Raw genomic sequence first — 144,179 nt, 5'->3', positions numbered from 1 at the left:
TGAAAGAATGGACATGGGCATTGAAATGATCCCATACCTATGCCAAGGTTTCACTCTCCTCCTAAAGGTGCTCCTCTTAAGATCTAATATACCTCGATGAATCCAAGAACATTCCCAAACTCATCCTCTACAAACACAACATAGTGCAGTTTCAATCTCACGATAGTCACTCATAAGATTGAAAACCATAAACTCCATCATGCATAGCACGGACTAGCTACTATGACATCCCCACTGACGTCATCACCGCCCAACAGTGGGTGTAGACCATAGTATAAAAGCATGCTCTCACACATACAAATCCACACACCCACACATACTTGAGCATCCATTTATACAAAGTCTTCGTATTGAGATTCTATCGACACTCCGGAGGTGAAGGGCAAACTCAGCCATGACGAAGGCTAGCACTAAAGGAGAAGGCTAATCAAAAAGTAGTCTAAATCTCTTCATTCAAGCTACAATTGCTTGTGAAGTCTAAACGATTTCATTTTAGTCTCTCCCAAACGAGCATCTAAATCTAAATCTAGCTGATAGGGCAACACACCATTTAAGATAGAAAGAATTATCACAATACCAGCAGGCCGCAACTTGGACGAAAACTTCACAAGGTGAAATTTGCATGTCCGCTAATACGGCAGAAGCATATACCTAGATGAATCCAAGAACATTCCCAAACTCATCCTCTAAAAACACAACATAGTGCAGTTTCAATCTCACGATAGTCACTTACAAGATTGAAAACCATAAACTCCATCATGCATAGCAGGGATCTAACTTGATAACTCCAACAAGTACCAAATCAGCCAAGTCGTACTCGGTCCATTATTACCCTCTATACGCCATGGTTGTTTCTGTCCAACTAACGGTCTATCAGGAATGAAGGTAGAACAAGGATCTTTAACTTGTTGTGTAACCATTTCAAGTAGACTTGCCCTCATGGGGCGGAAAGCTTGCTCTTGTAAAAGGAAGGGTGGGTGGGAAAGAAGAGAAAGGATGGTGGGTGGGAAAGAAGAGGGAAAGAAGAAGCTGCTCCAAGTGACGCCTCCTTCAAAAGACGTCTCCCAGCCTTCTTACCGAACTGTCCATGCCTGTAGCAATCAGCAGCAACCTCTTATTGCCCCATGCGCTCTCCTGCTCTAAGCTTCACACAACCTTGTGCCCTAACACCATGTCAGAGTGCAGCAGAATATACGAACAGAATAGAGAGAGCAGATCTGCGAATAAGGAGAGACAATAGAAAAATGTGTAGAGAGAGAAAGCAATGCCCAGCAAACTGCAGTGGACTACAAGGCACACGTGCTGGGAAAACCTCTGCTCTTTACAGCTGAATAAACCACAACTTGAAGAACGACACCAGGCTGACATCTACAAATGATGGGCGCAATGGCCCAACTTATAGGGTGGGGGGGGAGGCTGCAGACTGGTTGACTTAAGCCAACTGGGTCTGGTTGGCTGGTCTGCTTAACCCAACCTGATTTGGTCGGGTTAACCAACCCTGGTGAGGTCGGCTGACCCAAACATGGTTGAGTTGCTAGGCCCTGTTAGGCACCAACCCAGCCTGCAATAGCCAGCCCTAACTGACCCTTTGACCAGGTTTCTACCAGGCCACTAACAGGCCCTCTAACAAGATCTCTACTCAGCCCCTAACCAGCCTATCTTGCCCCGACACTGCCCCCCACTAACACCGTGTTTTTCAGGAAGAACATACTTGGCACGCATACCCACAAAGAAGCCCTCATGCCCTATAGTACAAACAGCAGATCACCGACTTTAACACCATCCACACCTTCACTCTCAAAATCCAGGTAGGGCACCCTACTTCACAAGAAACGACATCATTGATGCAAGAATGAAAACTGTCAATATTCTTCTGCACGGGATCTGAATACTCAGAACTGTCGTTTGGATTAGACAATATTAACAGACACCCATTTTGTGTTGAGCACAAAATGAGTTCGAAGTTTTTCCACCAACTTGGTTCGAGTATTTTCCACCAACTAAAGGAAAACAAATTACTATTTGGAAACATTACAACAACAGACAAATGACGAATCAACAGATCAAAAAAAACAATCATATCCTCTTGGAGAGGCTTACGTAAGTGTTCCGAACCTAATCTGTTCACCTTGTTGCTTAGCACATTGCCAATCGAAGGGCCATTCTGTCCTTCCTTGATCAGATGATTCTGGCACTCGCACACAAAGTTCCCAATCCAGAAATGAAAATTGAACGCCTTTCAGACCATCTATCTTGTCTCTTGTCTCAGCCAGACCCATGTCCAACAAGTTAAAGCTTCTTGAGACATGAGAATTGAGGCTAGATCTGCCTTCTCTCCAATACCCACGTACACATCTTATACCCACAAGGGCACCTCAATCCACATCATTTCTTAGCTCACTCTTAGTACCTCATCCACTCTCAAAGGTCACTTGACCCTTCACACACTCCAAACACACTATCTCCCATACCACTTTGACACACAAATTGCACACATACTTGGTGCACACATGAGCACATGAGCAAGACCCCAAACATTTTCAATTGGATGCAAACAACTTTGACCAACAAAGAAATACCTTGGCATTGCCATGTTCAACCCAGTGCTCCAACTATATGCAACCAATGAGAGAAGCGTCATGAATACCATATATACATGAAGGTCGATCCTTTTAAAAAGCCAAGGAGTTATTTAAATGAATCCTTCATAGGTATGATCAGTCATGTCAAGATGCATACTTGAGATTTAAGAGTATCTTTATAACCTTGTATTTCCAAATTTACATTATGGAGTTCCAAACTTTCTTGTGTTGGCCCTTGGCCAATGAGACCACACACTTAGGAGCAATAGGACTCTCTAGTAACATGCATTTCTTAAGAGTGGGTAGTTCAAGGAATTATCACTGGGGCTATCATCCACATACTCGAACCCCTCTTTCCATTCAGAATCCCATGCATTCCATTTATACAGAGGTCTTCGTACTCTGTTTTTGTCGGCGCTCGGAGGTGAAGGCCACACTCAGCCGTGACAAAGGCTAGCACTAAAGGAGAAGGCTAATACATTCTCTTCATTCAAGCTATGACTGCTTATGAAGACTATACAATTTCATTTCTGTCTCTCCCAAAAGAGCATCTGACATCTAGCTAATAGAGCAACACACCACTTAAGATAGAAAGAATTATTGCGATATTAGCATGGACAAAAACTTCACAAAGTGAAATTTGCATGTCCTAATACGGCAAAAGCATATATCTAGATGAATCGAGGACCATGCCGAAACTCATCCTTTAAAAACACAACACATAGTACAATTTCAATCTAATGATAGTCATTCATAAGGTTGAAACTATAAACTCCATCACGCATAGCAAGGACTAGCTACTATGACATCCCCACTGACGTCATCAACCCCCAGCAGAGGGTGTAGACCATAGTATAAACATATGCTCTCACATAAACAAATCCTTATCCTTATTAAAGGGCTTGTATTCCCATGTGATCAACTGGGGCAATTTATAGCTATGTGATCTTTACTTGAACACTTAAAACATCATCATGCCTTTCATTGCCTTTCTATATGAGTGAGGAGGTAGCATAAACCTCGTGCCTACAAAGTCCTTTCGTAGTTTTTTTACCAGATCTTGTTTGAAAGAATGTTTTTTACACTCATTAGTTACTTACCCTTATCAAAGGGGTTTTATTCCCCTTCAGTCAATGGGGCAATTTACAGCTATGTGATCTTTACTTGAACACTTAGAACACTTTCATTGCCAATCTATACTAGTGAGGAGGTAGCATAAAACCTCGTGCCCACAAAGTCGTTCAGTACTTTTTTTACTAGAAGACTTAAAATTTGACTCTTGTTTGAAAGAATGTTTTTCACCTTGAAAGACAATACGTTCGATTGGGACTTTACACTTTCCTATAGAATCATCGTAGATCTAAGAAAATCTAATAGCCTCATCCACTGGGTTTTTGGGGCATTTCTAGGGACTTCTCATCTATAAGAAATCCCCATTCTATGAAAGTCGCTGAGGTCTTCTACCTTAAGAATGGCCTCACAATGCTTGGTGACATACTGATTCCATGAAAAATTTCCCATACTCAAAAAAATCCAAGGACTTTTCTTGAAGGAATTCCTTGAGAAAAATCGTTTCAAACTCCAACCAAGTACTAGGAACTTGCTTGCTATCATGCAAGTTCATCCACCACTTATAAACTTGTCTCAATGACTTGCAGTTCAAAGGAGTAGATTTCAAAATCTAATAGCCTCATCCACTAGGTTTTTGGGGCATTTCTACGGACTTCTCCCGTGCTGCCATTGAGGGCATTGGGAAAGTGTTAGAAGATCAAGCGCCTTTCCTTCCAACAAAGCACAAAACCCTGTTAACATTTACATCCCGTTAAGGCCTCGCAGAGATCGATACTGACAAGGCCCTGCCACTGCAAAGAGCAAAACTACTTTCAGAAGGAAGCCTCAGATAGTTAGACCCTGAGGCACTTCAAACTGCACGTACCGGGCCAACACGGATGGCTACACGCTGAGTATGGCATTACAATGAAATGCATTGGCCCCTCAAGTACAAGTACCACAATGAAAGTCGTCGAAAACAAAACTGCTGCTGGACACAACTCCCAAAGAACTAGCGTCATAATTTTACATGAGCCCCATATCAGGGAAAATGCAAGCAAGGAATGCAAGACCTAATAAGCGGTTGCAAAGTGAATAACAGAGATCCAATTTAGAAGGCGAGTTCAGAAGTCCAATGTTGATCTGAATTTGCACGCCATGAAAGAGTTTTCACTTTACAGAGCACAAATCAGCACAGCAAGAGAAACGACAAACCTCGGTCATGGTGGCTTGCCGCTGCAACAGTCGAAAAAATCTGCCCGAATCAATCAAGAAATCGTGAGCAGCTTTTGTGGATCAAATTTTAAGCTATCTTAAATGCCCCATTAATGTATTTATTTGCTTAAAATAAATTAACGATGAAGAAAGGATGTTCGAAATAATGAAAACATTAAAAATTATTAATTCATAAATCGTAATGTTAATGGCAGAACAAATGAAAACCTTAAAGTGGAATTAGAAATTCTATATTTATGAATATGTCGTGTAAGTGCATGTATATGCGACAAATTAAAACAATGAATAAAGAACTTTATGAATTGTATTCTGAATGTTTGGAAATGAAGTCAGACAAATGGTATTGTTGTTTAAATCAAATTGTTCTGCCTTAAGTAGTAATATTTTTTCGAGCTCCCAGGGTGTCCTTTTATATTATTGTAACCTTTTGAGCCCGATGTATCGACATTCTAAGTTATTCGCTTCCATTCTATTCAGAGTTGATGCTAAGACCTCCACGTTAAAGTGTTTCTCAAACGGTTTGCACTTGTGGACATCATTGATCATTTCAGATGGTGGGTTAGTTTTGTGTCATTTCAGACATCTTTCAATGTCTGTAGTTTGTCCGATATATTTTTTCCCATTCTATGGACAAGTGATGCAATAGACAAAATTTGTTATTGACGTGGTGTTGTTGTTTGAGATGGTAGGTTCTTTATTTATGTATCCTGTTCATACAATTGAATAAAGTATGAGTGAAAGTTAAAGTAGTTTTAAGCCAAAATATACTTCAAAATGATGTTCTATATTGTGGGTAGTGTTTTACCTGGAGTAGTCTGCTTTTTGGCTTTTGGAAAGATTGTTGCTAATGGTCCATAGTATTTTTCTACAAATTCTGGGTCAATTTTGTATGCTATCTTGTCAATGGTTATTGGCCATTCACTCTGCTGTAGATCGCACACATTCTTGAATTGTTGTAATATGCTGTCAGCTGCTCGCTTGTCCAGATCAACAAGCTCCTCAAGTTTGATGTTGAAGCCAAAGTGCATAATTGTTATGCAAAATATTGACATTCCCTTGGTATGTTTATCAAGTATCACTTGTGCTTTTGTGTAGGGCAACAGCTCAATCCAGCTGCGAGTTCGTTACTCCCTCTAGGTCTATCCTGTAGAATCTGCATTACTTTTGCCATCAAGGGATGGTATTGCTCGTATGAATCAAATCCAAAAATATATTCTTGTGGTTGTATGCCTGCCACGTTTGCTCTTCTCATCTGTTTATCGTTGAACAAAATCTTGCTTTGTTTTTCTGTTTCTTTCAAGCGCATTCTTCATCTTCCTTTTTTTGTATAGCTTTTGTTTGAACAGTTGGAAAAGCTGAAAATGAGAATGAATGTATGAATAAAATTGTAGAATGATGTTAAATACACTGGTTTTCTAAGAGAAAATACTAACGCATGTATACGTACCTCTTTTGTAGTACTCGTTTTTGAAAAAAGAGACACGCCTTTGGTACGATTTGCCAAAATGAGTAGGGATCGGGTTATACAATGAGGGAATGTAGTATGTTTGATTGGCTTCAGAGCATAGGTTTGAAATTATATGCTGAACTGTATATTTAGCTGTACAGTTATTAAAAATATAATGGATGGCGAATGGATATTACCTTTTTAAATTACATTGTGGGTATAGTATATGAGGCATGGGCACGAAGTGTGAAGGTCTTATGCTACACAAGATATGAAGATGTTGTTGGCTCATCACTCGAGACAACATGACGTACGTCAATCCTAGAGCAAACGATTGACGTATGACAATTAATGTCTTTCCATGTAGTGTCAAGTCTTGTGACTTATGTCCGGTTATCGCATATGCGAGTGTGATTGGAAATGTTGTCTTGTGTTACCAAGTCCCGTTTTGGATCTTGCGTGTGTGCTTCGAGCGTGTGAGTGTAATAGGCTCACATGTGGAAGAGATCATGGCATGAATCTTTGTTAACATGCATATTGTTTCATGCCACTCCAGGCTACGAATAGTTGCTATTGCCCCAGTGGCAACTCATATTTATTTTTTGCTAGCATAATCCTAGCACCAATTGTTACGTGCTGAAGCTCATGGAAATCTGGGTCAATTATCCAATCTTGTAATTCTGGAGTCGTTATATTGTAGTGCATCCTCTTTGTGTGTGCACAAAATAGTGGTCTTTGTGTCGATGAAGCTTTGTGCATCCTTGTCTATGATGATTGTCCCACCGAGATATTGATGGATCTGATCTTCTATTGGCATTACAGTGCGAAAGATGTTTAAGAAGCTATTGAAATCTAGATCTAAGTGCCGGATTGAGGCCTGCATATAGTGAAATGTAGCCATTCTCCAAAAAGGTGAGTTGCTGATGTGACATTTATGACAATATTCCTTTGGAGCAACTCTACATTTGCATACTCGTAGGAGCTGCTGCATGTCACCAAAAAGAATTAGCTTTTTGGAGCGGAATGGATCTAGAGTATTGCTGTTGCAAATCTCACACAACTGTCAGACTAACATATTCATCATTTGACATGTCATCATGGATATCTCATCGATGATATGGTATCTACAGCGAGCAACATAGAATAGTGATCATCTGATTTGGAAAGTGTGTCGCGGAACATATCAGAAGTGTGAATTGAGGATGGACTAGTGTCGCAAGGCGGCTCAAGCATAGTGTTGTAGCACCAGTCATTGCTAACAAAACTATGTGCCACAAACAATATGCAATCCCGTTGCTGTCTCAAAAATGTTATTGAAAATAGCTCTTTGATCTTCAGTCAAGGTCGAGCTCTCCATCTCCTTGAACTCATCTAGTAGTTGTAGGATTCTTATGCAGCTGATTTCGAGTGTGGTCGCTTGCATCTTCACAAATGGTGAGAGAAGTATCGTTGTGCGCTCGTAAAGGACTCTTATGTAATATCATGTTAGTCAATTGTTGTCGTTTTTCATCAACTAGCATATGAATCTTACAATAAGCTAAGATGAGTGTCTCGATGTCTTGCTCTGTTTGGATGATTCCACAGATGTGAAATTAGAGAAAGTACAATGTTGCTGAAGAAGAAGCCCTCAAAGTGGTTAGTTGGATGGTAGTCAGTGAAGCGGACAAGTCATGCACTTGGATATACATAGTTGTTGAATGAGCCCATCATTGAACCTTGTGTTGTATTGCGCTTTCGTTCTTTTGGGGGTGTGAATGACTTCCAATATTCATAAAACGTGAGTTGCTCTAGTATGCTTGGACGCCCACAATATGTATCAATAGGATGGATTGTTGTGACACAGTAGTTTCGCAAGTACCTTTGTCGAAGCTCGGGTGGTGAAGAGTCGACCGAGTATACAACCTCACTACATTGAATAGTGGGTACTTGTAAACACATCAATGTTGCCTCAGTTGGTAATGTTGGCTTGGATAGTACGCACGCGGCAATCATCTTCAACTTTAATGGATCAAGTGTCTCAAGGCTCAATCGTTTTGCATCTTCAATATTCAAGTTTAGATTTCCTATAGGCTCTGTCTTCATGGCGTGCTTTAGCAAGTAGTATGAGAGGCCCGTGTTTGTGATTCTCTGAATGTGCATGTGCCCTTGCCATAATAACAATACTGCAGCATGGTATGGGACAACATTTAGGTGTTGTTGCTTGGGTTGATAGTACATCCATCGATGTGTCTGAGGATCTATAGATGCCTTCGTTGTCTCAAGATGGTTGTCAAAAGGAAAACCATACTTGCACTTGGCAGATGGTTATGGATTAGTCTTACAAGCATTAGAGCATCTATTTCATTTGTTACTCGCTCAACGTCATCATCATGTAACCATAAAATGTGTGCATGGAGCTATCCGCGACTCTATACTTCATATCTAACTAAGTAATGCTTTACTCTTCCCAATAAGTTGTTGTCACTTAAGGTATATTGCTTGATGCCTTAGGTGAAAAATCATTGCACACTCAATGGGATAGTCTTGCCAAGTGAATTGTGGATTATATTGCTTAACGAGTTGTTCAAGGTCGTCAAACTCTAACCATCATGTGTCTGTAACCTCATCAATTGTCAACGTTAAGAATATGTGAGGTAGGCCCCACTCATCAATCATTGTCATTAGATCCTTCAAGCCCTTGCGATGCCAAGAGGGCATTGTCGTTGGGATTTCAAGCTTTAGAACATCTCTCATTAACTCCTCGTTTGTCCCATTTGGTCTTTCATGGTGCTTCCGATCGATATCTCTTTGTAGAGTAGCAGTCTATGTCCCATGTGCTATCGTGAATGCTTGGCAGACTTGGTACATGAGCAACAAATATGGTTTGTATAGTGTGAATAGCAAGAAGAATGTTGAAATTCTCATTTTTAAGTATTCATGGAAGAAGAGTTGGCCATCGTGTCCAATATGACCGAAAGGGAATAGGAATGGAAAAGTGCATCCTCAAGTGTCAGATCCTCAAGTGTCAGATAATGGAAAAGTGCATCCTCTCCTCCATTATCTTTTTTTAAAAATGGTTCTTAGTTCAGTTTTTCCATCCCAAGTATTATGGCCTTTTGCATTGCAACCACTTCTTGTTCGATCAAATTTTCCTCTGTATGTATCATGAGTTCCCTCACCATCGTCGCTGGCCTAGAAATTTGTGACTTATTTGGAATGTGGTTAATTCGCTAAAATATTGACAAATATTTCCTATCATGAGGACTGCCCATTGCCTCAAATGGAGAATCAACAAAATGTTTTTCTATTATTTTCGATAGCATCTGATGTGACAACACTGATTCCTAGCCTCAGATGAGGCCTCTCAAGCATTGTCTTGTATCATTGCACCAATGGGTTTGAGACAAGATTTAGAGGTAGGATGTCTTTAGTATCTGGTAATAAATCTTTAGTATTTTGGCAAAATTGCTCTTCCCGATTCTAACATATTAAAGAATTATCCAATAATAACTTTGATGTCAATTGTATCGCTACCAATGACCGCATGACTCTTGTTATATTTAGGCTGACATCTAACGGTAGCAACATTTGCACGTGGAAGACATTTTCTCGAAGGATCAATTGTATGTACTCGGCTTCGTAAGGAACAGAGTAGAGCTTCCAAAAAGGATGCGGTACACATGCCTTGCAAGTCATACATGTTGCTAGTTCTTCGTGAGACTTCTTGACGTGTATGTGTAGCAAGACATTCGAGAAGCAATAAGGAGGTACTAAGTTGGATTGTCATAGACTATTAGATTGTGTAAGTTTCTTGCTTTTCCCAGTCCAAAGCTCGTATTTTCCACATGATGCACAAAATTGTAGCTTCTTAATGTGTTGCGAGCAGTCACTATTCCATTCACTTAGCATTCTATCTAGAAACATCCAGGATATTGTTGATGGCTCTACTTTTCTTTTCTTTTCTTTTGTCTAATGTCCTCGTTATAGTAGCTAAACATCGTTTCTTGATAATCCTATCTCTTACAATTATTCTAAATGTAGGTTTTGTGCACCTATTGTGAGAACGCGAGTACAAATTTAGTTTTTGTGTTCTATAAATAAACCAACATTAATGAATAACAAATTTGCAGATCTATTAAAGATTTCCTTTGTTGTAAAGTATGTTTTTTTTTTTGGAAAATTGAAAAAAGATAAATACCTAATTATAAACTAAGATGACAATAGTAGGTCTGATGAAATGACGTGTGTGCTTAAGTGTTCCCTTCTTGTGGACACCGTATGTATATATAATTTATATAACCACACATAGTGTGGGTGGGGAGGTGGCATGCTTCCTTCCCCAAAGAGTTATAATCCGAGGGAATGGGCCCTTCCTCGTGTGCTGAGATTGGAATCGCCAAGAATATTAGTGCCAAGATTGAGTATCACGAATATGTAAGTGAATAATATATTACCTAAATCTCAATGAGCGTATCTGTATTCCAGGTCGAGCATCGTCCAAGTTCTTGTATGGACCAAGCATATGCGTCTGCAATACGTGCGAAATAGAAACAATGTCAAAATATGGTATTATTGAACAATAAATTATTAATCTAGCTTGTAACAAAATTTATTGGAACTTCAAAAAATAGTAGATTGTACAGACCAACAATCACGTACTTGAAATGAGTCAATCTAGTATCTTGACTTAAATTACTCACAAGTTGATGACACAGTATCTTTAGTGTATTAGAATTTCTTTATTAAAAAGTGGGGAATTCAAAACTTTAGATCATAACATTTTTTACTTTTTAAATAGTTATGAATCCAATATAAACATAGAATGTAGGATCGGCCAGCATACAATGACTTTATATTATTTGATTTCCTTTATTATATCAAAAAACTAATTTGGGATCATATCATATCCCATCTCCTATAAATGTCGCATACATATATCAGGGTTGATTCTCCTCAATGAAAATAGATTGCATGAACTATCTACTGATATGCGGTTTTTCAGATGTTGTTTAAGCATCCTTTTGGAAATGTATTGGACTAGTTTAACATCTTCTGACCATTGTGCTTGGTCTGTGAGAATTTGTAAACGAGGTACATATTTCGCTATGTAAAAGCTGATTTTACAAAGCTCTGAGAATATCCAACCTAGAGAGAAAATATCTGATGCACATGTCCAAGAATTTTTTGTAGTACCATCATATAGCTCAAGAGCTAGCCAAACCATCTTGGTAAGTCTCTCTCTTTCGAGTTAAATTCTATTCTTGTACTCATTATCTACCTCAATAAAATGCTTGGCTAGCAAGTTCTCCTTTGAATTTATTATATATGTAGCACATCCCCAGTCACAAATACCAATCCACACTCGCTTAGTTGATGCATAGTCCAATAGGACATTTCCATTGTGCAAATCATTGTGGATCCAACCTTGTTTGTGCAACATTCGAAGGCCAAGGCAAAGAGCAAAACAAAGTTCTGGTACCAGAGCCACAACCTCTTCTATGTTATTTGAAGGGATTTGCTTTGCATCTAGCTCAGGTTTGCAATGCATGAACTTTTTTTGGTTTCTTTGAAAAAGGTTTATAGTGTCCCTCCATTAAAATATGGTGTGAAAATCCAATGTGGTGCACTTATTGACATAGCGATTGGCCAAACTAGGACGCTATGTTTAAGTTGCATTGTTGATTCCTTCATGAAAGTAGACTCCCTCTTCTCTGCATTGCCTTAAAAACTTTTGGCTACATAATAAGTAATCGAGCTGATGCCTAAGACTCCTTTTATTTTGCCTAGGAAATCTTTCCCTTCAGACCCATAACCAATTTTTTAATCCTTATATATCTCATATGCATGATCTTGTAGTCATGCATAGTATAGGTCGTTGTACAAAAATTCATAGCAGTAATGTCCACTTGTCCACTTCTTGCGTAGAAGAATTATTCGATTTGTTTATTGTGGCATGTACATATTCCTCGGTTGCATTTGCACCAATCTTCTTCTTAGCTATCGCATACAAATTTGATCGTATACCATAGGCTTTCCTTTGTCTCCACATACTATGCCAAGCCAAACACTTCTCATTCAAAGATAGCGATTCATCTACATATTGTGCATGATATGTGATATTTCCTATGATGGTCATCACACGCTTTTCCAATTCATCTGACCAGGTTACATCTCTGAATATGTCTTTTACTTGATCTCGTATCTTTGACACCTCTTTGATTTTATTTACCCTTTGCATCACATGTTGTTTGAATACATCTAACAAATTGCCATTGTCTCTGACTTTTCCTATCATTGTCTTGTCCATGTGTGCGACTAGTAAGAGTACTTCTCTTTGAATATAGCCAAAAAGCCTCTTCAATTCCTTGGAATGTTCCTTGATTGCCATTTCAATACGTTCAACATGTCCTAAATGAAAACAAAATACAAAGTTAAGAGCCAAAAAATTTAAAATTATGTGACAATATTATACTTGCTAAGACAAGATCATGGCAATATACCATATGAGCATCCTTGCAAAAATACCCCAAGGTACAAAGTTGATATTGTATAGTGAATACAACAAGTATAAAAATTTTATTATGTTGAAAACATGGTCAAATAAGATACCATATGAGCAAAACCTTATGAAAATACTCCAAGGTACAAAGTTGATAGCATGTGTAAAAACATTATCTTTGAGATCATGCATCTATAATCTTTTTTTTTTTTGGTTTCAAGGTAATTAAGACAAGATCAATCAATATACCATATGAGTAGATCCTTGCGGAAACACCCAAGGTACAAAGTTGATATTGTATAGTGAATATCAAAAACTGCAACCTGCACTAAAATAGAACCAGCACGGTGGTTGCAAAAGGAAATACATTTTCCTTCATTTAGGAGTAGTTTTTAATCACTTGTTTTAAACTCGATGCGAAATATATGAAAAATTGCGGGACTCCAATGTGGGTCTCACATGACCTAGCCAATTAACATAAATACATTTTCCTTGGTTTAATTAGGAGTAACTATAGCCACCTCCAAGAACCAGCGTGGTGGTCGCACCAAGCCAACATCAACAGAAGGTTGCAAATAAAAATTAGCACATGAGAGTTTCGTGTAGATGACAGGTGGCAAGCTACGGGTAGATGACAATGGGAGATGCGGGTAGGTAACAAGTGGCGAGCAACGGGTAGATGGCAAGACAAATTGTGGATAGTCTGATGTACAAAGATGCAGCATAGAGATTGTGCAAAGGAGGGCATAACTGCTCATGTAGTGACATGTGTCAAGCTCTATGAATTTCAAAACAGCACGTTTTGATAGATTATGTCTCATTATTACGCCAATAAGGCAATCATCATGCCAGGAAAAGTTTCGACAAGAGTACCAGTCTACCCCAAATTCAAAATATGCCCACCAGTGCGTTATGTCGTGGCCCCAAATCTTTCCCAAAAATAGTTTCACGATTGGCTATATTGATCATGCATTGACCTTGGTATGTTAGTCCAATTCAAAGAGCAAGCTCACCCCAATGGAAAATGGGGAGAGCCATTTTTTGCAAGTGGGGCCACTTTTTATGGGGGAATTCCTCCTTCCTGGTTGTCAAAGGGGTGGTGAGGGGGCTTACAGGCTGACATGTGTAAACTCGAAGGTAGGTACCATTCGACCAGGTTTATTAGGGTAGGTTCATTTGGGGGAGGGCATTACCGTTTTGAAGATATTAGGCCTGAAAGTATTCTGGACAGATGACTGACCATAGCTCTGATGTCATAGAAGCTTGGTTGCACAAATGGGAAGAGGCTTTCACCATTTATGAAATCAAGAATGACATGAAGAAAATTTGTGAGGCCACGCATACGATTGATGAGGCAGCAGATAAGTGGTGGATTAAACAACAAAGGGATGGTGTGGCATCCACTACTTGGGAGGTGCTTAAGAAAGAAATAAGAAAACATTTCTTACCTCCTGATAAAGCATCATGATCTTGGGATCAGTTTAAAAACCTTTGCTAGAGAAATGTTTTATTGTGGTTGAATACACTGATAAATTTTGAGAATGTGTAATGAAGGTTTACAAACCTCTAGCTCGATCAATGCAAGTAAAGGATTTTATTTTCAAACTAAAAGATAGGGTCAAGATGGAAGTTCGGGCTAGGAACGCAAACACTCTAGATGAAGCGATTGCCATAGCCTTTAAACTATGAGGATGCCAAAGGGAACAGACCAAGTGGGTTTGTGCAGGCTAGGCCTCGGCATGAGTACCTGAAGAAGAGTGGGTTTAAAAAGAAGTGGTTTAGCAAAGGGAGTGTCTCATAGTCTAGTGGCCAAGCCAAGTAGGCAAAGCCAATTAAGACTCCTTCAAAACCATGTACCACCATAGGCGTGAAAAGAAAAGTAACTCCTATGGTAGCTTGGGCTTGGTCAAAATCTTCTTTGATCTCAGAACAAAAAGAAAAGTGAGGAGAGAAGGCTTGTGTTTTGGATGCCTTCTACCTCATTAGTGGAAAGATTGTCCACGAAACAAGGATCATTCAATGGCTAAGATGGTGATCTTAGAGTGTGACGTGGAAATGGAGGGAAGTCCTCGAGCCGACTAGATGAAGATTAAGCTAGCGGGATCTTCTCAAAGGTTAGTACATGTTCTATTGTGTGTGTCTATTGCTAAGTTAGTAAAGAGTGCATCTGATAATATCCTATCTAAGTCCACAGCAATGGGTATATGGCCTTTAGTGACACAGAGTTAATTAAGATAAAAGGGAATGTGGCCAATCATGACATCATTGTGTTGTTTGACTTGGCATCAACGCATAAATATAATTAACTCCAAGCTCGTAAAAAGGCTGAAATTAAAGACTAGTCCATCTAACTATGCATATACGATCATGATGCTTGATGAACGTTTAGCTTAAATATGGGACCAAATGGTTACCCATTTGGAACTTCAGATTTAGGATTATGTGGAGAAGATGGATTTCAAAATGACCAAACTGGTGACACAGATATAGCTCTGGGAAAGGCTTGGCATTCTAAGAAGAATCCGGCCATAGATTGGAGAAAACACATTTATTAGTTCAAGATGAACGATGTACTATACGTCTTACGTGGTGAAAATGATTTTCCTCAAGGACCATTAGTTTTTGTAGAGTTTTCTTTCTTTGTACAGCATCGGTAGAGTTGATTTGATGGTCCATTGACTAGCACTAATGTTACCCAACATGTAGAGATGGCTAAGTTGGCTGATCAGATTGTAGAGGAGTTCTTTGATTGTTTTAGGGATGAGTTGCCTTATGGTTCACCTCTAGAGTGGAATGTTCAGCATAAAATTGAACTTATCCCGGGGACAAGAACTTGTAAATAGGCCTCCCTATAGGTTAAGTTTTTGTCCCGCACACGGGCTATCATGGCATTGTTGATTGACCCTGTGCCTAAGATTATTCTGATTAGGTATTATTACCTTGCCATTTCGCTTTAACATACAATCCGCTACAGTATATCTTGCATAGGTTTGGCCTTTTCTGCATGCCAGGTCAGCCTTTTCTTTGGGTTTAAGCACATAAGCCTTAGGCCAAAGACTTTGGACGAACTCATCCACTTTCTGAGTTTCTCTAATCTCCATCATTAGAGCGATATCTAATACTGTGAAACTCATATTATGCATAATGCGCAACAACGCATCAACAACTTTATTTTCCTTCCCTCTTCGGTACTAAATTGTCATGTTAAACTCTTGCATGAGTTCTACCCACCTAGCTTGGCGGCCTCTCAAGTCAGGTTGTTTACAAAAATGTTTCAAAGTATCGTGATCTTCATTTGCATAGAACTCTTAACCATACGAATAATGCCTCCATGTTTTCAAAGCATGGACAATAGCGTACAACTCTAATTCATAACTTTGCCAACTTCATTTTGGGGGGGAGAAAGCTTATTGCTTTCAAAGGCTATTGGTCTTGGAGGAGAATTGCTCCTACCGCAGTGCCAATTGCATCAATTTCTATGAAAAACGGTTTCTGATGATCAATAATTTTTAGCATAGGTCCTAAGGCCACACCTTGTTTTAGGGCGTTAAAAATTTCTTGTTGATTCTGTCCCCATATAAAGGGTACTTTATTTGAGGTCAGATTAGTCAATGGAGATAGTATCTCGGAATACCCTGTGATATGCCTTCGATAAGATTGGACAAAGCAAATCATCAGACACCAGTGATAGTGAGTGTGGAAGAAGCAAGACGAGACATCAAAGGAAGAAGAAGCGACATGTGAAGACTTCACTATGACGACATCATGACACTACTCCTTCACATGAGTCTAGCGATGAAGACAACGTGGGAAAGGCCATCTTAAAAGCACTCAAGCTTCGTGATAAGAAGAAGTCTAGTAAGATTAATCGCAAAACTTTTTCTTTTCCAAAATATGATGGTAAAAGAGATGGACAAGCTTTACTTGCATGGATTAGTTCTTTCAATCAATACTTTTTGGGAGAACGGTACGAAGCGATCGAGAAGGTAAAACTTGCTGCGAGCCACATGACAAGTAGTGCACAATTATGGTAGAGTGTGGTTGCCGAAAGCACTCATGTTCCAAAGACATGGGAAGCATTCAAAGATAAAATCAAGAAGCGCTTCCTACCTACATAGTTTGAAGAGGATACCCAGAGGCAATGGCGAAGATTGAGGCACTTGGATAATGAGAGTGTGGACGCATACACCAAGAAATATCTTTCCTCTCTACTTCAATTGCAAACCATTGAGAAAGTGTCCCGAAAGGAGCAATGTCGTACCTTTGTTGAGGATTTACGTCCTACTATTCGTGCTGATGTACGTATGCTTCGACCATCTACAACTTCTAATGCTATGGATTTGGCATTAGAGTCTGAAAGAAAGCAGGGAAGAAGCTTTGCTACTCGCACCCCTCGAGCAAAGAAGCATACTTCATACTTCAACAAGGAGTGTGTAAGAGGTAAAGTTGGTAGATATGATGGTAAGTCTAATAGGAAACCTGCTAAGTCACATATTAATCGAAGAACCAAAGAGCTTGTCACATGTTACGAATGCAAAGAGAAGAGACACTACTCTTATGAATGTCCAAAGAATCCATTTGCTACACACAAGACAGGTATCCAAGCAAAGAATGCTACCAACAACAATGGAGGCAATGGAGGGAGAACCAATGGATGTACCAATGGTAATAGTCAGCGCAACAACTCCGCACAGATCAACTACATTGATGATGGATTCTATGATAAATCTTTTAAGCAAGAGGGCGAGGATGAGGACAACGACACTGAAGATGCTGACTACACCCCTTCAGGTAAGTGTTATTCAGGTAAAAGTGCATCTTATTTTCGTACTTCTTTGTTACATATGACTGCACTATTGCACGAAAAAGAACATGGTGTCTTCTTTAATGATGGAAGCACCCATGATTTCATTTCGCAACGTTTAGTTGAAAAGTTAGGGCTCGCAACCATGAAAACAAAATATAAAGTCAAATCAGCTTTTCAAGGATCGAATTATAATTGTTTGCAAATCAGCTTTTCGAGGATCGAATTATAATTGTTTGCAAATGGTTAAGGATCTTGAGGTGACTTTAGGGCCATTAGTTGAGAGCCGTGATTTCTTAGTCGCTCCTTTGCGTGAGCAAGATCTCATTCTAGGGATGCCTTGACGCATCGATTATAATGCCAAACCTGATTATCTTGAACGTACCATTACTATGACTCAAGGCACTGAGATTATGACTCTAGAATGCGACAAGAATCTTCCCTCTTGGCCTATATTATCACATACCCAAGCTAAAAGAGCTTTGCGCAAACGTGAGAAGACATATCTGGTTATGGTCAATAAGATTGAGGCTAGTCCTGAGACTAAGAAAACTAAGCAAGAGCCTTTGGATCCTTTTCTAGCTACCTATGACGACTGCTTTATGGAAGACTTACCCCCTGGCCTACCTCAATCTAGACCTGAGGATCATAAGATTGACCTTATTCCAGATAGCATAGCACCGTGTAAATCACCATATAGACACAATCTTACTGAGCAGGAGATTGAATTCCAAATAGAAGATCTTTTGGCTAGAGGCCTAATTCAACCTCGTAGCTCACCATTTGGGGCACCCGTTCTCCTTGTCAAGAAGAAAAATGGAACTTTTCGAATGTGCATCAATTATCGTGCCTTAAATAAAATCACTGTGAAAAATCGATATCCCGTTCTGAGAGTTGATGATCTACTCGACAAGTTGAAAGGATCCACAATCTTTAGCAAGATCGATCTTCAGTCAGGATATCATTAAGTGAGAGTGATCGAGCCTGATATTTTCAAGATTGCTTTTAGAACCCAAACTGGTCACTATGAATTTCTTGTTATGCCTTTTGGATTGACCAATGCACCTACCACATTTAGTCAGATGACGAATCATATCTTCCTACCCTATCAAGACTTTCTGATAGTTTTCTTTGATGATATCATGATTTATAGCAAGAGTCAAGAGGAACATGAGAAACACTTGGATCTTGTTTTCTCTCTCTTATGTGAGAACCAATTGTATGCCAATCCAAAGAAAATTTCTTTTTTCTAGCGTGAAATTGAATATCTTGGACACATTGTTTCAGCTGAAGGCATTCGAGTAGATCCCAAGAAGGTAGAAGTGATAGTAAACTAGCCACAGCCTAAAGATATCCATGAGTTACGATCTTTTCTAGGTCTCTGTAGTTTCTATCATAGATTTGTCAAAAATTTTGCACACAAGGCACATCCATTGACCGAACTACTACGTAAGACTTGTCCTTTCTCTTGGGGTGAGCAGCACACTTTAGCTTTTCAACGACTTAAGGGTGCAATGATGCACACACCAGTTTTGACCATGCTGGACTTTACGAGACCCTTCTTTGTCATGGTTACTGATGCTAATGGACAGGGTTTTGGGGCTGTGCTCATGCAAGATGACCATCCAATTGCATTTGAGTCACGAAAATTAAAACTAGCAGAGCTAAACTATTCCACATATGATAAAGAATTAGCCGCTGTGGTGCATGCCCTTAAACTCTGGAAACGCTATCTTATGGGTTTCGAGTTACTCATTAAGACTGATCACCAGAGTCTTAGACATCTCCTTACTCAGCCCGGTCTCGGATCGACACATAAAATGGGTTGCCTTTATTGATAGCTTTAAATCGATGATCCAATATCAACCAGGAAAAGACAATGTAGTTGCCGATGCACTGAGCCGTCGACCTAGCATAAATAATATCTCAATCATCGAGGGAGACCCTTTCGAGCTTATGAAGGTGGACTATCCTACTGATCGAGACTTTTCAAAAATTTGGCATAAGATTAAGCAAGCTAATAGCACCCCTATGGCCTCGTATTCCATTCATAATGACTATCTATTCTATGAAAAGCGCTTGTGTGTCACTGCACCATTTCGACGCTTGGTACTAGAAGAGGTACATCAGCCACCCTACATGGGACATAGAGGCGTCGCTGCTACGTATTAGACTACAATTCAAGAATTTTTCTGGCCTAAGCTTAAAGTTGATGTTGTAACTTTTGTTGCACAATGTCTTATTTGTCAAAAAGTCAAGAGCTACAAGGGCAAATATCAAGGTTTACTTATGCCTTTACCAATTCCTCATGGCCCATGGGAGCAGATTTCTATGGACTTTATTACTGGATTTCCTACAACTAGCTTAGGTTTTGATATGATTTGGACTATCATTGATAGATTTAGCAAGCAGGCTTACTTTATTCCTCGGAAGAAGACCTTGACCGTAGTTCAGGCTGCTCATTTGTTCATCAAGCACATCTTTATACACCATGGCCTTCCAAAAGTAATTATGTCAGACCAGGAAAGTAAATTTTGTAGTAACTTCTGGACTGCACTCTTTGACAATCTTGGTATGAAGTTAGATTTTTCCACTGTTTTTCATCTCGAGTCTAATGGCCAAACTGAGGTCACACAAAATACTATTTGTGACATGTTACGTGCTTACATGTCTGGTCAGCCAGGCAATTGGGACAAATTTATACACATATTACAATTTGCCTAAGCACTCTGCTACACGCAAATCTCCATTCCAAATTGTCTATGGAAGGACCATTGCTACTCCATTGACCCGCCTTAAGCACCAAGTAGAGCACCAAGTAGAGGCTGCTAATCGATTTACTGAAGATTTCTCTAGGATTTTGGCTACTGTCAAAAAGAATATCGAGCATGCTCAAGCTGTGTATACTGCACGTGCAAACAAGGGTAGAAAGAAAGTTGTATTTGCTAAAGGTGACCTAGTTATGTTACGTATTGAGAAGCGCAAACTTAAGAGTATTGAGACACACCCTTTAGTTAACTTTGCCCCTAAATCCTATGGTCCCTTTAAAGCATTAATGACAATGCCTATCAGCTCGAATTACCACCCGATTGGAAAATTCATAATTCTTTTCACGTGCACCTCCTGAAACCTTTCGATGGAGACCCACCAGTTCAACCTATTTTAGACGATGCATCGTCGCTCAGATCATTGATCAACAAATCACTTAAATGAGATGTGGAAACTTGTATCCTATTTATCTTCTTACATTTAAGAACCACCCTGTTGAGGATGCTAAGTGGATGCCCAAGCGATATTTTCGCGAGTACCCTGATTTATTGACTACTTTTTTTTCGCGCAATTGAGGGCAATTACGATTTCAAGAAAGAGGGATGTTACGAGAATTGGAATTATCCCATTAATTTAACCCTTCGGTATTTAGTTTAGTGAGATCCAACATTTTTGTGCGTAGCTGATGCATGTGTGCTCGCTGTTCCGTAGTGATGCATGTGTGCTCCTACATGGCTGGATATACAGCTGCGGTTGTATGAGTGTGTAGCATTGTGTGCACCACTTACGCGATGACGGTATGTGTAGCATGTGTGCACCATCCGTTATTCATGTGTAGCATCAGGTGCACCATGAGATGGTATGTGTCACATGTGTGCACCATTCATCTGTGATTCATTGATTTCGTGTTGCTATAATACTGAAAGGTTGATTGATTGTGGTGATTAAAGCCAAGGTTATCTTATGCTTGAAATATTTCATTACTATTGATAGTGTGAATCCAAGGGAAGAGTAATTGATCGGGCGATGGCATCTGACAAGCATGATCCGTCATATTTTGGGTGTGTAGGCGCAACTCCAGTGAAGCGGGGATGAATAAGGCTTATGCCTAATTTTTGATATTACAAAAACTTATGTACATATTTGAATTTTGGAATATTAGTGGCTTGGCTAAGTGTATAAACTAAAGTTAGAAAAAGCTTTATTTTTAGAAACAGCTAGCTATTCTAGAAGGTGGATGGGCTTTTTGTAAAAGGGTGCATGGAGGAAAGCACAGAGGCCTTTGTATGATTTTTGCTCGGAAGCTTTTTGGGAAATATACATAAATACATAGGAGGTGGAAGGAGAGCACCACTCCTATGGGGGGAGATTGTACCTAGCACGCTTGTTCTGTCTCTTCCGTTTGTGAGTTTTGAGAGTTTGTGCGTATTTTTGAAGAGTGTTGCTGTGTTTTTCAAGGATTTGCAGGTTCCGCGAGCGTTTCCCGTCGCAAGCAGAAAGGGCACCAAGCAATAGTCGATAGGTCCATCATTGAGTGGGACTCAATAGTGTGCCCAAAAACATAAAGTTATGAAAACGAAATTCGTTCGCAAGAGTCCTGTGATTGAGTTGTCCCATAACATCCGCTTATTTGAAGCTGGCAACAAGTATGCAACCAAGCATTGAAGCTAGGAATCCAAGAATTTATTCCTAATTCCAATCCAAAGTAATTGAGGTCCATGCTTGCTATGCCATGCAACCAAGCATTCAAGCTAGGAATTGAAGAATCCATTCCTAATTCCAAAAGTAATTGACTTCCAGGCGTAGCAAGTTCTGTGTAGAGAGAAAAGCAAATAGGTGCTATAGCCTCACTGCTCGTTGGGGCATGCCAAAAATCCAAACAAACAATAGTTGCCTTGTGAGATGAGACAAGAAAGAGATCTAGATGGGAGACAAATGCGTAACGATAGAAATGAAGCAAAGCATATGTTTGTGTCGCGAGTGATTGGTGGTAGCGGAGTCCTGTTGGTGGCTCGCGCCTCCACTCTTCCTCCTCCTCGCCGTGTCTTGCGGTCTCTTGGAAAATCTAGTTACCTTTTGCCTCACTTCCAGCTTCACGCCATCGCCTGTCGCCGCATCATCGAGGATCGTCAATGGGACTCTGATGTCGAACATGCCCTCCACGCTTCTGCTATCCCGCTTTCCGACGGCCTTGCTGTGGAGATCATTAAAGCTCTCTCCGAAGCTAAGCTAGCCCTGCGGTATTTCATCTGGATCACGGAACAAAAGAATTTCGAAGCTAGCCCCAACGTAATCGGTGTGCTCTCCCGAAGATGGAGTCATGAGAAACGGTTTGATGCCTTCTTGAAGACTTTGGACAATGCTCGAAATCGGTTCCGTTCTATGACGCCAGAGTCGTTCTTAGTCTTGCTAATGGGTTATGGCTGGGCAGGAATGGTTGATAAAGCAGTTGAAACTCTTGAACTCATGAAGAATCTCGGTATCAGTCCCAATGCTTCGCACTTTACCTGCCTTTTTGATATTGTAGGAGAGAAGCACTTTGATCTTGTGCTGAAAATTCACGAGCTAATGCTCCAAGCTGGGTTTTCCCCCGATGCACAAACCTACAACAAGTTGGTTTCCGGGCTCTGCATAGCTCATCGTACGGAGGAAGCCTACAATCTGTTTGAGGAAATGAAGGCAAAGGATTTAACTCCAGATGTTGAGACGTATAGAATCGCAGTTACTGTTTTCAGCAGAGCGGGCAAAGTTCTGGAAGTTCTCAAAATCTTTACGGAAATTTTGAAGCATGGGATTTGAACCAAGCGCTACGGCTTGCAATGCTCTAGTTAACGCTCTTTCCATGGCAGGGAAAACGAACGAAGCGCATGGGGTTTTGGCGGTTATGATAGAGGGGGGCTATACGCCCAATCTCGTCTGTCTTACCAGGGTAATTGATACGCTCTGTGACTTAGGAGAAGTGGAAAAAGCTTTCATGCTTTGGAAGAAACTTAGCAAGGAGAGATAACCATTCAAGATTCTCTTGTAAAGGAACTTTGCAATGCAGGCAAATTGGCAGAGGCAGAGGAAATTTTTGAGGAACTTGAAAAGAGGCAAGCTGTACCATCCAAGATTATGTATGTTGCTTTGATCCATGGCTTATGCAAGTTAGGAAGTTTCAGCAAGGCTTGCCAGTCTCTATTAGCAATGCCAGGAAACGTTGGCGTTCCAGACATGAGAACGTTTACTTGGGTTGTAAATGGTCTGTGCAAGGACGGCAACATGGTAGATGCAGCTAGGGTTTTTCATCACTTCACTCGACATGCATCTGCCACGGATCAATCTGTGTGTCATACCCTTTTGGTTGGCTTTTGCAAGGCAGGCAACATCGAAGAGACTTACAAACTTTTGGGATGGATGAAAACGATGAGTGGCTGTCTTGACTCTGACATTTATTATTTAGTCATCGATAGTCTTTGCAAAGCAGAAATGTTAACTGAAGCGTCTAGGTTGTTGCAGGAAATGACCGAAGAGGGCCTTGTTCCTGATGTTTCCTTATACGACCAACTTATCCACGGTCTTCAAAAGCTTCGTGCTAGAAAAGAGGGTGAAACTGCTAACGTACTCGCCTGAAATTCTTGACAGTAACGAATTAATCAAGCAGCTACAGTCGAAGGGGAAGGTTTCTCGGGAAACCTTTTTCTAAGGTATTAATCTATAAGGCCTCTCTACCACATTAGCAATAAGGCTTTACGTGCGTATATTTTTGGCTCGTTGGCATTTGTGGAATTATGATATTTTTGGGCTGAAGTGTCTCCTAAGACAGAATGAGAAACTCATAGACTATGAGTTGGCGGATGAGACTGCTGTTTTTTTGGATGCCACTCCACTAATAACACTCATTTCTTTGAGGGTAGCCTTGGATTTTTTTGGTACTATAGCTGGTGCACACATTAATTGGAACAAATTCGATGGGTTTTGGATCATTGATGAGGACACTCGTGGTTTGGGGGCTAATTTTGGTTTTACATGGATTTAGAGGGGTGTTCCCATCAGATATCTAGGATGCCAAGTCAGTATAGGTTTTTGGATCATTGATGAGGACACTCGTGGTTTGGGGGCTAATTTTGGTTTTACATGGATTTAGAGGGGTGTTCCCATCAGATATCTAGGATGCCAAGTCAGTATAGGTTTTTGGGTGATGAACAAGCATTTTTAGGCCATAAAGATTGGAAATCTGAACCAATACCTATGGGCTCATTATAATGTGAGTGGCTATGTAGCAATTCAGGTTTGCTTGGTGTCAATCTTAGGATCGGTTGACCTAACGGATGCCTGGCTTTTTTCTTTATATTGCCACATTTTTTTGAGGAATCTCAAGCACAATCGCATGTATCATTAGCTTAGGATACGTGTTGGCTCACTGTTAAGACATTGCCTAGCTTGCTATCCAGGGATGTAACTGTTCTCAGCTACAAAGTTGTATCTATTTGCAGCCTAGCTGAAACATCAGCAGTGGGGCACTCTACAGAGTCAGATTTAATTCACACTTTGTGTAGTTGCATGACTTAAGCTATGAACTTAAGCTGATAGTACCTATGGGCTCATCAGAATGTGAGTGGGTAGTAGAAATTCAAGGATCGCCTGCTTTACGTCCAACTTTAAAAAATCTTTGACATAATCTAAATTTGATGACGTCATTAATCAAACCAATGCAAATAAACATCTTTCATTTGTGATCGTTAAGTCCGGAATAGCCTGACTTATACTTATTGACAGAGCCACTGCCAACAAAACACTGGTCCCATAGCACTAGCTGCCCCAAGAGAGTGGGGTATAGAATGGCCGAAAACTGGGAGATTATTGCAATTGAGTGTTTTGAAATCAAAAGTCGATGAGGACGATGCCAAGGCTATTCTCCTTGCTAGTCTGCCTCCTCGGTATTTTGAGATAGTCACAATATTGAGAGTGACTGGATTTTCATGATGTTGTTTCCATGTTGCTGAACGAGGAAAGAAGATGAATCGCTGTTGCCAGGAGGGGAACCTGCGTACTCAGTTGAGGAGAAAAAGAGAGGTGCGACAATTGACAATGGCGGCAAGCGTGGCTGCAACGATTGTAGAAAGATTGGCCATGTAGGAAAATACTGTTATAAGAAACAGCGGGAGGAGCAGCAGAAGAAGCAAAAAGAGAGAGTGTGTTGTGCCTTGTTTTCTGCAGCTGATGAAGTGGATGATAACTAGCGTTTTTGAGAACTTTATGGTGCATTGTTTTGTGATATGGCTCTTGAGAGTAATCACATTGGCTGATATAGTTTCGGTTCTCGAGAGTAAACTGTTCTTTGGCACCTGTTTAAGTTTGTTTGGTTCAGTTGTTTCGTTGATACCTGGCAGTGTGTTGGCAGTTAGTTGCGTGTTGAGTTCTTTCGGTTGATCTGCTCTCCCCTCCATTCGGCTTTAGGGGGGGATGTTAGCTAAACCCCTCGTGGGGGGGAACTTTCCTGTGACTGGCGGCGCATGGTTCACGTGGGGTCTTGGAAAGTGATTGGCCGAAGTTATGCGGCCTTGCATGAGTAAAGATTATTGTAGCTATGATTGGCTGAGGCGGCAAATCAAATACATGGCGGGTACGTGGCAGTCAACATGAACATAGCGAACCGATCCGGGTGCAGTGGTTTCTGCAAAGGGCAAGGAAGGTGGACTTGTGCTCTCCTTTTTGGCTGCGAGCCTGTGTAGAAGTTGGGTTGTTGATTTGATGAGAGTCATTAAGAGGGTGTTCTTCTCCTTGCAGTAATCACAGTCGAGCAGCTGCCCTACGGCTGATAGCAGAGTGCTTTGTGTGTATGTAACGCAGCGACAAGGTCTGTAGAGATGAGCTGTTCGAGTTCAGTCATCAGTCGTGTATCTTGTAGGGTCGATTGTCCCCGACCAAGTCCTGTGTCTTGGGTCTTTGAATCAATACAAGGAAGCTTGGGGTTTTTAATTTGCCGTAACTGTAGCATTATGGTTGTAGTGGTCCGGTTCAGCAAGATGTATTCATTGCATCCAAAGAGACTACTGATGCTGTAAGAGCACCTCCAAGGCATGGCCTCGATGGGCACTGACTACACCTGTGGAAAAGACAGAGGTGTAAGACAGCAATTTGTTCCGTAAATGAATATTGGGCTCCCCATTGGAGGATACAATTCTCTCTCTGCTGACATGATGTCAACGTAGCTTGTTTGGTCACAGAGTAATGATACCTATGCTCTGGTTTGTATTCTTGATAAATATTAGTTACTTGAATCTTTTACATAAATAAAATAGTTCCCCGAACTGCAATTCATGAATAATGCCCATTGGCCACCAAAAATAAAATAAAATTGTTTGCTGTGATGGCCTATGCCTATGATTCCAGTAATCTCAGAATTCAGGGCCGATATTTTGACCTGGCTTTATGAAGAAATTTCATTTTTGCCTTTAGTTCAAATAAAAGCAGGGGATTCAAAGTAACATATTATGGCAGTCCTATTGCTCCAGGGAAGCTGTTCAATGCATGGTTTGGATGTATCCAACAGGTAGACTCTTCTCATCCACATGCTGATTTATGCTGTGTCGAACGAGTGCAGAAGAATGAATGAACTGAAGTAACTAGAAAGCATGAAAGAGTTCACAACACAAGCGTTGTGTATGTAACAAGCATGTAGACTGCATCTGATTCTACACGCTTGTTTACAATGTGTCTAACTGCATACAGAAGGGTGAATGACCTGAACTAACAAGAAAGTATGAAAGAGTTCACCACAGTACAACCATTGGGCCTCTCCTGTGAGAGCTCTGCAAAATTACAAATTCAGGGGTCCTAGTGGCTTCCCTTTAAGCGGCAAGGTGGAGACCCTACTCCATTATTGCTTCCCCAAAAGGCTTTATACAATCTGTGATGGGCTGCCACGTTAGCTGCTTCTCTATCACTCCAAGCTGCCTTAGTCTGATAAATGGTTGGATCAGGAAGGAGACTCACATGCCCTGCTTTTATAGTTACAGATATAATTTTCTTCAATTGAATGTATGTTTTCTAAATTTTAAAGAAAAAGAAATGAATATTTTTTCAGCAATATAGATAGTGGTTCATTCCTTCAACGAAAAAATCCAATTAGTTGGAATCCAACTCTCGTACAATAACAAACTGTAAATTTTTTATTTTGTTTGAAGGCTTAATATACAACTTTTCGTCTTGTCAAATAAATATTAAAGCACTGGTTATAACGCCAGAGCTTCTGAAAATATAGCTCTTTTTAGGCCTTAATACACGACCACCTGCTGCAACGAGAGCCTCTCAAACTTGAGCCAACAACATTACTGACCAAACTGACGATTTAGCCCAATACAGATAAAAATGTTGGAAAAACGAACTTAAATCCTCACACAACTCACTTTGCAGGGTTATAAGAGGGTTTTGGTTACACCTTATAGTGGGGTTAGTACAGTGACTTAACACACTATAGAAAATAAAAATGGCAGCTAAAAATGGACAAGGTAGCAAGATCAAGCTATGGAGGATCAGTTAGAGAAAGACCAAAGATAACTAAGATTCAATTAGAGGCCAGAGCACACTCCAGCACGTGTTACCAGAGACACAACAGCAAACAAAGAAACGTGCTTTACATTTTAACGGTGTAGTCTACAACTATGAACAGGGAAAAAAAGCACTTTTCTATGATAACACGCTGTGGATGATAAATTGCACATTACAACATCACTCACGCACAAACTGTTACAGAAAGTGGTTCTTCGAATGCGTGCCTTGCGGGAAGGTGAAGAAAGAAGAAAACAAAAGCAAATACGACAATCTGGTAGAAACGTAGAAGCGACTCTCAGTGCTTTCGTAATGTGCCATGAAGACAAAAAAGCAAAAGAACATGAAGAGCAACAAGTATAATTACAAGTAACCACCTTCATACACCACCATCCTGGGCCTGTGAAACGAACATCAACCTAATCAAAACCAAATCACAGGTGATGAAAATCTTATGTTCCACCCAGCCAACCCCTCTCAACCCCTCTGTTAGCAAGCTCAAAATCAAGTCTCACGTGTGCTCTTCTTGCACAAAGCCTAGATGATTCTCCATGCCACGTGTCAATGTTCGAGGAACCTCCTTTCTTGGTACACCATTTTACCTCTCTCTTGGAGTCCGTGTATTTGGCTTTACACATTTTCCTAGGACCCTGACCTTTAGAACCATCTAGTGAGTGCCAATTCGCCCTCAGGAAGGACCTTTCCTTCAACCACATACTTGAAACACAATGAAATATATAACGAAAGTTGGTCCTCTAAAGAAAAAGGTCGAGCCACCATTCTGAGGTCATGTTATCTTGAATTGAGAATGACATTCCTTCCCTCTTCAGGCATTTGTGTCCTCCATGAAAAATATGGGAATGCTCCCCGCATTTGGTATATGGATTCTTTCGATTGCATAGTTGCATTGTTCCTCGGTCCAAGATTCTTGTTGGTTGGTGCGTTCCATTATTCTCTATCTCCTGAAACAAAACAACACCCTCGATTAGTGTGTCACTTGGTGCAACAACTTCTTTAAACAAGAAACATGAACAGTGGGTGCACCTTACAACCTTGTGGTAATTCCAATTTATAGGCCAGCTTGCCTATTCTTTTGAGAATTAATCACGGCCCACAATATCGGGGTGATAACTTACCACAATCTCCTACAGCAAAAGACTAGACTGTGAAGGAATTATGAGAAACTTTTTCTCCTTCCTTAAATTCTCTAACAGATCTATTTTCATCCGCATATGCCTTAGCTCTATCCATAGCTTGGCGGATGTTAGCTCTTGTAAGTGCTAGCATCTCTCGCATCTGAACAACGTAGTTCGTGGCACTAGGCACTTTATGAGGTATTCCAATCGTACTTGGATTTGATGGTCTATAACCAAAACGGACTCATCACAGCGGTACACAAATGTTTTCTATCAATGTAGCAAATTGTAATAGTGGCAACCACTTGTCCCACGTATGTTGCCTCAGTGAAACATATGCTATAAGCATATCCTCTAAAGTCTGGTTGACTATTTTCGTCTGACCATCTGTTTCAGGATGATCCCCACTACTTATTCCCAACTCAACCCTTAATGCCTCAAATGCTGCAGTCCAAAATGATAGGTAAATTTAACGTCCCTGTCTGACACTATGGATTTTGGTAGTTCATGTAAACAAAATATATGTTTAATAAACAAATCCCCCACTTGCGGGGCACTAACAGACTCCCTAGTCGGAATGAAGTGAGTCATCTTGGTAAAACAATCAACCACCACAAGGATAGAATCATATCCACCTTGTGTTGTAGATAGACCAACTATAAACTCCATGTAAACGCACTTCCATCTACCTAATGGTATTTCCAAGGGTTGTAATCGGCCAAGTGACCTCACACGCTCTACCTTGATACGGAAAATGTGTCATATATTCATGAATAAGCTTTTTCATTTTTTGCCAAAAGAAATATCGCTTCATGAGATCGTATGTCTTCTCAACACTTGTCCCGCACACGGGCTATCATGGCATTGTTGAATGACCCTGTGCCTAAGATTATTCTGATTAGGTATTATTACCTTGCCATTTCGTTTCAACATACAATCCGCTACGGTATATCTTGCATAGGTTTGGCCTTTTCTGCATGCCAGGTCGTCCTTTTCTTTGGGTTTAAGCACATAAGCCTTAGGCCAAAGACTTTGGACGAACTCGTCCACTTTCTGAGTTTCTCTAATCTCCCTCATTAGAGCAATATCTAATACCGTGAAACTCATATTATGCATAATGTGCAACAACGCATCAACAACTTTATTTTCCTTCCCTCTTCGGTACTAAATTGTCATGTTAAACTCTTGCATGAGTTCTACCCACCTATCTTGGTGGCCTCTCAAGTCAGGTTGTTTATAAAAATGTTTCAGAGTATCGTGATCTTCATTTGCATAGAACTCTTAACCATACGAATAATGCCTCCATGTTTTCAAAGCATGGACAATAGCATACAACTCTAATTCATGACTTTGCCAACTTCATTTTGGGAGGGAGAAAGCTTATTGCTTTCAAAGGCTATTGGTCTTGGAGGAGAATTGCTCCATCCGCAGTGCCAATTGCATCAATTTCTATGAAAAATGGTTTCTGATGATCAATAATTTTTAGCACAGGTCCTAAGGCCACACCTTGTTTGAGGATGTTAAAAATTTCTTGTTGATTCTGTCCCCATATAAAGGGTACTTTATTTAAGGTTAGATTAGTCAATGGAGATAGTATCTCAGAATACCCTGCGATATGCCTTCGATAAGATTGGACAAATCCCAATAATGACCGCAAAAGCGATCAAACTTTGAGGAATAGATCAGGTGAATATCACAACCACTTTCTTTGGATCCATTTCCACCCCATCAGGAATATTCAAGTCTTACCATGCACATCATAGTTTTCTTTTTATTTACATATAGATTGGCTTTCCTCAAAGTATTGAACACTATTCTTAAGTGTTCATGATGTTGAGAAATACTTTTATTGAAAACAAGGATATCGCCAATAAAATGTACTGCAAACTTCCTGATATATGAGTGTAGTAAATCATTCATAAGCATGACAAATGTAGCTAGAGCATTGGTAAGTCGAAACAACATTACCAAAACCTCATAATGTTCGAACCTACTTCTAAAAGCGGTCTTATGCACATCCTCGGCTCTAATTTGGATTTGATGGTAGCCACACTAAAGGTCTATCGTGCTGAAAGTTATGGCACTATGTAATGCATCTAGCAAGTCCTTAATATGAGCAATTGGATACTTGTGCTTAAAAGTGAAATTGTTCAGTGCTCTGTAATTATAGAGACGAAATGTAGTGTCTTTCTTTTTCTTCAATAACACAAGCAAATCAAAAGGTGAGAAACTGGGCCGAATCTGCCCCAGCTTGAGGTATTCCCTCTAGTTGCCTTCACACCTCAGCTTTTTCAGTAAAACGTAAACTATAGGGAGGCCTATTTACAAGTTCTTGTCCTCGGGGTAAGTTCAATTTTATGCTGAACATTCCACTCTAGAGGTGAACCATAAGGCAACTCATCCCTAAAACAATCAAAGAACTCCTCTACAATCTGATCAGCCAACTTAGCCATCTCTACATGTTGGGTAACATCAGTGCTAGTCAATGGACCATCAAATCAACTCTACCGATGCTGTACAAAGAAAGAAAACTCTATAGAAACTAATGGTCCTTGAGGAAAATCATTTTCACCATGTAAGACATATAGCACATCGTTCATCTTGAATTGATAAATGTGTTTTCTCCAATCTATGGCGGATTCTTCTTAGAATGCCAAGCCTTTCCCAGAGCTATATCTGTGTGACCAGTTTGGTCATTTTGAAATCCATCTTCTCCACATAATCCTAAATCTGAAGTTCCAAATGGGTAACCATTTGGTCCCATACTTAAGCTAAACGTCCATCTGGCATCCTGATCGTATATGCATAGTTAGATGGACTAGTCTTTAATTTCAGCCTTTTTACGAGCTTAGAGTTAATTACATTTATGCGTTGATGCCGAGTCAAGCAACACAATGATGTCATGATTGGCCACATTCCCTTTCATCTTAATTAACTCTGTGTTGCTAAAGGCCATATACCCATTGCTGTGGGCTTAGATAGGATATTATCAGATGCACTGTTTACTAACTTATCAATAGACACACACAATAGAACATGTACTGACCTTTGACAAGATCCCGCTAGCTTAATCTTCATCTGGTTGGCTCGAGGACTTCCCTCCATTTCCATGTCGCACTCTGAGATCACCATCTCATCCATTAAACGATCCTTGTTTCGTGGACAATCTTTCCACCAATGAGGTAGATGGCATCCAAAACACAAGCCTTCTCTCCTCACTTTTCTTTTTGTTCTGAGATCAAAGAAGATTTTGACCAAGCCCAGGCTACCATTGGAGTTACTTTTCTTTTCACCCCTATGGTGGTACATGGTTTTGAAGGAGTCTTAATTGGCTTTGCCTACTTGGCTTGGCCACTAGGCTATGAGACACCGCCTTTGCTAAACCACTTCTTTTTAAACCCACTCTTCTTCAGGTACTCATGCCCGAGGCCCAACCTGCACAAACCCACTTGGTCTATTCCCTTTGGCATCCTCATAGTTTAGAGATAGTTTAAAGGCTATGGCAATCTCTTCATCTAAAGTGTTTGCATTCCTAGCCCGAACTTCCATCTTGACCCTATCTTTTAGTTTGAAAATAAAATCCTTTACTTGCACTGACTGAGCTAGAGGTTTGTAAACCTTCATTACACATTCTCAAAATTTATCACTGTATTCAACCACAATAAAACATTTCTCTAGCAAAGGTTTCTATACTGATCCCAAGATCATGATGCTTTGTTAGGAGGTAAGAAATGTTTTCTTATTTCTTTCTTAAGCACCTCCCAAGTAGTGGATGCCACACCATCCCTTTGTTTTTTAATCCACCACTTATCTGCTGCCTCATTAATCGTATGTGTGCCTCACAAATTTTCTTCATGTCATTCTTGATTTCATAAATGGTGAAAGCCTCTTCCCATTTGTGCAACCAAGCTTCTATGACATCAGAGCTATGGTCAGTCATCTGTCCAGAATACTTTTCAGGCCTAATATCTTTAGAACGGTAATGCCCTCCCCCAAATAAACCTACCCTAATAAACCTGCTCGAATGGTACCTACCTTCGACTTTACACATGTTAGCCTGTAAGCCCCCTCACCACCCCTTTGGCAACCAAGAAGGAGGAATTCCCCCATAAAAAGTGGCCCCACTCGCAAAAAATGGCTCTCCCCATTTTCCATTGGGGTGAGCTCGCTCTTCGAATTGGACTAACATACCAAGGTCAATGCATGATCAGGTATAGTCAATCGTGAAAACTATTTTTGGGAAAGTTTTGGGGCCACGACATAATGCACTGGTGGGCATATTTTGAATTTGGGGTAGACTGATACTCTTGTCGAAAATTTTCCTGGCATGATGATTGCATTATTGGCGTAATAATGAGACATAATCTATCAAAACGTGCTGTTCAGAAAACCGCAGAGCTTGACACATGTCACTACATGAGCAGTTATGCCCTCCTTTGCACAATCTCTATGCTGCATCTTTGTACATCACACTGCCCACAGTTTGTCTTGCCATCTACCCGTTGCTCGCCACTTGTTACCTACCCGCATCTCCCATTGTCATCTACCCATAGCTTGCCACCTGTCATCTACACGCAACTCTCATGTGCTAATTTTTATTTGCAACCTTCTGTTTACGTTGGCTTGGTGCGACCACCGTGCTAGTTCTTGGAGGTGGCTATAGTTACTCCTAATTAAACCAAGGAAAATGTATTTATGTTAATTGGCTAGGTCATGTGAGACCCACATTGGAGTCCCGCAATTTTTCATATATTTCGCATCGAGTTTAAAACAAGTGATTAAAAACTACTCCTAAATGAAGGAAAATGTATTTCCTTTTGCAACCACTATGCTGGTTCTATTTTGGTGCGGGTTGTAGTTAATCTTAAATCAAGGAAAATGTATTTCCTTGCAACCACCACACTAATTCTTGGAAGTCTTTTAGTGCTACTTGCAATTAATCCTAAAACCAACGAAAATGTGTTTCCTTGTGCACCAATTGCTTGTGCAACAACTGCAACCAACAATGACCACTACCACCAATGATTGCTACTAGCAACAATTGGGATAATAGTATTATTTATATTTAAGTTGAAACTTAAATCCAGAAATAATAGTATTATTTTATATTTAAGTTGAAACTTAAACCCGGCATGTAAAGGTAATTTAGAAATTGCTGCATTGAGCAAAAATAAAAGATATTACATCTACATCTAAAGACAGTTTCTAAAAACTGTCAACTTATGAGAGGCTCATGGAGCAAAAAGTGAACAAAAGAGACTGCATCTACATCCAAAAATAGTTTATAAAATCTGTCAACTTAGTAATTGCTGAGAGTCTCATGGAGCAAAAATTGAACAAAAGAGATTACATTTAATAAAAACTTAGCCATTGTGAAGAGCCTTAGAGCCCAAAAGATTACATCTGGTGAGGATAACCACTCAGCCATTGTTGTGGTTATGAGCCTCATTGAGCAAACGTTGCAAAGAGGATATTTGCATAACTCAGTTTTGCCGATTGCTAATAGAACAGTATACATTCTCATATTCAAAGGCCAGCCCACCTTCTTGCATTCAAATTTTTGGGGAGCTGATGGAGGAGACAATGGAGAGGCCAATGACCATACATAATCGTAGGACTTAGAATTCACCCCCCCCCCAACAACACGAGAAAACTCTGCTATGAAAATCCTTAGTTGTTCATCAACGTCTCTAGGGAATCCATAGAGCACATCCATAAAGAGGCCAGCTGTGTCCATGCCATCTAAGGTGGCAACATGGAGATGTGGGGGAATCGATGAAGATTATGAAGACATTCCAGAAAAGCAGGCATTTCGAGTCCTGGTGAGTGCAACACAATGACCTTGTACGAGAAAGCATACAAGATTGGATCACATTGTATTGAGGGCAGGTAGTAAGGTTGGCTTTGTTTCCCATAGTTCCTGGCATGGTGAAAAGAGTGGGTGAACAGAGAGTGGATGAGCAGGGGAGCAGATGAGAGTTGGAGGGAGAATGGAGCAAGGTTGTCGATCAAGGGCGGATGAGATCTGGAAGAGGGAGCCTGGAGCAAAGTAGCAGAGTAGGGATGGATGAGAGCAAAGTAGCCAAATCATGTTTGGGGCCAAGTTTAAATAGTAATAGTGGCACTTTAATATTAATAAGCCACCTAAAATAAATCAAAATTTGAGCCACCACTATGACTGGAGGCCTGGTGGTGCCATCCAAATAATCATGAGCCATCTTAATAAGCCACCTTTAATAAGGCACCTTCAAATAATCAAAATTCAAGCCGGCACAGTTTACTAAAGGCTCGATGGTACCATCCAAATAATCATGAGCCATGTTCAATTAATCAAAATTTGAGCCTTCATCATTAAAGGTGAGGACATTGTGGTGACTGCAACTAGATTGCTTATTTTGCCCAAAAAATAATTCCGGAGCTACGAGAGAGTTTCAAGTCAAGGGATGCAAATCGACGGGTAGAGAGCAGCCATCATAGTGGAGGAGACATTGAGAATGTGCAATATTGGAAGGATATGTACAAGTCCATGGAATCAGATTGCACTAGGGCTATGCAATAGCTTTCCATGGCTTTTGAAATTTATGACAAGGAGTATTCTGTCTTGTCTGAAACCGGTCTGAAACCCAACAAATAGTGGAACTCTTGGAAGTTGCCTATAGAGAAGCTGATACACAATTTCACCAGGTTCAAGAGCAGTTGTTGGTAGCATTAGTCAGAGGTGTTGCAGTGAGTGAGCATCAAGTGGAGATGCTACAAAAGAATGTCCACACCCTTAGGATGAGGCAAGTTGGAATCAAGAAATAACTTGCTAATGCACAGGGTCAGTTGGAATCCACAATAGTTGAAATGGATGACTATCCTCTTCTAATGTGGTAAGGTAAGAAGTGCAGGGCCTACTGTTTTGCACATCATAAATGAGTGCATGATCCGATAGACCAAATTCTATGGATGCAATCTCGATTTACAGAGAACCTCGTCGTGGTTGCCATCGTGGAAAGATCAATTGTGCTTTCCTATTGCATCTATCCGAAGCAAGAAATGAGATGCTACATCAGAAATCGCCAGGTGGCTTTGCCAAGCAAAAAGAAAGGGCCTTCAAAATCCCCTTGAAACAAGAGAGCCTGGAGCAAAGAAATGCAACGTTGAGCCTCGGGAAGAAGGGCCGATCTCCCCAACAAGCTCAAAGTGACCTGATGAAGGAAGCTCAAAGTAGAAATTAAAATGTGGAACCAAAACCTTGAAGGAAAGGAGCAAGAAGGGCCTATCCTCCTAGTGACTAGATGTACCTAAAAGACCTCCAAGTGATAGGATGTAACAAAAGACCTCAATATATGAGATGTATCTGTTCAATTATTAATGAAACCACTATTTAATTACTGCAAGGGTTGCCAAATGTTTGCGGCCATTCAAATGTTTTAGGATCTTCCTTCTACAGCCAGTAGGGAATGACATGCTGGTAGCAGTCGGCAATGATGCAAAATGTCGCCAAGCTACTTTAGGATCACAACCAGCATGATGGTGGTATAGCATAAGTGGTCTCATAATTTATGATCACAAGAAGCAAGGTGGTAGTACATGATAAGTGGTCACTAGTGCAGTGGTTGGTTGCATAGAATATATGGGCCCTTGCGGGGTCCCTTTTAGGGGCAAGGGCCATATCAGCATGCCATTGGAGATATAGGGCATGTCGATATGGTCTTTGCCCCTAAAGGTAGGGCCATATTGACAATTGCATTTATCCAAGCTATTTTGGGGTCACAATGGTTTTCTTCAAAAGTATTACAAGATGAATGTGGTCACCAATCTGGTCGTTTTACAAGATAGGTGGCATACATTTTATTTATTTTTATATATACCTTTTAAGAATAGAACACATGCAATTGTTTGAGATTACTAAAAAAGCACTGTGGATTAGTGGTTGTAAAACAAGCTCATTGGGGATTTACTATTTGGCATGTACATTCAAGAAGCACAGTGGTTGTAAAACAAGTGCAGTGGGGATTTACTATTTGGGTTTTACATAAAACAAGCATAGTGGTTGTTAAACCAATGTGGTGGGTTTGGGATTTATCCATTTTTCCAAGATAAGTGGAATAGATTTTCCTTAAAATGCATTTTCTGTACTGTCTTAGTCATCCACTACTCCAAGACACCCCATGCTGTGCTCATGCGTGAGTAACTCCATTGTGAAGATACTCTTGCCCTTATTTTATCTAGGCACAGCTTGCAATTGGAACTTAACAGCTCTTACTAGATGAGAGTATAAAAATGTTTGCAGACTCTTATATAATAGTTCATAATTGTGGCCCTTGGATGTTTTTTTGTACCAGACAACTCCAACTACTACATCCCACTTCTTGTAGCTTGTTCTCCAATGATCCTCAAATGATTACTCAAGCTTATGCTTGGGCTTGGTTCATTGTAATACAATGTATGGGTCATCTTCCTCGTTCTCCCTAGAGTCAGCAAAACGATAACTGCAAAGTTATCCTTCTCTTCCGAACAATTAGTGAGGTCATCAAAAGACTCCCCAAAATTTGGTGAGTCATCGTTTGTCTCTCCATTGTTTGTCACAACATCTTCACATAGAGGGAAAACTTGAACTATCTCCCATCTCTTCATAGTTGCAATGTCCTTGCAATTGTCATGATCTCCTCTAATGCACGCACTATAGAAATAAGAAGGTTTTCTTGTCTTGAGCACGTGGTTGTTTGAAAATACCCATATGCTATGTAAACTACGAGTTCCTTTGATGGCCTCACAATCATGTCTACTTCTCTTTTGCACCTCATTTACGTTCACTTCATGGAACACTTTGTGCACAACATTATTCTTGATGCTTTGTCTACTATATGTTGATTGTATCCCTGTGGCCATATTACAACATCATGGGCATCATCGAGCTTTTCTTAAGGGCATGTTAGTTGGTTTTTGAATAGACCTTGCTTAATAACTGCACCACATCTGTCATGTTCCTCCTTGCCATGGCTAGAGCCAAAGAAATTCCACATCATGTTTAGACTGCCTGGTCAGGGATTTAAACCTTGAGACAAAGTAGAGTCCACGGGATGATTTAAACTGAGAGAAAGCACCATTTGACCACACCCAATGTTGTTTTATATTTTCTTATACATGGGGATCATAATTTTTTAGCCATTCCCAATGCAATAGAAAAGCATGCTACACAAATAAGGTGTCATCTTCCCTATCATCCAAAATGTAGAAATGGTATGTGTGTTGCACTAACCTAGACTCCAAGTCAGCAAGGAGATTGGCAGCAGTCATACAAGGAAGAAGCAAACGACAGTATGTGATAGGAACTAGAATTGATATCTACTTGTTGTACCAATGAGCACTTTGTATCTCATCTTGTTCTTGAAATGAGTAATTTTTGGCAAAATTTATGACAGAGACAATAGTGTCATGGGAAAAATTGGCAAGGCGCTTCCTGAACTACTTATCTTGCCAGTTGGCGATGAAATTGTGAAGCACAAATTTTGCGATGGATTTTGAACCAAGTACTCTACAAACTCCCTCGGCTTAGTGTTCTCATACAATAGTAGCCATCTCTTTTTCTCAGATCCTTCAACATTGGCATGCTCAAATCTCCTCCATTTTAGAGCAGTAGAGTTATCTTCTCTCATTTCATTTGGGCAGATATCATATTGCCTCTTCTTTAGGTTACAGTCCGTGCATGTGGCACGAATGCATTCAATACAGTGCCACTTAGAGTCTCCCTTTGGATAGAGACTACTGGCCCCCACAGAGAACTTAGGCTACAAAACTTGGTCTCCCTTACAACACATGATGAGGATTTGGGAGGCCTAGATCAATGAGACATGGGCATCTATCTTCGTGGAGTAATTCTCCAACATGACCAGATCTCAAGTCATTCAAAGCTTTACAGGCTAGGTCAAAGTCTAGGTGTGTTTTACAACAACACACAATCCCGTCCTTGAGTCTTCTAACATACAAGGGCTTACAATGCTCAAAGATCCTTTGCCCAATCAAAAGGTCAGGATTCTGAGCCATAGACTTCACTAGATACAACTCTATTTGCTCACCCAACCACCCAACATGCAAGAGATTGAATTTTGTTGTTGAAACAAAAAAATGGTCTAATGAAGCTAATTAAACTAATCAAGCTACTAGAGATCAAAACAATTTCACTACTACAAAACAAAATAATTTCAACCCCCGGGTTGGTTTAGGATAGACACATAACTGTACTAGCTCGTGTTGTGACCACTGGGTTGGTTTAGAACAATCACACTACTAATTAAACTAATCAAGCAAGTCCAAGCATGACCCGAACTAGCCCAAAAATTAAACCAAACTACTTTAACTACTAGTAAAATATACTAGTTTAACTACTAGGAAACATAACAACTTCAACCACTGGACTGATCATTAATTAATTTTGTTGTTGCAAAAATATTTTTTTGTTTGTTTTCTATTTGATCACACTAGTTTAAAATAATCATAGAGCTCCTGTTTGAGCTAAACCAGCTCGGTGATATATTGCATGATGTTCCAACCCTTGGCTGGTTTAGAATAATCACATATCCAAGCCAGCTTTATTATTAGTATATGACCCAAACAAGCCCAAAAATTAAACTTTAATATTTGATTACTACAAAATACAGTAGTTTCATCCAACCATTGGCTTGGTCATTAATTATTTATATTTGTGCATTATATTTCTATTTCAACCACGCTGGTTTAGGATAGTTGCATAACTCTTATTTGACCTAAGCCAGCTCTGTGATATTTCCATGATGTTCCAACGACTTAACTAGTATTTAACTACTAGGAAACACATCATTGATTTAGGACAATCACATTAAGTCCAAGCTAGCCCAATTTAGAAATTAGACAATTAAACTATTCCAAAACTCATTCATAGACAACCATCAGGCTGATGAAATATATTGTTGTTCAACCATGATGGTTTATCTAAACCATCAGGGTGATATATGCATGATATTCCAACCATCGGGTTGGTTTATGACAATCACATTAAGTCCAAGCCATAGCAGTTTAGACATTAAGTTAAACAATTAAACTATTCCATAACTAATGTTTGACCTAAACGAGCAAGGTTATATATTTCTTGATGTTCCAACTACTGGGCTGGTTTAGGACAATCACATTATAGCCCAATTTAGAAATTAAGTTAAATAATTAAACTATACCAAAACTCATTCACACACAACCACTAGGTTGGTTTAGGCCCTGCATTGTGTCAAGCATGTGTATGATGTGCTCATCCCACTATTGCATCCCGTCTAATGTTTGTAGATGTCCTTCTTATTTGGAGAAACTCTTGTATTCACTTCGAATTTTAGGGTGTAGGATAAAGCTTGTGAAGAACCAAGACTGGTATTCACCTAAATGGCTTGATGTTGCTGCCTCAAATGCTCCCACCAAAAGTGAGACCACAGCTCATGTTCTTTGCTTCGATGGAAATGATCGAATGCATGCATTTGCAACCCCTTCCTACTGCTGCTCAATAAGGAGTCTTCTTTCTTCTCGTTGTTTCTCCCTCCGCAAATGTTGCAAAAGTGGCTTCCATTTCCATTTTGATAACGTGCCATTTCTTTCCTAGCCCCACAATTTGTTCCTTGTGCCTTGACCAAGCTTTTCAGCTTTCCTATCTCGCAGCCTCTATCTGGTTCTCTTGCAAGCCATGCGAAGCTGCATCTTGCCATCGATGCCATGGAGATGATCAATGAACTGCTACTAGAACAAAGACTAGCTAGCTTGTGAGGCAAGCAAAGAATAGAAGACAACTTATTCGAGTAAAGAAGATAATGCCAAACCAAAAGAATGAGGTCAGGTCAGGTTGCCTCTACACAGGGTGGTTGTAGAGTGGCAGGAGGAGAATGTACTTTGCAGGGCGGCATGATGAGGAAGCACTTTAATATTTGAAGATTTGTTGGGCAAGGTGTGAAAAAATTTAAAAGTGCTCGGGGATACCAAAATTTACAGCCGGCCATGATTTCCCCCCTTGGGTGATACACATCAATAAAATTGGATATACTGATCGCCCTCAAGCAAGTGCAATGTGGCCCAAATTGCTTCAAAATACAAATACGCCAAAGGGCACACTATCGGGTTTGATGTTGCAAGAGCTAAGCTCGATGGTTGAAATAGTAGGCTAAGCTAGATATTTGACAAATATGAAGGTTTAGTCCAACTGTGTACAACAATCAGGATAGTTACAACCACCATGCATGTTGTTGTGGTAGTAAGTACTATGTACTTGGCCAACCACACCATGCAAGTTGTTGTAGTGCGAGTGTTTACAACAATCAGGTGGATAAAAACTAGAAATTGTAGAGAGGAACAATGCTTAGATTGGAATTCTATGCTCACAAAGATGTGATCATCATTGTTCTATTAGCGTTCACTTTCTATTGTTGGCCCTATTGTAAATTCATTGAGAGAAGTGCATGAGAAGGGTTTCATAGAGAAGGATCTAAACAATTGCAATTATATGCTGGATTTCACAAGGGATGGTGCATCAATGTGGAGTTAAAGGTTTATTTTTTATGTTGGTTACATGTATATGCGGAACAAAATTTTGATGTTGTTGAATTCATTGTTATATCCTATACTCTTTAGGATACATGCTTCACCTACAGCCAAGCAGCAAGTAATATAAAATCCCTCATTTGCAACAAACTCATTTGCAAATTTGGACACTACTTTTGATAGGTTGGGTGAGAAAATGTTCCACTTAGGACACTTGAGGGAATCAATTTTTGCCACTCCCAGTGATGTCAAAAAGTCAGCCCACACCAATTTGGCCACATGTATGAAAGGATCTCCTTTGTAGGAAAGATCATGCGGCAATCACCCTATCAAAGAAACGTAACCACCTGCAAGTACCACCACACATTTTCAAAAGCATAAACAATTTGACGTGAGGAAAAACCACTTGTAATGCTCTCGTTCCAAATCTTATTCCATATTTTTAGTCTCATGTTTAAGATTGGAATGGGTACTAAAACTTAAAGACAAAGTTTGTTGAATTTCGTTGTTCAACAATGCATAAATTATGGGTTAGGCAAGATATCTATATATAGAAATGGCCTAAAACTCACAAAGAACGGCTACACCTAAACAAATAATGACCCATCATTGATGATCCCTAGCCTCACATGCTCCCCACATCCCATCTGGGCCCCATGAATCACAATCGTGATTCCCCTTTCCCCTCTCTTCTAAAAGCAAAGTCTAAGTCTACATTGCTAGTGAGATTTTCCATCACCTCTAGGGTGGTCTCAAGCTAGTAGGTGAATGCCTGAGGGAGCGAGCCATTTTCCTTTGTTGAAAATGAGACCAAGGGCATTTTCATGCATTGAGGTCCATGGGGGCTAGAACCAAGATTTGAAAATGACCTTGAATGTGACCTGCACATCATTTTCTCATTGCCACATCACCTTTTTCATTCTTTCAAGCTTGGGATAGACTATGAAAATTGACTCATCCCATGCTAAGATGGGACTTCTAAAAAGGAAAAGCACTTGATTAGACGAATGGGACTTATGAAAAGGAAAAGTGCTTGATCGGACAACTTGGATTTTGTTCCAGCCATTCACGAGACCTTGACGCTTTGTAGGGCTTATGATATACATATCTGGGGTAGCAGTATTACCACCTATAATAGTATCATTATGAGTTATAATAGTGCTATTACTGCCAATAACAATACAATTAAGACCTGTAATAGTCCTATTACTAGCAGTAACAATACGATTAGGAGCTGTAATAGCCTATTACTGTCAATAATAGTACCATTATTGATGGTAATAGTATCATTATCACCTATAATTGTACCATAGTAGCTATTAAAATTTCCATAAAATTTATCACTTATAACTTTAATGAAGGTAGTAGTATCCTTACCATACTAGTGATAGTTCTTTAGTATTTAGCTTTTTCAAATCGAGAAACTTTATCCATGATTGCATGTATCATTGCATGAAATTGTTCAGGTATGTAAATTACACAAAAAATGCATGTGATTACATGAATATGTAGTTCCTTGTCCATTCCATGATGGAACCAATCATAACTCTTTGGTTTTTAGGTCGGGAGCATTTGTCCATGATTACATCTATCATTGCATGAAAATGATGTTCATGTATTTAAACCACACAAAAAATGCATCTGATTACGTAAATATGCAATTCTTGGTCCTTGGTCCATGATGGAACCAAGCATACCATAAAGATCCATTGCAATTAAAGCCCTTTAGCTATAACAATTATAGGGTCAACCACAGAGGTCTACTTGGACATAAGGGGACAATGATTTTACAAGATTGCCTCATAATTAGGAAGCCCCCTCCCCCAACCTTTTCAAAAAAAAAAGAAAAGGAAAAAGAGCTTACGCTTTGGTCTAGAGGAGGGTTTGCATACTAAATTGGGATTTTCTATATGACAAGCATTTATAATATCCCTCACATGCTTGAGGAAAGGTAAACAAGTGAAAACTAGAGAAATATGAGAATATGAGAATGAATATTCTATTAGAGACAAGCTCTCAATGGAATGAAGCTCCCACTCTTTGGGGTTTAGTGTTCAGTTCACATTAGTGTTCATGTGATTGTTCTCCTTGGTTCCATGACCCCTCAATGTGCTAGCATGCTCTAACCTTGCAATATCCCATCCTCCCCCTTCCTCTCCTCTCCCTTCCTCCTCCTCCTCCTTCTCCTCCCCTCTCTTCCTCCTCCTCCCCTCTCCTCCTCCTCCCTCCTCCTCCTCCTCCTCCTCCTCCTCCCTCCTCTCTCCTCCTTTCTTATTTGCCTCCTCTCCCCTCCTCCTCCTCCCTTCACTTCCTCCTTCCTCCCTTAATCCTCTTTCTCAACCCTTACCCCTTGAAGTAGTGAAGGAGACTAGCTCTCCACTCAACCCTGGACTCCCTTGAACCCTACAACCCTCTCTGAACCTTGAAACTCCTAGTTAACTCTCTCTACTTATCCCCCTTCTGAACCCTGCAACCCCTTTCTAAACCCTTGAACTCCCATGGAGGCAAGAGCCTCTACCATCATTGTGATAAAATCCTCTCTCACCCCATGCAAGTATGAGAGCTGCTTTCCATGCTTCAACCTACACATTACTTATTACATGGGATGGTCAATATTTTTTTACATTTTGCCATTTCTGATTTTAAATTGCCATTCACTTTTTCTTTTGTGTCATCTCATGGACTTTTCTTATGGGTGCAACACATTACTTATGCTCACGGTCATGGTTCATTCAATGATATAATTAATTGAATGTTTTAATTTCACACGACCCACATGATTCTCCTTTTTTTCCTTGCAAAACATCTTGGAGCAAATGAGGTCTCGTAGGCACATCTTAATTGAACATTTATGTTCACAAAAGTAATCATGTCTCTCAATAGGTTAACCTTCACTACGAGTTCCACCATTGCGATATTTTCTTCTTCTTCCTCCATCTCCAAATCATCTTGGTGAGGTTCTTGATTTTTCAATGCTTTACTCTAGAGACATAAATGTATTTTTCATGCGAGGTCTATTCTTTATATTTAGAATATTATGTAGTTTCTCAAAGAGAACTTCTCTGTTTTCTCAAAAAGGAAAAACTAATATAAAGAAAAAAAGAGAAGCTCTAAAAGTAAGCCAACTGTGCTATCATGTAATGCCAAGTTGTTTCCAAGATTGGTCATCCTACAACTTTGGCCTCTCTGCTCGGAGCTCACACAGCCTTATCAAATACTCTACATATGTGGCTACCAATCTTGAACTAGCCTTTAGAGTATAGAACATGTTGCTCTCTCCACCCAAAGTCTGCCGCGATGATCTGAATCGTTTTTGAAATTTTTGCAAGCTACAACTCTGCACTCTGAACCTACTACAAGATCATACTTTTATTGAACCACAAACTAGGAACCAAACCATATAAGAACTAAATCCTTGATAATGAGTGTCAAATTGATGGTAAGATGGACAACTCAAGAATAAGAGAAAGCATATAAGGGGAACATACAATAAAGAACTCAAGAACAAGAGAAAGCTTAGAAATTTCCAAGCATGAGAGAGAAAAAATAAGTGTAACCATTTAAAACCAAACTTTCCTCTTGAAAAGGGATCCTCATTCCTTACTTGTGTTGATTAGGATGAGAAAAGAAGCTAGGAGGAATGAGGATTCATTTTTAGAAGTAAGGAGAAAATAAAACAAATTCAAAAGAAAAAGAGATGTAATGGTTAGCTCCTAATTTTGTTTCATGTATATTTCATAGCATTTGTGTAGTCCGACAGCAACTCACATGTTGTGGGGTTCTGAAAGAATGTTGTCAAAGTCTCTACTCCCAAATAGCTCTTGTGGGAGCTTTGTATGTGCAAGCTTCACACTTGTGTCACCCAAGCATCTACCGGGTTGTGTACAAGTGATTCCATGAGAGAGAAAGGGGGGAAATGGAAAGAGGGGAAGGGGGATGAGAGAAGGGAATGAAAATGAGAGGAGAGAGAGGATGATGGAAAGGGACAGTGACAGTCACAAGGCAACTAGCAAAGGTAACAAGAAGCCGCAAGTACAAGAGCATGTAGAGAAAGAGGGAGCTTCTATTTCCAATGTAGAGAAAGAGAGAGATTCTATTTCCAATGTTGCAAGTACACAATGAAGACCAACACCTTTTGAAGGGAGGGCTAACCCTTGTACTCTCTTGTACCTCTCTCTTTCTCATGTTACAACAACTTGGGCCCATACAACCCTAAGGCAAATAGCATATGCTAATCCTCACAACCTCTCCTAAATCCCTACTTGCTATTACAACATACAAACTATTAATCATTGTGTGCCGATGGTAAATGCATCATGGCAATTGCAGGATCAGGAAACCAGGTGAAGGTAGTATTGAATTCTTGTATCTGAGCTGCCAAGGCCAATGGTGACCCAACTTCTAGAAAATCCAGCTAGGAGGGGGAAGTTGGAATCAATGTTCAAGCTAGCTATCTTAATGCATTCAAAATCTAGCCAGCTCCATTTGCGGCATGGAGGCATATACGTGGGGTCGATGTGTCGTTCTAGACCCACGCAGTAGTAAGACTTCCAAAATGTTGCATATGGATGTGGTGTGCAGGTTGGAGGCCTACATCTGTATATGTGTGGGGGACTTGGGTATAATTAGTCCTGGTATAACCGACCCTTGATTGTATTTTGTTTTGTTGCCACCACTTTCGAAAGCTTATTTAAAAGGTAAAAGATTTGAATTTTTCCTTTCCACCTATTGACGTTGGCAACATCCTCGACCATATGGAAAGAAGTAAGCACCTTATACCAAGTATCATAGTTAGGATTTGTCTCTTGGGGTTGCTGGTCCTCCTCTTCATGGTGGTGCTCATACACCTCCTTCCTCCTCATACAACCCCTCCAAATTTGAGAAGAGGATGGGCTTAAGGATCCTATACCATTGAGTTGTGCCCATGTCCTTGGGTCCCTCCTGGTCGATCAGTTGCTGACACTGCGTATCCATAGTGCCATGCTGTGAGGTGGATGGCTATGATGTGGAGCCTATGCCTGTGCCTATATGGTGGAGTCAGGGTCATTGCCACATGCGGTGGTAGGATGTGATGGCGGGGGTGGTTGGGATGTGGAGCTAAAAAGAATCCAGGGAACATCCATATCCTCTGGTTGTACATTAGCAGGCTACACCATGTGAGAATCGTCAAGCTAGCTTATGCCAATTTGAATCATTTTCTTTAGGGCTTCGAGGGGATATTATTATATAAAACTATTATGCATGTTGGATAGCTTTGGCTACCGGCCCAAAAAAGGTGGTTGAAAGTGAATTCGGCATTGCTCTAACCATATCCTTGCATCCATTCTAAGTTTTGGTGTAGGATGTGAGGGTTGCAAGGGTGGTCCTCTAAGGTAGTTGGCTTGATAAGTTCAAGTAGAGGAGTATCACTAGTGGAGACTAAGGAGTCTTGCAACACTCTCGCCCACACCATGACATTTTATACAATGGGGTGATAGAAGAGTGTGAGGATGTTCTTATCATCATCTAGTATGATATCTTCATGGAAATAGGCCATGGCGACGATAAGAGGATGGGCTAGAGCAGTGGTGCGGCAAAAGAGCTCTTCTTGGTGATGTAAAGTGAGTGCATTATCCAAAATGATATTGTGATAGAGGATGGTTGGGGAGAGTATTTGGAAGAAGTAGTTGAAGGTGTCTTCAACTGTGCATGAGGTGAAGTAGAGTGTGGAGGCATGGAATGATGCTTCGAGCAGCCAATCGTGGGTCCCTAGCTCTTGTTGCAGTAGAGTTGATGCCCTAGCTACATGCATGTCCATCTGTAAAGATACAATATGATGTTGTCATTGCTGGATTACTGCATGTAGTCGTTCAATTAGTTGGGCCTGTAGCTGCACCTTTGCTACCGATGTCTCCTTCTCCTCCTAGACCCAGGTATACTACTATTCATCTACGGTTGCTTAATGCTCTAAGGCCTTGTAATCTACTTGGAGGTTGTAGTTGCAGGAGTGCTCGGTGGCCAATTCTTCTCGAGTCTATAGCAGCTCCCGTTGAAATTGCTTGCTGATTTTTACGGCCTTCAACCTGCTAGCCTTCACGACTAGTTAATAGCCTTTTCCTTTTGTAGGGCCTTGTCTAATTCTTGGAGCTTAATGCTTGCCTTGGCTGAGGAAATATTTTGGTGGACTACAAATTCTTGTTTCCTCACCAGGATGTTTCGAGTAGCTACCGTCAAGGCCTGTCTGATTGTCTTCCATCATCAACTTGTGGTAGACCTTGGTGGGATTGATAGGATCTAGAGGTACAAAATTGGAGGGCTTGCTGATATACATTGGGGTGGTAAGGGGGCTGTAATGGCTATTGTGCAAGACTCTGTGCTAGCGGCCTAGGTTGTGGTGGAGGATTTGGCTCCTGGTTCTCTTGTGTCATATTGACGATCTCTTTGTTGTCTCCAATGGCTCCCTTGAGCTAGTATATTGGTGGAGCCTCTCCACATTTTCTATCTTCCTTTTATGATTTTCTTCTTGTTTGAAGCTCTGATTGTTATTACTGAAGGAGGTCCTCCTATCTCTTTTGGCCACTTCCTCATCCTTGAGTCTCTTGGCTTCTATCTCCTCCTGCGGTCATTCAGTGGCCTCTTCCTCTGCTTGTCTCCTTGCATCTGCTTCTTCTTGTTCCTGCTGGCTAGGTTTCTCTCTTTGCTTTTTGGGCGATGGTTTGGTTGGCATAGATCATGAAGCTAGGGTTGATAATAAAGCAACATCCCTTGCCGCATCACCATACCTACTTGGAATTGGGTCATTGGACAAGTGATGGATGTGGGCATAATAAACATAGGGTTTTCAATCTTTCCTAGTGTGTACAAATGCCAACCAGCTCCTTGTAGAAGAAATCAGCCCAATTAGTTTCTTATAGTTGGTGGAGGTAGGCCAATATGTTAGGCATCATCACACTATGATGTTCCATTAGCTAGATTTGTGCAAGTAGAGTGGCTGCCCAAACCACTTTTGCCAATGATGGATTTTGAATCAAATGGATAGGGACACCACCCCTATGTATCTTTGAGTTATAATTAACCACCATCGCCAGCCTCTTTTCCATGGCACATAACTTTGCAAATGGCTGAGAGACAATGGGAAGGCCAAAGGCACATCTGACTATTTCTACCATGAACTAGAAGTGGTCGTACCTACCATTTGTGTGTAGCCAGCTTGTAGTGCTCATGGCCTGATTGTATTTGTCCATGAATTTGGCCACCTACCATAAATTCAAATGGCAAGGGAGCCTGCTTGCCACTATGTGTAATCCAAATGCTTGGACCAAGGGTACTACCTCGGAGTCTTGCAGAGCCTAATAGGAATTAGCATTGTGGTAGTACAATTGGTAGTCCTTAGCATTACATTTATATTGAGAATGGATGATGACCCCCTATAGCTAGTCCAACCAATCTAGTCTGAGTGGAGAGTAGGTAACTTGTACCGTGTGTTCTCAGAAGTTTTGCACATCTTCTGTATCCAATATATTGCTTATAAAGGGTATGGGTAGTGGATTGCTATGCTAATCACTCTAGCTTCTATATAGTTTGTTGGGTAGAGAGATCCTGCTCCATTTGATTGGGAAGAGGAATGGAGATAATGCAGGAAGAGGAAGGAGACTCAATGGAGGGGGGGGAATGCCAATGAGGCTTTTTTTGTGAGTTCTTTGAAGGAGAAAAGGTCATGTGCATTGATAGAACGTGAGGATGTGGTGGACATGAAGAGTAAGCGAAAGAGGGAGTGCTTTGGGAGTGTTTGTAGGCTCAGGAAATTTGAGAATTTTTTTGGCAAAGTTCGAGTACAATGCCAAGTGAGATCCTATAGAATGAGGCTAGCTATTTAAATCTGGGACTTGATAATGTAGCAGGTCAGCTTTAGCATTAGCGCAGTGCGATTGACATTATTAAAGTAGTGAGACTGGCATTAGTAGTGGATTAGGGTAGTGACTCAGTGTTAATAAAGCAATGGGTAAGAGTTATTATAGCAACAGTTGTCTTTATAATGATGGAATGTTGCTTCATTATTAGTTGAGGCATTAGTAATTGGCATTAATATAGTAGAGCAAAAGGTGCTACTTCTAATACAATAGGTTATGAGTCATCATGTTAGGTGTATAGTAGTGACTAAGTCAGTCGTTACATTTTTCATCGATGCGTTAGCCTTAGAATAGTGACTTGATTTTGTAGGCCCTGTATGGAAATTTGATTAACTAACTAACCACCCTAGACTTCACCTAGGTGGGTGTGAGTGCATTTGTAGAGATATGGCAGGTGCGGCAATAAATGTGGACTTTACCATTGTGTGACACTGGCCGCGTGCTTGTGAGTTGGTGACCTTGTGAGTGGAGTGCATGTGGATGCGTGGACCCTAGTCACCTATGTGGACTGACACTAAACCTTGTTTGAGCACATGAATTTCCAATTAATAACAAGGACTCTATTTTCACCTAGGGATGAAGTGGACTTAATCACACCCTATTTCACCTACAATGCCAACTCGCTATTATCACCTAACTACAATGCATGGATGATGGACTAGAGTATTAGGACTTGGAGTACTTGGCATCTCTCTAGGCTATGTACTTGCTCAAAGTGCCTATAAAGAGTGTGGAGAATTGTGTCCTTGAAGCATGCATAATGGCATTGTGAGTTTGGTGGTATCAAATTGTTTTGGTTGAGCAACTTCCTCAACTAGCAGTAGGATAGCTTGAAGTTCGGCACAAACTTGAGGATTCCTACGAGTCTCTGTGGTCCATGCAAGAAGATTGGTGCTCTCTACCAATGTTCATGGTGTAGAAATTATGGTAGTTCTTGTGGGTTTGCCCCCTTTCCAAGAACAGGTTCTTGTGGGTCTATAGTGTTCATTGCCAATGTTGAGGCCAAATTTGAGGCTATCTTTGGTGGGTGGCACTTTGGAACCCAGCAAATCTCACCTTTCCTTTTGTTGGCAGTAGGTTTTTGTGTTACTATCCCATTTTTAAGGACAAGTTCTTGTGTGACTGCTATAGTTGTCTCTTGTAGCATAATCATGTGAGGATATAGGGGAGTTTCCTATGGTCATATGTTAGCCATTTTTTTCCTTGAGGACCTGACCTTAGGTTCTCTTCAGTTTTAGAGGTAGGTTCTTGTGGTACTACTGTGTCCCTTACCATAGAAGGCGTTGAAGGCTACTTGATATCACCAGGAGACTTGTGAGCTTTAGGTGCCCATATGAGGTTGTGGCCCTTGTAAAATCCTTGAGCCTCCAGCAACTTCTTGGGGATCCACCTAGAGTGATGTTGCAGTTTTTCTTTTGTTATCTTGCATCTTCAAGAACTAGATTTCCATGGTCGCACAGCTTGAACCTTCATTGATGCTGCAGGAAGTGGGTGGGGAGGCAAAGTTGCATACTTACTCTAGCCTTGCATAGTTTTAGAGGTTGATGCTTGGGTTGCCCTTGAGCTTATGAGGCCTTGGAAGGGGTGGTCTGTTTCTCTTTGTAGCTATAGCTGTAATTACTTAGCCATAGTAGATGAGGAAGCTTCTATAGGGACTAGTGGACTCATGGGCTTCTTGTCAGACTTTTGTACCTCATGGAATACTGGACTAAAGGTCCCATTGCTGATTGTGATGATTGAGGTGCGACCACCATTGGTTAGAGTAGCGGTACATTCTTGCCAATCAATTTGGTAGTTAACAACCCAACACCATGTTCTTCCAAGGATAACAAGTTCATCCATTGCACTTGCAGCCATAACATAGCATTTGCTAGACACTCTATGGTTATTAACTAATATATGCAATTCAATACAATCTATCAGGGGCGAGATTTTTTCCTTAACCATGTACCATTATAAGCGTGGGCTTCAGGGTTACCTTGAACTTCAGGAGCTGGATGCACATCTCATATGAAATCAAGTTATGGTGGCTGGCACCAGGATCGATGAATGGCTCCACCAAGAAAATAGTTTCCCTATACAATTGTACCCTTGTAGGGGCAATGGTTAGATCTTGCATGGGGTTTAATGCTTCCTCAGATGCCTTACAAATTATTATTAGCCTTAAGTTATTTGCCTTAGCCTATTGTGCCCTAGCTTTCTCTCTCACTTGTTGTGTCATTCGAGTGACTTCTTTCCTTAGCTCCTTTTTTCCTGATGGATGACTTGTAGCGTTTGAAGTGTCAATGGGCCGTAGTAGCATTTTAGCTTGCTGCCATTGATATAACCATGCATTTCAATACCATCAAGTGTTGCAATTTAGCATGACCCTTGAGTGTGATTTCCACAACCCTGTACAGACCCATTCCTCTATAGTTCAATTTGCGCTTTGTGTTCCTTATGCTATACATTAGCGCAAGATCACCTTCCTTTAGGTATGATGAAATCAAAATCTAAAAGGATAAGCATCGTGATGCGTTCAGTCATACATGGTTTGTTGACCAGATAAAGGATAGCCTAGCAATATACAAAAAGACAAACTTGCTTGCCAACAAGTAATGTCTAAAATTTTAACTGCATACACCATGGCCATTCCTTCTCACTCTGTCGTAGTATAATTCATCTCGGCATCATTTTGTTGGCAACTAGCAAAGTATATTGGATATTCCACTTGACCTCACTTAGCTGTGCCAGGATGCACCCTATTGCAAACTTTGAAGCATCAATATGGACATGGAAGACCAAGTCTTGGTTAGGTGCTCACAAAATCAGGGCTAATACCAAGACTAATTTGAGGATCTATAAGAAACTTGACATTCTTTTGTCCAGTGGAAGATGATCAATAGTTTGTACAAAAGGCAAGCAATCTTGGCATAGTTGTAGATGAATCTATGATAGTAGCCATGTGCCTAGTAAATCTTTGTACGCTCTTTGCATTGTTGGGTGGTGATAATTCCAATATAAGTTTGATTTAGTTATAATCTATGAAAATCCCATTCTTGGAGACTACATGTCCATGTATAACCCTGTGTTTCACCCAAAATTGGCATTTCAAGGGATTGAGGGAGATACAGAAGAGACGTAATCTTTCAAACACCAATCTTAGATACTTGAAGCGATCATCCCAATTGGAATGGACACACAATTCACCTAATAATACCTCTAGGAAGTCCGTCAGATACTCCTTGACGTCCATAATCATTAACCTCTGGAATGTTGTAGGAGCATTCATGAGCCCAAAGAGCATCACATTGGAGGCATAGACCTCCTATCCCATGGCAAATGTAGTTTTGTGTTTATACTGAGGTGCTATAGTGCTATCAAACTTTTTAATGTTGAAAAAACTCATTTTGGAAGAGGATGCCATGATGCAAATACCTAGAGTCTACATGCTCAATCTCATAGATGAATCCTATGCCTATCTATTTTTGGATCTCTTCTTATACAATCATTGTGTACTTTGGATTCATGGGTACGGCCTTTGTTGCGCTGGTCTTATGTCACCCAGCATAGGGATGTATGCTGTAAAAACTTGGGTGGCACACCTTTCATGTTCATATAATTCCAAGCAAAACCATCTTGGAATTCATGCAAGAGGGCGAGTTCTTGCTTTGGGGTCAGGTCATGGGCTATATAGACTAGTTTAGGGTCTTTGCCTTAATTAGCAAGGTCTACTTCCTTGACCTTAGCTGGACCATCATAACGGTATTGATCTCCTTGCTCCGTGGACCATTTAGCCTACTTCAAAAGTATCTTGTGGTCTTGGACCGTGTAAGCCTTGAAATGCTTAGGGACTCATAGATCAGTTTCTTCCTCATCATCGTCCTCTATGGCTTTTGGGGAAGGTTGGAAGAAGTCATAGTATCCTTGGCCCTCGAGGCCTTGTTCTTTCAAGGTGATTTCTCTTCCTTGGGGAGCTTTACCATGACAAAAGGAGCTTCCTCTGCTTTAAGGCATCCGAGGGGGGCCTTAATCATGCCCAATCTAGTTCCCCAATTGGATGAGAACTCATGGTGTGCTATAGTGGCATCCACATATCACAACCAATGAAGATCCATTTTCACCTTCTGCACTCATTTGATGGAGCCCTCAAGTTGTTTATCATGTTTAGGGGAACTAGGATCCCCAGCACCCATTTTGGTTCTTGTCTTTTGATTGCATCTATGGTCACTAGGACATGCATCCCATTCTGAGAGAATTCGAGCTCTAACAGCAGAGCATACCAGTGTTCATCTTGGTCCTCTCCCATGTACTTTTCATTAAAAGTTTGGAATACATTTATGGGCGTAGTTCTTTGCGAGTGTCTGATATTGCATGTCATGTGTTGGGCTTTCTAGATCTGTAGGTCGACCCTCATAGTCTGCTCATCCTTGCGCAGATAAATTTTATTAGAGGCTCAGTCATGGATCAGACTTACGGCACACATAAAGGGTCTCCCTATGATGACATCATAGCCATCTGGCTACCCGTGGAAGTCCATTACCACAAAATAGATTGAGTAAGTAAGTCCAAAGGTCTTGATATTTATGTCCTTTAGGACTCCCACTAGCTGAGTTGTAACCGATTTTATAATTAGGTTGGTGCTTTCCATCTGAGGCTTTCCCCATTTAGCCCAGTACTATTTAGTGACAATGCTAACACCTGCCCGACCATCAAATATTGCCATGGCCTTTTTATTTTGGTAGAAGATCAGGATCACAACATTCGTATCATTCTCAAAGTACTGGCCTAGCTTATTGACTAGTATCTTTAGCAAGTTAAGCTCTTTGATGAGAGCTTTGACTTCCTCCCTCTGGGGTGACCATTTGTCCATTCATCCAATCAGCAGAGAGATCTCTCCAAAGGATAGGGTTACCTCTCAATAGAGCTGCTATAGGCATCTTTACCTATGTGGACAAGAATGTGGCAAGCCCATCCACGTACCGAGGCTATCCGATCGATTCTCAACTTTCAGCTTGTGGTTCTTCAAACACATAAAAGGATACATGGTCATCGTCTACAGCCTGGTGCCATATAGGATCCTCTTCAACATCTTATGGTGTAAAAGTGATCTGTTGTTTGAGACTATCTCGTCCACATTTTCCAGGGTGGGCAAAGGCTTGGGAGCTCTTTTTAGGGTGTTATGATTGGGATGGATAGAGTCCATGCCCTTGTCAAACCCGAGCCATTGCTCGAATCTTTCTTGACACTCGCGAACTAATTGTTGTGCCTTTGTAAGGCGTTGCTTCTCAACTATAGGATCATGGTATTCATATGGTCGACTGGGCTTACATCCCATCTACGTGGTTGTGCCTCTCTTACCATAGTGCAGTAGGCTCTATGGTTCATCGAGCAGGTCCTGATGAGGTGGAAGTGGAGACCATTGCCATCTCTTCATCCGAGCCACTCTAAATGATGACTCGATTCGATCCCTTTCCTACCTTAATCGCACTTGCACGGCCCTTATCCTTGATTTGAGAGGTGGCTACTTTTTCCTCTTAGCCTCCTTGCGAAGCTCTACTCGTTGCTTTAGCTTGGGCCCTCATAATCACATTCAACAACATAGAGGACACTTGGCCCCTCTCAATACTCATCAAATTAATGCTAGCTTTAGGGTTGGGAACAAAACAGAGAGGTCTCCTCATGGGTCAAGCATCTACTGGATTGTGTTCAAGTGATTCCATAAGAGAGAAAGGGGGAGAATGGAAAGAGGGGAAGGGGGATGAGAGAAGGGAATGAGAATGAGAGGAGAGATAGGATGGTGGAAGGGGATAGTGGCAATCACAAGGCAAGTAGCAAAGGAAATAAGAAAACTCAAGTACAAGAGAATGTAGAGAAAGAGAGAGCTTCTATTTCCAATGTTGCAAGTACACAATGAAGACCAAAGTCAAACTTTTGGCCTTAAATACACTTCATCTTTTGAAGGGGGGCCAACCCTTGTACTCTCTTGTAACTCTCTTAATGTCATGTTACAACCACTTGGGCCCATCGGCTCCAAGGCAAATAGCATATGCTAATCCTCACACCCTCTCCTATATCTCCGCTTGCTATTACAACATATGAATTGTTGGTTAACAGCATTCTTCGACCTCAAAATACTTTTTGGGTTTTTAAAATCCAACTAGATCTCATGATCTTTTTGTTTACTTTATGGGTTTTTCTTTTCAATGTCTCTCACATGTCTATCCTTGTCTTGCAATGTAGAGGGCTCAAAAGTCCTCTAGGAGGCAATAGAGACTAGCAATAGCAAGAAGAGGGCTAGTAGAGCTATTGTTACATTGTGCAAGGTGGAATGTAACAATAGGTCAACCCAATTGAAAAGAATAAGCCTTATTAAGGAATTTGGATTGTCATATTATAACGAATCCTTGCTTCAATGCAATTGATTTTTTCCAACTTTTTGTCATACAATATGTCCTCATGACATTGAAATTCGCCTAAGATATGTTTTTTCACATGCTTGAGCATTGATTATTGTTTGAGGGCTAGACTAGGTAGCGCCCACGAGCATTCATGCTCTTTTTAGTTCGATTCGTATTCACACTTTCTCTTTGCTTCCCAAGCATCTATTAGTGCTACCTCTTTTCATAAAAAGTGTCCTCCCAATCAATTTTGGACACTCATCCTATCCTCCAAATCAAATTTGGACACTCATCCCCTCCATTAATTCTTTCTATTTGAGCTCTCTCTCTCTCTCTCTCTCTCACACACACACACACACACACACACTATCGATCTACTCCATAAAAGTTGAAGCACTCTTGAGCACATCATGTGCTTTCTTGGTATGCACAAAATGACAACGTGGAGCGTGTAGGCCACCTTTGGACATGGGCGGAACAAATGCTCAATTCTGGGCTCTTAAGGTGGTGAATCTCGGTTTCCTTTAAGACCCCTTGGTCTAAGCAATCGAAGCCAGCTTTATAAGCTGCACATCACACGTGCGAACCTAGAATACAAGTAAGGTGCCGTCGACGATTTCCTTCTGTGGACTTCCGCTTTGCTAAGTCTATGCTTAAGAGAGGCTTCTGTTCTTTACGGTGAAATTTGCAGAGACGAGTCACGAAGTTGTCTGTTAACCGTCTAATTGGAAATCTGAGTGGGCATGATTTTACCAAGTTGAACTAATGCTACTTCAGGATGTTATCCCATGTCGGGTCAGTTTTGTTGGCATTCTTAAAACGTTTACCAGCAAGTCCGAGCTTAATGCTGGCAGGCAAGTGCATGCGTGTCTGAAACATTTTGGGTTTGAGTCAGATGTCATCGTTGGGACTGCGCTGATCACTATGTATGGAAAGTGTGGCAGCTTGGAAGAAGCGTCTATTGTCTTTGAGAAAATGTCAGAGCGAAATGTTGTCTCATGGAATGCCATGATTGCAGTATATACCTGGCATGGACAAGGGAAGAAAGCGCGTCAGCTTTTCCACAGAATGCTGGTCGAGGGAGTAATGTTAAACAACGTTACATTCATCACTGTATTAAATGCGCATTCTGGCCAGGCATTCTTACAAGAAGGCAAACAATTGCACAGCCGCGTTTTGGGCGGTGGCTATGAATCAGACCGTATTGTGGGGAATGCCCTCCTGAACATGTATGCTAAATGTGGCAGCCCTGAGGAGGCACGCAGGATGTTTGATGACATGCCTCTGCGGAATGTGGTATCTTGGACTTCCATGATTGCAATTTATCTCCAAGATGGGAAGTTGATAGATGCCTTTCATATATTCATGGACATGCAGGTGGCTGGTGTGATGCCCAACAAGATCACCTTTGTCACTTTTCTTTCTGCATGTGCAAACCAGGCACTTTTAGCTGAAGGCATGTTTTTCCATACACACGTGTTGCTCTGCGGCTTTGATTCAAATATTATTGTGGCAAATGCTCTTATCAGGTTATATAGCAAATGTGGCAGCCTAGAGGATGCAACTTGGGTGTTTGACAAAGTGCTCGATCGTGATGTTGTCTCATGGACTACCATCATTGCGGCATACACCCAGCAGGGGAAAGGCAACAAGGGCCTACAGCTCTTTCAACAAATGCAAACAGAAGGCATGTTCTCAGACAAGGTTACCTTCATGAGCATCCTTGACGCATGTTGCAGACAGCAAACTCTTGCAGAGGGGAAGCAGATGCATGTCCGCATTATCGGCATGGAATATGAAACAGATGTCTCTGTTGGATCTGCCCTTGTAAATATGTATGGCAAGTGTGGCGGAGTAGTGGATGCTTGGAGGATGTTTAATAAGATGCACGTACGAAATGACATCACATGGAATACAATGATTGCTGTGTATGCACAACAAGGGCACGGCAGAGATGCCCTTAAACTTTTTGACGAGATGCAGCAGCAAGGCCTACTTGCAGATAAGGTCACTTTTGTCAGCATTGTGGATGCTTGTGCCAGCCAGGCAAGCTTAAGGAAAGGCAAACAGATCCATGCTCAGATTGTTCACAGTAGCGTTGAATCAGATATTATTGTGGGGACTGTCCTTATCAATATGTATGGCAAGGGTGGTAACTTGGAGGAAGCATGGTGGGTATTCAACAATTTTCCTCTGCGTGACATCGCAACATGGAATGCTATGATTGCAGTGTTTTCTCAAAACGGGCTGGGCCAGGAAGCTCTCCAACTATTTAGACAAATGCGGCTGAAAGGCATGATTCCGGATGAGGTCACTTATGTGAGCCTTCTCTCAGCTTGTAGCCATTCTGGCCTAGTACATGAGGGCTGGGATATTTTTTTGTCAATGATAAAAAAATGTGGCATTCAACCAACAATGGAGCATTACAATTGTATGATTGACCTTCTTGGGCGGGCAGGTTGTCTTGATGAGGGGGAAGTCTTGATCAAAAGTATGCCTTTCCAACCAAATGCCACATCATGGACAACATTACTTGGTGCTTGCAGAATGCATCTTAGTGTGGAACAAGGAGATCATGCAGCAGAAAAGGCCTGTGAGCTGGAACCAGAGGAATTTGCTGGATTCTATATATTGTTGTCAAATATTCATGCTGCAGCTGGTAGATGGAGTTAAGGGATGTGAGGAAGCAAATCACAGACTATAATCTTCTTAAGCAACTCTGGCTCTTATGAAGATCACCAGGGTGAGGTTGGATCTAGAGTCAACTCTGGCACTCCTGGGTTTTCATCATGGTGCTTGGATGCATTATTGTCTATGTGCCAATCCTGACCACTCGGAGTTACCAGGAGTGCAGAACACCTCGCCATACACTGGGCACTAAGTCCTTGATTATGTTTGCTGCCTCTACCCATGCTGCCTCTAGTTTGGCCTTTTTGGATGCTTCTATCAACAATAATCCTGGGAACATAATGATAGTAATATCACCGATAGCACCAAAAAGTCATGCCTTCTTGCTCTGAAAGTGCCCAAGTTTGCCATAGCATGTCCTGTGCTTTCGGTTAGATCTGGCCTTTAAAGACCTCGAATCCTCATCCGATTTGCTCGTCGGGTATCCCTTTGTTGTTCCGTTTTGCCAAGAAGGCCGTGTCCCTCCTATTTCTTCTCCCAGGGCGTCTTCTCACAGGAGCAATGGGACCAATTCCTCAAACATAATCAGTGCCAACCTCTGTCCTGCAATCATGGTCATCAAAAACTCTTTGTGCTTTGGGGAAGCATGCCCAACAATAGTTTGCGATCCGAGACAACTCTATTTCCTAACCAAGTGCAGCCGATTGATCCCGGACCACCTCCACCTTGGTGATGTTGTCCTGCGCCAAATTGTCCTTGTCCATCTTTATGCTGTACAAGTTTAGCTCAAGGTTGAGTACCAGGGCTTCATTCTTCACCTCAATTATCTCCTTCAGCTTTCACTAATGTCTTGACCAATCGGATATGATCTTGACACATGTCATCTTTGTCTTCTTCCTTGTTTATCGGTGCTGCCTGCTGCTGTTGTCTATCGATCTGCTCGGCTATGCATGAGTGCATAGTATGGTGTGTGAGCTATTTATTATAGTCTTTGCTACTACAGTCTTGTGTTTGTTCCATCGTCTATGCCATTGTTGTGCATGCTTTGTTGCTTCGCTTGTTTGCTAGCCTTGTGAACGTAGCTGTGGCAATCCTTAAGCAAGCAGGAGATAGTTCGACCTCCAGCAGAGATAAGTCGAAAGGTGTGCTATATCTTGTGTCCAACAATGAACGAATTCCCTTGAGCCTTGCTTGCATGGAGAAGCTTCAAAACTTGACAACAGTAGCTCTTGTTATGGCTAGGCTGGGTGACACATGCCACGAATCACTTCCAACCTCTATCAGAGGTAGAACATATTTCACAAATGGAGCAAGCACTTCGTAGACTACATGATGAAGATGACCCAGCTCAAAAAGATATTCTGAGTGTATTGAACAGAAAGCTGCATGGCAATGGTAGAGAATACGGTACCTGAAGGATCTCTCACATTGGTATGTTTGAGGGCATCCTTAACCTTCATACAAAACTCATAAGGAGCAAGATTCAAGGCATGGGCAAATCACGAAAAAGGAGGGCCGTAACAACTTCTTGAACTGGAATCTCCATTACAACTACTACAACTTGGGAGTGAAAAATCATGTAGCCTTGCATGCTTAACAAAACATGAGATGGAGGTCATGTACCTATATGGATATGATAGTGCTACATATGCAATGTCTAGTGTAAGCAAAGACATCTGAATATTGCATGCAAAACAAGCCTCATATGGAAGGCTACACATGAACAAACTCAATACTTTCCACATCAGTTTCCAACATTCATCAAGATGTGGGCCCCGTGTTTGCCTAGGCTGGGCGGACATGCCACGATCACTTCCAACCTATATCAAGAGCTAGAAAGGTTTTTAGAAGTGGAGCAAGCACTTCTTAGACTTCATAGTGTGCTGAGCAGATAGCTGCATGGCAGTGGTAGAAAATATGGTACCTGAAAGGTATCTTTGAGGGCATCTAAAGGAAGGTCTACGTTACGTAACCTTCATACAAAACTCAAAATGAGCAAGATTCAAATCACGGGAAAATCATCATAAAATGAGCTCCATAACTCGGAATAGAGAACTTCTTGTACTGAAATCTCCATTACAACTCCCTCTACAGCTTGGGAGTGCAAAATCATGTAGCCTTGCATGCTCAACAAAACATGTAGTATGGAGATAATGTTCCAAGATGGGAATGGAGATGGAGATAGAGAGAGAGATGGAGAAGGTAGAGTGCTACACATGCAATGCCTTCTATAGGCAAAGGCATAAGAAGATAAATTGCAAAAAAAGCCTCATATGGAAGGCAATATATATATATAAAACTCACTTTCCACAACACCTTCCAGCATTCATCAAGAGTATAGGCCCCGTTGTTTGGTGCTTGGGCTCTGATACATGAGAAAGTGAAGAGAGACGGAGATGTACACAACTCTCTTGAAAAATGAAGGAATAAGAACTTAGATACAAACATGGATTAGGGTTAAGATTGATCCCATTGGCCCTAATATGGACCTTAGTTTATATCACTCTACCCTTGCACGCTATTAACAATAGGCGTATCTTGTATTTACATGATGTTGAGATTATTCTTCTTAATTGGCTTTAGACGAGGTTTAATTTGGTATCCAAATGGTTGAGATACGAGTCTTTAAAGCTAGGCCAATTTTGATCCGTTTTGGCTTAGGTAAGTCCTTGGACTTTAAGACTTGGTGTAAATGTCAATATCTTTAGACAATACCACATTTCAGCATTCCTTCATCCCTCAATTCTGGAAGGTAGAGTTGCTGCCGCAACAGGCTGCTTATCAACAGCCAGCCGTCTTCCATTTTAGGGTCAATGTGGTCGATATGGCTTTTTAGGATGGACGTTAACATTTCTTTTTTTGCAATTCAATAGCTGTACACTGCCTCAAACAAATTTAATATCTTGGTTACGTAACTCCAGTCGTTAAGGGTCAGTGTCTACTCCTCTTAAGTCCTTTAAAAAATCACCTTGATCCTTGTATAGGCCATCAAAGATTCAGCCTCTCCCATGAAGGACCCATTTCCTAAAACCCCCAGTCTTTCTTACGGTTATCCCTGTTTCCAAGCTAAGCAGTCCCTTTGCTCCCTAGTACTTTGCAAAGGCAGCATTTTAAATTGTTCTGCCAAGTCTGTACACCTTCTACTGAGGTAAAATATATTTTTATGTTTACCGGATAAACAAGACAAAACAAATTTAATGTAGTTCCAAGAATCTTATTTACTGAAAAATCTGCATTCATTAATGGGATCTGTTCATCACAGCACTTGAATCTAATATGTAGACCTTCCAGCTGGCCATATAGCTCTGTATAGTCTCTAGTTAGCTCCTTGTTGCTCTTTGCTATAGACTTTATCGATATGATTGTTTCGAATTATACTTTGAGTCAAATATGAGACGTTTGTTTTTTATCTTTCGCATCATTTCACATATGATTCTACAATAGAAGATTTATTGAGCGTTGTTGACTACTAGAAGGAAAGAAATGTAAGCTATTAAATAGATTAAAGACACTATACAGATGGACGTGAAGATGAGATAAACTGGGAGAGGAAGAAAAACAAATTGGTTGACGTGCCAGCTATCTCCTTCTTTGGATATTCAGCATGAATTAATCCTCTTAGAGGCACACGTAAGCAGGCATTCCAATTTATCACCGTTGGTGGATGCAAATTGATAGAGGAGCCCGATTGAGAAAGCGATGTCAGGTTGGGCATGGACTAGATGCAATAGACTCCTAACCAGTTGTCGATACTAAGCTGAGTGTTGTCTTTCTTACTCAGCTTGTGCTTGACCTCCATTGGAGTAATTGTATCTTGGCTTGAAGTTCTTGTATTGGAACTGCTGGAGGAGTTGGATTTGGAGCTCTTGGATATGGTTGTGGATTTGGATTCTTGAGTAGTTGCGGAACTTCGGTCTGAATGGAAACATGATTCAGCCTCGCTGGGGTATCTGTGCAAGTGTCGGTTATCTGTACACTGGGATGGGTGCCAGTTGGTATTGTTGAGGTCGAGGCGGGTTGTTACGCATGTTAAAGATGCAACTATTTTCATCATGGTCCCACTCACTACACAGATATGGTACCATCATCTTGGTGGTGGATTTGCTTGTGTAGTGATTCTAGCTCTTAGGACCAGATATTCATTAGCTGTATGATTGGCCATGCAGTATGGACACCATACATTTTCTTATCGTGGACAAGTTTGAGGTGGCGACTAAGACATGTGAAGCTTTTGTTTTATGGCCTGCATCATTTCTTCTTTTAGCTTCATGGTCATGGCCTCTAGGCGATCTTCATTTGATGTTTCGGCAGTGGACTTGGATTTTTTTTTTTTAGAGTGCTTATCTCGTGCACTAGCTCTTCCATCATCACTGTTGGTGACAGAGTCGGTCATGCCATCCTCGATGTCAATGGCTACCACATGAGTAGCGCTGAATGTTTCGTAACTGCTAATCTTTTTCACGTCTTTGCGGATTTTCTTCCTTAGGACTGCAATGAACCAAGTCGTGAGGTAGCCTGGGGTGCCAACTCCCTTTAGTAAGAAAACCTATCAAAATATTAAGTATGAGATGAATTTAACAATATGCCATGAATAGAAATTATTTAAATTAACATGGTTGTGTTCTACACTACAAGAGCTTCAAATATGTCTTTACACCTTGAAATTTGAGTAACACATGAAAAAGTTACATTATTTTGAAAGGAGATGGGTTTTCATATTTCAGTGTATTTTTTGTTTTACCCCCCCTCATCCAAAAAGACCCCTTCCCTTGGGCCTCACATATTATGAAAAATATGTACAAATCTTAAAATCTTACATATTTTTCAAGGTATATAACTTATATTTTGTGGGAGGGAGGACATGAAAATTTCGTATTTTTTCCTTGCATATTTAAAAATTTTTAAACAAATCCATGCATATTATATATGGACCTTATGTCCCCATACCTTGGATTTTGAACGAGGGTAGTAATATATTACATTAGAGTTGGCGCCCCAGGTGAGGTACTTAGCATCGGGACGTGGGTCACATTTGGCAATTATGCATTTCATCTTGCCCAGGTACGTGTGCACATCTTCTCGCTGACCTTGTTTGAGCTTGCTTAGTTGGAGAGCAGGATCATCTTGTAGTCTCTCTGTTTGAAAGCGCCTCTTGAATTCAGGTTGCAGCATGTTCCATGGGGCTCTTTCTTCCACTAGGAAATCTAGGTATCATTCTGAGGCTTCATCGATTAAGGCCTTGGGGAACCACCTTGCTTGGCATGCGGTATCAAAATGCTGGAGGAATCGGGCTGGATCACCTCTACCATTGTATTTGGGAAGTTTGAGTTTGCCCAGGGGGTGCCTGTCTTGATTGTTATTATTGTTGTCAAAATTGTTGCGACGGTTGAAGAAATTGTTCCCCTCTTTGCTTCGAGTTTAAGATGCCCATCGTCGCGACGGCATTTGGTCATGTCATGTCGTGAAGGAGTCAAAGGGATTTGTTGAATTTCAGGAGAGAAATTTGAAACAGAGGCTTGTCGGAGGCATTGGCAAGAGCATACTTGCATGCAGATTTGATGAGAGGTGGAACGGGTGCTTCTACACCGTAAGTGCGGGTGTCGATGTAGTTGTGTTAGGGGGGTTAGAGATGCGTTAGTGTTGTAGGGACTGTTGTGTTAATGATGTGCCTATGATTGTCCCACATGAGTAGGAAAATGTGCCGGTGCAAACGGATCGTCAATCGGAGATCACGGTGGAAATTTAGGAGCGAATTAGTGCAAAAAAGGGACCACACGGGGGTGCAAATTAATGAGTGCTAAGGATGCCTAAATGGTGTGTAATAGGCTACAAAATTGCCCCGTAGCATGGCGTTTTCGTGTGTGAAATCCTAGTTCAATAGGGGTCCATTTTGGTCATCAAATGGACGAGTAACGAAGGGTGAAAGTGGGTGAAAAATGTGGCCTCTTTTTTTTTGGGGGGGGGTTTCCCTTGGCCAAAGAAGTTGTGCGAACGGCCCTAGTGGGAAGGTAAACTGAACTAGGGAAGTTATTGTAACTACTAGTTAGTCTAAGTACCTAGTTACTGTAACTAATCTAATTAGCTACAGCTAGGTAAACTAACTATAGTTAGTCTACTAACTAGAGTATAGTTAGTCTAACCTAACCTAACAGTAAGGCTAACTAACTATAGCTAGTTAAACTAACTAAGGGAGAGTTAATTCTAACCTAACCTGATTCACTAACCTAACCTAGTCAACTAACCTAAAGTAACACTAACCTAACCTAACCTAACCTAACCTAATCAACTAACTTAACCTAGGTTAGTTTTAGGGTTAGTTAGGTTTAGGGTTAGTTTTTTTTTTGAAAAAAATTGAGGGGGGGGCATCGAGTGGCGGCGGCCAGGATGCTGGAGAAGGGGCTGTGAGGGGTTGGGGGTGGGAGTCGAGGGGGTGAGAAGGGACATGTGGAGAGGAGGGAAGGTGGAAAGGAGGGGAGGTGGAGAGGAGCAGAGGGGAGGGTTGGAGAGGGCGTGGAGGAGAGAGGAGCCCCGTCGTGGGTTGGAGAGGGCGAGGAGGAGAGGGGCACCACAGGCGGGCAAGGCGGAGTTGGGCGAACGCCGCCTACCTAGTGGGTGTCGCCACCCTTTTTGGGCGGTTTGGGTAGGACGTCGGTTAGTGGGTGCCTGTGGGCGGGCGACTCTGTGTCGCCGCCGTCACACGGCCACTGGCCTATTAAGGATTTGGCCCAAGGCACCTTGTCTTTGAGTGGAGGGGGGGGGGCAAGAGGGGGGGAGGGGAAGGAGAGGGGGAGATGGAGGGAGGAGGGGAGGGGAGGGGGGGAAGGAGAGGGGGAGGTGGAAGGGGGGGGGGGGGTGATGGAGGGGGGGGTTCCGGGGGGGAGGGGGGTGGTGGAGCAGATGGAGGGGGGGGGAGGGGATGGAAGGGGGGGCGGAGGGGGAGGGGGGGGGGAGGGGATGGGGGGAGGGAGGATGGTGGTGGTGGAGGGGATGGAGGGGGGTGGAGGGGATGGACGCGGGGGTGGGGGTTTTGAGGGGGGGTGGAAAGGGAGGGGGATGGGAGGGGCGTGGAAAAGGGAGGGGAGGGAGGTATGGAGGGTGGGGGTGGGGGGGGGGATGGAGGAGGGGTGGAAAAGGGGTGGAAGAGGGGGGGAGGAGGGGGGGGAGCAATGGAGGGGGAGGCAGGATGGAGGGAGGGGGGGTGGAGGTAGAGGTAGAGGTGGAGCGGGGGGTGGTGGTGGAGAGGGAGGGGGGGGGTGGAGAGGGGGGGGTAGGGGTGGGTGGAGGTGGAGGTGGAGAGGGGGGTGGAGAGAGGGGGGGGTGGAAGGGGTGGTGGTGGAAACTTGGTGGACAGAAAACTTTGACAGAAATCCAAAGGGAGGAGGAGATGTCACCTGCAACGCTCTCCAAGTCTTTCTCGATGTAACAGAAATGTTGAGGGCGAATGGACAGTGGGTGGATTGCTAGGTTATCGTTGCGAGAAGGGCTCGAAATAACTCACCGTGTGGGGATGGGAGTAGGGTGGTGGTCGATGGAGAGGGAGGAGGGTCTTGCGTAGGGCTCGGATTGGGGAAGAGGATGGAGGCTAGATGTGGAAGAAGAAGAATGAGGGGGTGGAATGGGTTTTTATAAGAACGGGTGTAGGGTTAAGGTTAAACCCTAAACTCTTCCCGAGCCATAGCTTTTCATGGTTAGCTCGGATCGCTCTTTTGTAAAAAGGTGAAATGTTTAAAATTGCAAGCTCTACATATTGGTATCCATTACCTAGCCTGATTTGTTCTTCAAGTGTCTTATTTTTAAGAAATTGCTGCTTGGGGTTGATATGTTTGGCTAGAGTTGGAAAAATAAATTTACTCTCCTTGCCCTTGAGTGTTATGTTCGTGAAAGTTCGTAGTAGTGTGTTTTTAACACATACTTACGTATGTTTACTTGTTACTTAAGACGCTATCTCCCCGACAACGGTGCCAAATGTTGGCTCTTTCCCACGGCTTCCGTAGGAAAAGCAGGATATTCTCAATATGCAGGGTTCTGAAGCCTTTTGTCACCTACAGATATTTTGGTGTTGTCATTTGTAGTATGAGTGTAGCTTAGGACCTCGGGTCGTATCCTTGTGAGAGATGTAGGCTTAAGTGTGGTAAGCAAACATAGTGCATGCATGTATGAAAAGAACGTGCATCATCATGGTTGGGGTAATGAAGGCTTACGCCTTCATTGGGGGTTGAAGGGTTTAGGAGGAGTTTAAGGGTTAAAGGGAGGTTCAAGGTTTAGAAGGAGGTTCCAAGGTTCAGAAAGAGGTTTCAAAGTTTAGAAGAGGTTCTAAGGTTCAGAAGGGGTTTAAGGGTTAGAAAGAGCATCCAAGGATTAGGATAGAGTACATGGTGGAGAACTCGTCTCCCTTGTAGATCATGGAGGTCAAGGGTTGAGAGACTAAGGGTTTAGGGGGAGCATAGGAGTGGGAGAGGAAGAAGGTGTAAGAGCATGGGGGGGAAGGAGACAAAGGAGAGGGGAGGAGAGGAGGGAGGAGGAGGGAGGAGGAGGAAGGAGGAGAAGGGAGGACGACAGGGAGGAGAAGGAAGGAGGAGGGAGGAGGAGAGGGAGAGGATGGGTTGCAAGGTTGGAGGAGAGGGGAGGAGGAATTGCAAGGTTAGGACATGCTTTTGGACGTGGAGTGCAAGAAAGCATGGACGCTTGGAGACAATTGCTTGGAATACCAAAGTAGAACTCAACACAATGTCCCAAAGAGAGTGGGATTCATTCCATTATGGGGTATTTATACAAGTTGGAGAGCTTCTCTCTCTGCATGTAGGAATTGTAAGACATTCTCTCTCTATATGTCGAACTTGCATATAGAAGTTGCATGTAGGAGTTGCAAGTTGCATGTAGGAGTTGTATGTTGCATGTAGGAGTTGCATGTAGAACTCGCATGTAGAACATTCATGTAAAACATGCATGTAGGAATTGCATGTAGGAGTTGCAAGTAGAACTTGCATGTTGAGGATTCCAAAGAGAGATTATTCCTAGCCTTATGCAAGTACAAACGGAGCTTTGCCGCTACTCTACACACACATTTTGTGCTACCTAAGTCCATGTTGGCACAGAGACAACACTGGAGCATCCATGTACTTCGACATGGACGAAGAGAAGAAGATCAGACATCGACTTCTGATCGAGAGCTTCTCTTTATAGGTGTACATGAAGATGGTACATTTGTTCGGCTTGGACCAACAAATCAACCCAAGGAACATTGTGGTCCACTCTTTGAATGGTTGCACCTCTTCTCCATCGCTTTCTTTTTTTGGTTTTTTTTCCCCTGCTCTCGGTTCGCGGTTGTGGTGTAGTGGATGAGAGCAACCCTGACTTGGAGAAGTCACCTCCGATGGCTACGAAAGATGCCTCCCTGGAAGAGTCATGCAGAGACAGTTTTGAAACCGCCATACCACGCAAAATGGATCAAAGGCTCTTTGGAGGCATAGAAGAGGTGCACAAAGTGAAGGCTTCCAAGGATAGAACGGTTCATGAACATCTCAATGCCATGGAGAGGATGGAGCGACATCACCTCGAGTTAATAGAGAAGGTGGCATGGGAGAGCACACACTCTCTCTGTAGCTCATTATCCATCGCACAATCTTTGACTTCACTTAGGAAATAGGTATCGTTTCACTTTTAAGGGGTAGGGAGAGGCCATGGGGAGGCATTTTCCTAATATGAAATTGGCAAGGGGCAAAGCCCCGCGAGTCACTTTTATATGAGGGGGAGGCCAACCCATGGCTTCTCCCGCCCGTCAAACTCATGGGGTGAGGAGTTGACACATCAGCAATAATTAAAAGGTTGATGTGATGGGCAAATTAGGAAGATTTTGACACTTTAACATTTAGGAAAGTGCTTTGGGTGGGTAGGTAAGCTTTTGACACATCACTTAGCTCATAGAGCCCACCTTTTTCCATGATTTAGGGAGACTTGATTCAACGGTTGAGATCTCATCTTCAAGCCCCCATGGCTTTGACGAAGAGAAAGAAGTTGGAATCTTCCGTTTCGGTTTGCTGTCATTCTAATTCGAACATTGCATGCATTGCAATGTATTAAGAATAGAGGACGTGTGTGGCCTCATAGACTATGTGGAAGGAGTTCATGCTTTTGGGTTAGCTTTTCTATTAAAGCCTGAACTATGTGAACGATTTGAAAATTTGCAGTGCTTTTTTTAAGTGAATCTGCAGCTCTCTGGCCTCATAAACTATGTGAACAAATTCAAAATTTGCAAGTGTTTTCTTTTACAATCTGAAATGCAAGTGCATGCATGTTGTAGAAATGTCTTGAAACTAGAACATTGAATGACAAACGAAATAAACATGTGAGATGTTTTATGATGAATTTCAAGCTCTCTCTTCCACTGCATCTGTCATTGTTTCAACTACATGAAGATGTTAACATCACTACAATTCTTGCTTGCGCGCACATTTCATTGCAGTATGAGGTAATTCAGTAGAGAGCTTCTAGTGCGCTCCCCTGCCTCAGAATTACTGGCCTCATTGTTCAACTGAACATTGAGTTCAGGTACAAAAAAATTTTGGATCGAAGTCTAGACAAATGTTATGTAGGATGCAATAGGCCAAGACAATCTTCGGCAATAAGTTAGCGTGCGGCCTGTGGATAGTGTTTTGTAGGAATGGCCAAGTAGTTTTCAATCTGCCAAAGGCCTCTCGACGACAATCTGAGAAGATGAGTGTATGAAATTGGAGTCCTTCAACCTTCTGAGAGTCCAGTGCGGGGAAGGGGATTACAAGCCAAGGTAGAGGGACGTACCCACCATCTGCAAGAATGTACTCTCGTATCTCATGGTTCCCTTTGACGAATGTAGGACCGTTCAGTATTTTCCCTCCTTTCACTAGATGGTACAGCTTGAATTTCTTAGGAGCCTCAAGTCATTTACAGATCCTACCCACCTAGTGAAGATCCAGCATGTTGGCATCTACTACAGCCTGCAAGGACATGGAATAGCACTGGTTGCAGTCTTTCCATGCTGTGTGCCACTCCCTCAAAGGCAGATCCATGTCAATGTGTGTGTTATTGATTGTGCCACAACACTTGGGAAACCCTCGAAGAGCGAAGAAGCCTTGCTTCACCTCTTGCATGGCTACATCTGTTACAGGTAACAGACCAACGTATGAACTCCTTCAAGTGCTTGTTCAAGGCAACAATAAATTGTCTGACAACTGTGCCTACTATAGACTTTCCCACCCCATAGTGCTTGGAAATATCAATTAGCTTCATGCTTCTAGCCCCAGCCGATGCAATGCAATGGCTACTTTCGGTACTGTCAACACTCAAGTCGGAATACTTTGTAAGGACAAAGGGATTTCCTCCTTAGAGAGGTCATCCCATAGCATCTCACACAGTAACAATATAGATCTCTGGGTAGTCTCAAAGTCGCCTCGAATCTCATATCGTCTTCGTCCATGTAGTGGAAGAAATTTTGCCACAGGTGGAGTTACCTTGGTTTGACATACCACAGCCCGTACACACCCCTCTTGCGAATGTTCTCTAATCAAAGGAATTCATCCATCATTGTACTTGTTGTTTGAGCTAGAAGCGCCTGCAGTTGGAGCTCGGATTCCTCCTCTGTAGAATCATCCTCCCTGTCGGTGTACTCGTCTTCAACAATGACTGTTTGTGCAGTCTGTGTGGGGTCGGCACATAGGTTGCGCATCTTTTAGATGCCAGTTCTCGATGCATAGGTCGAGGGCCATTGAAGTAGCTCCAAGGCCTGCAAGCATTTTAGCATCCATGGAGGTACAAGTGCGGGGAACGAAGGAACTGCACGCAATTGAAGGCGGTGGAGGCTACAATGGCCATGGAGGTGACCTGCAGGTGTAGGTTCCCTTCCAGGGTATCTTGGTTGCCTTTGCATGGATCTCGGAGTGGTTGGGCGGAATCCATCGGGCATGGGGCCTTCGCAACCCTTTGGCGTGTGCCCGCTATTAATTTCATGCTCCCCATGTCATTCGAATGACATGGGGTCCTATATACTTGAAATAGTCAATGGTGGAGGGCTCAAGGAAGAGGGTGTGAGTCCTACATTGCTTCTTCCCCTCCAAGTTTGAGTTTGTATCTTCCTTTCTTTTCTTTTGTCACCTCTCACTAATCATCCAATCTTGTATATATTTATGCTTGACCATTGCTTCCTCCCCTCCAAGTTTGAGTTTGTAACTTCCTTTCTTTTCTTTTGTCACCTCTCACTAATCATCCAATGTCTTGTATATATTCATACTCAAGCATAAAGTGTCATTTCCAATATATTTCGATCATAATGTACCCGTTTCACTTTTTCCAAAATGTGTGCAAATCCAGGGGGATTCTCCTATTGGTCATCTTATATGGTATAAGCCTCTATTCTGTGCGGTAGTGCCTCTTAGGCCAATTATAATTCATCACAAGGGGTATAATGGAATTCCTGAGGTAATAACATTTCCCTCTTATTTGTATAACTAGGGGTAATTAGGATGGCTAATATGTATATCATTAGTCTTGGGCATTAAGAACCCCCACTATGAGGTAGTTATCAGTTTTCAATGATTGTGTTCATTATCGATCTATGTCCCAATATACCTATGCATTTATACATAAAAGGGCATTTTCACTTCTATATATATACATATGCCTATATATACCTATGTCCCTATGCATATATATATATATATATATATCCCCATATATGGTCATGCATAAGTGCCTATCGCTTTTCTAGACAATACTTAAGTGTCATTGTCATGTAGACACACGTAAGTTTATACGGACATATTTGCATATGTGCCCATGCACTCATGCCCTATGGTGGGAAGCATGTGCATGTACATGTGGGTGTGTGTGCGTGTGCATGTGTGTGTGTGTGTGCACGTGTGCTCGTGTGTGTGTGTGTGTGCGTGCGTGCGTGCGTGTGTGTGTGTGTGTGTGTGTGTGTGTGTGTGTGTGAGAGAGAGAGAGTTTGTACGGACATATTTGTATATGTGCCCATGCACTCATGCCCTGTGGGAAGCAAGTGTGTGTGTGTGTGTGTGTGTGTGTGTGTGTGTGTGCGTGCATGCGTGTGTGCGTGCATGTGTGCATGCGTACGTGTGAGGGTGAGTGTGTGTGTGTGTGAGTGTGTGTGTGTGTGTGTTTATAGTTATATTAATATTAATATTTATATGTATGTATATATATTTGTTTGTTTATTTAATTTTGGGCCCAAAAGTGGCCTTGGAGTCTCCAAAACACATATCGCCTACCTAATAATAAAACACTCAAAGTAGCATAACTCTTAAATGGGAACCCTATTTTATTTGGATTGGGTTGATGTTTAATTGATAATTTGTCCAAACACATAATGCCATATATCACCTTTTGGATAGTCATATCTCACCAATATTGGCAAGTTTTTCTCAACGAATAATTTTGCTTGATAGATGGTCTATCTCATTTGTAGGCATCTTTAACCTATTAACCACAAACACCAAAAAAAATAAGAGAGGACATGTGGCAGCTTGGAGGAGAAGAGCTTGCCACATGTCACAAAGAAGGAGCTTTTGGATGGAGGCTTGGAGGGGGGAGGAGGTGGAAAGACAAGAGGCAGGCTTTGGGGAGGAGGTGGAAAGGCAAGAGCCAGCTTTAGGGGCAAGGAGGAGATAGAAGGTCAATGGAATGGAGGAGATGGAAGGTCACCTTCGGGAGGAAGGAGGAGATGGAAGGTTAATGGAATGAAAGGAGGAGATGGAAGGTCTCAAAGCCATGGGTTAAGACTTAGCCCAAATTTAAGAATCAAAGATCGACCTTCAGATGGGACGTGATTGAGGATGGTTATGCATCTTTGCCCGTGCAAAGCACGGGTTCAGTACTCGTTCTAATGGTTCAAGAGCACTTGTTCTCAGTGTTGGAAATCAAACCATAACGATGTCTCCTACTAGGTCATGCTCTGCAGGTTTGGTTCCACAAAAATGGGTAGGAGTGGAAGGATGTGGGGGGGCATCTCAGTTTCCCAAACTCTATCATCAGATGTTATGATCAAGGAGAGCTCATAAGGGCTGTATTGACAGGGTATGGATTGGCTTGAGCATAAGTGAGTCTAGGATCAGGATCCTAAATATTTATGCACTTGCTTGCCAACGGAAATGGCCCTCTTTGAGTTAACTCCAAAAGCCTTCCAGACGTGGACTCTTACATTGTTGGAGGAGACTTCAACAATCTAGAGTTGGAGGACGACAAGCACAATGCTGATGATGCCCTCATTGAGCGTAACATGTGGGAGGAATTCATCTTCATGGTTAACATGGCCACAATCCATGGTAGAGTGACTCTCGGGTAGTTCTTGACATTCCTTTTGATCAGTACCCACATGATGGTCTATTAGAGAGACTTGACAGATTCTACATGGGTGAGTGGTTGATGCACAAAGGTGGTATTCTAGCTAGGACAACGATGTCCCCAATCATGCTTCACCTAGAGAAACTCCATCGAGGAGTCCCTGAGAACAAGGTAAAGCAAACCATAGTAGAGATCAAGCAACAATTAGACTTACCCCCATAGGATCGGTGGACCAACAAGTTAGCATTTATTATTGTGATTAAGAGGAGTAGTGAGAGCTACACTCAAAATCCGCTCTCCTTTTAGGAGAGGGAGAGATTATTGACACAAGACTTGGCTTCCATTGAGAGACTCAAGGAGCAGGACACAAGCTCTCATTGGCTTCTAGATAGGTATGAAGATGCACGCCTTGACCTTCAAGCCATAGAGATCCATAGGGAAGTGTCATCATTTGGTACTTCCCTCAAGAAATAAAGTATAATCTTTATTAGAATTGACTTCGGTCAAAGAATGTTGGCTTTGGTTAACTAAGACTAAATTTTATTATTTTACTTTTGCTTTGCATTGATAAAAGAGAATTGTGGGGATGCCCACAAGTGACTAGTTAGGATTAGTCCAAGAACTATGAATGCATGCATTTTGCTAACCTCTAATCCTAGTCCACAAGGGACTAGGATTAGTCCAAGAACTAGGAATGCATGCATTTTGCTAACCTCTAATGGGTTAAAGTGTTGGAATTTGTTTGTGCAATGTGTAGGACCCAAGAGAGTGCAAAAAGGACCCAAGATTGGGGGGGAAAGCACAAATAATACAGGTCCCACAAGGATCTAAAGAAAGGACAAGGGGGCACTCTTTAAAAAGAGGGCTCACAAGACTAAAAGGTGCCTAAAGCCTCCAATTTAGGAGAAAAGCCTAAAAGCTTGGCTTTAATGTAAAAGTAGCTTTTAGAAAGCAGGCCCTAGGCCTCGTCTATAAAAGAAAGGCCCTACGGAGGCCCATATGAATGGTAAAAAATTTGTACTTAGCTTCATGCTCTTCTCAGAGCCAGTTGTACAAAGTATTTTCTAGTGTTGTATATTGTCTTCTCTCTTTCTTCCAGCATCCTCTTTCTTGTTGCAAATCCCTTCTTCTAGTCTTGCACACTTCTTGTGGTGTTGTACAACTGATTTCAACGCGGTATGTACTAGTTCTTGGCATAGAGAACCTCTTCTTGAGGCCAAGATTCTGCTACAAACTGTTTTCCAACCACCCAAGGCCACTACACCTACTGCGATTTGGATTTCCTGGCCTCTACTAAGCCCTGGACTTGCTGCGAATTGCTATCGGAGGCGTTTTCTCTATTGCGATCTGCCCTAGTGCCTTGAATTTGCTATGATTTGATAACAGATAGGTGTTTAGGATTCGTCAGATTTGTTTTCAGAAAGAGTTTTCATATCTCTCCTCCCAACGCATGCTTGGTCCAGTAGGGGGATAGGATGACCAGACAATTTTTTAAAACCACGAGCCCACGGTCAACGGTTATGTGACGAGCTATTATGGTCAATAGCTATGCAAGGACCCAAATATAGCATTTATGTGACAAGAGTAGCAAATCACAATCTGACCCTCAAAAATTTTGGATCTAACCATGCCCTGTTGCCAACTTTTTCAATCAAAGAAGAAGTCCCCATAAGTCATCCGGCTCAAGCTTCACTGTGGGCAAAGGAAGAGCTCACGATGTGGAAAGGAGAGAAGAACAAGATTGGCAGGAGAGGGGGAGAGGGGGGGGGGTTTTGTACGCATGCACGGAAGAGGGGTTGCTTCACATTCAACCTTGTCTATGCAGTGTACCTCAAATATGAAATGGGACCATCAAATGCAAGCTATTGGAAGTGTATACCCCTTGCGGATGGCCTTCCATGAGATTTTCGCTTCTGTACTGCTTCATTAGTCCCTCATTCGTGTGGCTAGATTTTTTTGATCCCAATAGGGGGAGACCGATCGAATATCTGAGAGTGGCACCACCTGATCACCCTACTAGACAACACCTACAAGATCTTTGCTGAGACCTTGAGCCTAGAGGACACCTACAAGATCTTGATGACATTATCATGACACTTAGAGACAGGTTTTGTTGAAGAGCATATTATCTTGGACACCATCTTCACCTTTGGGAAGGCAGTCAAAAGCAACCCTTCTTTAAGATTTCAAAAAGTCTTACAACAAGGTGGAGTGGCCTTTTCTAGAGGGCACCATGCAAAGAATGGTCTTCTTGGACCATTGGAGTGCTAGTCAAATGGTTATCAAAGGTTATACAAGGGATTCCTTCCCCTTCCCACTTAGTGCACCAAGGTTGCCCTCTAGTTGAGTTTATTTTCCTCTTTGTGATGGAGGCTTTGGGCTACTTCTCCACTCCCTGATGGCTGGCCATAGAGGGATGCGCCTCCCAATTCACTAGTAGGAAGAGCTATTAGACTGAAAGTTTATAAATGATATGATCCTTTTTTTGTAGAGGACACAGCACAGAGTTTAGATGTAGTCCGTGATCGCCTTAGGTGTGTCATGTCAAGCATTTGAGACGAGGATCAACTAGATTAAATCAATCGGCTCTCTCACAACGATTGAGAACATTCCAAAGATCTTAGACTAGGGGGGTCTCTTGGCTTCTCATGGATCTTGTGAGGTCAAACAATGGCATACTTAGGCTCCCAGGTTGGCATTAACATTGCCGCACGGCACCAGATTGCCTTGGCACTAGAGAGTGTGCGGCACAAGCATTTGTATTGGATCTTGGCCAAACTCTCCCAAGCTGAGTGATGCCGTGTGGCCAATTAGGTCCTCTTGGCCATGGCCTAGAACGTAGCCTCCTGCTGGTGTTTTCACAGGGATTGCAAGGGATAGCTCGTACGCTTGATGTGTGATTTCGTGTGGGCAGGACCTAATGGCACAAGAGCCAAGGTCACTTGGCAAATGATGATTCTGCCCTAGGTAGAGGGAGGACTTGGCATCATAGACCCAAAGATGCAGAGCAAAGCCCTTTTCCACAAGTTGATAGTGGGGTTTCATCCTAGGTAAAGAACCCTGGAAGCTCTTGCTACAAATAGGGCTTCTTGGGAACATTGCTTGCAAAGGAGGCTAGTGGTAGCAGTCTCATTGTTGAATTCTCGAAGGCACCCTGCATTGGGAAGGGCTCAACACAAATGAGTCATCTACAGAGAGTTTGCCAATGTGTGTCTGGGGGACTCATCTAGCTAGCCCTCGAGATTGAGCGCCACCATTTGGCATCCGAAGTTTTATGATCAAGAGTACTTCATGCCAGGACAACGGGCACACCTTGGATGGGCATAATGGAACAACAGCCTGGCTAGATCTTTCGAAACATGGACTGTCTCCCCATTGAGACAAAGGCACAAGTGAGAGTCCTCTCTCTCTTCAGGGGGCCCTCGAGACTTGGACTGTCAGTTAACGCAATATCTCAGCTCCCCTGTGCTAGTATGGGCAATTTTCTAGAAGAAGGGTGCCCCTAAAGATTCAATATCTACACCGCACCCTTGGCTCCTTCCGCTCTTTGTATTTTAGGATGGGCCGAGGATCTTCTTCAACTAAAGATAGATGGAGACCCGAAGTTGGATAGGCCTAGATTTGCTTGAGTGGTAACGGATCAAAGTCGTGGGCCGACTAGGAAAAGGTCGGACCATCACCAAGCACTAGTCACTTTGGCATAGGACAAATCGCGATGGTGCCTTTGGTTGTGGGGGGGCTACCCCCTCCGAGAGGTAGAGTGGGACCCGAGTGAATGGTTTTGGGCTCCAAATTAGGGAACTTGTGAGAGGTGTGTTGACGTGCTGTTTTTCTTGTGCTTAGGATTCTCTATTTTCATTTTAGGTCAAAATTTTGGTTCACATTCACTTAGAATGCATGCTTTATCCTTGACATCATTTAAAATAACGTTCATCATACTTGGCTTTCTATTGTAACTATATTGGTGAGAGACTAGAAGTTGCCCAAATCGAGAGCTTCCATTGGTGCAACTTTAGCTAGAACCTGCACTTCGAAGTTCTTACACCTCCAATTCAGATCTGGAGCAATAGTATCAAAGTACAGATCTGGAGCAATAGTCTCAAAGTACAGTAGCATTTCAACGTTTGCCACCACGCAAATAGATAACTTCATTTCACTCTTTCCAGCACTCAAACAGATAACTTCGACAGCAACAAGAGCCTTGAGCACTCTTCAATCAAACAACATAGGATCTTACTACACATCGCATGCATTCGGCCTCGTTGTTGATATCTTTTTCGCCTAGTAAATTATCCTAATATCTATATCCAACAAAAATGCGCAATTATCAAATTCAAGGAAAACCGATAGGAAACAAACATGACATGGGGTAAATACACTGTCGTGCCCAGCAAATCTCATTTCTACCCAAGAATTTAACTTTACTATTGGTAAGGCTAAAGGTGCGGCAGAATACTTTTTCTGGATCCTTAACAATGTTCTAGATTAGCCACTCAGATTGTTAACCTTGGCAAATCAAAAAAACCAGCCAAGAGACAAGCAAAGGTTTCACACAAGGGGAGGTTCAGAAAGTAACACGTAAATTGTACATAAAATTGAGAGCATAAAGGACTCAAACTTTGATTAACACAGAGGATGATCCAAAACACAGGGCAAAGCATACAAAGTATGAAACTCAAACAAGAAAGAAAAGTATGTTTTAGTTTCTGTTTGTATCTTTCAAAATGGTTTCCAAATTTCTTTTCACAACACTCCGTTCTCCAATATGTGGAGACCAGCTTTGGGGTGGATAATCTTTTATGAATAATATACCTCGTAGGACTTCTAAACAAAGCTTTTATTTGGGTTTTCTTTTCTTAAGGCCAAGAAAACCACTAAACAAAAACCTCTAAATCACACAAATTTAGAAAATATCATTTCAGCAAAAATCATATTTGTGTGTGAGGAAAGAAAGCACCTGTCCTCTATTAAAAGCTCAGTCCTGATCACTGATTGGCCACAACACAACTAAATTATATTCTTAAGAGCTGATGCTGACTACTCTTGCCGAACAATCTACGAACGATTTTGCCATTGGTCTCATTCAATTTGTCTGTTTTGTACGTGCAAACTTACACATGTCACACACATACCTGCACACATGCATGCACACTGTACTCCTGGGTTCTCAAATCCCATTAGTACGTTAGATGTAGGATGGCCACCTCTAACCATTTAATTGGACAAGCATAGCTATTTAAGAGAATCACACAGGCATTGGAATCTATGAGCCACTACCACGTGATTCCAAATGTGACAATCTTACTTCAAGGTCTGATAGTTTAACTCAACAGAGAAAGGACAGGTAAAAATTGGAGTTTTGACATTGACTGCTCCCAAAGCTGTTTTCATTTGGGAAACATACCTTTGCAATCAAAACAGTCAACTTTCTCTTTTGTTTAAATCCATGTTCCAAAACATTTGATCACCCTCAGCATTTTCCAGACATTTTTGAGAGAGAAACTAGGACACTCAATCCAGATCTTTCTCAGAAAGAAAGTAATCTAGCAAGAGAACATGAAATACATCCGTCATTGGTCACCTCTACATCAAGTAGTGGATGACTGGTATAAACAGAGGGACCTTCCATAGCTATAAGCACTTATTGCAGACCAAAAGGAGTGTCAACATCACCAAAGGTGAATCTATGGTGGTAAAGGTTCCAGGAGGAGTCTCTCCATCTGCTTGAGCTTTGTCGCGATAGAGAGGTCAATATGCTTTTCTCCAATGTCAATCACTAGACCTCCCATGATCCGTCTATTAATCTGCAAGTACAAAGCATACATACTCTGTTGAAAATCTTTATACAACCCCCCAGCACTCCCAAAGAAAAGAAAGAAAAAGAGAGAAAAACAAGCAAACCTTTGCGTGCATGCGCGTGTGCGTGCGTGTGTTGTTGTTTGCATGTGTGTCCTTCTCAAACAAACTTTAGGTGCCTTTGCTTATTGCTTCAAGGTCCATACACATGGTCCTCATTCACTAAAAGAACTGTTACGAAGGACTCAATTTTATGTGCACTATATTTTTGCCTGAAACTGATCTCTGCATGTGTTCTTACTTCTTTGAAGAAGATCAAAGAGGTGCTCTTGGGATGATGGTGAGAACTTTCTGAACCTTGTCTAATGTCTAGAGTGGAAGAGTTGTCTATAAAGGAATGTTGCTCCATTCCTGGTCGTCACATACAAAGGCATACATCTCAAATGCTGGGATTCTGATTGCATGGGGGTTATTAATCTTCTTGTTTTTTACGCAACGTTTCATAGAAAGAAAAAGGTGCCATGTTAAAAATATCTGATTGTATAGCCTTGATAGAGCAAATGCGAGACAGAAATTTGATAAACTACATGCAGCACATTTTACTCACGTTGCTTCCACGTCATGTGTGTCTGTTCCTTGAGGACTTAACTGCCCCCATCTGCTAAGCCAATTCTTGCAATCTAGGGCTAATCCAAGCTGCACTCTTTAATTCTTGTTTGCATTTTTTATGCTCAAGGCCCTTATTTCATCCCGATCTGAGTGTACATTTTTCTGGGAATATGCCGGATTGTTTCTTGGAATGTCTGAGGACTAGGCAGTGCTCCATTCCACGTAGGAAGGAGCCTCATCAGAGAGGACCTTAACGGAGTTTTGATGGGCCGTGACATTGATTTCTTATTCCTGCAGGAACACCATCTTTCAGAGTCTCGTACAGCCAAGTGCGGGAGGATTCTTCGAGGACAGAGCAGAATTCTTCGAGAACAGAGTAGGACCTTCCGGGCTCTTGCAGTAGGAGAGGGAGCACCATAGATATGTTTGCATCTACATTGCGGAGCCTTGGACACATGTAGGGCATCCTAGTGCAAGGCAGAGCACTCTAGGTTACAATGAAGACTCCAGAGATTATATCACACTTTGTCAATTTATGCTCCTAATGAGGCCACTCTCAGGATTGACTTTTGGACCATCATCCGTCTCTCTTCCAGTAGCTGATCATTGGTGTATTGGAGGTGACTTCACTATGTCGAGACTATAGAAGACTGGAGAGGAGGATGACAGACAGGTGGATGCCCACAGTTTTTCGAGGCTAGACCGGTTCTATGCAAATGCATGGGCATGCAACACAGCAGGGATGACAAGCATTGGTCTGGGTACCACCTGGATACTTGGTAGCCAGGGAGGAGTGGAGGAGTACGAGGACAGTGTTAATGGAGGAGATGGGTACTAACCTTTTAAGGTCTTGCACTACCGATGAGATTGAGAGAGAGCGATTACAGCTCCACCGAAAGTGTCCTAGAGAGCTTATGAAAGAATGATTACAGCTCTGCCAAAAGGCAAGTTGATCCTTTTTAATCTCATTGGGAGCTTATGAGCTCACGCATTCTCACAGCTTTTCAAGACGTTTGGAGACCAGGAGATATGCTAGATACACTTTCAAGGGGGCTACTTCACCTTATTCCTAAGAGCAGCGGACACAAGCTAAGATTTCACAGTGGAGGCCCATTACCTTGCTTGGATCTGCTTACAAGAATCCTAGCTAAGTCCATCAGCTTGAGACTTGCACCTTCCTTACCAGACATTATTCAGCTCACCCGGACAGGCTTTGCACATGACCGGTGTATTTTCGATAACATCTTACTTATCCAAGGCCACAGTTCCACCAGGAGGACATACTGTGATAGGGTGGATTGCGAGTTTCTCGAGGGGACTCGGAACAGGATGCGCTTCCCGAGACAGTGGATAATAGGGGTGTCAACACTGTACTTCTCAGCCAAGTTTTAGCCAGGCGAGCCCACAAAGACAGATTTCATATAGCTAGATCTGTGAGACCAAGATGTCCCTTGGCCCCTCTACTTTTTCTATTTATTGCAGAGGCTATGAGCAGTTTTCTCAGAGACAGAGGCAAGGGTATTCATGGCATCAGGATGCCCATTGCAGCTTTGGATAAGCTTCTTGATGCAGAGTTTGCAGAGAGTACGGCAAGGTACCTTAATAGAGGGACACACAACTTTCGAGCATTTGTTTCAGCCACGGAGGTGCTTTGGCTCACTTATGGAGCTCTAATTAACTGGCACAAGCCCTGTGGATGGGGTCAATGATTCACCACAACCAGACTAGAGACAGAACGGAGATTTTATTTGGGCGCAGTGTGATATTTGGGATGTCATATAGGGCTGGACATCACATCAGAGAAACAGTTGGCACCGCTACTTCTGAGCATTTGCAGAAAGCTCTTGCATAAAAGCACGCCAAGCTATCCTTGGTAGGTGGAGTAGTGGTTGCCAACCATCTGGTTGCAAGACACAGACCCCACGTTTGGATAGATGAAGGAAGTACGTATCCAAGAAGTTAGCAAACTTCTTAGGTGAGAATGGGGACCTCTTGGAAGACATTTATGAGTCTCAACCCATTGGTTTGGTTGTACCTGGCAAGGAAGACAAAGTTTGCAGGTTATAGGAGGCCTTGTATGGCCTGAAGCAAGCTCCTGGATCTTGGTATGAATAGATTGATGCCTTTTTTACCAGCCAGATATGCAGAACAGTCCAAATGAAAGTACCCTTAATGTCAAGAAAGAAGGGGGTAATTTGATCATCATTGTCGTGTATGTTGATAACATGCTGCTCAAGATACTAATGCTGCAAAACTGCAAATTTTAAGGCTGCATTGCAAAAGGCATTTGAAATGTCTGATTTGGGGCTGCTATCACCTCAATATGTTGTTCAAACATCGATGATATAGAGGCAATCATCTCCCCCATCAACCTAAAATTGACATGAAGGGACTGTTCTATTTTACGACTGCTTACAATTGTCTATGCAGCGAATCCATTTGGTTTGCTCAGTCAAGTTGAACATCATCTCATTTGATACAAAATCAAGTATTGTGGATCCCTACATGCACACATCATGCTTTAGATTCATTAGATTGACATAGATAGAATATTCAATTAAACAGGTCCATGTCTAAAGAAAATCATGCATAGGGTAGACAGAAAGGCACAAATGCAGGTACGAGTTTCCCTTCAATACACAATCGAATCCCTTTGCCACCATGATCGATAAGAAGGCTCAATGGTGGCTATACTGTTGGCCAAGGTATGAGCATAGGAATGTTGTCCCCTACCACTCAAGTGTGCTACTATTATGGGGTGCCCATATGAACATACAATGAATTACAACTCCAAGATCTTAGCTATCTTTTGAAGTATGCCATCAAGAGTGAGCCACCCTTAGCTTGCCACTGAACGACACATGGCACAGGCCACCAACCACATCAAAGAAAGCTAAGGGTGGGTCAGCAGACACATCATCATTGCCAGCTCAGTTGCCACGTCAACACAACCATGTCATCTGTTGACATCATCATCAGTGCCACCTCAGCTGTCCAGTCAGCACTGACCCCTACCAGGCCACACAGTTCTTCACAGGCAATTCATGTGACCACTCTTGCCACCTCAGCACAGGGCTCCATAGGCACACCTCTAGCTAGGCACAGTGCCACATCATCACTGCATGTGACCCACACTGACACATCATCATTGAGCACATTTACACTTCTTTTGTCCCTCCACCTAGATCAAGTCATATCTCTTGATCTAGGAAGAATTTGAGGGCGCTCCAAAAAGAAAAGTCGCTCGTTTTTTTCTACTTTACGCGCTCGTCACATCACGCGCACATTTCGACGCAAGTATCACTCACTTTTGAGCTTCACCAACAAATCCACTTCCTACACTCACATCAGCCTCTACATCAACGCATCTGACCCAACACTCAAAAAGAACAAAAGAAAATGAATTATTTGATGTTCTTTCATCGATCGACAGTTGGTAAGATCTAGATCAGAGTAGACTAGATCGCCATAGAGGACACGCTTTGAATCTCCCCAAGTTGCAAATCTAAGCAATGCCCGAAATTCCCGACTAGTACCTACTCGGAGTCAGTCCATACGCTCACATACGGTTTCACATCATCACATTACCTGAAACCTGACATTCATCAGTTCAATGAGCAGACTTCAGAGTTGTTCAGAGGCATTGCCGATTGTTTAGTGGGCAGATAGCACATGATTTGATTTCACACACACATGCCATCATTGTAAAGCCTACTTGGCTATTTCACGGCATTGTGCATATCATTTCAGGCTTATAAAGCCTCACGGCTATTCTCGGCATCATTTGCCACAAGCCTTGTAATTCAGATCAGAATATATATTGCAGTTCTATCCTCACCAACAGTTTAAATTTCACTTGGCACAGTCAGTGTTTTACAGTTGATTTATACAGTGATTTTCACGACACTTTGAGTACATTTCTTGCACCATGTCTACAACTAGCAACCTCAATCTGGAGGCATCTGCTAAGCTAGACAACTCCAATTACAGCACATGGAAATACCGAATGGAGACCATTCTTGTACTTTAGGACAAATGGGAGTATGTCGATGGGTCTACACCTAGACCATTGGACGATCCAGCCACCAGTAGCTCTACTCCACCTGTTGTCATAGCACCAGCAGCGGGATCTACAGCTACACAAACAGTTTCCGCACCTATAGCAGATTCTGCCATTACCCAAGCTCAGGCAGAATGGGATAAGAAAGACAAGTACGCATATCATCTGATCAAGCAGAATGTGCAAGATGTCATGTTAGGACAACTCAACACAGTCAAGACATCAAAAAAAGCATGGGATATGTTCGCAACTCTCTACGAGTCCAAGAACACTTCCAAGATTCACACTGAGAAACTAGATCAACCAGAGTTTCCGCAACAACAGCGAAACCGGTCATGCTTATGTACTCTGGATAAAAGACTACAACAATCAACTTGCAGCAGCAGGAGAGACTATGAACCCCGCAGAAATGGTTCAAGTCATCCTGAATGAACTAGGAGAGGGATACGAGAATCTAGTCCAAAGTATTGCCATTCAACGGCAAATTCTGACACTGGAAGAACTTCAGCCAGTCCTCCTTGGTGAAGAACTCAGGACGCAAACCATTCAAGCTCGAAAAGGTTATTCTAATGATCAGGCATTCACAACTTCAGATAGAAGCAAAGACAGAGGCGGATCATTCCAGCGAAGTGGTAATCATCAGCAACAAGGTCATCATCAACAAAGTCAAAATCAGCATCAACATCATCCTTAGCAACATTAGAATCAGCCAAGAGGAAATCATTTCAACCGAGGAAGATTCCAAGAACGAGGGAATGTATCCCCCAACGTGTTAAACATCCAATGCAACTACTGTCATAAGTTTGGACACTATGAAAGAGATTGCCGCAAGAAGCAGTACGACCAAGGCGATCAATCCAACAACAATCGAGGGAATTTCCGCGGCAAAGAAAATCATTGTGGTGGACATTCTAGTCATAGTCATTTTGCAAATGAACATGGGAATATGTTTCTTGCAAACGAGAAAATGCTGCAAACTGATACAGTATACCTAGACACTGATTGCAATTCCAAAGAGAATTTCAGCTATCAAGTCGACCAAGCAAAACAGGATCCTTGGTATATCGACAGCGGTGCATTATCTCACATGACAAATCATCAAGGATGGTTCGCATAGATGAAACCATTAGAAGGTCAAAAAAATGTCATCTACACAATAGATGATACACCGAATCCAGTTCAAGGAACAGATGTTATCCCTATAAACAATTTCATTGGTACAAAAGAATTGATGAAAGATGTGCTCTATGTTCCGAAACTCAGCAAGAACCTCTTGTCAATAGGTCAAATGACGAAACACAACTACCGAGTCATCTTCGACGGAGATGAATGCATTATCAGAGATAAATCCAGAAGATCTCAGCTAGTAGCAAAAGGTGTCAAGGAAGGACGCTTATACAGAATGCTAGCTACAGTACCAGAAAAGCATGCCATGTCAGCTCAACCGTAACAAATGCCACTATCTGCAAAATGGCACAAGAGATATGGTCATGTCAATTTCAAGTACTTGTTAGATCTCAGAAATCAAAATATGGCAATTGGGATTCCTAAGCTACAGTTTCTTGGAAAAGTTTGCGAAGCATGCTACTTCTCAACAAACAAAAGCAAACCAATTTCGACAGAAGTACCTCTCGTGCATGAGGTATTCTTGATTTGATTCATACAGATGTATGGGGTTATGCTCAGACCCGCAGCATCAATGGTTCACTTTACTACTTGACTTTCATCGACGACTACAACAGATATTGTTGGGTCTACTTTCTCAAAGAGAAATCTAAAGTGTTTTCTAAATTTCAAGAATTCAAAGCCATGGTAGAAAACCAGACAAGCAGAAAGATCAAAGTCATGAGATCAGACAGAGGAGGTGAATACATGTCTTCAACATTCATGAACTTTTGTAAAAGCCACGGCATTCGAAGACAATTCACAAGTGCAAATACTCCTCAGCAGAATCCCAGAGCTAAAAGCAAGAATGGGACTTTAGTAGACAGTGCTAGACAATGCTTAGTGAAAAGCATCTTCCAAATCAGTATTGGACAGAAGCAATAGCCACTGCAAACTATTTGCTTAATCGGCTTCCTACCGAACCGATACAAGGTATGACACCTTATGAAGCATTCATTGGACATAAGCCACACATTGGACATCTCCGCATATTTGGTTGCATAGCATACCACACACATGATGATCATCGTAGGAAATTGGATGCAAAGCCACGCAAATGCATCATGGTTGGCTACAGTGAAGAAGGCAAAGCATACAAGTTGTATGATCCAATCAACCGAAAGGTCATTATCTCCAGAGATGTAATCTTTGATGAGGAATCAGAGTGGAAAACCTCAAATACACAGGAGATAGAAGCATCGACTTCACAATCATCTACATAACAGGTTGATGAAGAAGAGCAAGAATTCCCAGCAACACCCCAAGCAGAGCCACAGCAGCTCAGACGGTCTACTAGAGAAAGCAGACCACTAGCCAAATTGACATATGCTCAGAAAGGCAAAACAATTCAGGTTGAAACAACCAACTATGCTCTTTTGACTACCACCATGGCTACAGGAGAGCCAGTGTACTTCGAAGACGCAGTAGACAAGCCAGAATGGCAAACAGCTATGAATGAAGAAATGGATGCTTTGTATAAGAATAATACTTGAGAATTATACGACCTTCCACTAGGAAAGAAGGCCATAGCAAACAAATGGGTATACAAAGTGAAATACAATCTAGATGGAAGTATTCAAAGATACAAAGCCAGACTAGTTACCTTGATATCACTACCAACACTCAGCACATGGAATGTGTACCAGCTTGATGTCAAGAATGCATTTCTCAATGGTTATATAGACAAGGAAGTCTACATGCAACAACCACCAGCAGGTTATGTTGAACCAGGAAAGGAGAATCAGGTTTGCCATCTCAAAAAAAGTCTCTACGGCTTAAAGCAAGCACCCAAAAGTTGGTACAGCAGAATCGACCAGTATTTTACTGATCTGGGATACATCAAGTCCAATGCAGATCATACTCTCTACTACAAAGTTCAAGGGGAAGACATTACTATTGCACTTTTGTTGACTGTGACCGGAAGCAAGGATAGCTTCATCAGAAAACTAAAATAAGACTTATCTGCAGAGTTCGACATGAAAGATCTTGGACTTATGCACTATTGAGTTCTAGAGAGATTCAGATAGCACATTCATGAGTCAACTCAAGTATGTTGACAGTCTCCTAAAGAAGTTTCATATGGCAGATTGCAAGATTGCAGCCACTCCCATGGAACAGAGTTTGAAACTTACTAAAGATTCTTAAAAGCCTACAGTCAATGACAAGTACTACAGATAGCCATAGTCACAATGAAACGCGTTTCATTGGTAATGAAACGTTTCGAAACTTGCAACACGTTTCGAAACATTTCATTATCAATGAAACATGGAGTACCTTTACTTGTACTTACCAAAATAAAAAATATTAAAATATTAATATTTCAGTAAACTTTAGTTAAAAGTTTGAAATTTAAACTTTGTAACCTAGATTCTAGTCTCTATATTACTAATTTTTAAAGTTCAAAGCTCACACTCTAATTTAAATTATCTCTAGTCTTCTGTAACAACTAGCTAGTAACAACTTACAGAGTAGAGGTGCTATATCATGGTTGTCAAACAAACAGCCAACAATTTCTTTGTCTTCAACTGAAGCAGAATATAGGACACTCACTACAGATGCATGTGAGGCTATATGGCTCAGAAGACTATTGTCAAAAACAGATGACTTTGATGAGTCAAAACCAACAATATACTGTGATAATCAATCCGCTCAAGCATTAGCCAAGAATCCACTATATCACTCCAGGACACGGCACATTGATATCAGAGAGCACTTCATCAGAGAAAGAGTGTTACTTGGTGACATCACACTGATAGCAAAGAGAATGTTGCAGACATCTTTACCAAACCACTTGGTAAAGAGCTTTTTGAGAAACACCAACTAGCTCTTGGTTTGACGCAGAGAAAGGACATTCCCATTAAAGGGGTGTGATGGAATGTAATGCTTAATCCTTCTTTGATTCCCCAGAATCATCATCTTGAGGGAAGGCCTACTTCATGATGTTGATCTTGAGGGAAGGTGTTGAGAGTTCACGCTCAACATCATGCGATCATGTGTGCATAGCACCATCACGTGATCATATGTACATAGCACTAATCCAATAGAGTGCTATAAAGGAAAGCGTTAGATGCCCTAACCCTAACCCTAAATGGGTTTGTATATATTCTATTTTTTCAACTAAATCTAGTGTACAGTTAGTCATTTGTGGTATGCTCACTAGCTGTGCCCTCTCTCCTCATCTCCACTCCTCCTCTCCCCTCTTCATATTTTGTCAGACTCTTCATGTTCACCACGTGCACTCACTGTAGGCTTCGGTAGCTATCAAGGCTGAGTCGTCCTATTCTTCTCATGTGCTCCACTTTTGGTTCTTCTACTTAGGATGTGGATCTACCTCTAGTGTATGCATCTGTGGGGCTATAAACTACTACAGGCTTTGGTGAGTGCAGAATGAACTGTTCTAGAGGCCCAAATGGCCCTCCGTTTCTAGGCTTGGAGCCCCCTGGAACTGGCCATCTGGCCAATCCATAAAACTCCATACCAGGGCCCACTCGCCCTGTATATGCCGCAACCAATCATTGTATACTAACTACCTGCCACGTGGCATGCTGACAGTCTGTGGCCCAACTGACCTGCTCTGCTGGCCAACCTAGGGCCAAGCCTATAAATGGCCCTAGCGCACTCACATCTTGCTGATTGTATGCTGCCCCCCAGGCCTCACATATGGGCACATCGCTGGGGCCTGTCCCAGCCCTATACCAGGGCAGACCCCCAGCCCGCAGTGCTGACCAGGGTGGCCCACGTTGCTGCTCTAAGAATAATGTATGTCTCCTTCGCACGGGGCAACCAGTCTTCCACCCATGGCTTCCCTACTAATCCATCCCCTTCATATCATCCTATGCTGTATGTCATTGTGCCCCATGTCCTCCTACATGGGGTCCCACAAGTGGGAAGGAGCCCAATGTACTCTAGCACTCCCTCTCACGAACCCTCTGTGTGCCAACACTCACTTATCGGTGCAGATGCTCCATCAGCTCCCATGAAGAACCTCTGAGAAACAAGTTGGCAGTGTCCCCGTACTCTAGTCCATGGCTCCGCACCTCCTGCTCTTCCATGTCCGGCTCGTACAAGCAATTGGAACCACCTCACTACGTGTGCATGCATGTATAGACAGTTCAGAACTAAACAACGCTAACAAATACAGCCAAAACAATTACATTATCAAGAGGACATAACATTCAAAGAGGAGAGGCTTCAGCAATTGAAGAATGCAAGTGAGGCTGGTTTTAGAACTTGCTTTTGAAAACTTCCACTTCAATTCAAGAATGAGTTTGAAAGTGATAGGTTGAGCAAATGTCTCACCTTACTGATACCTAATGGAAGGTCTATGGTGGAATTCCATGGCCTTGCTGCCTTACATGAAGCCATTAAGATGGAAGAGGTCATTGAAGGAACTAAATCCTCAAAGTATTGATTATTTGGTTGAAGCATCTACTCGTAGTGGAAGCAAAGGATTTCGAAGGCTGTTCTTTAGTTATAGGAATCGCTTCAAACAGCATTGAAGATGGTTAAGTTGAGAATGTCAATAGCTCTTCTTTGGTTAAAAAAAGGAAAGCAATAATTCCACACCGATAAACCCTTCCGGACCCTATGTTTGTACCTCAGATGTCTAGACGAGAAAAAGAAAGATTAATCAGAAAAATAGATGTTTTGGATGATCTTGGGTTGCCTTGAAAAGCCAAGTAGGAGGGTGAGAGCTCGTTTGCAAGAAGAGAGCAAGGCAAACACAAACCTGCTCCAAATGTAGGTGAAGCATCTCCCTTTGTTGGTCCCCATAGTCAAATAGAAACATGTTTCAGGGGTATTGAAATTTTTCAAACGTTTCAACTTTGAAATGTATGGAATGCAAGCGTTTCAAAATAATAATACTAATTTTAGTCTAATATATATTATACATACTACATGTATATATGTTTCAGACGTTTCATATGTAATATGTATGTAGAAAATAAAAAATGTATATGCATATGTATTTCAGATATTTCAAAAATAATCTACCTAAGATTAATCCTCATACGCATCAAAATTCTTACTGAAGATCAGGATATCATCAAATAATACCACAAAGAAACAGACCTAAAGATTGTATGTGTAGGGAAAGGGGGGGGTGTTCAAAACTAGTGCAATGACCATGAATGTCTTAAACTGATTTGGCATTTCAAAAAATCTGGTTAAGAGAACAAATCTGACCTTCTGCTCCAGTAAGATAGTTTCATCTGGTTTCACAAATTTCCTCAAAGACTTTTTCAAGTCTTCCATCTCTTTTGGCTTGAGCTCCTGGCATATTAAAAGGTTACTCATATCAACTTGAGAGCATAGATGAAGGCATAAAGACATACTTGTGTGGAGTTCTTGGGTAACATGAAACCCTTCAAAAAAGCAAAGCATGTAGGGTGTCCTTTCCTTAATGTTAATGACTTTTGCACTAAAAGCTTAATACATTACTAACACAATGAAACAATAAAAAACCTAAGGCATATTTCTCAGGTATGCCATGCCTGCTACAAGCATGTTTACATTTTCAATAGAAAAACATGTAGAAGATTGAATATGCACTGGTTCACACATATGGGCCCTAAAAACTAGTATTAATAGGCGCACAACAGTTGTTTCTATGTATCCATCTTTGCTGTGCCATCTTGCCCATCCCCTAATAGACCTTTCCAATACAAGGCCCCTCTTCATCTAGAACTAGTTATGGAAATTACAAATCAGGCTAATGTAGAGCAGAAAACCTACCGTCAAAGGCCAACTCCTCCACCCATTGCCATGCTTCAGAGAATGCAAATGGTACAGAGATACACTCTATGGTAATGAAAATGTAGTCACACAAGGACCACGAAATACTTTAGCAACTCCATGCTATAATGCATGAAAGGTGCAAGCTCAAATATCAAAAGTCTCCCTCGTATCCATTCTCCAAGCTCTCTCTAGCAATCAAACCACATTCTATGGTCCAACATAAGTCAAATCTCACCATTTGTGTACTCTTCCTACCCTCCAAAGGAATCAAAAGGAACAAATAATATCTACTGGATACATTTTATTAATTAAGTTATCAATATGTGACGGGCCCTTCTACATCAAAATCATTGGAGTTTATCACCTTTCCTCGAAATCGGTGGAAATCTTCCAATTGCAATAGACAATGCACATCTAGACCTAGAAAGCTTCAGATTGCAGCAAGTGGAGGCTACAACAACACTCCTTCAAATCACAATTAATTGTATGAGTTGATCTTTGGCTTTTCCTAACCTCTGTGGGAATAGTTGCACCTCTCTTGCCTTCAAATTGGTTCCTAAGATATGCTCGTGTATTGAAGTTTCCGATTTATATTAGTGTAGGTTTGCTAGAGAGTAAGATTGTCCTCTTTCTCATCTAGGGTCCCCTTCTATCTTCCATCATGTATATAGATGGGTGAATGCCATTTTATCTCCTCTGTCATGTGCACTAAAAAACCTTTTATTGCATTTTTTCTTCACATAGGAGTATTTATGTTTTCTTCGTTAGCCATTTAATATGTTGAAGTTAGGGTTCAATTGTAGTCTTAATGCTCAGATGTGAGCTTTCACAAAGATGTTACACCAATAATGATGCTAACAACATCGGTTGAACTAGAGGCAGATGTGGTCATCAAAGAAAGTATTAAAGGTAACAAAGATGTGTCTCTAAGCAACTATCATTGCTAGCCATTGCTATGCACTAGGGCATCCAAAACCTTAAACCAAATCCCTTAGGGTTTTGAATGTCTCTCTAAGAAAAATGAGACATCAACTACCACAATAATGCCGTCCCTCTACTATGTCACATGCATACCCTCAAATGCCGTCTCTATATCTTTGTATCTAAGAGTCAATGATGTTCCTAAAATGATGAAATCTATGTCCACGAAAGAAGAGTTGGATCTACTTCAGCTCTACACATTATGGACTTTTGTTTTTTTTTCAAAGTTGGAGGGGGGGGGGGGGGGGCGGGACCAAGAATTTCAAACCAAGATCCAATTCTACCGCAATCATCTCCTGAGAGCATCAGAGGACGGGATGGTAATTAGACCTTAGTATCTGGAGGACAGATGGGTCTCACACACATTGAGGATTGCCATCGAACAGATACTGGTCTCATCCCACGAGCTGCGAATCAAGGAAGGGAGAGCCACAAGCACGCCTAGGAAGCAGAGGATATGTGGACTATGCATACTGGTAGAGGTAGAGACAAAGGAACACTTCCTATGCACCTGTTTAGCATATTATGAGATCCAAGGAGTGTACCATTGTCGCTTCCAGGAGGGACACAGTTTTCAACAACTCTCCCGGTAGGTCCACTTTCAAGACTAGGTTTGCGTAGGCCTCTATCTGAAAAGGATGCAGCAACAGAGAGAGAATTTATTCTAGCAGGTCTAGGCAGTGGGAGGTGCCACTGCCACAAGAGGCTGACCGCACAAAACGACATGTCAACGACTTTTATGCTTTCGAGTCAGCCCCGGGACATAGTGGAGTAGAGGAGGAGATAGCCGACACGAGGACAACATGGATCAATAGGAAGAGATGGCATGGACCGATGGAGCCAGGACTCCGATACCACACATGACGTACTTGAGAGAGAGAGAAATACCACGAATGACGTACTTGAGAGACCACACTGACATACTTGAGAGACCACACATGACATACACGTCAGATACCAATCCGTGCACATGACAGTCTTTGAGTCAGCTCCGGGACATAGCGGGTTGAGACAGAGGAGATAGATGAGATGAGGGTAGAGTGGGCTCATGATGAGAGGGGGCAACAATCAAGAGCAGAGCAGAGAGTGGCTAGACCACGCATTATGGCGGTCCTGCCTATCACAGCCTTCCTGAGAGGGCAGCACCAGAGCCAAGGAGTCACTCTTGACATAGATACATAATACAAGAAACCATGCCCCCCTGCGCCACTACGCGAGACAACCCTTCAAATGCAACTCCGAGATGTTAAAAGGGTTATTATCCCTCATATCCAGTGTTGCAAGACAGCAAAGCAAGCGTGGAATCATCTTGCAACCTTATATCAAGTTTGGAATGAGGCAAGGGTTGCCTATCTCTGCAAGCAATTGGAGGGATTGAAGCTTGAATAGGGTGGTAACATGGATGCCTATCTTACCAGTGTGAAGGATTTGAAAGAGCAGTTGGCTAACATTGATGAGGTGGTGCCTGATTCTCAGCTTGTTTCTAAACCCTTGATGGGTTGCCTGACTCTTTCACATTGAGGTGGTTGGTTGCAGGTGGCAATGCCAACCATTATTCCTTTGACCAGCTGGTTGCCCTCTTACTTCGGGAGGAACAAAGCCGTGCAAACCGCAATGCTTCTATGGCTAGTGATCAAGCCTTTGCTGCCCAGCATAAAAACAAAGGCAAAGGCAAGGTTTCAATTGGTAAACCCCCCAATTCACATGCTGGTCACTCCCATGATGCTTCTTCTTCGGGGGATAAAAAGAAGAAGAAGACATGCAACTATTGCAGGAAACCTGGGCATGACATTTCTGAATGCAGGAAGAAGGACGTTAACACATCTCTCTCTCTCTCTCTCTCTCTCTCTCTCTCACTCGCTCGCTCGCTCGCCCTCGCCCACCCTCCTTTCCCCCCCCCCCCCCTCCCCCCCCTCCCCCCTCCCTCCCTCTCTCCCTCCCCTCCCTCCCCCCCTCCCTCCCTCCCTCCTAGGCCCGCGAGGCCTTCCACGGACGTTAATCCCTCCCTCTCTCCCTCCCCCTCCCTCCCTCCTAGGCCCACGAGCCTTCCACAGACGTTAATCCCTCCCTCCCTCCCGCCCCTCCTTCTCTCTCTCTCTCTCTCTCTCTCTCTCTCTCTCTCTCTCTCTCTCCATTTCATCCACCTTACATAAGCAGCAACAACATGGTGTGTATGATGCAACCCAACCAAAGACCAGCCACTTCGGCACTGCACAAGCGTGCAGCTCTTCGAGATCACCCACAAGTTCATATGATGAGGATCTTCCTTCCTTGGAGATAGAGGATAGACGGATCCTCTCGGGATGCCGCACTTAAGGAGGAGAAGTGGGCAGTGGTACGAAAGGGGGAACTCTTGATTGGTCCTATATGGACTCCAGTTGACACATCCGCTTAGGGAGGCAAGGTCTATGAGACTCAAAGACCGGGACCGTGACCTACATCATATGGAACTATAATGCAACCTTGTGGTCAGAGCTACGGAGCGTCTTGGAGTCATACACGTGACAAGATATTATCTTCTACACTGAGACTCATTGAAGCCCAAAGCCAGGAGCTCCGTGAGGATGGTGATGCATCGTCGTATACAGCCCTACATCCAGACATCAACGATTTCTCAAGCCAGGGGGAAGTTCTCCTTGGAGACTTCAATGCCGGGACTACGGGCTGGGGGTTATGGATCATTGACTTGACATTGATCGACATAAGGCAAGTTTTCCCTGATGTTTCTAGAACGACAAGCCTGAGCCACTTCATTTGAGCACACTTTCATAGATATTGGGAGGATGCATGCTCTGATTATCTATCAGATGTAGTCGGTGTCCTAAACTAAAAGTACAAATCCAGGGCAGCAACAACTAATGCAAGTGATCTGATTCATAACATAAGCAACAGCTGACCTAGTTCTGTTGATTTCTGGGGAGAGAACTGCTGAAATGAGTGGCCCAGCAGCAAGGTACTGTGCCAGATACCAAAGATCTCAGGTATAGAAGCAGAGCTCAATTCTTTGATGTTTGCTTATAAAGTCACAATATTCAATCACGCCTATAAGCATACTTAGTTTGAGCTGTCAGATCATAAAATGAGGTCAGATGCCATAACTCATTATAGTACATGAGAAAGCATTTGTCTTATCCAGCTTCTACTTAATGTCTCATGACACATGCCAGCTTCCCTTGAGAATCTGTCACTCCAGCTTCAGGCTCCATCGTTTTCAGCCCTCCACTCAATTCCATTTTCTAGTCTGCCTCTACGGAATTATGATAGTGTAGGCAATGGGCATCTCAAAGACTCATGGAAAAACGTTCTATTGCCCAAACGCAAGGCCATGTAAATCAATCATTACCCTCCCCCTGCTATGCATGGGCCAAAAAAAGAAAGCATCCACTCTAACATGGCTCAGACTGTATCGAGCCAAATGTGCATTAATATCTTATCTGTTGCAAGCTGTGATATAGAAAAAAACAGCACTTCCACAAAAGTAGGTAAAAGCTATGTTCTTATGCCACCTGGTTTTTGAAATTAGTCACATTACCCTAGTAATCATGACGTCTTGCCCATACCAGGAAAACATCTATGAGAAGGAGCAGTGGCACTTACCACAACAGATGTGACCGTTGCCTTTACTTGTTTTCTGTAAGCCATCACCAGTTCTGATAAACAACCAATGACTTCTTGAAGCCCATGAAGCCTGCCATTCTCAGCCAGGAGAGCTGAGCAAAATTGCAAGGAACAAATGAGCAAAGATGCAAGATACTAGAACAAGAACCTAACCAAAAGAAATCAAGTCAGCAAAAAACAGATAGTGCAGAAGTCCAATACCCAACCAGCATTGACCATGTCAGCAAAAATCAGATAGTACCGAAGTCCAAGAGCCAAAGTAGTGGCAGCAAAGTCTTGATACAAGCAAAGAGGATACGTGCATACAACCACATTAGACAGCATTGCAAAATCCCAAGAAACATAAACATCTATCAATGAGATCCAAATTTACAGTTTGAAAGTACAGCTGTCATCTCTCTCAAAAGATGGCAAGAAGCAAGAGATAGAGATCAATTGAAAGGGGAGGTGGACCACTTACAAAAGAGCAAAAGTCTACATAAGAGACAAATAGTAATCCTAGACTCAAGGTCCCAGCATTTCCTAGCTTCTTTACTGAACATCAGTACTCAACAGGACCCTGGCAATGTGGAATTGCAATAGCAGTCTTAAATCAGACCAGGAAATTTCTCTAGCACTTGCAATTCCAAACGCATCATATGATACAAAGAGACTCATGAGACAACCTGAGAGAGGACAGCCTGAAGTACATGGATATGCGTGACAGTCAACTTCTCCCAATCAGACGAGAGATGATTGAAGTGTTTAGACTAGGTTGCCTGGCTGTCCATCATTCGCACGTATGAGGGAGTATCACCATGATGAAGCATGATGACCATACAAGATTCATATCGTTGGGCAGGAAATCATCACCTTTGTGGCTGTTGCATGTTCCACTTTGCTATTTCCGAATGGCGACATAGAAATATGCAAAAGCCAAGGCATCAAATGAAGGCTCCAATCTTCAATAACCATCTTCCCTTTCATCGCACAGCTATTTGCATGGCGAAATACTTCTACTAGGGCACTTCAACACTTCTACAAGAGAGATCCAAAGATACAACCATGATGATTGGCTTTGTTGAGGATTCTATGATGTTACAGTGCCTAAAATCAGGAAAATTGTACATAACATCAGAAACATTGTACAAAGCGACATCGGTGGATGGGTGTGCAGACATCACTACCTATGGATGAAGGGTTTAAATTGTTTCAGCCATGAAGGAGGATCCCATGTGGTGGAATGATGCCGACCGCTAACCCACCACCCTAAGGTTCATTGTCATTATTACGTATCCTAGGACCTTGCTCACCCAAATTCCTCATTCAAACTCTCTCACCAGAACCCCTCATCCTTGCTCACCCAAATTCCTCATTCAAACTCTCTCACCAGAACCCCTCATCCTCACCCTTCAAACCAGCCCGTTATCTAAGCCACCCCATCAAGGGTCATGCAAACCCCTCAGTCCCCCGTGTCTTCTCCCTCTACCATTGCTCCTCAACATGAAGGGATCTCAAAGGCCTTAACCCCAAGCTGTCCTCGTTTAGTAGAGTTCTGGCGCCTGGGATCCCTGGAATCACCCCAGGCTTTGCAGGACTTGACGGTGATCCTTCTTAAACCTACGAAGGTGGTAGGAGGAGCTGTGGTCATCTCTTTTTGGGACTTCATATTCACAACCACAACGCCTACAATATCCACTAGCTTCACCACATGAGGCATATGCTAAGCCCAAGCGTAGGCCTGCAGCCCCATCATTGTGACCATCATTTCAAACCAGAGCCGTGTGTGCTAGCCTGAAACACCAAGTGTTATGTACCTAGATTGCTACCTCAGATTTGTGGACTTAATGCAGTAAGGTTACGGGGCCCTCGGATTAAGATAAGCAAGCTAACGTGGGTCTAGAGGACATGCATCATAACAAGGGGCCAATCGGCTATATTTAGCTAGGGGTGCTATTTGTAGGGGGTGAAATATCTGTATGCTGTTTTAAAGTAGAAGGGGGAAATTGCTTTATATAAGATTGCCAAATATTGCTTTACTTCATAGATTTGCAAGATAGAAACTAAAATTACAATATTGCTTGAGAAAAATATGAATACATGATTTAAGGGGCCGAGGCACCCCCCTATCTAGGCTCTTTATTTACAATGAGATTCAACTCCTGCCAAACTTGAGACCAAACTGGAAGGACTTAGACTATAGCCGCAGCTATGTACAAAACATGAAAATGAAGCTCAAGGCTAAGCAATAAGTCTATTTACACAACAGTGTCTCAATACATAGCCTAGCTAGGGTGCTCAAGGCTCCAAGGGCTCTCTAATCCTGAGGGAAGATGCTTGCAACTTTGCGACTTCTTCCATCAATAACAAGTTGCAATGCTTTGAATAAGACACTCGGACTGAGTACTTCTTAGCTCACTAATGCAGCTCTTTTTCTTTTTTTTTATGATGCCAATGTCAGTCCTCAAAGTATAAGTACAGTTGTTGGTAGAGAGTAGCATTGCATAGGATGAGAGCTGCATCAATATTGGGAGCAAGATGTCATGGGAAAAGAACCACTGCAGGCTACATGTAGGAGGAACTACAGGAGGAGTTGCAGCAGCAGGGCTGTGGAAAATTTCCCTGCAAGAGGAGCTGATGGACTGCTGCACGAGGAGCTCCCACAAGGGAATGGACTGCTGCTGGAGGAGCATCTGCAAGGGGATGGTCTGCTGCAGAAGGACCTTCTGCAAAAGGATGAACTCCTGCAGGAGGAAAACTGTTTGGGAGAGATGATGAGGTGTGAGAGAAGCTGCAGAGGCAGCAGGCTCGAGAGTATGCACCAGCAAGGGCTGAAAGTGTATGCAAATGAAGGGGGTATACTGTTTCTATTGTAGATGTAGGGAGGGCCAGCTTCCAAGTTGGAAATTGCGCCATGGTGGGCTGGCCCCGTTGGAACTTCTGTGGGCTGCATGCTAGCTGGAGTTCCTGCAGTGACCAGTGCTGCCATGGCTCATGCATGGCCCTCCACATGTCCCCTCAGGCTGCCATGTGTCCCATGCCACAGGACATGGCTGCCACCTCAGCTTGCCATGTCGCCATGCAACATCACAATGCCACATCATCGTGCCGTGTCATAATGCCACATCAGCATGCCACGTCATGCTAAAATTGTTGCTTTCACCGATCTTTGTTTGCCTAACAAAGAATTCAGTTTGGGTGATCAATACTACTCCGATTTGACTTCTGTTTTCACCCTTAGGTTTCTAGCAGTGAGCTCTGTTAGTTTGAGTTTGATAGGCCTTCTCACATAACCTATTAGGCCTATTAGTTTGTCCTCTTGTCTCGTGTCTCTTTGACTCTGTCATGCTAACAGGCCCACACCCAAGGCTACTGCAAACATTCTCTTTAGTACTTGCTGACTTTCACCGATCTTTGTTTGCCTAACAAAGAATTCAGTTTGGGTGATCAATACTACTCCGATTTGAATTCTGTTTTCACCCTTAGGTTTCTAGCAGTGAGTTCTGTTAGTTTGAGTTTGATAGGCCTTCTCACATAACCTATTAGGCCTATTAGTTTGTCCTCTTGTCTCATGTCTCTTTGACTCTTTCATGCTAACAGGCCCACACCCAAGGCTACTGCAAACATTCTCTTTAGTACTTGCTGAGTCAATCTGCACTCTACGCATTTGATTGGTCCCATGTTTGGGTACTTGGGTAAGGGTGTGGTCTTTACATTTCTCATAAAGAGATATGTCTCAACTTGTGGGACACTAATGCCTTTAATGGAGGGCCACCCTCAAATGCTAGACCCTACCTAATTGAACAGTAGGTATTTTGGCAAACATCCTAGCTCAAAGAACCTGACATTTCAAAAAATAAGTTAAATAAGTTATGCAATAAATAAATTTACCAAGCAAGTCAATATGTGTTTGGTGAGGAGAAGTGACAGCGGATGTTCTTCTATCTAAAAGTGACCAAGGGTTATCATTTCAGTTGAGCAGGTGGATTGCTCTCTTCTGATGGTCTGGCTTGGACTTACGGCCATCAACATCGCAGATGCGTGATGCTATGCTGCGGGTTCCTCATTGACAGGCACCGGTGGTATGCAACAAGCTTTATGGCATTAAGCTTGCCGAGTAATCAAGCTCAAGCACACATGCTCACGTGTGGTTGCGTGGTGAGTTTGGCTACGCACTTTCGTGTTTGTTACTGATAATGTTTATGGAATGCATTTAAAGTTACATCCTCCCGAAATTAGAAAGTGCTTAGGGGAAGATATACCATTGCAATACTAGAATATATCCAATCGTTGTTTTTTTGCGGATGTGCATCACTAGGGAAAAAACGTTGTATAATGCGTGATTGACCATGCAAAGCATATTCGATGGTGATAATACTTTGCACGCACCTCAACATAGTTGAAACGGACTTGCGTGCAAAGTGGAGCCCCCATCCGATAAGTACTTGTTTGAATAACACACCTAGGGCCGTGTTTTTATATGGTTGTGCATGACACTAAGGCAAAAATGGTGTTTTATGCTTGATCGACAATGCAAAGCATATCCGATGGGCACAATACTTTGCACACACCTTCAACTAGGTGGAATTGACTTACATGCAAAGTGGCACGCCTGTCCCATAAGTGCTTGATCAGATAAGATACCTAGTGTGTTTTTTTCGGATGTGCATGACACTAGAGCAAAAATGCAACAACAACCCTTTACAAGAGCTATGACTCTACCAAATATGAAGAGAACACTTCTTGTAACGTTATAATGTATCCTCTCATCAAACTATGCACCTTTCACAAGAGGTACACCCCTCTTCATGCATGCACCCTTTGGAGCATACACCTTCTCACGTGTGTCTCTTTGCTCTCTAGATGAGAGAGGCCTCTTGTATGACTTACACACTCCTAACACTTCAGACATTTGAAGTAATATAGATATTCTTGCTCTCTACTATCCTTATAGTCTCCTTTCTGCTCCTCAGCTCACTGATGATATTAGATTAGTAAGATTTCTTGTAGTAGTATCAGAGCAAATATCGCTCTTGCCTATTGGAAATCACCTATCTTTTAGCCTATACTTAACACCAACATATGCTAGAAGGTGTTCAACGCATTGTGCATGGAAGAAAGGAGAGGGAAGACATCTATCTTCAACTAAGAGACATATTGTATCATGAAAGGTCACACCTTTTCATCCAACAGGCACACCCTTTCATGAAGGGTCATACGCCTTTGTTTTTAAACACCCGTGACCTACCTCATGTGAAGGGCCACATCCCCTTATACCAAGGGTCACAGCTGTTCGAAACAAGGCACGCTCGTACGTTGAAAGGAACCTATTCACGACAAGGCACGCCCCTTCACGAAGAGACACAACCCTTCAAAGGGATACACCCCTTTGAAGACACGTACTCACGACAAGTCACACCCTTTCACAAAGAGACACGCACCGATTCACAACAAGTCATACCCCTTCACGAAGAGACACGACCCTTCAAAGGGATACACCCCTTTGAATGGATGCACCCTTTCACGCCATGCACACGAAAAGGTGCCTACTGGCACCCTTTCACATCAAGGCGCAACCTTTCACGAAGGAACACACCCCTTCCATGATTAGTCACATCCATTCTTGATCAAAGAAGCCAAGCACCCACCCTATATGAAGGGTGTCCAAAGGAAACCCCAGGGTGGACAGAGGCGAGAGGCCGCAAAGTGATGGCAGGGTGGTGCGATACAACTTGACCGGGGGGGGGCGGGGGGGGGGGGGCGCGCCGAGATGGAGGTGGGAATGAAGGCTAGCAGAGGGGCGTGAGAAGGGACGGCAGAGGCTAGTAGGAGCTTCAGGTGCAGAGCAGCCATCTTTTCTGTGTTGTTTCAACTAAGCAATCCTTATGGATCTGGATTGTGACTCATATCACATGTGATATATCAGCTCTCCTTGAAACCCTTCTAGTGAATAAGCTTGGCTCTGACACCATGTAAGAGCTTCAACACACATATGCACAAGAGCAAAAGCAATAAACTCCACACACATGAATTGATCTCCTAGATGCTGCACAAAACAGGATGTCATCGTGCACAGTCTCCCATGCACACTACGAAATGCCCATTTCAAAACACTAGAGAAGTACATAGCCCTGGCAACTTTTTAGATTAAACTGTGCAGCATACAAAGCTGAATAAAGTCGGCAGCGAAAAGCAGATGTACATTTCAGAAATGTGAATAAGCTCCCAAACGAGATACAGTTCACCACGGATCAATACTTTCATAACCATAACAATAATGATAACAAGTACATGGACTACAAGCTTATGAGCCCCATAGAACAGGGGGTTCACTATCAAACCAATCTGACACTGACACAACCCTTGTTTTTAAGCCATTGTTTTCCAGAAGAAATCGACACCAAAGTTACAGAAAACAAATAACATCCCAATATAAATATAATTGTTTAATTTTCCTTGTCTAAGGTCAGTTATGTTTCAGACGCCCGGAAACACTCATCCCCAGCATCAAAGCAATGCAATTCAGAAACATCAGAACTACTTTTGATCTCAGTACTCCAACAATATTGGTCCTATTTGAGAACAGAGCAATTATCAGCAGTGAAAGATCAAAGTATGAACAACAGTAATGAAATAATACACTTCCCATAACATTTTTAAGGAGCCCCATTTAAACTCTTATGTTTATTTTCACAAGTCCCAGGATAATACCCAAAAAGTTAACTGTAATTTCTGAAAAGCCCAGCTCCTCAAACAGAGCTCTCACTGCTTTAACCTTCTCTTTATTTGGAACAGCCATGTCCTTCAAAAACTCTGCAAATGTAGGACTCTTTTCAGCTGCTTTCACAATCTGTTGTAACTCCTCATATATGGGTTCCAGTGCTTTTGCTCGTACAGCTGTTATATACAAAGCTGAAGCGTACTTCCCTGCTACACCATGCACGCGAATTGGTACCTGATTTCAGGCATCATGATATTATGTTCTTAGATAAGAGAAAGGAGTTCTCACATGTTCCTTCAAAATGAAACACTCAGGGCCAAGCACAGAAGAGCCTTGACAAAGCATGATCATTCATATAGACACTTTGATTGGCAACAAGTCCCTTTCGAATCCAAAGGTACATGAGTAAACTTGGCGTACAGCTTAATGAGTGACGCTTTTCACTGAGGTATTGGCTTCCTCACTAAACTTAGCATTCACAAGCAAACACTCAGCCATACAAAGGCCAGCACTTACAAGCAAAGACAGAACATGCATTTTCAATGCAGTAGGATCTCCATCATTTCTAAACACAATAAAGGCCTAACAACAACCAGCTGTCCACCAAGCCTGGTTTTTACTAGCAGTAAGCAAAAAACATAAATAATTGAAGACTCAGTTAATCTAAAACTTAGTAAAATTACCAGCCTGGTATACCTAATACTCATACACACCTCGCCCCACCACTTGCACATTGTTCATCAGAGAGGGAGTCAAGGACGCGACATTGAAACTGCACAATGGCGAAGGATCACGAGGGGCTATGCACTGAGTTTATCACATATGGGATCGACACGTTAGCCCCAATCCTAGCAAAGCTATTCAATGATGCTGTTTGCCTTGTCTTCCCCCGCACCTGGACACTCAACACCATCACCCCCATCTACAAGGCACGGAATCCCATGGACCCAAGTAACTACAGGCCTATCATGATTGGACATGTGATGTCCAAGATCTATGCAGCTGTATTGGATGCATCGGTCAGCCTGTTCGCAAAGATGAGAGGGCTCAGAGCAGAGGGTCAAGCCGGTTTCAGGCGAGACCATGGGACTATGGATCACATACTCACACTCAGGGGTGTCATTGAGGAGGCCAGATCACGGAAGGAGAGGGTATATTGTTGCTTTGTAGATTTCCACAAAGCCTTTGACACAGTACCTCGATCTCGTCTCATCACACACCTACAGACACTGGGATTTGATCAAGAGATCATCTGGGCAGTCATGGCACTGTATGAGAGAGTCTCAGGCCGAGTTTGGATAGGCGCAGGTGGACAGATGAGATCCTGAGTACCATAGGGGTCAAACAGGGTTGTCCCTTATCACCGACCTTGTTTGGCCTCTACATCAGCTTGAGACTTTCATGGGGGCGTTCGGAGGGACCGGTTGCTCACTTGCCGGGATCATCATCAAGATTCTTCTTTATGCAGATGACGTGGCACTCTTGTCGTCCACACCCGAGGGGCTCCAACGACACCTGGATGCACTGCAGGCTTTTTGTTTATCCCATGATTTGGAGGTCAACCTTGGCAAGACCAAGGTCATGATCTTTAACACCTCTCGAGCAAACATGCAACAGAAGCATGTTACTTTTACTTTCGGTGGGTCACCAATTGAGATCGTATCCTCATACACTTACTTGGGGGTCATCTTCCCCGGCCCGATCTTCACGATGAGACCAGCGATGCAGGCTAGACTAAGCAGGGGATACGCCTCACTGGCTCAGCTAGAGAGACAATGCTTTCACTCCCACTTCCAAGACCCTCGAACCAAGGCTCTTCTCTTCGACTCCTTGGTCCGACCAGCCGGTATGTATGGCAACCCTTGTTGGGGGCCTGACATGTCAGAGATAGAGTGGACACGAGTGGAGCGCCTACAGATCCTCATGCTCTCATGGATGATCCGAGGGAAACCGTCTGTACCACATCACATCATTCAAGCCGAGTTTGGTGCTTCTCCACTCCAGCTAGATGCAGCCTTTTAGACCATCACATATCTACACCGGGTTAGATCATATGGGGATTGCACATCAGGGAGACAGAGGTTGCCATGGTTGGCTCTCGATTCCTCCATGAGGTAGGCAGCAGAGGGAGACGAGCGATGCTGGTATGCACGGACTCACAGATGGTTTGTGAGACTAGGGCTCCACATCGATAGGATACCTCCTTTTCAGTACAGTTTAGATGCCCCTCCGGTACTCCCACCCACCATCCCGATTGGGCCACACACCAACCAGGTCATTCGAGAGGATCTCCTGCAGCTACACACCTTTGGGACCTAGTTGGAGCCGAGGGAGCTCCCAGTGAAGCTGAGTTTCTACAGAGATTACTGTCTTCGTATTTCGGAGGAGGGATTCATCACACCACCAGGGTACACTGAGCTTCATATGCCTCACTCACTACGGATCTCCATCAGACAGTTTCAAGTATCATCACATTGCCCCCGCATAGAGAGCGGCAGAGCAGAGGGGATTCCTAGGGAGCATCGCTTATGCATATTATGCAACTATCAAGAGGTTGAGTCAGAGGAGCATTTTATTTTAGGTGCCCAGTGTACTACGAGATCCGAGGTTGCTACCACTGCCTCTTCAGAGACGGCTCCGGGCTCCTTTCCAGATTCCTCACCTACCCAGATCAGAGATGCCTCGCGGCCTTCATTCACAAGGGGGTCCAACACAGAGAGTACTTACTCAGGGAACGAGGCTTGGCCACATCATCAGACACCTCTCAGAGCAGGATCACAGAGTTCTTTCCATCGAGTGACATTGATCGTCCAATCTCTGGCCCCGACCCGACGACCGCAGCACGACACACGAGACATCGAGGGGAGACACAGATCACTCTCGGGGACCTCCCGTCATTGTTTAAACCCGGGATACGTCCCATGGGAGTCACGGTGGCTCTGGTCTTGTGTCGAGCCTCATCCACGAGACCAAGACGCACGGCACACCTTGACAGGCGCCAGCGTCCCATCACCAGCTATGCACCAGCCAAGGCAACATGACATACGTAAGATTCTGCTCCGCTCCAGTCCTTTTCTTTTCTTTTCATTGTTACATCCAGATGTATTTGATTATGTATGATCAGACTTAGGGTTCAGCACGGGTGATGATGCTCGTTTCAGTAGCTCCACCCTTACTGATATTTGTATCAGGTTTTCTTTCAGTCTCATAGACCCATCGGTCTTCCGAAGACACTACTAAATTTTCTTTCTTTCTTTCTTTTCTCTCTCTCTCTCTCTCTCTCTCTCTCTCTCTCTCTCTGTGCGCGCGTAGATAATTCATTCTTCATGCCAAAAAACAAGAGGGACTGCAAAGACATGTGGAGGTCCTAGAGATGTTATGCAAAGACACCTGACACTCAAGGTTATGGTCTTCAACACCTCACGCGCAGTGCTCCGCCAACTCAGCTTCACTTACCGTGGTGAGCGAGTGGTGGAGATAGTGCAATCTTACACATATTTGGGAGCAGTCTTCACAGGACCCATTTTCACGATGATTCATGCAGCCCAGGCACAACTCACACAGGGGCGAAGCGCTTTGGCTCGGCTATAAAGACAGTGCTTCCAGGCACACTTTCAAGATCCACAGACGAAGGGCTGGCTTTTCAACACGCTAGTGCGGCGACTGCCATGTATGCAGCACCCTTCTAGGGAAGTGATATCCCGATGACAGAGTGGAGGAGATTTGGGCGGCTACAGGTGACTATGGGATCCAGGATGCTTCGGAGTAAGCCCTCAGTTCCACATGAGATAATACAGGCAGAGTTCGCCATGACACCTCTACACATTGATGCCATCTTTCAAATAGTAGCATTCATCCATAGAGTTACCTCGATGGAGACTACAGAGGTTGGCCTTGGAGTCATCTAGACGACTAGCAGAGAGCGGGGCAAGCACATGGTATGCATGGATATCCACATGGTTGTAGACGAAAGAGAGCATGCCACGTGTCATCACAAGGTGCGCCGGGTGCGGGGGTCCCACTCTTCATCCCATAGCCACACAATGCTCTCTCTCCTCCCAAAAGGTCCCGTGAGGGATTAGAGAGAGAGGGTTGAATCCCTTATTATATTCAAGGTACATGAGAGTATATCCCTTTGCTTATGGGATTACTCTCTTGCCAAATACACATGTCAGCCAACGCCAAGATCCCTTCATTAATACATTAATCAACTAAGCCACAAGGGGGTACTAAGGGCTGAGGTCCATAGTCTAACACCCCCCCATGGGCCAAAGCACCTTGAAACGTGGACAAGGCCAAACAAAGGCCAGCCCACCCACAACGAGGGAGACCACAAACCACACGGGAGAAAGCACATCAAAGCTGCCCCCCAAAGTGCACAAACGTGTCACCACCTCACAAGGTCGTCAGTCGCCGGTGCATGCGATCCACTGCAAAATCATCTCACTGAATACAAGACACGGATCACGACACTCCGTGCAGGATCGTACTGAACAGTTTGCTGCAAATCACGACACCTTCGCAGGAGCTACCACGGGTCATCACATCCCGCAACTAGCACACAGTCTGTCGGAACAGCCAGCTCTGATACCATGTAGACGAAAGAGAGCGCGCCACGTGTCATCACAGGGTGCGTTGGGTGTGTGGGTCCCACTCTCTGTCCCATAGCCACGCAATGCTCTCTCTCCTCCCAAAAAGTCCTAGGAGGGATTAGAGAGAGAGGGTTGAACCCCTTATTATATTCAAGCTACATGAGAGTATCGCTTTGCTTATGGGATTACTCTCTTGCCAAATACACGTGTTAATCAGCGCCAAGAGCCCTTCATTAACACATTAATCAACCAAGCCACAAGGGGGTACTAAGGGGCGTAGGCCCATATTCTACCAATGGTTTGCCAGGCACAAGATTCAGATGGACAAAATTTCCCCCTTTAGGTACAGCATGGACACACCTCCTCAGTTGATCCCACGAGATGAATTTAATCATATCATACGGTTAGACCTCCTCTTGCTCCATACATCACGGCCTTGGGGGGGATCAAGAGCTCCCCACCTAGATGGCGACCACTTCCTGAGAGTATTGGAGGAGGGATTCATCATCAGACCCCAGTATCTCGAGGATAGGGGAGTCTTGCATGCATTGATGATCGTCGTTGGATAGATGCGGGTTTGATCCCATCAGCTGAGGATTGAGACAACGACAGCAACAAGAATACTCAGAGAGCAATAGGTCTGCATGCTATGATTGGGAGTGGTTGAGACACACGAAGATTTTCTTTGTGCTTGCCCAGCCTACCATGAGATCAAGGGACGATACCATACCTCTATCAGAAGGGGAGCAGCTTCGACCCACTCTATGACTAGGTCTACATTGGGTTCTACCTGCTTGAGATGCACCGACACAGGGAGACTCTACTACGAAGATCAGTGTCACAGGGACGTGAAAAATGATGTAAAGAATCTTTGTAACTCAACCCACGCTTAACCCAGGGTTAAGCATGGTTAACTGTAGTAATGGTTTGGCCGTGAGGGACCGGCTAGAGGAAGTGCGCGCTTCCTAGAAGTTTCTAGGGACAAAGTCTAGGTGATCCACTATGTCCTAGGGGCAAAGCAAAGGCTTTAAAGAGGGGTCTAAAGGTTGGGCCCAAGGACAACCAACGTTGTCCTTGGTATGGGGGTTGGGACTTTAATGAAGTGGCGAATGGCAAGAAGGAGGTGCCATTTGTCATGCATGTGTATGCATGCCCTTCCTCCACCTTCCATCTCTCTCCCCTCACTCTCCTGGAGGTTCTAGACGTCTAGCAGAAGCTCCATGTGTGGTTTTCGTTGCATTTTGCTGCTCCTACTATTGTTGTGTTGCTGCTCTGGGTGCTCCCCTCCCTTTGGCACGTTTCTTGAGGCAGCTTTGCTGCATGCACGCATCCCTAGAGGCAATACAGAAGCTGGCACAAATCTCGAGGCAAGAATGCATGCATTTGCTGCAGTCCATACAGCCATACGGACTGTACGAAACAAGGTGCAGCCCTCTCGAGCTGCTGTGCGCACTGTGGGGGTACGGAGGTCGAGGCATCAAATCCCAGGGTCGAGGCTTTGGGGAAGATCTGATTACATGTTGACCTCTACGGCTCTTTCTTGCATTCTCCCCGCTTTCTTCCTTCATTTCTCTCATCTCCCGATAGCTGGAAGACTCTTGCACTCTACAGGGAGCCTAGGATAGGTGCGAGGAAGGAGCTCGCCCCTCTACTACAGACAGCGGGAATTGGTTCCAGGTTTTGTTTTCCCTTGTTCTTTCTTGCTTTGCGACTTTTTGCAGTGCATGCGTGTTATTTGCAATCCTTCACTGCTACATATTCTAGCAAGCACCCAGAGGAAATGGTGTTCCTATGGTAGGCCTAAGGATAGTGTGGATGCATGTGATGGCCTTGAGGCTGCCTTGGGCTCAGTTTGCCAGTGGTTTGGAGGCTATGGACGTCTAGCAAAAGCTCCCTGTGTGGTTTTCGTTGCATTTTGCTGCTCCTGCTATTGATGTGTTGCTGCTCTAGCTGCTCCCCTCCCTTTGGCACGTTTCTGGAGGCAGCTTTGCTGCAAGCACGCATCCCTAGATGCTGTACAAAAGCTAGCACGGATCCCAAGGCAAGAAGGCAGTCTTTTACTGCAATATGTACAACTGTACGGACTGTACGGAACAGGGTGCAGCCCTCCCAAGCTGCTGTGCAGACTGTGGGGGCCTCTTGCACTTTGTGAGGAGCCTGGACAGAGGATAGGTGAGAGGAAGGAGCTCGCCCCTCTTCCATACACAACGGGAATTGGTTCAAGGTTTTGTTTTTCCTTGTTCTTTGTTGCTTTGCTGCTTTTTGCAGTGCATGCGTGTTGTTTGCAATCCTTTCAGGACTCCTACAGGTTCTAGCAAGCACCTAGAGGCAAGGGTGTTCCTGTGGTAGGCCTAAGGACAGTGTGGATGCATGTGATAGCCTTGAGGCTGCCTTGAGCTCAGTTTGCCAGTGGTTTGGATGCCTGAATGCCTTTCAGTTTAGGGTTTACGGCTTGCGAGTGGTTTGGATGCCTGGATGCCTGAGTACGCCTTGCCAATGGGAATTATAGTGGTGCACTTGGATTAGATGCCTTGAAGATAGGTAGAGGATTTGCAGAGAAGAATAGTGCAGGGTTGAACCCCTATTGTAAAGCATTTCCATTCAGAAGCATTAAATAAATACAGTAAGGGGCGCCAAGGCATTTGGGGCCAATGGGTGCACTGTGTACTATTTTCATTGAGCAGGGACATTCTAGCCTCACCTTTGTTGTTGTTCAATGGGCAATACTTGGAATATGCCACAGATGCAGGGAGTGGGACCTGGAATGCCAAACCCTACCATAAGTCTTTTCTGAGAGGTATCTTTGAGAATATGGGTACCACGCTGAATTTTTCATCCTCTTTTCATCCTGAATCTAATGGGCAGTCCGAAGAAGCCAACTCCACTGCCCTTGCTCTTCTCAAGTGCTATATTTCGGATCAGCAATCGAAATTAGAGCAGTTTCTGCCACTTGTTGAGTATCGCCGAGAGTTACTCTTGAAAGAGGGTGATTGGGTGCTGCTGCGTTTTCAGAAAGCACGACTCAGGAAGATGAAAGGCAAGACCAAAGTGTACACAAATCTGAAGATGAGGTATTATGGTCCTTTTCAGGTTTTTGAACACACTAATGATGTAGCTTACAGGTTGAAGCTACCTACCACTTGGACCATACACAATGCCTTCCATGTGAGTGTATTGAAGCCTTTCCAAGGCGATGTGCCTGCTGACCTGCTTCATGGGGATCAGCCCGAGGCTGAAGAGTTGGATGAAGTGCTATGTTTCGGATCAGCAATTGAAATTGGAGCCGTTTCTGCCACTTGTTGAGTATCGCCGAGAGTTACTCTTGAAAGAGGGCGATTGGGTGCTGCTGCATTTTCAGAAAGCACGACTCAGGAAGATGAAAGGCAAGACCAAAGTGTACACAAATCTGAAGATGAGGTATTATGGTCCTTTTCAGGCTTTTGAACACACTAATGATGTAGCCTTGGAATGCAAGTCTTTATGCTTATCTGATGCAAGTCTTTATGCTTATCTGATGCAAATGCCTTGGAATGCAAGTCTTTATGCTTATCTGATGCCTATTGGAAGGATGTCAATCATATGGTTAAAATAGTGAAGCCCATCATCCTTTTGATGAGGCTTATGGATAGTGATGAGCCATGCATTGGCAAAGTTTATGAGGGGATGGACAACATGATTGAAAATGTAAAGGAGGTGGTGACTAATCCTGATAGGAAGCAAGAATTAGTAGACTTGGCAGTGGAGCGGTGGAACTCCTATCATTCACCCTTGCATGCTGCAGCTTATGTCTTGGAACCTGAATTTCAAGGTAACAAGCAAGAGTCGGATAAGGAGGTGATGCGAGGATGGGAGAAGATACTGAAGCAAATGGTACCAGATGCACAAGAGCGAAGGCAAGTAAAGGATGAGTTGGCTTTTTATAGGAAGAAATATGGAATGTGTGGCTCTGAGGATGCACAAAGGGACAGGTATATTGTGGGGTCTGCTCTATGGTGGGAGGATTATGGGGCTGATACACCTTTGTTGCAAAACTTGGCTATCCTTATTTTGAGTCAAGGAGCAAGTTCCTCTCCTTGTGAGTGCTTGTGGAGTAGCTTTGGGCACATTGCATCAAAGAAGAGGAACAGACTTGGGACACAAAAGGCAAGTGACCTTGTGTTTGTGCATGCAAACTTACTTTTGCTTCAGAAGATGAATGCTGGGTACAGCCGTGAGGAATTCATTGGATGGCAGGAGAAGAATGGTGAGGCAACATGCCAACAAATCGTTCATGTGGTGGGTGCATCCATGGATGATGTTGGAGATGACCAAGAAGATGGAGATCAACCAGATGATGGAGATGATGAAGAGGAGGAAGAGGGCAGCAACCACAATGCTGCAGATTTAGATTGATCATTGATGTTGACAGTGCTCAGTGGATCATGCATGTAGCAGCTAGTTTTTTAAGTTCTAGGAGCCACAGTAGTAGGAGGTGTCACTCTCCTTTTCTTGTATCCAGGATTCAAGATTCCAAGACTCAATATAATCTCATATGTTTATGCCTTGTCTCTGATGGACTTTGCTTTTGTATGCCATTGGCAAGCTATAATGATTAATCTAGATTCTATTATCAATGATTATTCGTGAACTATGTCCTGAGTCTTGAGTCCTTAAGGCTTACTCCAAAAGCAATTGCAATGTTTTTCAGTCTTGGATTCCAAGTTTAAGCTTTCTAATGTATATCATAGTATGTTTGTTTATGGGTATGGTGACGTGGCATTCCCTTCCCGTTCACGTTCCCTAGGATTTGGGCGTTCCCGTTCCCCAGAGGGTCGACGTTCCGTTGCCATTCACGTTCCCTAACTATGCTTTGAGAATATGGGTACCACGCTAAATTTTTCATCCTCTTTTCATCCTAAATCTGATGGGCAGTCCGAAGAAGCCAACTCCACTGCCCTTGCTCTTCTCAAGTACTATATTTCGGATCAGCAATAGAAATTAGAGCGGTTTCTGCCACTTGTTGAGTATCACCGAGAGTTACTATTGAAAGAGGGCGATTGGGTGCTGCTGCATTTTCAGAAAGCACGACTTAGGAGATGAAAGGCAAGACCAAAGTGTACACAAATCTGAAGATGAGGTATTATGGTCCTTTTCAGGTTTTTGAACACACTAATGATGTAGCTTACAGGTTGAAGCTACCCACCACTTGGACCATACACAATGCCTTCCATGTGAGTGTATTGAAGCCTTTCCAAGGCGATGTGCCTGCTGACCTGCTTCATGAGGATCAGCCCGAGGCTGAAGAGTTGGATGAAGTGCTATGTTTCGGATCAGCAATCGAAATTGGAGCCGTTTCTGCCACTTGTTGAGTATCGCCGAGAGTTACTCTTGAAAGAGGGTGATTGGGTGCTGCTGCGTTTTCAGAAAGCACGACTCAGGAAGATGAAAGGCAAGACCAAAGTGTACACAAATCTGAAGATGAGGTATTATGGTCCTTTTCAGGTTTTTGAACACACTAATGATGTAGCTTACAGGCTGAAGCTACCTACCACTTGGACCATACACAATGCCTTTCATGTGAGTGTATTGAAGCCTTTCCAAGGCGATGTGCCTGCTGACCTGCTTAATTATCATGCACTAGATGCGAAGTGGATGGAGGAGGGTGACCTGGCAGAGTCACGTGTGACCTCAGATTTTGCAGCTCTACCTAGATGCATTTCAGCTTCCACCCACTGCGGTACAGGCTCCTACAGGTTCAGCAGAGCAGAGATCTGAAGCATTGCCTGGTGCTCAAGATGAGGGTAGCACCTCCCCTTCCTTGATTCAAACTGCTCATGTACATGGAGATCGCTTGGTGGCACCGATTGTCTCAACCGAGATGCTGCTTGCTCACAATATTTACGATGTAAAGTCTCCATGATGGGTGTTCGTGACACTCGACACATAGGATGCATTGATGTAGGGATGGACACTCTATCTCTCCTAGCCCATATTATCATTGCAGGTTATATCTTACAAATGATGTATATTCTAGTATGGGCTATTTTTGCCTATTTACATTACTTAATTTTCACTGTAATTTTTTAGCACACCCTAGGTAGTTTGTTGTTTTAAGACGAGGGTATGTCATGGGGACGTGAAAAGTGATGTAAAGAATCTTTGTAACCTAACCCATGCTTAACCCAAGGTTAACCATGGTTACATGTAGTAATGGTTTGGCTATGAGGGACTAGCTAGAGGAAGTGCACGCTTCCTAGAAGTTCCTAGGGGCAAAGTCTAGGTGCACCACTAGGTCCTAGGGGCAAGGCAAGGCTTTAAAGAGGAGTCTAAAGATTGGGCCCAAGGACAACCAACGTTGTCCTTGGTATGGGGGTTAGGACTTTAATGAAGGCAAAAATGGCAAGAAGGAGGTGCCATTTGTTATGCATGTGTATGCATGCCCTTCCTCCACCTTCCATCTCTCTCCCCTCACTCTCCTGGAGGTTCTGGAATGCTAGCAAAAGCTCCCTGTGTGGTTTTCGTTGCATTTTGTTACTCCTGCTATTGATGTGTTGCTGCTCTAGCTGCTCCCCTCCCTTTGGCACGTTTCTGGAGGCAGCTTTGCTGCAAGCACGCATCCCTAGATGCTGTACAAAAGCTAGCATGGATCTCGAGGCAAGAAGACAGTCTCTTTTACTGCAGTCTATACAACTGTACGGACTGTACGGAACAGGGTGCAGCCCTCCCAAGCTGCTGTGCAGACTGTGGGGGCCTCCTGCACCCTGTGAGGAGCCTGGACAGAGGATGGGTGCGAGGAAGGAGCTCGCCCCTCTTCCACAGACAACGGGAATTGGTTCCAAGTTTTGTTTTTCCTTGTTCTTTCTTGCTTTGTTACTTTTTGCAGTGCATGCGTGTTGTTTGCAGTCCTTTCAGGACTCCTACATGTTCTAGCAAGCACCTAGAGGCAAGGGTGTTCCTGTGGTAGGCCTAAGGAAAGTGTGGATGCATGTGATAGCCTTGAGGCTGCCTTGAGCTCAATTTGCCAGTGGTTTGGATGCCTGAATGCCTCTCCATTGCATCAGATTCTAAGTATGCCTTGCCAGTGGGAATTCTAGTGGTACACTTGGATTAGATGCCTTGAAGACAGGTAGAGGATTTGCAAAGAGGAACAGTGCAAGGTTGAACCCCTGTTTGTAAAGCATTTCCATTCAAAAGTATTAAATAAAAACCATAAGCGGCACCAAGGCAGTTGGGGCCAGTGGGTGCACTGTGTACTATTTTCATTGAGCAAGGGCATTCTAGCCTCACCTTTGTTGTTGTTGAAATTTGTTTCTAAGTTGTGCTAAGTGGTTGAAGTGACTGAAGCTTGCATTGTGGCTATTTATAAAGTTTATGACTAAGTAGAAGAAGTTCACTGCCCTTTTAGTTATTGAAGGCCGGTTTCAATTAGAGAGCAGCAGGAGGCGACCACACCACAGGCTACGGAGGCTGACCATGCATAGCAATATGTCATAGATTTTTATGCATTTGAGTCAGCTCCAAGACACAGCGGTGTGGAGGAGCTAGCTGATATGCAGGCAGTCTGGATCATCGAGAGAGACACACAGAGACCACCCGTGACATGGAGAGCGACTAGAGCACACTCTATTGACGACCAGCCTATCACAGCTTTTCTTTGGGGAGACCGCCCGAGAAGATGGGTCACTCTGAACATAGCCCAACGGGTTCAGAGATTGAGGAGACCACACACCCCTCGCCACCACAGCGGGAGACAGCCTGAGAGACGCAGATTTTCACCACTCGCAGACAAGCCACCACAATGCCGGCTTCAGTTTCTAAGTCCCATCTCTCAGCCTACTTTAGTTAATATGTGATTTGTACTTGATTTTTGCTTGATCTATTGAGCTCTTTAGATCAGTATAGTTACTCAGCAAGGGTCCTAGCACACCCGTTGCTCCAGCCCATAGAGGCTTGTATGAGTTTATCCTCTTTTGGTGTACTTTGTTACGATAATACATCTTTCTTTCTTCTTTCTTTCTTTTCTTTTCTTTCTTTCTAACATGGTATCAGATTTCATGGTCAATGAGGGACCAAGGGAGCATGAGGAGCTGATGCAATGCATCCGTGGATCTGGGAGTAATTTGAAGGAGCTGATAAAGCAGTTTCTGAGCTTCTACAGGGCAATCTGAGGCTGCACTACAAGGTGGCTATTTGATGCAGTCTGCACACAGTGGACAGCACAAGGGGTCGGCCACAAGTCCTTCATGTCGCCTAGTACATTCTGAGGCACTTCGACGAGCTGATCAAGGATTGCAGCAGCTTGGCTCGAGGCGATTTGAAGCAAGATCAGGGAGCTGTTAGGAGGTGCTTGCCCTAGGCATGTACATAATTTACACATCAGCACTCTGTTCAGATCAGCCTTCCCAAGCCATGATTCCGTCCTATTCGTCGGCATCTGATTAGACACCTTACCTAGAGGGAGGGACAGCCGGTCGGGGTCAACAGCCCTGGAGAAGACGGCAGCAACGTAGCCTTTCACAGCCACTTGTTGCAGAAGTCATCAGGGCAGCTCGTCCTCTCTATCCCGCCTTCCTTTTCTTGTTCTCTGTCCCCTAGCCTGTTTTCTGCCAGGATCAGCAGAGGGTGTGGAGTTTGGTCTAGTTCCATGGGACCTCCTTGTACGGGCAAGGAAGATAAACTCGATGGCACAAACTATGCCCATTCGAAGCTCAACCTAAAGGTCTGGTTCACACACAAAGGCCTCTGGGAGATAGTTCAGGGCTATGAAAGTAAGCCCGAACGACCAAAGAACTATATTAATTGCAAAGAGGATGAATTGTAGGAGGAGCTCCGGGATTGTGAGGAGTGGAACTCAGGCACATTCAGCGTTGGCCTGGACGATCACGAAGGAGGTCTCCCCGGCAGTCCAGACACTGCTGTTTTGCATTAAAAAATTTTGGGGAGCCAAAGGAGGATACGATGGAGAGACTGAAGACCATGCACATTGCCAGGCCTCAGATTACGGCCCCCCCAACAAGTCAAGACTTGGAACCCTCCGAGGGTTGGTCAGGATACACACATCTTGACCCTCTGTCTTAATAGTCATCTCTTCTGTACCCCAATCATGGAGTACTTTTGCACTTTTCAACCAAGGTCTCCCAATAAAATTGTGTAGGCATGCTGCTCCATAGCGATCACAATAAAACTGACTATATACACACACGCGGGCAGCCACCTCCTGCGAAATGTGTGCAGTCACCTATGTAGGCCATAGAGCACCGGATTGACAGTGCACATAGTACACCGCCTTGATCAGAGTGTGCACATGGGTCAACACATCCCACGGACACGCGCACGTGCATCTATGTTGGAAACTACCTGTTCGCGGTGACTGACTAGGCATGGACGTGGGATGTAGCAACCCACGTGCACACCAAGGTCCCACGCGTGTCACCACCACTGTTAGTGCACAGTACCGCAAGGCCACCCCCTACTCTAATACCATGTTGGAAAAAGCGGTAGCATCCACCAAGTGTCACCTCTGGAGTGCACCATGTGCAGGGGTGCCTAATCCCCGCCCCATAGCCATGCAATGCTTCCCCTTCACCCAAAAAGAGCCATCTGGGATGAAGGAGAGGGGTTGTACCCTTCCTTATATCCTAGGTCCACCAATGTTCACAATTGTCTATGGGATTAGTCCCAAGGCTTTCAGCCACATGTCAATTGCGCATGCCAAGGGCCTTCTTACCCCTTTAATTCCATTTAGGCAACAGGCCACAAGGAGAGTTAGGACCAGAGACAAGGACATTAGGCCACGAGGGGGGTTAGGACCACACACAAGGACCCCAAAGCCCCATATACCATCAAGATAAACCTGTTTATGTAGAGACCATTAGGCTGGCTATGGTGGCAATCAAGGCTGGGTGGTAGGGTTGAGTTGGGGCCCAGTTTGGGCTCACTGGTCGAGTCGACCTAACCCGACCTTGGTTGGGTCGGGTCAGCTGACCTGCTAGCCGAGTCAAGACCGAACCTACTGGCCAAGTCAGGACCGACCTGCTAGCCGAGTCAGAACTGACCTGCTGGTCGGTATGGCCAGCCCTTGTTGGCCAACCAGGCTGACTGGGGGCTTTATAATCCCCCCCTTCTCCACTCTTGGCGTCTCACATTGGGCCCCAGAGCATTCATCCACACTTGTTCTCCTCAGGGTGAGATTGTTCCCTGGATATTATACAATCACTATTGCCTCACTATTGTGTCACTTTCTCTTTCTCCTTGTTGCATGCTTCCGCACACACTCCACCCTAACAGAACCTCCATCAACTTTATTGCCACAATAAAGGCCAAACAACAAGCCTGGTATACTTACTACCAGAAAAAAAACATAGATAATTGGAAGCTCGGGTTGATCTAACACTTAGTAAACTTACCAGGCTGTATACTTAACACCAGAAGAGAAAGAAAAATTAGTTGGAAGCTGGGGTTAATGTAAAACTTCGAAAAATTAGCTTGACAAAATTCACTGAAAACAAATTACGCATTTATCTTGTTAGTGCAATTTATCAATTGCTTACAGCAAGAGAAACCAAGACATTTAGCCTCGTCAAGTCTCAGCGCCAGCTCTTCCCATATGTCCATTCATCTCCGCCATCTTGTCATACTGCACTTTTTGAGTGCATAATGCAATTGAACAGTTGTTTAAGAACAAGAGCAGAAGCAAGGAGGCCATTCTCTACCAATATGGCCGTTCATCTCAGTTGTAATGTGCAAGATTTGTCCTTCAACGTTGGAAAGTTTATTCAATTATTGTATAAAGCAAGAAATGGTTCAATAGATATACATTGTGACTTCAACCCACAACAGAGGCAATCATCATGACAAAGTCTAGGTAATTTGCATAGATAAGAATTTTTAATTGGCAGTTGAAAGATACAAAAATAATTGCTATCAATATGTACAAGCTCAAGTGCTTGCAGCTCCTCCAAATAGTGCCAAGCATATCAATGCACAAACAATGTTATTTAGCCCACCTCTATGTAAATAATGTCATAAAAGAACAAAAACCCATTACTGACCTTGATTGGCTCTTCCTTTTGGGGTGATGAGGTTGCACTAAACTCTCGTACCTGTGAAACAAATCACTCTTAAAGCATGAGTTGACTACTCCACACACGCTAAAGTCCAAGTAAAAGCTTTAAAATGCATACAAGAAAAGTTTGCTAGCTAATATATGTTTGAACAAGGACACCTTATTACCCAAAATTTCACTAGCTAATATATGTTTGAACAAGAACCACATGGACTCATACAAGAAAGAGTTGCTAGGTCGATCCCTCGAATCAATTAGAGTATGATCTTATTCTTCAAAGATCTTTATAGAGGCAATTTTACCTTACTATAACCTCAAGATCTCATTGCTCAAAACATTATAAGCAAACAATGGTAAGAAACCAATTAGATGCTAACAGTCATGCTTAACTTCCGAAAACCCAAGCTCTGGTAATATTTCAAGAAAGCCTAAAGTCCCCAAGAAGTTATCGTAATAACAGAGAGAATTTTACTTTTTCTGCATGCAGCATCTGTAGTGAGGATAGGGGTAAACAAGTAACCAAAGCCATGGTAATTAATACTCTCCCAACATCCACGCAGCTCAAGTTTGAAGCATAACTTACAAATGTCATAATGTGACTTTAATCTGTAAAAAGAATGTCACTATTGCACTATTGCACTAACTGTTGGATTGGCAAGCTTGCCTCAGCAGAATAACTATAAGCTCCCAGAAATTCAGAAAGGAAACTCGAGTCAAGCCATCCTCCCCGAGGCACTTCTAGGGAGGGAGGGCCTTGAGGGCATCCCATTGCTCCTCATCCATGAACTGTGCCTCTAACTGCCTGGTCAGACTCGACGGAACCACTGCCGAACCTGAGCTTGGTTGGGGTGGGCCCTGTGGCTCCTCTGGTACTCTATTGTGCCTAGCAAATGGATTTACATCTCGACTTGATTTGACAGCCCAACAAATTGATCCCTTTCCAACCCTTTTTTGGCTATTTCGGCATGCATTTCTTGGCCCTTGTCCAAGCTTTCAAAATGCACACAAATGTGAGAGCATTTGCAGAGAGACCCTCCAGTTACATCTGTTTAAACCAGTTCAACGTGTCCTCACTAAGCCCATGCTCAGCATATCCTGCCATGACTGCATTCCACGAGAAGCACATGGGCTGCCATGGGGGCAGCAGAGAGAGAGGGCAAGTACCTGGTAGAGGAGATCCACCATGGACGGCAGATCTGGCAAAGCAGGTTCCACAATGCTTTCCATGCTTGGAGAGGACAGACTGCACAGGGAGAACCAGCAAGCAACACTGCAATGACATCAGCGATGATGTCAGCAACTGTATGGAATGCCACGTCAGCATGTATTGACAGTTTTGGAGCTGTTCCGGAGGCTGGAAGTGACCTGAACAGACTCGGATCTATTGCAGACGAAAACGACAGGAATCGTGAATGTTTTGGAGGGCCTATGGGCTTGGAAATGACGCTGGATATGGGCAGGCCTGCCTCGGCCAGGGGCAGCCTGCCACATGGCCAGGTAGGGCCAGCCAAAGGCCTGAAAGTGTACCCCCAAGGGGAGATTTATAAGCAGCAAAGAATAGCTGGTGGGGGGAGGCTGTTTGAGTCGACCAAAATGCCCCCTGCTGGTTGGTTTTCTTGGTAGGGGTTCAGCCCCTGTAAAAGGGGCCATTTGGGGACTCTTACCTCATCACGTGGAGCATCCCTCTTACAGCAGGCAGGAGTAGTAGAAAGACCTACCTTGGACCTATATTCAGGAGGAGAAGGGACCCAGAAGGAGTTGCAGACTCAGCTAGAGCTGCTGCCCACCTAGGCTGGCTACCCGGGCAGCAAGGTGGAAGGGATCTTTGGACAAAGAGTCTACATAAGCTCAGTGGAGCACGCAGGCTCAAAGATCTAGAGGTGCCAGGCATATTGTAGGACATTTTGGTAACGTATTGTATCCAATTTGTGGATGGACGGAAATATATAAGTGTTGCTTCTATATTTGTCTCGAATGCACTATCTATTCTGGCTTGCACACACATGAATGGTTGTGAAGTACACACACTGTATGAAGTTTGATTCCGCGTGTAATTCCTTGTCTCGTCTATTAGTCTTCCGCTGTGGGATACCCTCTGGTGGGATTTCATTTTCTAACATGGTATCAGATATACCAAGATGAATCCAGGAACATTCCCAAACTCATCCCTTAAAAACACCACATAGTGCAGTTTCAATCTCATGATAGTCACTCATAAAGTTGAAAACCATGGACTCCATCACGCATAGCAGGGACTAGGTACTATGACATCCCCACTGATGTCATCAGCACCCAACAGTGAGTGTATATATATACCTTTGTAAGACTAGAATAAGTCCAATCATACAAATTTAGATTTTTTGTCGTTCTAAAGACCACAATCTATACAGAAAATAAAGGGAAAATGAAAGAGAAGAAAAAAGAGGTAAACAAAAACTTTTATGAAAAGCAAAAGGAAGACATACTTAGCAAGCAAAGCAACACTTATGTCGTCATCAGTGCCCAAGCATAAGCAGCTATACTGGGTTTCTAAAGACCCGCGGAGTCTCTTGAGCAAACCCAGTGCTTACTAAAATACGTCAAATAAACAAAAGAGAAAGAAAACAAGAAATAAAGAAGAAAGGAAGACGGTGACTAAGCAAAAATAAACAAGCAAGTCAAGAAACAAAAAACAAAATCTTCCAAAAAATTGGAATTAACGCTCTCACTCACTCTCTCTCTCTCTCTCTCTCTCTCTCTCTCTCTCTCTCTTACTCTCACTCTTATTTAAAACATAAAAAGCTAAAAGGACCCTTTACACTTATGTGTCGCTTCCTACAAAGAGGCAAAATTACATTCCTGACTTAGAAAGCACAAGCATACTCAATCAAACTCTCTTTTGAAACTAAAAGAAAAACGGGCTATTCAGCTCCCTGCTTTTTGTTTTCATCTTATGTTCAATCATTCTAAACATACCTAAGGCCAATACACCATAGATAAAAGACTTCATATCTATGATTGTGTGTACTTTTTTCATTATTTTCCTTGGATTATACCTCTTGTGTAATAGTAAAGTGATCAAATTACTACATTGAGTGATAAAGTGAGTGTAGACCATAGTATAAAGATATGCTCTCAGACATACAAATCCACACACCCACACATACTTGAGCATCCATTTATACTTGTTTATTTTCTAGCATGGTATCAAAGCCCTGACATAAGTTCTCGGAAAGTGGAGCTTGAAGGCAAGGATCTTGCTGAAGGACTGTGAAGAACCAGATTTCTCTAGAATGCAAACGTGTGCAAAGCATGTAGAATTTGAATGCCAATTGGCCCTCCAATGGGGAAGAGTACCCTCGTAAGAGTACTTGTTTCTCTTTTTCACCTACATTCAAGGTGGGAGAGAGATGGCGGATGAATGCAAGGTGATTAGAGAATGCACCAACGGACGAAGGAAATCTTAAACATGTCATACTGTGCATCCTCCAAACCAAACAACCCCTTTCCTTGCCTATAATATGACATGTTGGAGAAATCATAGCCAAAGAGTGAATGTGATGTGTTGTACTAGGAGACCTAGTAGTGGTTCATGTGTGAGTGCCATGTGTCACCATGGGAGTCATCCCGTATGCACTTGGTACTAGAGTGTGTGTCTAGCCTATAGAGGCTTGTACTTCACTTATCATATCATACTTGATGATACTTGATGAATGAGTTTCCTTCATGGTATCAGAGCAAGTTGGCCCTACCTTAATCTCTGTCTTGCCACGTCGTCTCCCTAACCCTAGCCTACTCAAGCCTCTCCTATACTGTCTGCTCATTTCGCCTCTATTCCGTCTCTTCTTCTGAGCCGTTTGCATATGTTTTTGCCTCCACTGTTAGGAATGATTCAACAGAGGGTACGCACAGTGAAAGACTGATAGTAATACCCAGAAGCTCACACAGTGTGCGTGTGGGGTGTGGAATCACAGACTTCTACTGATCATGAAAATGAACTTCTCCCAGGTGCTACACTCTGCTGCTAGCATCTCAGAAAAAGAGGCTCCGCCTTGCTTGTCTTTCCCAAACTCCAGGTTGTTGAAGTCACCTCCAACAATCCAGAAGTCTACATCCAGAAGACACTCTGACAACCTCCTCCAAAAGGCCGGGTAGTATTGTCTGCACGCTGGGGCATACACATTCACAATCCCAATCCTGCACTCTCCCGTCCAAACTCCCATCCAAACTGCCCGTCCTGGAATGAGCTCGCCCTGATCGTAGACCTCTCGGACCAAAGTCTCTGAGACTAAGATGCAGACCCCTCCACTCCGTCCTACCGCAGGGGACCACTCCTCTAGACCTCTCCTTGGGAGAAGGTGATGGCGTTGTCTGATGTCTAAGGCTGAAAACATGTGCTCCTGAATCATAAGGATGTCCACTGCCCGTCCTACCACTGCCCTCTGCAACTCCTACCGGAGTATTAGGTACTGCGACTGGCTACGAACACGGTCGTGGAGCCCGTGTACGTTCCAACTCACTATGGTCCAGTTCATGAGGACGAGGGAGTCGGGAACAAGGCTCTCTTGTGAGTGGGTTCCTGTCCCAGAAAGATTGCTTTGTGTGATTTTGCCGGGGATTTAGAGGGCGAGTAGTCAATATCTGTGCGTCACCGTACTAGTGTGGATACTGGCTCAATACCGATCTTCCCTGCCCACTTCATCATGAAGGAGGCTTCCACCCCGAACAGCTCTGCACACTTCTGGAGGGACCAAAAGTGTGCCTGCTCCACCTTTGCCTCCAGCGGCAATCTGATAACTCCTATCGCCAAACCACACACTGGCTCATTGCGCATGAAGCTCAACTGAAAGTTCACCTCCGCACCATGGGCATACCAAAGGTATAGTCCATGTGGCCCCATCCACTCACCCATCATGAGTGTAATCCGCTTCCCCAAAATAGCATCGAACACCTCCGAGGACCATTTCTCCACCCCTATGGAGGCAAGCGAAAATCTCCAAACAAGGTGTGTCGAAGATCCCACTACACTGATCAAACCCCCCTTTCGTGGCTGAAGGACCATGAGTGTTACCTCCAATGGTAGAGGATAAGTCCAGAACCTCCAGATAGTTCCAGGGTCCTAACCTCCAGAAGTCATGTGGTAAGGGACGCCCAGGCTGGAGATTAGGGGCCGTTGACTAGGAAGACGAGCCTCGTCCCTCAGGATCCCTCCCTAAACGGGCATGCTGCTGCGATGAGGAGGCAGAAGGGGGTGTCATCGTCTTGGGGGGAGGGGAGGCTTGGGGGAGGGGGGGGGAGGGGATGGGAGAAATCCTGGAGGGGGAGGGGGAAGTGAAGAAGAAGAGGGGGAAGGGTTTGAGGGGGGAGGGGGAGGAGGAGGGACAAGGACCACAAGGTCTCCCTGCTAGTCAGGCTCGTCAGGGCTCTGGATCAGCTCCTCCGCGGCCCCCATCGAGCTAGCATCTGCGGCTTCTGCCATTGCCGCATCTGAAACTCCTGAGGCTCGCTGCTGCTGCAAGGGTGGAATCAGAGGCTGAACCTCCAAAGCTAGAGGACCGTCTGGATGGGCAGTGGCCCCTGCTGCTGGAGGAGGCGGCTCCTGCTGTTCCTCCTTCAGGGCCTCTTGGTCAACAGATTCACCTACCCCACTCGATGAGGATCTCTCTTAGACAGTTCCGGGTCTCTTCACACAAACTTCGCATCGAGAGCGGTAGAGCAGAGCGACTACTCAGGGAGCGGCGCATATGCACACTATGTGACATACGGAGCATTTCATCTTCAGGTGTCCTGTGTACTATGAGATCCGAGGACGTTTCCACTGCCTCTTCAGAGATAGTTATGGGATTTTAGCCCATTTTTTCTCCTACCCAGACCAGCGGTGTTTGGCAGGTTTCATTCATGAGGCACTTAGACACTGCGAGAGGATACTCTGAGCACGGAGACAGGAGCAGACTTCTTCCTCGGTTGATCCCTCTCAGAGCTCTATCACGGAGTTCTTTCAGCTAGATCACATGGACCCCAACGAGACGAGGCCTCGACATGACCGTGACCCGGAACCCGTGACCCGACAGCTCAGACAGAGGGTCGACACACAGATCACACTTGGAGACATACCCTCCTTGTTTAGAGTTGGAGCCCGACTGACGGGGGTCACAGTAGCCCTGGTTAGACGTAGAGCTACAACCAAGAGACGTGCCAGGACCGCACCTCTAAGTCGCCGACAGCACTCTTTTGCCGACTTCATGCCTCCACTGCCTCATCCATCATGATATCTTGCTGTTGCTGGGGATGATGATGATATTGATGATGATGCTGAGATTGATATATAGTCGACACCGACATCACTATGTTGTACTTAGGACTTAGTACTGCCATTCTGCATTTTTGGCATTTGGTATTTTGCATTGGTATGGACGCTCATTTAGTAGCTCCACTACCACAGCTCGTTGTATCAGGATTTTCACAGTCTCATAGACCCATCGGCCTTCCAAAGACTTTAATACACTTTCTTTCTTTCTTTCTTTCTTCTGCGGAGGGGGGGGGAGGAGCACGAGGGAGGCCACCGGGGCAATCTCTGGCGAGGTGACCCATCTGTTTGCACCGAAGACACTGGCCTGGTAACCCATAAATCTCCACCTCTGACGAAGTGTACCCCCTTCAAGGATCTCGAGAAGGATCAACTCTGGGAGGAACTCTGGGCTCTCAACCACCAGTTTGATCCTTGGGACTCCATCATCTGCTAAAACTGAGGCTACCGACTCTAATGGAGACTCGAGCACTGTGTCAAATGCCCGACCAATGGAAGGGAGGATGGCTCGATACTCCTTAGGGAGCCCTGGGAAGCAAAGTGTAACCGGAAAACGTTGAACATGGTGTGTCTTATCCATGTCCTCCACTGTGAACCCATGATACCAAGGAAAGAGATAAACAAGATGTGAGCTGAGGAGGATGGGGCTCTACTCCACAAGTGTCGAGGCAGTGTCGGGGGAGCTCAACTGGATGAGGAAAACGCCTCATCCATTGATATTGACCTCCTGGATGTGGTCTCCTTCTAATGCCAAGCTCGCCTAGATCCACTCTCACACCTGTCTCTATGTAGGCGTGAGGCCCACAAGCGCCTTGTCCTCGAGGGACTGAACTGCCAGCTGTAGCTGTTGCTTGTCAGCTGGGGAAAAAAGAACCTTAACGGCCGTGGGATTCGACAATGTTGCCATAGAGCCCCTCTGGCCAGACCAAGGGTCACCACCAAGGTTTTCTTTCGCCTTAACAAGCGCAAATGCTCCCTCTGCAGAGAGGAAGAAGAAAAGGGAGAAAAACATCAGAGGGGGAGGCGGAGACGAGGCGGAGTGCGGGGAGGTAAGGACGGAAGAGGAAGGAGGGAGGCAAGGAGGGTGGAGAAGGAGGGGGGGAACGAGAAGGCGAGGAGGGAGAGAAGGCGAGGGCAAGAGGCGAAGAGGAGGTGGAAGAAGGAAACCGGCAAGGGGGGGAGGAGAGAAGGAGGCAGAGAAAGCAGAGGGGGGAGGAGGTAGGGGCAGCAGGAGGCGGAGAAGGCGGCGGGGGGAGGTGGTAGAGGCGGCGGAAGGAGGCAGGGAGGGGCAGCGGGGGAGGCGGAAGAAACAGCGGGGAGGGGAGGAGGAGGGGGAGCAGGGAAGCGGAGAGGGGAGGCAGGGGGGACAGCGCGGGGAGACCAGGCAGGGGGAGGCAGGGAGGGTAGGCGAGGGGAGACGGGGAGGGGGGGCGGAGAGGTAGCGGAGGAGGTAGAGGGATGAGGCGGCAAGGGGGAGCGATGGCGGAGGAGGTGGAAGGGGCTGCGGGAAGGAGGAGATGTCGGGAGGGGGGCAGCAGAAGCAGCCAGGTAAAGTCCAGACCATCTGAAAAACAGACTTCTCAACTTATGTGCAAAGAAGTGCAAGCCAATAAATAGACAACGCTCAAAAACAAATATAGAAGCAACTCTTTATATTTCCGTCCGTCCACAAAGTAGGACAGGATACAATACCAAAAGGTTCTCCTACTAGATGTCAAGCACTTCTAGATCTCTAAGCCCACGTGCTCCACCTCGAGCAAATGTAGACTCTCTGTCTAGATCCATTCCACCTTGCTGTCCGGAAGCCAGCCTAGGTGGGCAGCACCTTGAGCTCAGTTTGCAGCCCTACGTCAGCCTCCTTCTCCTCCTGTGTGTAGGTCCAAGGGTGCGCTTGCTGCTGCTGCTGCTGCTGTCTGCTCCCCAACTGCTGCTCCAAGTGATAAATGAATGAGGCCCAATGGCCTCTTTATATAGGCCCAAGGCCTGCTCCACAAAACCAACCAGCAGCATCATTCTGGCCAACCCAAACAGGCCGACCAGTCTGCTGGAAAACCGCCCTTAAAGGGCTCTCATTACAAGGTCCCTTGGCACACAACACTAGGGCTTTGGCTCTCCTTTCAAGGACAGATGCACTCCTATATATATTCAGGGTCCAACCCCCCCCAAACCTGCCGCAAACAATGCGCCTCCATGTCCTAGATCCATCGCAATCTGTCCCAGACTATCTTGCCTCTGCTCCAGGCTTGTTCCAACTCTAGGGCTCCTGCCCGAGCTCCATACATGTCCCTGAAACCAGCCGTACAGCAGGCCTCTGTAATCCGTACAGATCTGCCATGCTTCCGCACTATTCTGGCCCTCTGATCTGCCCGTAACAGCTCTAGATGTGCTGCCCACATGACAGCCATGATGCTGTCTATGTGGCAGCCCCTTTCTCTCTTTTTCTGTGGGGTACTCCCCTAGGTCTCCCTCCCCCATGCTCTCCTCATATGGGGGCTTACAGATGGGGAGGTGACCTTTCCAACATCCACAGCCTGCCGCCTCTATTCGCCTCTTCCTTTCAGCTGTTTGCACCCGTTTTGATGCCTTCATTCGGGCCATTTCAGAGCTCTAGGCGCTCTTGATGGCCTGTTAGCTGGCTGGTCGGCACAGACTTCAAGGCTGGTGTGCACGTGTGGAGCTCTCCACCGCCGAATCTAAGGTTTTATGTGCTGCTGCTGCATAGACGCCTACAACAGAGCCACCTCCGAGCTATTTCTAGCCCTCCAGCATACATATACCAGCCGACTTTTGCTTTGGTGACCTGCTGCAGCACTTCGGAGCTGTCCTATTGAGCCACCTTATACATTTCAAGGCCTACCTTTGCATCTGGAGCACCTACAGCTATCGCCTAGCCATCTACATTAACCGCCTTGCACATTTCAGACCTGCGTGTGCCTTTGAAGTACTTCAGGCCTTCGAACAGCTGCATCAACTATCTACAGGAGCACCTCTTCAGCCGTCTTGCACACGTGGAGGCTTCTATTGTGTTTTGGAGTCCACCATACTTGTTGCTTCTTCATCTGGTGCTGCAAGTTCGTTACCTCGGTTTACACACATGGAGCCTCGTCCTCGTGGTGAAGACCTATCAGCACAAGTCCTATAGCTTGGGATGAGAAGAATGAGAAGGCACTCGCGCTTGGCTGGCTAAGAATCTACTTCATCATCTTGACCTCAATAGTTCAGCCCTCGAGAATCTTTTCGCCAGATCTGCTGGACTTGAGGAGCAAGCTTTATCTGCTATATTTCATGATCTATCCCTCTATCATTTCCTCTCACCCTAGCCTATCTCTCTCTCTCTTCGACTCACCATGTTTCCTTCATGACAGCTTCTCCCGCACTTTTCTCCTATCATCTGCACTTGAGACAAGTCATCTCAATATCTTCTCCCATCCTTGCACCACCTCTTTATCTGTTTCTTGCCCCTTCCCTTCAAATTCCGGATCCAAAACAAAGGCTGCAGCCTCCAAAGGTGAATGATCGTATGTCCACCGAGAGGTTGCCAGCGTCCTCAACTCTTCCTTCTTGCAAGCATACAACCTCAATCATCCTATCCATCCCTTCATACACCTTCCCAATACAAGGACCGTCTCCATCAATAAGCGTCAACATCAAAAGAATTGGCTTTGTAACCTGAAGCAAAAGATGAACATCATCCCAAAAGAGGTCATCCAAGACGATGGACTTAAGTCTCTAAGCCCCTGCATATTCCGTTCACGCTAGCATCCCACTCAGCCAAAACAACAAGCTGCCTCAATTGAGCTTCCAACTTAAAAAGGTTCAACATGATGAGATTATAAGAAAAGTGTGTGTCGGAATACTTCAAGAGATTTCTTTCTGGGGATATCTTCCCAAAAATAGCCAAAACGTAGTGATGGCAAGTGATGAAAGATACAACATGATTACGCATATCACCTCTCCTATTCCAATCCATTAATTAATTAGTTTTGGTGCATGGAAGCTTAATTAACCTATGTTTATCTATGGCTTGATTTATTTATGCTTTAATTAACCTATGTTTATCTAAGTCTGTGGCTTAATTTATTTATGCTTTAAATTATGTTTCTCCATGGCAAAGGGGGCTTCCCCAAACGTTCAACGAAAAGATTCTAACTCAAAACCTTCTTTTCCCCACACATGAGCCTTTCCACTAAGCTATAAAGTAATATTATGTGACCCTTTCCTTATAATAGTATTATATATCCTCCCTCATCCCCCTCCTTGGGATATCCTAAGTCCTTTCCTCTTTAATGCCCTTCATAAGTGGTCCCCCCCCCCTCCAATCTCACACATCCCTCTTTAATGCCCCTCCCCCTCCCCCTTTCTCCCTAAATATTTTGCCATCATATACCACTCCCCCCACACTAACTAGTTAATTAATAGAATTTTTCACCAACTGGGGGACCCCATTGGTAGGATGCACCCAATCCAACTTACCAATATCCTTCAAGGGATTATTCAGCCCATGTGCCATGCAAGGAGTGAAGGTAAGGTGAGGGTACTTCTCTTCCAAAATCCTCCCTGCTGCCCTGTTGGACTTCTCACCATCAGAAACAAACTAAATAACCTGATCTGCCCCACATGCTCAGTGGACCCCATCCAAATCCTAGCCAACCTCTCGGCTAACTTTCCCTCCTCTAAATTATCAATAGCTTTAATGAAAAAGCTTGGCCCTCTAGAGTATGCAATGATGCCCTGAATAGAGCGACTCCTAGTGTCACTCCATCCATCTCCCATCAATGAAACACCACATTTCAACCATATGTCTTTTATGGGAGCCAAAGCCTGCTCTATGGCGGTCGCCAAAATTGTGGTGCGCCAGGCCTCACATGTGGGAGAAGTGTTACTAGGTCCAAGCGCTGCAATCTTCTTTGAAGTAAGGATTGTGGGCTTTTGTTGTGCTCCATAAAAGAATGGGCCCACTGCAGCATCTACATGTGCCCTCCTCCTAGGATGCCATGAGGCCACAAGGCTGGCCTGCACGACTCTCGAGCTGGGGGATGATGAAGTGGGAGTCCCCATATGTGCATGTAAAGCTATAGTCCCAAAGAAGGGAAATAGAAGCAGAAGGAGAAGCTATTGCACTGGCATGTGGGGCTGCCTGTGCTGGACCATGAGGATCAAGACCATTTTGTTGTGCTGCATTGGCATCCAACCTAGCTGCAAGTGCCCGAAAATGTCCGGTATTTGCAACTAGGATAATTGCAAGGCAGCAATTAATGCCTCCGTTCTTTATTTTCAATAAATGATTCCACACTCAATCTGAGCCTCCAGATTTTTCTTCATTACAATAGGGACAATGCCACTTGCGTGCTCCTCCTTTTGACTTATAATAGAGGCGTCCAGGTTTCACCTCCTTCCACCACTCGGATTTGTGGTCTTGGTGGAGGCCACAGGGAGGAGCCATTGAGAGAAGGGGGGGCTGAGAGAGGAGGGAGAGAGTGGAGAGAAGGGGGGCTGAATCTTGATAGAGTGGGCTCAAGCCTAGAACTTGAGTGGGCTGAGAAGACTCGAAAGAAGGGGGAGAGAGTGGAGAGAAGGCATGGAGAGAAAGGGGTTGAAAGAGTAGAAGGAGTGGAGAGAAGGGGGTTGAAAGAGTAGATACCTAAAGAAGGGGGTCTTGTGTTTGCCTACAGATTTCTTGAGACACTCTGAAAGATAGTGCACAAGTTGATGGAGAAAATCCCAACATCAAATCAATACTATCTATCACACATGTAACTCAATAGGAAGCTCGACTGGAAAAAGATCTCACTACAACTAGAAATTTGGTTGCTACAAATATGATATCAGCGATGATAATCCTTCAGTATACGCAAGAGATGTTAAGAGACACCCTTCTCAGTAAAAGTTGGAGTAGATTAGCAAGGGCATAATGTTAAGTCTTTGACGTTTTGACAATGCATTAAAGGATTATTTCCCATGAAGTTAAGTTTAACCTAGGGTAGCATGACAAACCAACTAGTTTTCCTTCACACAAATTCTTGAACACGTTTGTATCAACCTTAACAGGGATACTGCTCTGGAAGCACCTTAAAAATAGCAAGAGGATGATCCCTAGCCTTGGCACAAGTGCTTGATGCTAAGGATGAGTTTTGATCAAGCACTCTTATAGCTAGCTAGTGGAACATGCCCTCCCAGAACCTGCGAAATAGATGGGTTCCAGCTAGAGGAACCTTTAATTTTCAGGGCAATAACCCACAATCATATGTTTCTAGCTGGTCTGTAGAACCACAAAATCATAGCTAACTTGGCAAATGCAAAGCAAAGCCATCTAAATTTGGAGCTGGTATAGGTCTACCTTTGACTTTCATGCCACATGCCAAGAAGTTATCTCTAGCATCAAAGCTGACCTGAGGAAGAATGAAGGTGAAGGTTTCAGCATGGCCACATCATCCACAATGTGGGTAATTTTGAAAAACAGATGTGGCCAAGCTTTTAAGGAAAAAGGAATCCACAAATGTAGATCATACACTTGCAAAATGCAGCCCAATGCCAATTGCGAATAGCAAACAGCCTGCCAATAGCTGGGTTAGCACTTGCATTAGATCATCTCACTCTCTCTCTCTCTCTCTCTCTCTCTCTCTCTCTCTCTCTCTCTCTCTCGCTGCCGTGGCAACACGCTCTCCTCTCTTCTCCCTTCCCCAATAAAAATTTAGGGAGCCCTAAGTCATCAAATTTTTTTGGAAGTAAGAGATAATAAGCTTTTGAGCTGAGAGATATGCAAATTAAAAGGAGGTGTGGCCCGGAAAGGCCCAATGAAACTTCTAGTCAAACAGAGTAAGAATGGAAAACAGCAGGGAGATGGGCTGAAAAGGCTACGGCATAGGAAAAAGAGTGCACCAAATAGATCTGTGCACCCACACCCACACACTGTTGGAATGGTCACCTCCCCATCTGTGAGCCCCCAAATGAGGAGTGCATCAGGGGGGTGGACCAGAGATGAAATGGCCTGCCACATGGGCAGCATCTTGGCTGTCATGTGGGCAGGAGACCCATGGTGGAGAGGGGGCTGCCACAAGGGCAGCACCTCACAGGAAAAAGGCAGAAGGGCTGCCATGTGGACAGCACACAATAGCCTGGCACAGGCGCAGCATGTCTTGGATGTGCGGGCTGGAACAGGCCCCTGATAAAGGTGCACAGGAGGTGGAGATGCTGCAGCAGATGAGCAGGCTGGAGGCGCCAGCATGCAGAGAATGTGGGCAGGTTCATGACCTGCAACAAGTCCTGCAAGGGATGTGCACATTTCCGAGCAAAAAAGTCCGAGCGATAATGTTTGACACCAACCATGCTAGTATATTTCTCAAAGGAATATACAATTCTTTCTTAATTTCTCATTTATGGAACCATTTACTTACTTATTTATCATTATAACCCTCATTTTAGAGAACATCATCTATATATGAACAAATAGTGAACACTTTAGAAACTCCTATAAATCCCTCCCTACCATACTCTCTTTTAAGGATTATGGTAATTCAATCGATTTCAAAGGTTTTCCCTTAGCTTTAGCAATCCCATATTTGAAGTATTGAGAAGCTCTCATGTAACAATGCATACCATATTCCTTGGATGAGTAGGAAAAGGATATTGAAAATCTCATAATTGAAGCCATCATTATCGATCATTAATTTATCTCTAATACATTATCAAATATGGGAAGGCAAGGGAGGTATTTTTGAAATATTCCCAATTCTCCAAACCTAAGTACTTTTAAGGAAATGTGATCCCTGCTGAACTCCTTCCTATCATAATATGAATTAGGAAAAAATTGTAACTCTCATATACATCTTGAAATTTCCAATTTATCTCTTCTATACCTATAAAAATTATAAATTTAAGCCTACCATTGCATAGATCATGAAATTTTGAATATTTTTCCTTTTTATAGCTCCTCAATCTGAGCTAAGGAGCAAAAGTTATGAAGGCTCTCGCCGGTGGAATAGTGTTGGGACAAGCTCTGCAAACCATATTCTTCTAGCAAAATACACTCAGAGGGTCTATTAGAAAGACGTTATATATTTTTATTAGCTCATCCTGAGGAGCTGTAAAGAGGATTTGCTCAAAATTTCATGATCCAACCAATGGTGAAAGGAAAAGAAAGGATATTTAAAAGTCATAAAATAAGTCGCCAATTAGACATTATATATGTATATTATATAAAGGTATATTTATATCTATCTGTGTTCATCAATATTTCATATTTACTTAATATTCCTTGAAATAATTTGAAATTTTGTGCTCCCCAAAAATGACTTGAGCTTATATATTTTGACCCCTTCCACCTTTTGTCCGCTCGTCGCTCCGGGGTTTTTGCTAGGCAAAATGGAAACCCCCGTCTTGCAAGGAGGCGCATTAATGGAGGGTGTACCAACACGAGGGTCGGCCATCTTGGAGGGGCTGCTTGGGCTGGTTGAAGCAAGCCAACCAAGCCTTATATAGCAGACAGAAGGGGCTGGGACCCTGCCTTGAAAGGAGGGCTACAACCCTTGGAGGGTGGGCCAAAGGCCCTGGAAAAGAGAGCCCCAAAAGAGGCATTTTGTGGCAGGTTGACCGACCAACAGGTCAGCAATTTTAGGTTGATGGGTCGGTTGGTTGGCCAGCCTGTTAGAAATTACCCAACAGAGGGTACGCACAGCGAAAGACTGATAGAATTGCCCAGGAGCTCACACAGTGTGGTGTGCGGTGTGGATGTGAGAAAAGAATTGAAGTAAGAGCAAGAGTGAGCAAATTGGAGAGAGTGAGCTGAACGCAGTTCACTCCCCAAAGTGTACTGAACTGAAGAGTAGTACAATGAAAGAGATGAGGGTTTTGTCTAAGTGACAAAACCCTATCTAATCACTAACCATAGTTAGAGATTAGACCGTGGTTAGGAGGAAAAACCTCTAAGAGGGAAAAGTGTCCCTAACCCATTTAATACATTGCATTAGCCACTGCCTACAATTGTCATTCTCTAAGTAACCACATGATGTTTTGGAGAACGGCACCAGTGCCATTATCCACAAATTCATTTGAGCACTAATGCCAATCTCAATGGGAGTTTGTAGCCATATTCCATGAGAGTATGTGAAGAATCCTGCATGAGAGTTTGTGGATAGTGGAATTGGTGCCATCCTCCATGATGTTGGTTCCATTCTCCACAACAATTCTATTCTCCACAACACATGATGGTTGGACAATGGCACCAGTGCCATTCTCCACAATATCATATGATTATTTGGAGAATGTCACCAGTGCTATTCTCTGCTCTCCATGTATTGAATGGCACTAATGTCATTCTCAACCACATCATATGATTATTTGGTGAATTGCACTAGTACCAAATTCTAACACCCCCTACAGTGCCAATGTGGTGTACAAGGTAGTGATCAATCACCAAAAGGAGATAAGTTTAGGGCACTACGAAATGCCTCAAACTTCTCACGTGGAAGTACTTTGGTGAAAATGTCTACAACATTGTCATGTGTTGACACAAAGATCATACTGATCTCCCTTGCATGCAACTTCTCTCTGACATAATGATAATGAACCTCAATGTGCTTCGTGCGAGCATAAAACACAAGATTCTTTGCCACTGCAATAGCACTCTGACTATAAGTAAGAATTGGAGAAGGACCCTCCAATATGAGACAAAGATCAGCGAACAAACGTCGCAGCTAAACACACTCAACTGTCGCTGTGAAAGCTGCCCTATACTCAGCTTCACATGAGGAAGTAGCCACAGTAGATTGCCTCTTGCTCAGCCAAGAAATGCAAGCGTTGCCAAAAAAGAAACAATTACCACTAGTGGATTGCCTAGTATCATAGTCTCCAGCCCAATTTGAATCACTGTAAGCATGCATCTGCAAGTCACCCCCCAGGGAAACATCAAGCCAAAAGACTTTGTAAGCCTTGCAAATATTTGAAGATGTGTTTTACAGCCTGCCAATGTGTTGTCTTTGGACTGTGCATATATATGCTCACCTGAGATATTGCATATTGAATATCGGGCCATGTATTGCACAAGTAGATGAGGCATCCAACAGCCTGACTGTAAAGTGTGACATCCACTGATTCACCTGCATCATACATAGTAAGCTTCAGCCCCGGCTCCATGGGAGTGGCAATAGGCTTACAATCATGCATGTTGAACCTATCCAAGAGCTTCTGCACATACTTGGATTGAGACATAACGATGCCACACTTGTCTTGTATAAACTGGATCCCCAAATAAAAATTTAACATGCCCAAATCTGTCATGTCAAATTCAGCTTTCAACTCAGCTTTGAAATCTGCAATTATATCCTCATTTGACCCTGTGAGCAGCATGTCATCTACATAAAGAATGATGACCAAAATATTCCCCCCATCCTTCTTGATGTAGAGGGTGATTTTCGTGGGACTATTATGTAATCCCTTACTTGCCAGGAATGCATCTATCTTGGCATACCATGCACGTGGGGCTTGTTTCAGCCCATATAAAGCTTTGTTAAGCTTGCAAACCTGAAGTGCATTGCCAAAAAGTTCAAATCCAGGAGGTTGCTTGACATAAACGTCTTCCTGCAAATCCCCATTAAGGAAAGCTGTTTTTATGTCCAACGGATGGACATTCCACACAAAATTTGCAGCCACTGCAATAACTAATCGTATGGTGGTCATCCGGGATGTAGGAGCAAAAGTCTCCTCATAATCTATGCCCTTCTTCTATGCATAGCCTTTGGCAACCAGCCTTGCCTTGTACCTGTCAATAGACGCATCTGGCTTCCTTTTTACCTTGAAAACCCACTTGGTACTAATGGCATGTTTACCTGGTGGCATGTTTACCTGGTGGCAAATCCACAACATCCCCAAGTCCGATTTTTTTCTATGGATTGCAACTCATTGTGCATGGCATGCATCCAATGCACATTATCATTTGCTTCTTCAAAAGAGTTAAGCTCCTCTTCATCAAGAAGAGTCCCTGCATAAGCTGTCGCAACTGAAAGAGCCCCCCCTGTGTGCCTTACAGCACTACGAGTCCTGCCAGGCAATGGGGCCTCAAGCCTACTCTCCTTGAGAGTCTGTAGCAACCGATTCGGGACTGTTTTGGCTGTGTGTATCTCTTGAATCTCTTGCCTGACAACTTTATCCACACCTTGTGGAGGTACAAAATCAGCCGGTGGCTGAATAGGGACATGTGGATCAGGAGGAGGTTTCTGTAAATTCTGATTTTCAACGGGGGAACCAAATGCTATAGGAAGCATCCCCTCAAACACATCATCTGAAGAAGCTGGAATCTGAAATTCAGCATGTGTATGTGCTGAATTTTCAGAGAATATAACATCTCTACTCACAAAAATCTTGCGTGTAGCAGGATTGTAGAGACGATAGCCTTTGCTTTGTGAACTATACCCCACAAAAATGCATTTAAGTGCGTTATCTGACAACTTGTGTCGAAACTCCACAGGCACGTGGGCATATGCAACACAACCAAAAACTTTGAAATGGTCCACTGAAGGCTTTCTCCCATGCCATGCCTCATAGGGAATGATTGTCACTAAAGCCTTTATGGGAGCCCGATTCAAAATATAGTTTGCACACATGAGGCCTTCAAGCCAAAACCTGTGAGGCAACTTCTTACTTGTAAGCATGCATCTATCCACCTCCATAGCAGTGCGATTCTTCCACTCAGCTTTGCCATTCTGTTGAGGTGTAAGCCTCACTGTGAGCTGATGCGTGATACCTTTCTCCTTCAAAAATGCCTCAAATTCATGAGACATATGCTCTCCCCCTCGATCTGTGAGACGTGTCTGCACCTTGAGTCCTGTCTCATTCTCAACTATAGCCACAAAGTGTTTGAAATGCATAAACACTTATGATTTTGCATTGAGACCATAGACACAAGTGTAGTTGGTGAAGTCATCTATGGATGTAACAAAATAAAGATAACCCCCAAAAGCAGGTGTCCTCATGGAACCGCATACATCACTGTGAATAAGCTGTAATTTCCGTGTAGCTTTCACTGCACCATCCTTCTTGAAAGGAAGTCTATGCATCTTACCAAGGAATCAACCCTCACATGCATGAGGAGGAGGTGACTCTAAAGGAGGCAATGCATCAACCATATCATGCCTCTGAAGTGTCATTAAGCTGCCATAGCTCATGTGCCCATACCTAGCATGCCATAACTCTGCATTCTGCATCGCAGCAGTGGGAGTGCTAACTGATAATGCAAAATCGAATCTTTTTTCATATAAATCAAGCTGAAAAAGACCCCGATACCAAGTGCCAGACAACATCAAAGCATAGTCATTCTCTTTGTCTTTGACTATGCACTTATCATCATAAAAAACAACCCGAAATCCTCCTCGATTAAGAGAGGGCACTGAAAGCAAATTCTTCTTTATGCCTAGCACATAGAGAACATCTAAAATTCTGAAATCTGTGCCATCAGTGGATGTGAGAATAATGTCTCCCACTCCACACACTGAATAAGAAGAATTATTTACACAAGTCACCTTCACTGTCAAAATACCAAGTATTCAGTCTCATTGACACTGAGTGAGCATGCATCCTTTGAAGGATCATAACTGCAAGTCAAGAAAGCATAAGGATTATCATCATTAGTGGCTGTAGCATCTGAACTACCCACTGAAAAATCTGAAGTGCAAGTCAGAAATGCATAGTGCTCTTCCACAAAGTTGGCTGCAATATCTCCCCCATCATGAGGAGCTGATGCATCTGACACAGCCATACTTGAATCCCTTTTCTTCTCTTTAGCTATGCGCTTCTTACATTCACCAATATAATGACCTAGCTTCTTGCAAAAATGACAAATGCCCTTCTCTTTCTACTTATCTGCATCACCCTTAGCCTTATAAGAGGGCTGTCTTGAATCAGCTTTATGCTTATGTGCGGGCTAATTGGCATGTTGCTTTTGCTGCCCTTTCCCCTTGGGCTTGAACTTGGAAAGCATGGAATGCTCGCCAGCCCGGGTTGCCATATTTCTTCGTGTCTGCTCAACATAAGTCCTACCAACTCGTGAAAGGAGGATTGATGCCCCCCCTCAATGACAAATTCAGCGAGGTGTGGAAACCAAGATAGGACTCAAGAAGAGAATTCAGAGTGGTGATGATCATCTCTGAATCCAGAATGACTTCATCAATATTCAGCAATTGTTCCCTGAAGTCCTGAAGCTTTGTGAGGTGAGAATTCATGGAATCTCCCTCATCCATATGCGTATGGAAAAGCTCTCGCTTCAGAAAGGAAACCGTGGCATCATTTCTTGCTGCAAACATACTCTCTACTATCTCCCAAGATGCCATTGATGTCTTGCATGACCAAATGTGAGGTATAATGAACCTCTTGACAGAGAGAGAAATCACTGAAAGAACTTGTGCAACTCTAGAGTCCCATCTTTTCTGCTCTGCTGTGGGAGCTCCTGGAGCAGTAGCTCCAACTACTTGTGCTGTATTTTGACCTCTACCCCTGCCTCCAGCTGTAGGAGTGACAGGTGTAGCCACTGTATCTGGTCTTGCTTCATCTCCATTGACATAATCCCAAAGATGTCTGCCAACCAAGATATTGCGAACCATGAAACTCCACAAGGAGTAGTTGGTGCCATCCAACTTATCTTCCTATGTGAGAACTCCGAACACCTCATTGGGTTGTTCTAAGCCATTTATGCCAAATAAACTCAAAAAAAAACACAGCAAACTGACCAAGTAAAATCCCCCAAGTCTGTAAACCGACCTGGTTAGGTGCTGTTCTCTAGACCCACCTGGCCACATGGCAGCCCGCCATTAGCCCAGGCACTCTGCCCACCTGCTGGCCCTGTTCCACGCCTGTCGTAGGCTCCACACAAGGCCCAAAGACCCTGCCATGCAGGCGCCTTTGGCAATTGCAGACCCCACCTTCAGCCAGGCCACCAGCAGCCCTGTCCTCTATCCAGTAAGCCTCCGTACAGCCCCGTACAGTGCGGCCGTACTCTGCTGATGTCATCGCGCCCTTCACAGGGCCCTGTTGCAGGCCGTACGCCTACTCTGAAGTTCCGTCTTGCCAGGCCAGATCCAGGGCTACATGCCCCCGCCATCTCTCTTGCACAAGGTCTCCTTCTAATGCATTTCTTGTGCTGTCCACATGACAGCTCATGTGCTGCCCATGTGACAGCCCCACGCTCTGCCCATGTGGCAATCTATACATCCCTAGGTCCAACCCCCCATGCTCTCCTCATATGGGGGCTTACAGATGGGGAGGTGACCATTCCAACACCCCCTCTCACCGACACATCCAAGCCCAATGCCAGCACGTCGATGATGATGCTCCGGTAACTCCCTGGTTGTAGTCCTCTGGAACTTTTCGATGTCAAAATCTTTTCCTGGCTTTTCATCCAGGGGCTCCTGCTCCACCAGGTCTCGTTTCACTTCCGCACACCATCCTGGTACACAGGTCCATCTCAGGTAGCACCTCTTGGCACCACCGCCTTCAGTCATGTTCCCGCCTTCGAACTCCAGCAATCCAACCGTCATGATCTTCCAGTTGTCCCCCTCATAATGAGTGAACAACCTGCAGTCTTCCAGGCACCGTGCTCTGAGGGTCTCTCTCAACCCGTCCTTCCTTTGGCAAGGTTTGCAACAAATGAATATTTCCAGATAACCTAGACCATGAACTCTCACTGAGCTCTCAAGTAGGCACTCTTCTGGCTTCAGTACTCCTTGTCCATCACCTTCCAGCAATCTGTGTCCAAGATTTGAAGAAGCACCCACACTTCCCCTTCTGCCTTCGAAGAAGGCCAATTCCTTCCAATCTCGCATTCCTGAGACAAATGAAGAGCAGAGTCTCTCCAGCATGCTATAAGGCTCAAATGCAGAACATCAAGTACCTACCAGACCATCGTACTGCCTGTATACTTGCCCTGGAAGCAAACTATGCACCTCATCAAGGCACCCACCAATAGCCTGTGTAATCCTATATTATCCCCTTCTGAAGTACAGCATCCATCTAACCATGAGACCCCAGAGTACATCACCCGACTCCTCAAACGTCAGAGGTTTGGTCCTTTGTCTTGTTGTCACAGTCGTAACAACGCTTTTGAAACTCCGTCTTAGCCTCCTCAGTACCATCAAGGCCAAATGGCATGAGTCCACCTTCTGACCAACTGATGCCAGTTGATCCCTCACCTCCTTGACCTTCGTCAAGTGGCTATGTACCGAATCTCCCTCTTCCATATCAAGATTGTAGAGCTAATGCTGAAGAATCAAAATTCCGAAGGTGTTGTCCGACTCGTACAGATCCTTCAGAGTGACCCACGCCTCTACTAACGTCTCGGCCATCTGAATATGAGGAAGCACAGAGTCCATTGTAGTCCCTATGATCAATGCGAGGGCATGGACATCTTTGTCTCCCAAGCTTTGAGCTCCTCTCTGTCTACTGCCATGAGTATCTTCCCCTATCTGTCCACCATGTCCTCCGGCTTCGCCTCCACTCCTGTTGTTAGTTTCCATAGCTTCCGAGCCACTACATGACTCCGGATCTTCACCTTCCAGATCGGGTAGTTGGTCCCGTCCAGTTTCCCAAACTCTCCAAAGTTAGGGATAGTAAATGAAAGAAAACTAAGGGAGGAGGAAGGGAGAGCAGGGGCTGAAGAGACTGTAGAGGTCAGCATCTCTGCTACTAAACCACACAGCAAAGTCAACCAAACTCAATCTTTAGTAGACCAGAACTCTGAACACACCTGACTGAACCTGAGTCACCCTCCTCCTCGCAAGGGCACTGTCCTCCAGTCGCGGAAGTCGATTCCCAAGAGCTTATGAATCAGGGTCGTCCTTCAACAAGGTCCCTACCTTTAGGCTTGGGCTCTGATACCATGTTAGAAATTACCCAACAGAGGGTACACACAGCGAAAGACTGATAGAATTGCCCAAGAGCTCACCTAGTGTGGTGTGGGGTGTGGAATCACAAACTTCCTAAACTTATGTGCATAGATGTGCAAGCCAGTAAATAGACAATGCTCAGAGACAAATATAGAAGCATCACTTTATATTTCCGTCCGTCCTTATATTTCCGTCCATCCACAAAGTAGGACTGGATACAATACCAAAAGGTTCTCCTACTAGATATCAAGCACTCCTAGATCTCTGAGCCCGCGTGCTCCACCTCAAGCGTATGTAGAATCTCTGTCTAGAGTGTTCTCCTCAGCCTTGCTGCCCTGAGTGTCAGCCTAGGTAGACAGCCCTCCAAGCTCAGTCTGCAGCTCTTCCTTCTGTCCTAGTCCTCCGGGAATAGGCTCCAAGAGTAGGTCTCCTGCTACTCCTGACTGCTTGTCTTTTGCTGCTCCAGAAGATATGAAATGAGGCCAAGGGACCTCTCCTTTTATAGGGGGCACGGTAGGGCCGACTTTTAGGGTTTGTTTGGGCCAACCAGTCTGCCCCCCCAGTCTGTAAACCAACCTGGTTGGGGGCTGTTCTTTAGACCCACCTGGCCACGTCCCACCATGGGCCCAAGCACTCTACCCACCTGCTGGCCCTGTTCCAGGCCTGTCATAGGCTCCACACAAGGCCCAAAGACCCTGCCATGCAGGTGCCTTTGGCCACTGCAGATCCTGCCTTCAGCCAGGCCACCAGCAGCCCTGTCCTCCAGCCCCATACAGTGGGGCCGTACTCTGCTGATGTCATTGTGCCCTTCACAGGGCCCTGTTGCAGGCCGTACACCAACTGTTAAGTTCCGTCTTGCCAGGCCAGATCCAGGGCTATATGTCCCCGCCATCTCTCCTGCACAAGGTCTCCTTCAAATGCATTTCTTGTGCTGTCCACATGACAGCCCATGTGCTGCCCATGTGGCAGCCCCATTCTCTGCCCATGTGGCCATCTATACATCCCTAGGTCCACCCCCCCCCATGCTCTCCTCATATGGGGGCTTATAGATGGGGAGGTGACCATTCCCTCTAGGCCTATAAAAGGGAGGACCTTGTGCCCTCATTCATCATCATCTGGAGCAGCCCTCTGACAGCAGACAGGAGTAGCAAGAAGGCTAGCCTTGGGCCTATCCACAAGGAGGTGAAGGTGACCCTGAAGGAGCTGCAGACTGAGCTTAGGCTGGTTTCCAGACAACAAGGTGGAAAAGATCTTTGGATGGAAAGTCTACTTACGCTCAAGGTGAAGAACACAGGCTCGAGTCTAGAGATAGCATGCAAATAGGAGAAGGGCCTTGTGGTAAGATCAGAGGACCACACCATCGGTGGGACTCTGGATCTATCTCTTTTGTATCGTGTCCATAGCTTTGGATGGAAATATATTATTTTGGTGTCTTCTATATCTGGCTGGTTGATTGTCTATTGATAAGTCTACACACCTATGTTATGCACATAAGTTTAAGAAGTTTGTGATTCCACACCCCACACCACACTGTGTGAGCTCCTGGGCAATGCTATCAGTCTTCCGCTGAGCATACCCTCTGTTAGTCGATTTCTAACACACACTTTTTTTTTTAATAAATGAACCTTTCATTAACAAGAATGTCAGAACCAGCTCACATGCTCTAGAGGTGGAGAAGGGCAAGTGGGCACGACCCAGCATCCCAAGAGAGGAAAGGATATGCAAAACCTGCCCTACAAGGGAGGTAGATGATGAGCAACACATGCACCTGAAAGGTGGAGCAAATGCACGCATCAGAGAAAATCATACTGACAGCAGGGGTAGCCTGAAAAATGTACTGGGACAGCCAGCCCAAACACTTGGAAGCTACCTAAAAGAAGTCTTGTTGCACCGCAACAAAGTCCTAGCGCACACACTAGCTCAACAAAAATACTCACAACATAGCAAGCTTTGTAGAGATTTCTTTCACTGTCTAATTAACCACTATTTAGTTTGATAAAGGTCAACAGTCCCATAGATCCTAAAGGGTCTCAAGAGGACTTTAATACTATCATAATATATATCATATCATCTCACATACCATAGTGCAATACAACTCGACAGACAGATCCGAGATATCTCGCAGCTCACGGGAGAGCCATCACGGTGCTGCATTTCGGATTCTCAGCCTCAACTTTCTGTTTGTTTTTTAGATTTGAGTTTGGTTGGATCTTAAGCTCTTTAGTTTTAGCTTAGCATAGTAATCAGCAAGGGCCCTAGTGCACCCTTTGCTCCAGCCCTTCAAGGCTTGTATGACCTATTTTCTCTTGGTGTACCTTGTCCCATAGGCCGCGAGGCCTCCGGAGGACATTAATATATCTTTCTTTTTCTTTCTTTTTCTCTCAATGAGATGGCGCATGCATTCAATCACAATAATGTGCAGCCATACTGCTGATAGCCATTATTACCAAATTCATATACATAATACCTCTTTTTTCTTCTCTTTCATTTTCTCTTTTATTTTGTGTGTAGATTTTTTATCTTTAGAACAAAAATATAAAATAAAATAAAAGTCTAAATTTGTATGATTGGACTTATTCTAGTCTTACAAAGGTATACATAATATACTGCTGATTTTGGCATGTGTTTTGGATGTTCGAATTCGCACTAAACATTCATACGCTTTGCTCTACTTGGCAACGTTTGGTATCTGAGCAAGTTGATCTTGGCTTCTTGCTGGACATTGGTGGACTCACTCTTCAATTATGTGGGTATACTCCCGTAGCTGCACATATAAAGATTTGCACATGGGCAAATCTTCATATGACGATTCTACCAGGACTCCAAAGATGGAGGGAAAACTCAGTGATGATGAAAATTCTATGTAGACACGACTCTTATCGGCATTCACATTCATGGGGCACTTCCATGGACCAGTAGCAAGCCGTCCGAATCTTGGCCCCAACCCAAGCGATGATTAGAAGTTCCGATTTATAGAAATACCATCGAGGAAGGAGTACTTATGAAGTCCATCTCAAAGGTCACCAATTATACAAAAAATGAGATCGTCGATGCATCAAAAGAACCAGATGAAGTCTGCAGCGAAGGGAGGGAACGCAATTTCCGCAATGCAGTGGAGCAGGATGTTGTAAAGCTCGAATACTGATACCTGGCAGGGTACCAAGCGGGGTAGATCGGACGCAGAACGCGATGGAAGCTGCGGAAAAGACGAGGCAGAAGCGAGGCGAAAGAGATGAGGCCGCAGCAAAGACCGGCGACAAGCTACTGCTTTCAACATCTTGTCCATACACAGAGGAGATGCAGAGATCGATGGGATAACAATGGTCCTTGAACAACCCCCTAGTAATGATTAATTCGTTGAGTCAATTAACCTAGCGAGGAAAGGTAGTTTAACGTGACTTCCTTAATGATGGCATTATGCCCTTAGAATTCTCGTGCCGCCCTCCCCAAGACAATTGGAGAAAGGGGGAAGGAGGATCCCCAACTTATAAATAGGGGTTTATATGTCTATAGGGCCTAACCTCATTCAATTTTGCTCAATCAACCATAGGCAAGGACATTTCTCTGACTTCACTTGTTAGCCTTGTCTTTAGGAGTAGTAGGCCATAAATAAATTTGTAGTTGATTGCCATGATTGGCAAAGAATCTATTATCTCCCAGTTTAAACACAATTTATAACACTATCATTCATGTACACGAAACTAACAATCTTGATCGATAATCTTTATTATGAACAACACTGTTTCCAAGCATCCTTTGGGTGTCCTTCCAAGTCATGAGGATGGATCAAAAGCATCCCACGATAATTTTATAAAAGGCATACTAGTACTCTTATGGTCCACATCCCCCTAGGGTCACATTATAAACATAGGACCTTAGCTAATGGACGGAGGCTTCTTTAAGTGGGGCGGTTACATGCATTATGGAATTTTTAAAAATGCTTATCCAATGTAATATGCTCAAGCCATGAATAGAGTATGGACTTTGGTGATTAGCCTAAGGGAGTTTTTGAGTTTCATGATTTACCAAATAGGCTTGATGTGCTTTCAAAGGAGGAACACTGAGTAATTGGAGTCGTGGGGCGATAAGAAATGAAATAGCATGCTTGAGGAAAACCATGCATTGTATCTCTTCGACCACATATCCATGTAGATGCTAATGGGATACAATTTGTGAACAATAAAATTGCATTATAATAATCAATAAACACATGCCAAAAGAAATTTTTATTATCTCAACTAGACTTATTTGCTTATGAATTTCAAGTATGTGTATGACCAGTCGAGATACCCCTTGAGTATATATATAACATTTGGCATTTTGAATGTATACATGCAAAGGCAATGTAATATAGAAATCAATTGGCTTGCTTGCTTCTTCATAGAAAGTATTAAAACTTGAGAACCACACAATCATCTGAGAGGAGACAATGAGCCTACCAGATATAGAAGCAAGGAGAGAAATTTAGATTCATTGGTGCACATGGTCGATTCCATCCACCAATATTTGTTTACAGGGACTATTGGGAACATGTGCTCCCATTTGGATTTGAAATAGGGAGGGAGGGAGAAGAGGGAGGAGGGAGAGGGAGAGGGAGAGAAGAAGAGAAAAAGGCCTCATGGGAATATAAAAATTTTGGATCATCATGGATCCTTAATGTTATTACAAAAGTAACAAGTAAAGCATGGTATTAATTTGCAAAATTGATGCAATGGCAATAGGTAAACCATGTTAACTATAGGATAGATTTACAAAGCTGATAGCAACAGGTAAAGGCAAGACTTTTTGCATTTCGCTTTCTCACATTTGCATTGGAAAGCTTGCTTATGTTTGCATTGTAAATCTTGCTCTTTGGCAACCAATCTACCAAGGGAAAATGCCTAGATTAGGATGTTGAAAAACTTTCAAAATTGCAAAGGATAGC

General features: G+C 43.4%; 3 protein-coding genes and 2 pseudogenes across 4 annotated transcripts in view; 3 read left to right on the top strand and 2 right to left on the bottom strand.

Annotated features, from left to right (window-relative positions):
• LOC147895572 (C2H2 and C2HC zinc fingers superfamily protein) overlaps positions 1-4,951 on the bottom strand; it is a 24,022-nt gene extending 19,071 nt beyond the window's left edge. The window contains exon 1 of the mRNA XM_087383702.1: positions 4,848-4,951. Coding sequence (XP_087239828.1) covers positions 4,848-4,856 — 9 coding nt within the window. The 5' untranslated portion in view covers positions 4,857-4,951. The remainder of the gene's footprint in view (positions 1-4,847) is intronic.
• Positions 4,952-22,301: 17,350 nt separating this feature from the next.
• Positions 22,302-26,147, top strand: LOC147895571 (uncharacterized; annotated as a pseudogene). Its single transcript, XR_015541963.1, has 2 exons — positions 22,302-24,052; positions 25,362-26,147. The product of XR_015541963.1 is annotated as an uncharacterized LOC147895571 (transcript).
• A 30,142-nt stretch (positions 26,148-56,289) lies between these two features.
• Positions 56,290-59,279, top strand: LOC147895570 (pentatricopeptide repeat-containing protein DOT4, chloroplastic pseudogene; annotated as a pseudogene).
• Positions 59,280-78,083: 18,804 nt separating this feature from the next.
• On the bottom strand, positions 78,084-142,683 carry ATP5 (delta subunit of Mt ATP synthase). Its single transcript, XM_087384323.1, has 6 exons — positions 142,404-142,683; positions 117,090-117,140; positions 101,458-101,701; positions 94,747-94,859; positions 89,617-89,703; positions 78,084-78,604 (listed from the first exon to the last, which is right to left on the bottom strand). The coding sequence occupies exons 1-6, from the start codon at positions 142,539-142,541 to the stop codon at positions 78,485-78,487; spliced, it is 753 nt and encodes a 250-aa protein (XP_087240449.1). The 5' UTR covers positions 142,542-142,683; the 3' UTR covers positions 78,084-78,484.
• Positions 109,708-110,451, top strand: LOC147895569 (uncharacterized). Its single transcript, XM_087384222.1, has one exon. It carries the CDS (start codon positions 109,723-109,725, stop codon positions 110,449-110,451), a length of 729 nt encoding a protein of 242 aa, XP_087240348.1. The 5' UTR covers positions 109,708-109,722.
• Positions 142,684-144,179: the final 1,496 nt, after the last annotated feature.

The sequence above is a fragment of the Dipteris shenzhenensis genome, chromosome 13, assembly GCF_047967505.1.
Source record: "Dipteris shenzhenensis isolate YYH24624 ecotype China chromosome 13, Dip_SZ_1.0, whole genome shotgun sequence".
Lineage (NCBI taxonomy): Eukaryota > Viridiplantae > Streptophyta > Polypodiopsida > Gleicheniales > Dipteridaceae > Dipteris > Dipteris shenzhenensis.
This window is presented reverse-complemented; position numbering and strand designations above follow the sequence as displayed.

Coding starts and splice junctions, on each gene's coding strand:
- LOC147895569 (XM_087384222.1), top strand. CDS start 109,723: ATGGACAACATGATTGAAAATGTAAAGGAGGTGGTGACTAATCCTGAT.
- ATP5 (XM_087384323.1), bottom strand. CDS start 142,541: ATGGACAAGATGTTGAAAGCAGTAGCTTGTCGCCGGTCTTTGCTGCGG. Junction 117,141..142,403: donor CCCGCTTGGTACCCTGCCAG/GTATCAGTATTC, acceptor TTTGTTTCACAG/GTACGAGAGTTTAGTGCAAC. Junction 94,860..101,457: donor AATTACAGTTAACTTTTTGG/GTATTATCCTGG, acceptor AATTTTGCTCAG/CTCTCCTGGCTGAGAATGGC.